Source organism: Amphiura filiformis, chromosome 3 (genome assembly GCF_039555335.1).
Source record: "Amphiura filiformis chromosome 3, Afil_fr2py, whole genome shotgun sequence".
NCBI lineage: Eukaryota > Metazoa > Echinodermata > Ophiuroidea > Amphilepidida > Amphiuridae > Amphiura > Amphiura filiformis.
In genome coordinates this window covers 47753229-47897407 of record NC_092630.1, presented here as the reverse complement: position 1 = coordinate 47897407, position 144179 = coordinate 47753229, and the positions used below count along the sequence as shown (strand labels likewise).

General features: G+C 35.8%; 4 protein-coding genes across 6 annotated transcripts; 2 read left to right on the top strand and 2 right to left on the bottom strand.

Annotated features, from left to right (window-relative positions):
• Positions 1–1951: 1951 nt before the first annotated feature.
• LOC140148639 (max dimerization protein 1-like) lies at positions 1952–34952 on the bottom strand. Its single transcript, XM_072170667.1, has 6 exons — positions 34758–34952; positions 34519–34600; positions 32414–32446; positions 11636–11750; positions 10772–10934; positions 1952–8574 (listed from the first exon to the last, which is right to left on the bottom strand). The coding sequence occupies exons 1-6, from the start codon at positions 34828–34830 to the stop codon at positions 8453–8455; spliced, it is 588 nt and encodes a 195-aa protein (XP_072026768.1). The 5' UTR covers positions 34831–34952; the 3' UTR covers positions 1952–8452.
• Positions 34953–48366: 13414 nt separating this feature from the next.
• On the top strand, positions 48367–80722 carry LOC140148638 (isocitrate dehydrogenase [NAD] subunit beta, mitochondrial-like). Of its 2 annotated transcripts, none has more exons than XM_072170666.1 (10): positions 48367–48505; positions 66193–66258; positions 67556–67692; positions 68499–68636; positions 69255–69387; positions 70037–70170; positions 70724–70973; positions 77158–77252; positions 77462–77522; positions 78469–80722. In XM_072170666.1, the coding sequence occupies exons 1-10, from the start codon at positions 48461–48463 to the stop codon at positions 78541–78543; spliced, it is 1134 nt and encodes a 377-aa protein (XP_072026767.1). In that variant the 5' UTR covers positions 48367–48460; the 3' UTR covers positions 78544–80722. The 2 variants fall into 2 exon arrangements, with proteins under 2 accessions (XP_072026767.1, XP_072026766.1); XM_072170665.1 differs by having other exon boundaries at positions 67553–67692.
• A 5496-nt stretch (positions 80723–86218) lies between these two features.
• On the bottom strand, positions 86219–92109 carry LOC140148637 (ADP-ribosylation factor-like protein 3). Its single transcript, XM_072170664.1, has 5 exons — positions 91455–92109; positions 90480–90687; positions 88996–89102; positions 87509–87694; positions 86219–86638 (listed from the first exon to the last, which is right to left on the bottom strand). The coding sequence occupies exons 1-5, from the start codon at positions 91467–91469 to the stop codon at positions 86597–86599; spliced, it is 558 nt and encodes a 185-aa protein (XP_072026765.1). The 5' UTR covers positions 91470–92109; the 3' UTR covers positions 86219–86596.
• A 5743-nt stretch (positions 92110–97852) lies between these two features.
• On the top strand, positions 97853–132131 carry LOC140148636 (metal transporter CNNM2-like). Of its 2 annotated transcripts, XM_072170661.1 has the most exons (6): positions 97853–99475; positions 100232–100375; positions 105081–105215; positions 107669–107929; positions 125092–125112; positions 127261–132131. In XM_072170661.1, exons 1-6 carry the CDS (start codon positions 98485–98487, stop codon positions 127632–127634), a joined length of 1926 nt encoding a protein of 641 aa, XP_072026762.1. In that variant the 5' UTR covers positions 97853–98484; the 3' UTR covers positions 127635–132131. The 2 variants fall into 2 exon arrangements, with proteins under 2 accessions (XP_072026762.1, XP_072026763.1); XM_072170662.1 differs by lacking the exon at positions 125092–125112.
• The last annotated feature ends 12048 nt before the right edge of the window (positions 132132–144179 follow it).

Genomic DNA, 144179 nt, shown 5'->3' with positions numbered 1-144179 from the left:
ATTTGATTCATTAAAAATGATAATAGAATAAAAAGAAAAAAAAAACCATATATTAATTATCCTCCCACCTGCATTTTATTGTTACCTTTCTAACAGACTTAATTAGAATCACACTTGAAGCAAACACTTAAAATGAAAACATCCCTGCCCTTTACCCTTTTAAATACGTGGCTAAAAATGTGACTGTAATTCAAAACAGATTCAATGTAGCATATTGTCATGTTGTTCAATCAAGAATCCTTTTAACTTTCAAAAGCAAACCCGCTGTTCATTTTTCTTTCCCAGATTGTAGGCCCCCTATAGAATTGTCGATAATTACAGAGGTTGGAATGAACTAGGGTTAAAATCAGCAGACCAAATCATGATTGATACGATTTCTTTTTTAGTTGTAGACTAGAAGGGATCGTTAATTTGATCAACACCTTTCGCTATTGAAAAAAAAACCACAATCTTCCAATTTGGTGAAAACGAAAAACAAATTACTAAACAGGAGATCAATTCAGAGCCTTTCCATTTAGTTTAAATTGCTCTGTATAAAATGCTTTGAATTTTCCTTTTTTCTTTTAATAATTGGTTGTTTACACATTAAACTAAAATGAAGCAAGCAACATAGTACCTGGCCCTGCATCCTAGTGCCGTAACCAGTACCCGCTGGAAGTAGTGCTCTGAAGTGGCAAATCGCTGCACGACCTCGTACTCGTAGTCAGAGGAACTGAGCCAGTTCTACTCAGTACCAAGCCTGGCACCTGTGAAATGTGTTGTAGATACTATACATGGTGCTCAGGTAGGGTAAAGGGGGTCTTAGTCAATTGTTTCTAGCTGGGTCTCCTTTTATAAGGGTTCAGGTAGTGCCTTTTCCAAAAACCAACACAGTATGTACCAGAAAATTTAAATTAAAGTATAGCCTCTTTGCAGATAGATTTAATTCTATTGAAGGTGTGAATGGAGGACAAGCAGTAAAAGAGGAAGGGGTTTCATTTTAATACAACTTCCCAAATATCATTACCCTGGGTCATTACCCCGGATAAAGGTTTTCATGAATTTTGTTTTGCCCCAATTAATAATCCCAATAAAAACCCTGCAAAGCATATTGAGGGGTTAGTGCATGAAGGCACTTTACCTCCAATAGCTGCCAGGTGTTATATTTTTAGATGTGTAAATATGGAATGGAAAAATTCCATATGAAAATGTCTAGAGGGCAGCCATTGTGGATTCTTGCTTTGCTAGCTCTAGAGTAAAGAGCCTCTGCACTATCCACAAGCAATCTGCGAACTGATTGCGCTTCGCGCTCATTATTCCGGCATCACAATCCGTGGGAACTGAGCAAGTTCTAGTGCTTTACAGGATTTTCATTGGGATTACTGGGGCAAAACAAAATTTATGACCTTTTGTTTTGCTCCATTTTTGGAGTATGCGCTTATAACTGCAACATATTTTAAGTTGTCTACTTCTATCTCAGCAGGCTTTCTTTATAAATTTTTGTTCCTGTATATATATTAATATTATATAATTTGTGTCATTTATTCAAAACACCAGTGTTACAAGCGTGAGAAAAAGTTGAAAGATTCCGAGCTATAGCTTAATGCTAAGGAGCTGTTGCATTAGTCAAATAATATGGGTCTAGTGTACTGAAAAAGTGTACCTGTCGTTTTTTGGCACCGAAATTAATCAATAATTGGTGTCTTCATGCAAGTGTTACAAAATGTTAAACATGTAGTGTAGCGCACTTACATGTATAGTACGCTATTGGCAAAATCACATTACACGCAGGATGCAAACAAGCATACACTACATGTACCTTCCATGGTGCATGAAAACAGCCAAGATTTGCCATTTTCCCCTGCTTCACGATCTTTGGTGGAATACAGCGTATCCAATATCCACTTATTTATTGGTAATCCTGTACACATAAATAGTAAACAATGCAATAATAACACCAACAAATCCAATATTATTTTGATTGTTCTTGAAATAGAACTTTTTATTTCTCTCTTTAGTACAAGAGGGAGTGAGTAATTCACTTCCCAATGTTGACCCAAAAATTTCAGACATACAGATTATAATAGAATATTTACACACTTTGAAGAAAAATTGGGTCATGATGGGTTTGAATCTTTTGTTTTTGTTGGGAAAATGGTCTATAATCTACAAAAACATTAAGACAAAAAACACAATGGACTTTTTGCTTAATAAGTTCCCCTGCACTCTGACAACTGCATGCAAACTGTTTTTTCAATACTTTTAAGACCCCTTCTTCTTTAAGCCACTTCACTTCCATTACATAAACACTTTATACTAAATATCTTTGAAACAGATCAATATAGAAACGTCTCTCTCTCTATGAAAAAAAAAATTAAAAACACACAACAACAGCAGAACTGTTCCGTGTAGATTAGTAGTAAATTTGATTAGAAAGCTACGAATTACTTTTGCATTGCAGAATAAGGTTAGTTAAAAATAGGCTGTCATTAAAGACCAGCATCGGATCTCTTCCAGACTTGCTTTTCATTTTTAAATAGATACAACACTCTTTAATACCTTCTGACAAGTACACTCAATACGCACAAGTCTATACGCTAAAAGATTAACATCTGTTCATATATTGCTAAAAAACATGTCGCAACCAAGAGCACAAAAAAAGTGATAAATAATAATAGATAGTTATTATAAACGCAGACCACAGTCTATGAAAAAATGTGTGTCTGGAAATATTTCTAAAACTATTACTTCCTTAAACTGGATAACCCTGAGCTTTCTTAACTGATGCAGTAAGAAAGATTGTGTGTAAGTTACACATCACCTTATTGCCATCATTACTTGCTATACAAGGTGCAGGGTTATCCATGTTAAGGAGGTATAACTTCTTGTAGAAAACTGTCGCCTATTTGACAGCGAAGCTACTTCATAAACATACCACATCTAGGCCACCATTTCAAAGCTTTATTGATCTTTTAAAAAGATACCAATTATATTAAATTTGTGTCATTTTTGAAAAAGATAATCATAAATATGCCAATAATTTTTTTTAAAATCTGTACAGTGTCCTTGCCTATGCTAAATATAATCTCTCTCTCTCTTTTAAAAACAAGCTTTTGTCTTCTTGACTTCTCCTCGTCGCTCAAAATTTACAATTTAAACCAAATTAGCCTTCCCGGTTTCCGATAGCACCAAAGGGGAAACACTTCACAATTACTGATCATGACAATCTCATACCCAGGGTGATGATGTCCCAAAAATAAGCAAGCGATTTACACTGACCATCAGGGATAAAGTCACTTGAGACCCAAAGGTTGTGCTTAGTTTCACTAAGATAAGCAATGAGCGATGATACATTACATGACAATAAGGTTTAAATTTAATTTCAAGTTTTAAAAACTTTTGTGACATTTTGAATTTTTTCCTTAAACACACAATAGATACTCACGTTAGATATTTTAAGCTGATAGGGGATTTCCCCCAAACATCATGCACATTAATGATTATTCTCTCTCAGGAATATAAGTTTCTAAACTACTATTTTTTAATGCCCATAATCCCTCTATGGAAAATGCCCGTGTTAAAAACAAAGCAGCGTCTCACTGCTATGTCTGGGTGTATTGCTACACTGTTGTAATCAGTACAACGTTAAAACATATCTAATCTAGATGTGGCAAATTTGGAACATATTTGACTTAAATTAAAAACCATAAAATGCAACCTACCATGCCAGTCTGTAGCCTTTTGGTTGTTGGTAGGCATGTTGCAAACAATGTATGTACTTAATTTGTGCTACATACCACTCAGAATTACCTGTATTTAAGGACTTCCAAAACCCTTATTTTGGAAAACTTTTGTTAGAACTTCCAATACTTTGTTCAAATGAATACTGAACTATACAAACAAAAAATAAGCAAAACTACCTATTATCAGCATATTTTATAACGAGCTGGTTATTGTAAGTATTTCTAATTTGTGCATTAGTTTTATCATTATTACATAACAATACCAATTTCTGCTGCTGAAAAAAAAAGAATACTTATCAAACGTAACATGATACACACAGTATAGTATCTTTTATATGCTAAGCCTTTCAAATGCAAATACTTTTTTTTGAAAATCCATCTATACAAAGAATTTTTACACACTTAAAACATCTTATCTTATTCAATAAAAATGTGCTGGGGAACGTCCATGTTTATAAGAAAAGTGTCACCACTGAGGAATGAGGTATGATCACGACCATGCATTTCTTTATCTACACGCAGCCCTGTATAGAATTTGAATAATACTGTGATCAAGGCCTGCCTGCATTTGATAAGAAAATACATGGTGGTTTTCATCATTTTGAATAAAACAGAAGCCAAGAGATTAAAAAAATAACAAACTCTGCAACCTATCATCGTCATATGTACGCTTTCATTCACTCTGCATGAAGATAAACGACTTACAAAAAAATTATTACATCTTTTTTGTGGTGAATCCAACAGATTCACATTTCAAAGTCCAATATCATGCATGATTATACAGAGAATGTCCTTTGCACTCTGGAGTTGAGGCTTGTAGCAAAGAAGAAAAAAAAAAGACGAGACCACATTTGGCAAAGGAACGGCACAAAATAAAATACAATGTAAATTACATGTATGTTACAAAAAAGACTATTCAGTCTTCATAGTTTTCTCTTTATAAATACATTACATGTAAATGCAGCATAATTTCAGTTGCTCATTCTCCACATTTTATGATTTTTGTTTGTAAATCATCCTCTTCCCAACTGAATATGTCCAGATTTTAGTCAAGCCTTGACCAGAGCAAGAAAATCATTCCATTCTTTATGCATGCATTCTATGAACTATAGTACCCTGAGAACAATTACTCTTTAATATTTTTTTCCTCTTTTTATAAAATATTCACAATTTTTCAAAAGCAATTTGTAGTAGCTAAATATACCTTTGAAGGACAGTTCACATGGGTATACTCTTGCACGGTGGCTTACAATTAAAATACACCGTGTTAAAGTATATCCATGAAAACAGTGTGATCACTCATTTCTAGCACCGACGGATATTGATCCAACTCGTTTCACTATTTCTCCCACTAGGCTCTTTCCACGTGGAATATTTTATGAATCATTTACGCCTTACTCTAGAAATGAGTGAGCCAGCTGCGAACTTTCAGATTAACCCGTTTTAGTTTAAAACATACTATAAACCAGATGAGAGTCCAGTTACGACTCGGCATAAGCAATTTGTAATCATTTGGTTATCATTCAGATCTATTCAATTGGAAGAAATCGTAAATTTCCAATTTAACAGAAAAATATAAATTCCCAACACACAATCCCGACACTTCTGTGTTAACTGCATGTTGCAAATTTTTCTGTTAAAATGGAAATGCTTTTCTAATTTCCTTTTTATTTACAAAGGGGGAAAATACTTCAAGCCATGAGTGCTCTACTATACAGAATCTCCTGTACTGTAAGTGACCCAGAAATTAACTGCTTAACCCAAAATTTGTAATTTCATTTCATTGACAAATATATTCCAACAAAGCTGAGAAAATTCATTTTCTATATTGTCTTCAGCTTTTTGGTCTCGATATTAGTATAAAAATAAATGTGTACGGAAATAAAATCCTTTGTCGCAATTTACATTTTGGTAACATTGTGGTTACAGGTGTTGACTGGGGTATAGGGGGCAGGTGTTGATTGTGAAACTCATTCTTTCTTCCGAATCTTCTCACAAAAAATTTCCCTGCCATAAAAGCTTGTGTAATGCAAATGAGCAATCCCCGTTTCCTCCTGCATGGACCACATTATGTTCTTTGTCGTCCTAGCAACAAACCCAAGGGTAGCAGTGGGTCATGTGAGCACTCCTGACAAAGGATCGTTATACCCCTCGTTGGCCTTGAGCCTTTTGACGTTGGTCTTTCCCAAGTAACTAATTCCCCCTGTAGCAATTTTTTAAATACAAACTTCCATAGCGTAAAACAATGAAGGTATTTCCCACTCTTAACACACACAAAAGCCCCGGAGGTTAAAACATACGATACGTGTGCCTATACAAAATGACCAGGCACGTGTTTAGAAGTCAGTCAAGCATTCTTTCTATGTGCTCATAGGAGGGGAAATAATCAAATGCAAGGACATTATTTTTTTTCCACGCTCTCTAACGCATTTCGCATGCACTCAAACGCAAATTGAATTTCAACCAAAACATGGAATGACTGCACAAGAGGTTAGTTATAGTTAGTCCATGCCTTGGAGATAAAAGCTCTAAAACGTAGCAGGCAAAGCAGCATTTTATTATCATCTATTCTCTACAGCAGTTGCATTATCCAGCAATCTTTTATGACAGCACTGCCTGCTGCACTTATCCTACCCTGCTTTCTCATTACAATCCATCTCAAGTGAAGATTTAATTTTTTCTGATTTTTTTACTCCATTTGGTGGATGTAATAGAAGGGTTCTATAAATAAAATCACAATAAATTTTGATCAATTCCCAATTCAGGTCAGGTTCAGAATGATTTTCTTTTTTTTATTGAAGTAATTATAACCTTGGCCTTGGACCACTTTTTTTTTTCCCATTGTTATTTACTTTGAATTGTCCTTAAAGATGAGATTAGTAAAACCTCATTCTTTCTGCTTGAATGCAGTAAGAACATCTTTGTTGTGAAGAAATTGACAATGTAAAATCATGCCAAGGCCTTTCTAGGAAACAAAGACACTTTTGTTATCAAAGCGCTCAATTTTTGTTAAATGTGCAGTGTTGAAAAAATGCTTGAATAATTTTGTCTCCATGCAAATATCCTTCTAATGAGGCTACCGTAAAGTAATTTGATTTCTCATGTTTTTATTAGAAGCAAAATGGTTTCAATTAAATTTTGTTACTATTAAAAGAAAAGGAAGGAAAATTAAGATTTTCATTTCAGATAATTATGCAGAAAGAAAGAAAATGGCTTTTAATATTGCCAGTCAATAATGATTGTGATAACAATCTGACTTGTACGATTATATAAAAAGGTCACTACCACCGCACGTTGTATGACTTAATGCTATGCATACTTCTTCAATGATAATCGCCTGCCGACCAACTACAGTTGTGCAAGTAAGCCCACTACTACTATAAAAACAAATAGAAGCGGCTCCTCATTGATAAATCTTGTACACTGACCTCTCCGTTAAAAAATTCAATTTATGTGGGTTATATGTAACATAGTCTTGTTCTGACTATACCTCATTATTTCAAGTTTCTAACGACAGCTTGAAGCAATGACTATTTATTGCATGCAATTGCAGTGGTCATTTCCTTGCATTTTTTCCAATTCAACTATAAATGGACTGCACATAATTAATTGCAATGCTGAGAGTGATGATAGCAAAAGAGAGCAGTTTATTGGCGTACTCATTTCAACTTGTAAAGCGCTGATACATCAAAGGAATGCTGGAGTAGACTCATCATATAGCACTTTCTCTGATACAGAGAAGTAAATAATATCTTGAAGGAATGGTGAAATGAACATATTTTTAAAAGGTCAATGGTTTTTAATGACCTCAGTTGTCAGATAATACCGATTCCCTGTGCACTGGTCAGTATTTTGATTGTGTGGATACTCACTGGCTACAATCCAGTATAGGTCAAGATCGTAATGAATTAACATATTGCATATAGTTGTTTAAAAATTCTACACCTGTGGATGAGTGAATAAAATGTGTGCTAATCATTCATATTGAATTTCTTTTATATTTTGTTTGACCTTGCCAAATACAATTTATAAATATGATTGATTTTGCATTTGCAAATACATTGTTGTATTTAAGCTCAGTAGAATTTGCTTCTGAAAATAAATAAATTATGCATGCTTATTCAAAGGTAATATTATGTCACATGTAGCAAAGTAAACTGTTTAGAACCTACCGGGCAGTGCTTTATAAAGTTTGGAAACTGGGTGTATTCATATCGGGGGGAAATACCTTCATTTTTACATCACTACTTCTTAGTTCTTACTTTTTTTAGTCTTCTCTATTCAACAGGCACTAAGTATAAAATTGGTCACAATTCGACATACCTTTTTTTTTCCATCCATTTGAGTTTTACAGGTAGTTGTGTTAATATAATATTAAGACAAATTTGCTACTCGGACTAGTAATAAGTCTAAATAGCAAAAACAATGGTTATTGTTAACCATGCCAAAATATTTACCTCCACTCTTTGTAACTGATTTTGTAACTTTATTATCCTTGTTACAAACTTCTTGTGGCACTTTTATCATGTGAATATATTCCTTCCAAATTGCAGATGTCAAGTCATGCCTCTCCTGCCTTTTTAATAATTATTATCATTATAATAATTTATTTTTTTGCTCCAGCAAGGCTTTCACTACAACACAAAGTTGCATTTTTCTTCGCTGGGACGGGGCCAGTGGAGTTTTTGTTTTTGGCTGCTTTTTTTAGTCTTGTCCAGCGGAGGGCATGATCAGAATTGCTGGATGATAATGTTCTTAGAACTAACTGCCAATCCACCATCGCTACCGTTATTAAGGTCTGAACTACTTCTGTCGCTGTCGCTATTATAACCTATTACATCAATCATATCATCTGTAGCAAAGAGAGAGAGAGAAAGAGAAAAATATGATAGTTTAATTTTAATCATCGATTGACAATATCTGATCAAATTTCACACTCACACATCCATCTCAAATATACATCACAATAATGCTGGACTAGGTGTGTAATAAAATCATAATATTACTATTTCCTTGAGACTCTTTCCATTGCTATTGAACTACAACTGTATACTATAGTGAAGCTCTTATTTCTGGGCCAAACCCAAGTCACAAATAATAGAACGCAATATTAAATTGTGCGCTAGCTACTAGGAGTTATTGGTAGCTCTCTGTCGATAGTGTCACAATGTTTTCAGGGCAATTATTGATCATCCATTAAAGGGAGCCTGAGTCACTGTGTTTGTACAATGTAAAGAGATCCCACATTTAGAAAGATCATAAAACTGTGACTAAAATAGATTCTTCTTTAACGATAACTTCCCTTCACGGACCTAATTGAATAAATTTGGTCATTTGAAGCTAAGTTCAAAATGATATTCCACGTCTGCTGTATGATCAATTAATTCACCCAAATCATTAACCATTTATCAAAACATCCAGTCATGAGCCATTAGCTGTAGCATATTAGTCAGGATCCATTTTCATTAAGGCTTCCTAACTACTTAACAAATGGTCAAAATTCAGTTTTCTTGTTTGATTAGACAGCCATTTAGGTTTAGTTGTTTGAGGACAGTGAAAGGGTGTTTGTTGGTAAATTACTGCGCCAAATATTGAAATGTCAAGGCTGTTGTTGAATGAATACAAATGATTGATATGGGGATTAAAATATTCTATGCCAAGTGAAGCAGGCATTTCTAGCAGCAGTCCTAAATTTTAAAGAATCAAAGTTAATTTGACTAAAAATCTTTTATTTACTGCTTTTTTACACATTTTAAGGCACATCCAAACACAACTCATATTTAGCAAAACAATGAATTACATAAGTAAAGAAGAAAAAACCCCACCCAAACGAAAACACCCAAAACACCATTTATTAATTTGAATAATTCAGTTTGCAACATATTCATATTGGACATATGATTCATGTACGATCAAAATTGAATTAACCTGTACAGTATCAAGTTATGTAACTTGATTTCAAGTGGTCACTGCAAGTAACATATGACTTTTCAATCATGAAGGTCACATCCAGGTAAAGGTGACTTGATGAAATAGCTTTTTCATGTTTATAAACTAGGTCAAAGAACTGACAACTCATGGTTAAGTGTACTCTGTCCTACTTTCCCTGAAGAGTAAAAGGAAATCAAAATTAAGCTGGCACAACCTTCTACCATAATTATTACTCTTCATTTAAAGAACCAGCTAGATGCTTGAGAGCTATATCGGTTTACAAGGAGTAATGGACACATGGATCAACACACATCATGACCTAAATTGAATATCTGGCAAAGTGTTGTTTTTGATCATATGATATGACAGCTTATTATCCTGCCAGAGATAGGGACCACATCCCTATCAATGCAACTGTTCTTTAGCCCTTGAATAAGTCTATGTATTTGCAATGGTTGCCTATTTCTATCTGTTTAAGTGCCAACAATTACTATCATCTTTGCTACTTTTTTAACCAATTTATCATTACTAAAGTATTGTGTTCAAAGTTTTCTGACACATTGCCAACTTTTCCTGGGGAGAAGATGACTAAGTAATGGCGAAACATGTGACACAAGTCAAATTAATACTTGGGACCAAGTGTTCATACACGTGTGCGTACACCTGCATGCACCTGCTATAGGCACAGCATATTTTCACTGTCACCTTCACTATTAATCCTAATCATTGAGATGATTTTAGAATTGACAAGAATAGACAACTACTTTTTACACTTGACCTTTTACTCTTCCTTCGGAAATGTCAAAATATACAGATCACAAATGACATTATTTGAGTTGTGGAAAACTTGTATGTGAAATGTAGATGTAACCTTATGTACAATTCCTGTTTCTTTTTATGCCAGACATGTTTGTTCCCATGTTCATTAACCTATGAATTGTCATGTGACGTTTGTTGTCCCAAGTATTAAGTTTACTTTGTGTCTGCGAAAATAATAAATTCCTGATAAAACTGCAATGCCAATTAGCAATTGAACATTCCATATCGCTTGACTTTGCTCCAATCACCTGTTGGCGATAATCCAACAGAAATCACCTCATTGAGCCAATATATCTCACCTTTTTCTGAATCGTCTGAGGCTAGTGAGCTACCAGTACTGTCTTGCCTTGGTTTCCTTCTGACTGTATGTGTTAGCTGTTCCAATCTTCTCCTAAGAAATCTCTGTTCCCTTGCTAACTGTTCTTTGGATGACTGAAATTTTTCTTCTTTTTCTTCAAGGCTCTGTGCATGAAAATAAAAACAAAGTTAGTCAGATGGACTTTTTTTATTTGATTTCTTTTCTCACTGCGGATAATGAGTAAGGGGGGGGCAGGGGTAGCTAGAACAAAGCGCTCCAGAGTCCACAGGGACCCTGAACTTGCAGAAAATCTGAAAGTAGGGGGTCCATAGTAGAATTTGCCGAGTCAGAGTTGCACAAATAGTATGTCTGCGGTAGCGCTACATGTAGATTAAAAAGCTGGGGGTCTACAAGAACCCCTGAACTTGCAGAATTTTTTTTTAAAGGGGTCCCAACTGTATTTTGGTGAGTCTGGGACCCCAAAATGCAGCCTGGTGCTATCCTAGAAGTATGGTCATGATTATATTTGAGTAAGACACTCTACAATGTTTGAATCAAACAAACCTTGCAGATGCACTATGTTTCACTTCAAATTCCAGTGTGAATTACACATGCTAACTAAAAACGTTATTTCCAAATGTTAATGTCAAAAAGTTCTCATCCTCAAGCCCTGGTGGAGAGAATATGTACCTTTAAAGTTATCAATTGATTCAAGACCCTCCCCATTCCATAGCATGATCACACTCCTACATTTTTATCTCACCTTTTCACATCTGCCCTGCCTAGGTAGAGTAGACTGGGGCTAATTCTTTTACATTATACCTGTAGCCTGTTGTTTTGATGTTGAAGTTGTTTAGGTGTTTACCTGAATGAATGCTTTGGCGGTTGTTAGCAGCCCCAGTGTAGTGTGGCGTGATGATTCTGTTTCCAGTGGCACCATTTCTTTAAGCTGCTCCAGGCAGTTTCTCAGGTGGGCACGCCTGTAGGAAAACAAAAAAAAGAAACCATCCAGAAATTGAATGAAAAAGATCTGATATATCAAGTTCTTATTTTATTTTTAGTAATTGGGCCAGTATTTTGTGATTGTCAGATTTGCCCTACTCTGCATCCATCAACACTGCCCATGTTTGTCATTTCCTCTTGTCCATTTTCTTTTGGGCCAATCTCATATGAAAACAAGTATTATACAAAGTTATAGGCTTATACACATAATCCACAAATGGACTACATAAATCACCATAGTATCACTGTATTATTAAGTGGAATGGGAAGAGGAAATCTAGTTGCTTTGCATTTAAACTCTCACATTCACATGATTGTAGGGCCCTATTTGAAGCATAGTAAAAATCTGACCTTTTGCATTTGGTCTGTTCAATGGTCAACATGGTCAATTAGGATTCTAACTTTGGACTGTTGGTCAATTTGGGAAACTAAATAGTAGTACAATGGGATTTGCTTTTTTAAAAGTCCACAATTCCAATGGAGGGACTACTAGCCAAGCCAGAAAGTTTTGTGTGTGCAGCAGCAGCAGGCTCGCCCAGGGCAGCAACAACTCACATGACCCAGTGAATGAAGGAGCCAGTCAGGGGCTCAGCTGAGATTTTGACTGTGTGCCACTCCCACTGACTTTCACATGTATTTGCACAAACAAGTTTCTCCATTCATCCATTGTGTTCATTGTGAATAGTTACTCATGCATTTTCTGTATTGTGCTATGGTGTCAATGAATAGTACACAAGAGCAACAATTGATCATTGCAAGGACTTTCTTGCAAGAGATGCATCCTGCTGTTGTCATGTCACGCAAAACCTTCAGTTATACATAATTTTGTACACTTCACTGTCTACTAAATTGTCTTCATTGTTCTCCATGCGTATGACCTTGAAATACATGTATGGTAAAACAAGAACGAACAATATCTCCCAATATTCTGTTTTCTGACATACAAGCCCAAATTTTCATGATAAAAATCTAAGTCAAACAAACCGATGAAGGTTGTAATGAAAATAGAAAGTAATGTAACGTTTCAGATAAAAGAATTTGATGCACATGGATTTCATTTCACATTATTAATATTACAAGCTCCCTTTTTGCTTTTATAAACAACACCAATATTTCACTTTTCCCACAAACTTTCCCACATGAGCTTACAACCCAAATGAGGCTTGCTCAAGGCTAGGCTCAATTTACTTTGTAAAGCTCGCTAATAAATACCTTTTCTGAACAAAACAAAAGCAGTATTCAACCATCAAACCATATCTCCCCTGTGCCTTCATTACCAACCATTCAATGTGCTTTGTTCTTTGCCTAAAATAGTTAGTTTTTCCTTGTAATCTTAATACTGAAGATCAATTTTTTCATTAAAGACAAACAACTGGTGGTCATACAGTGACACAATAGCTTGTTAATTCTCACTATTGTTGTTAATTCTCGTTATTATTTATGCCTGCTATTCCATGTAATATACATTTATTCCTAGTGTTTCAATAGTATGGTACACTATTCAGAGCTGGTCCATAGCCACGGTTGGTCTGTAGGCCTTGACCGGGCTTGTTACCAAAGTTTTGATGTGGCAAAACAACAAGAAGTGCAACCGATTACACTTTCATTGTTTCAAGTTTCCAAGAGGAAGTATGAGAACTCATGTGACCAAGGCTGCAATGCCATGATTATTTCACCTGAACTTGGAAGCCATTGTTGCTAGGGAGATTGTGTTACTGTTAGGGAGATGATGCATATGCAACGCACACGTGTGCATGGCTAGTACATGTGCATGACTGTGTTTGTTGCTATGGAAAACCAAAATTCAAGAATTTTACCAAGATTAATCTTATCTCATGATCATATTTAAAAAAAAAAAATAGGCCTTGTACTTTTGATGCAAACCCAATGAGAAATAACACAACAGTTGGCTTTAAATTATGCAATGCATTTGGATAATTTGCCCTCCTAACACAATTCTATTGATCACAATGCATCTGCCGCGCAAACCATATCAAATTTTAAATTACTAGTGCAATACATTTTATTCAAACCTGCTGTCATGGTTCCACAAGCTTGGATGAATTATTAGATCATCAAGGGAAAATATGAACTCAATTTTTTTAATCAATATTGTTGAAGGTATTGGATAAATTGCTATAATGACCTCCATACAATCAATGATAAAATATGCAAATATACCGGTATATAGTAGCATGCTGTCTCCCAATATAAATTGCAATATGAATAAGTGAAGGCAAATATTTTCTTTTCAGGCTGAATTTATTCTATTACTAAGCTAAATTCACCTGAAGCAAATTATGTCATCCATTGAAAATCGCTGATTTCAAGATTCCTATCTTTTTCATAGGCAGATGATATTTTCAAGGTTGTTTCAAAGCCATGCTGCAATCACATTCACCAATCCCTGCTGAACTAATTAATCCAATTAAAATTCAAATCAAAATCCATTTAAATGCAATACCTGCGCATAATTACCCTCGCAGATTTTGCATCATTCATAAAAACATGAAACAATTGGCACTTTGAAACAGATGCCACCTCATTACTGGGATTTAGGACAATCCGATTGTCATCTACGCGTATGTAATAAACTCATCCATTACATATGACAAGGATGATCTAGGCTTTTGGCTGTAGTGCTGATAAACAGTGTCAATCACCTCCGATGGGCCAATATTATTAATGAATGAAATGATTTTTTTTCTTTTTTGGTCCCCTGAGTGTTCACAATTTACCATTTACTAATCGAAAGAGATCACCTATGAGCACATTCATGATAGTGCTACTCATCCATAGTCATTCAATTCGTACTAAAGGCAAAACCAAAACCTGCTGCGTTTGGTTGATCATGCAATTTAACACCACACTGTAGCAACTTGGATTCAATTTTCTCTGTCCCTTGATCTCATCATCTGTTATTTCATCTTGGTTGCTTCCAACATTTGTGTAACCTTGTCAATGCATTAAGCATGTTAAGGGATCGGTGACAACTATGGTTAAAGGATGACATTTTCAAATAGTTTGATTTCATTTATGGCTGATTTGCTTTTACCTAAACAGATAATATTAGGTCTACTGGACATTACACAGAAAGCCAAACAACAGTGGGACCTTCACCTCGGAAATTTACCGGATTGATGCACATTCATGCATCAAAGTTTAAATTTTACAGGCTCCCAATTTTCAGGGAAAAATAAGATAATAGTTCTGTTTACACATAGTTCTACATCATAATTTATATGAGGAAATTTGCCCCAAACCAAAAATTTAGTATGCTAGCAGGCAGCCATTTAACTTTCAGCTAAAATGCTAAATGGTGCTCTGTCAAACACCATTACAGCCTGGGACCATCAGAGTCTCCTGTCAGCATGGCTGACATCATGCACCTTAGAGTGCAAGGAAACAAATAATACATCTGCTTATGGAGAGCACAGCAATCGCTGCTGATTTGAGGCCATCAAAGATTGCCTAGCTAGGCTATTGAACATTCTCATACTATGAGAATAAGGTCACAATATCCTGTGCCGATGTGAACTTTAATCTTAAAGCTGTGCTACAGATGCCCAATGAATTGGAAATAATAATAATCATTATAATTTAGAATAATTTTTATGTCAAAATTTCATTTTGCATGCCATGACGATCAAAATTGCTCAAGGGTGTTATTAAAAGAACTACCATACATCAATTTCTTTACATGTACCGTATGTGATGGAAATATTAAATGGGTAAATTTTTTATTCAGTGAGCACAAGTATTAAGCACTATTTGATTTTATTGCAAAAATTGCTAGCTTCGCCTTATACAAGCGTAACTTATTGCATCGCTGCAGTGCATGTCAAACATTAAGAGGACCAACAGATTACAGATGTGATGTAACAAAATCTGTGACAGTATTGAATAGCAGAGCATCACCTTGAACTATTAAATAGCAGACAATATAAGTATTCATGAAGGATAGAGGATGCCTCCACATAAGCATACTTGTGATCATAAAGCTTTGAAAATACGTCAAAATCTCACTGCCATGTTAAGCACGCGAGACATGTTGCACGCACACCCAAGTAGTACACAGAGGTACAGAGAGACAAAAATGCTACGTGCATAGTAATGATGCTATGTAAAGTGGGTGTACAGCAGAATGTCAGTGACCTCAGACTCCCAAATATAAACAGTGTTTGATTACAGTATGTGCTGGGAGTGTGTCAAGCACAGATGAATGTTTACAGGACAGAGTGATGCGCAAAGCAAAGCAAACTGGTTATATAAAGTGCTCAGTTTACATATATTCTGTGCTGTATAGACTTCCATGGGAACCGTTTTGATTTATTGCTGTTGCAAATTCTTATAATTGATTGAAAATTTTAATGAACCTTAATATAACTTCCGAATTATGCTGGTAGTGCTTGACCTCTTAATGGTGTGACCTTATTTCAGTTTCTATCTCAGATTATTAGTTTTAGCCCACTGGTTTTAATTACTCTAAACTCCTGGCCTGCAGGTACATTTTCAATGACCCAAGAAAGAGTGTCGTTTTTGGGGTCAGTTTGATTTAAAACAAGGTATTTTTGGTATAAACTTGTAACAATGAAGTCAAGTGCATAATTATGAAGATAATTGAAAATCTATTTACTCGGTGAAATTAAATACCTCTGATCCATTTTGGTGAATGAAATTGAATCAAAACACTCCACTTGAGACACATTTTTTGCAACTTTAATTACAGATACAGGCTTGTAACATTCTGATCCTCTTTTTATCGTCCGGATAAATAAATAAAATCTTTGCACAGCCTGGTGAAATGTTCACAATTACTGCTGGGCTGTGCTTGAAATGAGCACTGTCCATGCATTCACTTGCCAGGATTATTTGATGAAGCTGGTTCAGTTGCCTGCAGCTTATAAAAGATTACAACTGCACTGGTTGGCTATCTTAGGATGATCTGCATGCCCTCTGTGAGGCCAAAAATATAGTGATGTTCAGTGCTGGTTTTTGGTAATTCTGATTTAAAAGACAAACAAACTTACTCTTTATTTCATTATAAATAGGTGGAGGAGGAAAAGGAACACATGGAAATGAAAATTATTTGGTTTCATTCATGGAATTCAAACATGGAATAGTAAACCATTTGGACAATGGATACCAAAACCTCCTTGCATGGTATCTACATTAGCATGTAGGCCTACCATCCAATGCCAGTAGATTCATATTCTGATTTTACAAGTTAGTCACAATTGTCGCACGTTATCCAATTATACATCCTTCTAAGCGCCAAGATTAGATTTCTTCAGGGGCTATTCAATATGTTCACCGCCATTTTCTTCAATTTAAAATGCTATTGAATTAGGATTTCTTCTTCATCACCTTACTACACTTTCAAGTTTCAAAGGTTAGTCAAGTTAAAAGCAGGTCACATGTGTTGTTCCATAGTTGCTGTCTCAACATAATCCACATTCAGTCAACTTCCTTTTTCACTAAGCTGCTTCGGCAATCCACACTTTAATCATTCTTGACCATTAAGAGTAAGAATTAAGTTGTCTTGTCTCATTTATGAGGTAATTGTCACTTGAAATTTACTACATTTTCTATACTCCAAATGCCAGGTCATTTAACCCAGGCTTTTTTCCCATATATATTGAATTTTCAAGTTCCTACAATTGCCAATATTTTTGGTGGAATATGACTAAGACCTTGCCTAGGAGGGACATGATGAGTATTCATTTACATAACTTGAACCTGTGGACATAATATAGTAGGGTGTGTATTTTTACTGGATAATGAAACAATGCGTAGGAACTGTGCATGCCTCAAGCTCTTCCAGGTTCCGGGCCTTTAGAGAGATACTTGTGTTAATGTTTCAGCAGTTTAACAATGCTGATAGCACTTATGGGTGTAGTGTATCACCATTTTCTATTCGTAATTCATGATGCAGCTTTGCGATTCCACTATAAGTGCAGATCATTATCATATGATAGCAATAATCATCAACCAATGCACATCTAATTTGAAAATATCTTACCATTCAATTCAGCTCTGGATTAGAAGCTCAGATAGTGTGCATACTAAAATTGTCACCAGAAAGAGCACTCATCATGCTATTAAAAATATTTCAAGTTTATATAGTTCATAACTTAGTTGAATGTATTCATTTTAACATTGCGCTCACCATTTGAGGTTTACTTAGGCTGATGTACTTTTGAGCACTAAACAAGATTAATCATGTTAGCATGGGGGTTAACTTCCAGGGTTTTGTCAGTGTCACTCTCTCATCAGGATTTGCAGATCAAAGCTAGGGAAATAGGAGTCACCACTTTCCTGCAGTCTACTACTGCTCCATGCAAAGTTTTTTGTCTAAATAAATCAGGGCTCTACTTTGCCAGGATTATTATACAGCGGAACTTTTCCAAGTTATTTATAGCTGTATGTGAGAACAAGTGCCCCAGACAGACCTTTACATCATAAATCCTTACTAGGGTGTAGTAAAGCACGGGGTATAAAGCAGGCAGGATGAGTGTGCTAATGTTCAATTCATATTGTATTTCCTATGGAAGCTCACGTTGCATGGTAGAAGTTGGCTTATGAGGTACACAGAGTAATGATTCACATCATAAACACACTCAATTTCTTCCTTCCACATGAATATGAACTTTTAAATTTCATTACCTTGTATTGAGTTAGGTCAGATTATGTGCATATTATGTTGGCCTATATTAATATTGGAGGGGTTTATTTTTTGCAGACTAGGCACCTGTTGTTTGAAACAAATCCTGTTGCATGTCATAAGATATGGCACTCATTTTACACAATCTTCATACCCACAGACCCATCACAGCTATGCCACTAAGTTGTGTGCATTAGCCAACATTTTGTCAAATTGTCCCCAGGTCAATCCTGTATTCAGCAGCAACAAGTCCATTAACTTCTTCACCTGGTGGGTTAAAAACATCAAACTCACCCCCGGCAGGTGAGTGAGTCCAACCTGTTGCATTGTGTTCACAAATCCTGTAGGTCAGAGGTCACTAATGGGTTTTCTGAGGACACCCATTTCCCTGCTGATTCCCAACATCATTCAATACCAATTACCATTTTACACATAATCACTGGCCCAAATCAGGCCAGCAGCATAGCAGCAAGCAGTGCGTTTGTTATCACTCAGTATGACCTAGAAAAAATTGGATCAAATGCCCAGTGGTAGCCATGGTAATGGTCATCTGTTGGCCATGACAACAAGGATCCCAAAACAACCTGACTGATTGCCTAGCTGGGTTGGTTTCACACCTGTATTATGATTGGCCTCCTCATTTCAATTCATACCAGATGACATGATTGTAAATGGGTCTCACACATAGTAAGGTCTTGCCAAGTCACTCCCCTTTTTTAGCCCAAAGAAAACAAATTTAAAACCCACATAAACAGCACATTTTACCTGACCTCAATTGTTTTCAACAATGTGTAATCATATGTTTTGCTTGTTTATAATTATGCATATAAATTTTCATTTTTCTGCTGCACATTGGTTCAAAATTTCCAATATTATTATTTCCACACCATGAAATCGTTTCATCAATGACTGTTTACATGTACACCTCTTGTTTTTCTGCCTTTACACATTGGACCTTGTATCACCTTCACCTGAGATGACCCTCCCTTGAGCCCTCCTAGTGACAGGTATAGTACCAGGGAACCAACTGGTTGTATATAGTGGATCAGCTGGGTCAGACAGAAAACATCCCAATGACCTTGGCTAGTTGCCAGTATGTGTCACATTACCCATGTTGATGCAGTCATGTTGACCTGATATAAGGACACTAGGGAGCTCAACTGTTTACATGAGGTACAGCCTATGCCCTAGATGCAAAGCAAAATCACTTTAAATACCCCATACCCTGGTATTCAAATGAACTGGTTGGTTAGAAGACCTTTTCTCACTATTTCTAGGGTCTGTGATGAAAATTGAAATCCTCTCTCAAACTAAGGCTACCAAAACAGGCTTGGTATTCAATGTTACCACAATATAAAAGCCAGAATTATCCCTCTTTACTAGTAATACTATAGCCTAAAATAGGATAGGCCTACTAATACAGAGAGAACAATCAAACAATAACAATACACCAGTGTTTTTACAATTCACTCGTTTTGGTGATTTCTTACATGAAGGATTAACTGAACATCTTTGCCAAGAACTTAAGTCATACTATCTTACTCTTAGCAGAATACTTTACAAGTTCACATGACACTTTTTGATAAAACAATAGGGTTCAAACTTGAGGACACTGACAAGGCAGAAAGACAATGCAACATAGTTCAAAAGTTATCCTCAGATAAGAATAGGCTACATCAATAAAGTTGCTAATATTGTCGAAAAATGAAACAGACTTTACGTGCTTTTTCGTCCGTTATACTCATGCTCAATGCATTGTATAAACAGTATCTGTTTGCAGAAGCTTACTATTTTAATTTAACATGAACTTTGAAACTTCAATAAATTCAGTCATCAACAATCAAAAGCTACTCAACCAAAACAATGTAGAAGGGTAAATAAATCATTTATATGTAGCATGACCAATTTTGTAGTCAACAAATCAGCACTATTTGGATTTGATGGGTTCACTGGGCTAAGCCTGAACCATGGATGATGTGACAACAGGCATGTAGGCATACAAACCAACATCCTATTTATCCACGTGGATGTGGATGTGTGTGGGTGACCAGCCTCCACAGGAAATGTTCTCATCAGTGGTCAATGTGTTGAATGTGATTATTAGTTAGCTGGGATATCCTCCTAGAACACCAACTCCTTTGTAAAACCATATCCCAGAACACCAACTCCTTTGTAAAACCATATCCCAGAACACCAACTCCTTTGTAAAACCATATCCCAGAACACCAACTCCTTTGTAAAACCATCCTATTTATTTCCTTCAAATCTTAATTAGGCCTAAATCTAATCTAGCTTCAAGTTGATACTTTAAAATGGTTCATAATAGGTCGGGTGATTATGTTACAACATGCATGTGAAGCCAAGCAAGTTCATTTACCCATGGCAAGGTTGGCTAACTTGCCCTTGCATAAAATTAAATATGTTCATGCCTAGCTTTAGCCAGCCATGCATATGGTATGATGGAATGTTCTCTCTCCAACCTCCTAATGAACTCTTTGTCTTTTAATGTAGGCAAAATGCCAGCTATATTAATAACATTCCTAAACACATGTGAAATAATAACTGAATGCCATGTGAGTTGAACAGCGTATCACTATAAATGCACATCATCCAACTGCCCCTTCATTAATTCTAATTAATGCAGGTTCCTGCAAGCACAATTTATGAATATGCTTACACCTGACCACATGCACTTGAATGAGAATGACCACACATAATTAATATAAATGATAAATTAGTAGTATTTAGCCTGTAGTGAAAATGAAATAGGATACCTCAAGTATCCAGACACACTTTCTTGATGAAGTGTCTTCATTTAATAGACCAAAGTTTACCAAGCTGATTTTCGGGCATCAGTGTATGGTACCTTTTACAAGATTTGCTCATACAAGTAGGTCTACATGGTCCCATGTAAGTGCAATTTGTAAGTCTCTTGATCATTAGCTGCAATGCTGAAATTCTTAGTCGTGACTAAATTCAGAAATCACACTTTGCTGATTTGCTGGCAAGTACTTAATAACTATGACACGCCCATATTTCATTACAATTATCCGCCATTCTACCCAAAGGGTGAAATTTAATCTCAAAAAACTTTCAACTTCGCTATATGGGTATTTTATGCTGCAGGTAACTAGTGGTAACTCAACATTTTAACATTGCTGCATTTCACAGGGCATTTCAATGGTGAGATAAGAATGCAAAAATTTACCAGGCTGCAGAAATATTAAAATCAAATATGCAAATTGGTCTTCAGGGTTAAAACCACATGGGACTAAGAATCACAGCGCTCAGCTCGCAATCGCATGAATGATGCAATCATTTGCTTATGCTACCCATGGATGCATAATCCTTCCATATCATTATTTTCTTTATTATAACATGCTTTACAGCTATGATGCTATCACATGAAGCTGGCCTTACCCCACACACGTTCACCACATAGGTTTCAATTCATTCACACCGCTAGCAAGCTGTCATCTATCACATGAGATTCGAGCCACGCAAAACATTCAATCCATCTCGTATTGTGTACAAATACAGTACACTGATGCTAGGGCAGAGCTAGGTTTTCCCCAGTGTTTGGTTGTGGGGGGTATATTGCCAAAAGGGTATTTGCAAACAGAATGCAGCATACTTCACGTTCACGCTCACACTCCATTACTATCAATCAGAATCAAAGAATTATCATGTGCTGTATTACTCTGCATCAAAATATTCAAATGAATGCTAGAAAAGTTAGTAGAGTACATGGCAATGGGACCAAGATTTGAATATTGAGCTGAGCAGTAAGAATGAACATTTGCATTCCAATTACACTTGTTAGTATTGTAGCATTGAGGAAAAAAGGAAGATGACACCTCCAAAAAAGCAATAGTTTTTGCAGGGTCCTCAATGCAAACAAGTTCTGTGCTTGAAATCCGACCCCGAAATGTGTTGCCTACCATGAAAACCAAAACCGGCAATTCTGTACTGTATTCCTCTTTTAAGTATAATGAAGACAACAGAGCCTGAGAGGAGAGATCAGATGTAACAACAAAGCAGCAAGTGACCCGGTGTCATCTGTACCAGCTGAAAATTTGGAATGGCTCGCACACTTCCAAGATGCTGAGAAACGATGTTAATTTGGGGGCATATACTGCTTACTTACTGATCATCTCGGCATAAAAGCGTGACCAATGGTCAGCCTAGTAACATAGCTGACACACCCATGTGTCCATCACTACACAGCCCTGGGCATTATTGGTCTCCTAAGTGATTGGCTCAAGTTTAGAAATATAAATATCTTTAGAGTACTTTTCAGTGGAGTATGTTTCTAGGGAGAAATAATCACCATTTCACCACTTTGCCAGGTTTACAATACCTGCACAATTGACAAAACATATTATTAGATGATTTTTCAAAGCTGGGGCAACACCCTTTTGCAGGGACTCCGGTCCTAATAAAGCACTGTTTCCCACTGTGACCTCGAAGCTCTTCCTTATCAAGTGTATAATCAGATAAGATCCAGATTTCACCCATCTTTACTGTCCATCAATTCTTTATGCTTCATTGTATTGCCACAAAAGATGTCATGGAGAGTTCACCTTTTTTCAGCCCAAATAAAGAACTGCATGCATAATTTTTGCCTCTGATGTACATAGTAGTCAATTAGATTCTATATAGAAGATAGCATCTTTTTATATTAGTGCAATGGCAAGAAATAATATGCCCATAGTTATTTTCTTATCAATGCAATGCTTTCATTGGTGGGATCCAATGACAATTATAGCTGAATAGCAACCCTAATGGTATGCATATCTTGCACATCACATCAAGCAGTGTAAGGGTTTGCTGTTATTATCAAATGGAGAAACAAAATCTCATTTTTCTTTTACTCATTTGTGTATAAAATAGGAATATTCCATATCTCAGTAAATGAACTTTTATTTGTACCAATATACCTCACAATTTTGGTTTATTGTACGGCAGTTAATAATCTAATTACATTCAAAATCAAGAGTACAAGCCAAATCATGCAAATGGGAATGCACAACATGTCACGCTTAACAATATCATCAATTTTTTTTATCAATTTGTAAATACTGGCTGATCTAAAGTAGTTTGGCTGCTATGCACTACTGCTGATGAGGATGACACAAAGCTAAAAGGCCAGCCATATTGCAAGCAAATTGACATACCATCCATAAAGTGTAATTGGAAGAGGGCTTTAATCATAATAAATTGAGTGATATGTAAAAGCTGAGGCACTGGCTACCAAGCCAAAATGATACAATGTGGCCAATTTACTTTGGCTATTTTAAAATTGATATATAAACTAGCTATCAGCCAGTTCCCAACCAAGTAGTTGTACAGTTCAGTCAGTAGTCGTAATAAATGTAAGAAGTCAGGTATGGGTAGCAACTCATATTACGTGTTGACCATCGGTCAATTGCTTCATTTGCATGTAAGCTAGTGAGGAAAGTGTTAACGAGCCTGCTTGGACTTGCAAAATGCAAATGTTATTTGAATGAAGCAATCACTAACCAATACAAAGATATTCAAACCAGTGTAGAGCAGGGAAAATGAAATATCTACTCAATATCTGTGTATAATAATCTTAAAATTGCATTTCCTCTAGATATAATCCTAGCGGACTGAAGAATCTTCAAGTCGTACATACCAGGTTAATTGGCTTTGAAATGAGGGTATCGCACACGCTCACATGTGATGTTCAACTGGTAGATCAATACCAATCAATTGATTAAAAATGCCCGCGGCTGGTCACAAAGCCCGCGAACACGATCAGATGAAATGAATGCATGTTGAGACATGCTGGCCACATGCCATTGGCCAGCGTTGTGACAGCACTGGCTTTTACACTATCTGGTTCATGTAGTAGTGTCACTGGACTGCGAGGTAGATTCTGATTATTGGCCAGTACGGAGCTGTAAACATTTTGGTTAAATGCCATCAATTACGTTTGCGTCTTGGAATTTGCCATTTTGACAGGAAAAAAATCCTGCTTGATTCAATGTGAAAATGGGGTGGATGGAGGAAAAAATAGGGTCAACATCAATTGTGCCACATTAAGGTTCTTGGCCGATTAAATGCAATTTTTTAAAGCCCATGCAGTTGCCTTTTCTAAATATCACAGGATGCAACGAGCCATAGCAGTGATATAAATATTGTAAACTGAAACCATGGACTGCTCTTTTCAAGCTACGCCTGTTAAGGTGCATTGACACACAAAGTGTCAAAACAGACCTAATTGTTTGTTGGACTTCAAATGCACAAAGTACATAAGATTTTCTTTGCATAGTGCATTGACACCACATCAAAAACTTTCACTCTTAGCTAATAAATGCATTCATGATAAAACGTGAATTCTGTCAGCAGTTTGCCTAGTTCTTAGCTGAGTGATATAGCCACAAGGTCCTGCAAATACTACTTTTACTTCCAAATCGTTGCTTGAATCCGATTGTTATGGAGAAATTGGTAACAATATGCCGAGATCAGGTTGTTTTTCTTCTCATTTGCACATGTCTGCTAATTGCTATTTAAATTAAGTATGTTTGATGTTATACTGATGAATTCTAAAATGATCTTGGGGGATAAACCCTCACCTACAGTCCTTCAACTTGTACCAGGTAGTATCATTTTTGGAAAGCATGGAATATCTTTAAATTAATGTAACCAGTGCATGTTAATACATAAAAAAGAAGAAATTTGTACACCAAAATCAAGAACCACAACTTGGCATTTGAGGGAACCATTACTGTGACCCCTTTCCATGTTTCTTTGATGACATGAATATATCCTGACTGGATGACAGGAAGTATGTGAGTGCACTTCATTACTGATGCTACACTCCAGGGTGAGAGCTTATCCATTTAAGACCCAATGTCCAGGTATGCCTCCGCAATCAACCTCGTTGGGTTTAATTGGCTCGCGCTTAATGAGCCTCATGTCAACATCTTTATAGTCCAGCTGTCATCTGATGGCAGGAGAGAGCGCCATCGGTCATTTACGTACATGTTCTTGCTTGCACGCCAACTATTATTGGTATCAGTTTCATACTCCATGTGCGCAGAGTGGAGAGGTAATTATGAAAAGTTTGCAGAGAGTTGCAACGAAAAACCATATGCCGAAGATGATCAATTTTGACAGTGTTATTATTCACTGCCATTAGATGAACTGTCGGGGGTAGGGAGAGAAAAATTGACAATCGCAGGATATCTAAAGATAAATTAACACAAAATGGCTACAAAGTTGTTACAGCCACTTGATGTTCTAACATACAACCTTTCAATTTGCATTACACACGCACAATGAAGCACTCAAAACTGACATATGGAGGGGATCAATGAAACACAGTTTTTGCACAACATTGTCTTTTTTGTTTACACATCTGTGACTGTATTAGTGTCATTTAGAACACACAATAAAATGTGCAATGTGCTAACCTTTTGTTGTCCAAAACAGATTGTACTTAAAACAAATGTACAAAAAAGCAGGCGCATGTACATTTATAGACACAATTCATAGCATGTCAGTCAGTTTGTTTCCCCCCTCATTCAAGCCCCTTCCTGCCAAGCCAATTTAGTGTTTACAATTCATGCCTGCAGGCTCAACCATCATACACAGCAATGACATATCGCCAACAATATTACAAGTGCCAAATCAGAAATACAGTCCAGTAAAAACTGAAAGGCAGGCACTGGCAATGTGAACAATTCTTACTGACCCCTATTATGAGCTGTCTTGAATCTAATTCTGTCCCATTGCGGGTTGCACATATCAGGATATTACGAAGCGGAGTTTGTACGTATATAAACATCTACTTGGAAGAGCCAAGACAGACACAGAAACACACACTACATGAAGATGGGAAAATTGGTTGTCAGCATGATATTAATGGTTAACCTACATAAGCTTGTGATTTGTAATAGATCTCATCTCATCTGCTGATCTTTGATGGATTCAAGCACCACCAGTAATTGCTAACTTATCAAACCAAACTTGCCCTAGATATTAGCAGGTAGAAAAGGTTAGTATTTTGGTTTATCATCAACTTTGAACAATATATGCCTGCACCTGATCTGAAGTGGGAAGATCATCTTGAACTATCTGCAGGGTGTCGACTTAATCAAATTACAAACTATCTTCATGATCCTGTAACAGAGTCCCTTCTGAAGCCTTGTCCCACATTTTATACAACGTTTCATTTTACAATTACAGTAGGGTTGGCAACGTTGCCCAATTTTTCTCTTTTAACCATTCTAGTGGTAAAGCCACCAGGGGGAAATCTCCAAATCGCTCAATTGGAACAGGGTTGGCAACCGTCATGATCATGGTTCACAGCCACAGACAATGGCCTGTCTCTGGGCAGCTAACATCAAACAATCAATCCCCTCCTTTCTTTGGGTTCATTTGAATATGAATTGTTGACCTATCTATTGTTACCATCCATTTGGTTACATAATCACTTCCTCATTTTAATCACAAGCTAACATCACTAATAAATTCAACAGCATTTTCAATATCATTGTAGAATGTCATTGAATTATTAATCTTTATCCTCTGCTTTATTTTGCTTTACTGAAAATCACAAAGCATGACAACATTTCTGTAATAACAAATAAAACAGAATCATTTTGCTCATCAGCAATGAATCAACATTATACATGTTAATTTTAATGTGCCAAATCAATCATGATTTTGCATAATATTCCCCACATGTTGCATGATTTCATTATGAAATTTCCCATTTGATCAATTTCATTTCAAACTGAAACAAAAAATGCTTACGCGATGATAATCGTATTGTCTACGAGGGTGTGGTTTTGCATTAATTTTAATACTAACCATAAAAATGTAAATTCCAACATCGCCATCAATATTTAAACAAGTATATTGAGCAATACATGCAATGGAATTCCCCATGTTGTCTGTTCTATTAAACCAATTTTATGTATGCTGGGACTAGCCATCTAGCATGTGGGCTGATCAATGCACTATGAATTAACCTAGACATTGTACCCCAGACAAGAATCAGAAATCAGGTCTATTTATAACCATTAATATGACACAAATAATTGGTGGAGGGTAATTCCACCCATTATCATGAGATACAATAAGATTAATGTGTGTGACAACACAAACACTGTGTCTCATCAACAACCAATAATAAGGCAAGCCAGGTTTAAGTCATGGGACACCATGATGAAATCAAACCACTGGGGTCTGTGATCAAACCCATTGTAAAGCTCTCTGTGTTGATTAAACAGGGTCATTGAGGCTTCACTGAACCATAGAGCACCCCTGGATAGGCTGCTCAAAAAGTTGTAAACACTTTCCTTTTGGCAGGGCTACTTGGCAAATGCTGTCAGCTCAAATGCCACCAATAAATCCACAAGGGTCAGACAGATTCCTTGCAACCAATGGAAAAAGGTGTTACAAGTTCAACGTGATGGGTCAAAGGTTACATGTGATGTCAGAATATCAAACAACAACCTGTCAACGGAACAGACATGTGGTGTGTGCATGTGTGTTTGAGCACAGTACTACATGGGAAAGCAACCATTTGTTGGTCTGCAGGTCTGGGCTCCAATTTTAGATTTGTCAGATTTGGGTAAACAGAACCAGTCTCAATTGAGGCATTTCAAAGCCAGTATGGCTGCAATCTATGTACATGACTACATGTACAATGTTCAACAATTTTCTCCAAAATTAAACTCCCTTGAGCTGTTTTCTTGTGACCTCAAAAAGTCTTGACCTAAATTTGCTTGTTAATTCTTACATTGAAACAACTGGTTGATTGCCAGAACACTTGTTGCCCATGCCAATTGTACTAAGCTGTCATGCACTGAGCCAAATTTTTCAGCATGCCTAGATTTCCTGATTTTACCACATTCTCCTCAACTGGCATTTGCACACCAGGTCAACAGCCTTTTACTAGTCAAGATTTCAATTAGAAACTCCTTATTTAGCCATACCTCAAAACAAGCCTTGTGGCACATCTTGATTTCAACATTCATGTAAATGTGAAAGGGTCATATTCTTCATTTTCTGGTTTGTATTATTTGCTTTTTATATCAAGTTGTGGGGCAACTCATTTCTTTTTGAGGATGGCAAGTTTATGAATACTGTAATAGGCCCTAAATGTGACAAAAGTGTGTGGGTGGGGGACAAAAAAATCAAACTTGGGTATACCCAAACCATACACAGGTCATTTCACGCAGGGTACATGCTGCACATTAGCTCCCAAAACATATGATATGTATTACCATGGTATTACTTGAGATGTGCACACTATTTCACCATTTTGAGACGAGACATCTGGCATCCAGACCCAGTCAAGAAATCAAACAAGAAACCTGCAAGCTAGGCAGGTGTCAATGAAACAAAAACTTTAGATAAATACCATCAAAATGCTTTGTTGGAATGGGCATTGTTGTCAAGGATTGCTACTAAAGTCACAAGGCAAACTGCTTCTCTGTATAATGATGATGACCCAAGGCACTGATGAGCAATGCTTGCAGTCACCATTGACCATGATCACACTCCACACATGTCTGCCCTCAGTCACCACTCATGTACATTGTTTATGTGCTGTATGGTTAGCCACCCAGTCAGCACATGGGGATATCCTGTGGACGTCCTTGCACCCCCATTGTGATGACATTCCACAGCTAGCTCCACTATATAATGTACATGCCCTTGACCACGTTGACCTTAAAACCACAACATTAGGTGTATGCTGCATGTAGACATGCCCTTTTTATGAAATGATGAAATCATAGTAAAACTTTAAAACTCCATACATGTACAGTCTATATCTAGGCCTTAGGAGTGTTGATATATAAGAGGAATTTAGCTGCCCCAGCTTTACCTTGACCCAATAAAGTTATTAATAGCCCCAGTATCATCAAGTACAGGATATGATCATCATACAAACCCAGGCCTTGAGAATTGCCCTTTCCTATCCTTCCTGATGATAACCTGATTGCCAAGTACACAAACAATCCAAATTACTATGCAAGGTCAGAGAACAAGCTTTATCTATATCATCTTGAGGAATTGCAAATTAGCAACAAAGAAACACTCCAACAATAGAGTAATCAAAACTTGTTGCAAAAGTGAAACTTTTCTATTAAAAATACTTTCCACTAAATCCACTTGCACAGAAACACTTAATTCTGCTATATTGGTTCCTAAGCAGATTTGCATTGTCGGATTTATTTTGTTGGGCGAACACATAAAAACAAGCTCAATTTCACAAGAATGTCATATTTCACACGTAGCATTCATGTAATTCATGTTTAAGGGAACTTGCTAGTTCCAACCAATATTTCCATGTTCTTTCCCTTCATGCCGGCACTACCACGTGCATCATGCACGTGTATTGTTTGAATTTTTAAACAAACATTTAAAACAGCTGGTAGGGTGTTGTGCAATAGCAGCTGAAAATGGGGTGAAAACAGCTGATATTAAGTCTTCCTTTAACTAATAATATTTAGTTCAACTATTATGCCATTCTTTTGTAGGTCTCTGACCCCATATAGTGATAAACAATGATATTTTACACCAATTTACATGATCATTACAATTTAAAAGACTGCTACATTACTTCAACTTGAGCTAACCCAGATGTGGCTTTTATAGTAAGAACAATGTTTTATTCTTTGCTCTTGTTGTAATAGCATCACTCATTGACACAAAAGGTTTGGTGGTTAGGGAGCCCACGTGTCTAGAACAATCAAGACCCTCGCAATGAAATTTCAGCCCTAGTGCTTTTATAACAACCCTACACACAATGCCAGGTTCGGTTTCCGCAACATTTTCTGCTCGACTTGGTAAACTATCTAAAGGGGATTTTAATACAGCGGCTAGCAAACCACCACTTGCTGGCCGATTTGACTATTTACATGGTGTGCCCATTGAGAAATTGAAGTCAGGTGGAAGAGCTCCTGGGTGGAGATAATATTAAACATACATAGCGCATGCTTCATAAGCATAACATACAATTACGACCCGAAAACATGGAGTGCTATGTATCCTGCTAATTCCTGCATGATGTTGGTGTTCAGAAATGTGTCTGCATGGAACACTGCTAGCTTGCTTACATTAATGTAAATAAAAAGAATATTTAAAAAAGACAAAACAATAACATAATAATTTGACGTTGATGTACGGTATCTTAAATCTGATACTATGGGACTGTTAATTTTGGTATGACAATATATTTTATTTTTTATATTCTTTATCAAACATTACATGCAATAAAGAAATGTATGCAGGACTTGCAGGTGTGGGTTCAGCTTTAAATTACCGTAGTTGCACTGATATCACCTGAATACACAATACTGCTTGTAAATATGGGTAAATGCATGCATGGGAAAGATGCTGGTGTTGTTGTGCAGCAGCGCAGCGCAGCTCAATGGATACAGTGTTTAATCATAGCCAAAATGTTTCAGCATGTCAATTGTAAACAACAATGTTCCATCTTGCATTTTGCACTGTCTTTTCCACCAACGCTAAAGTATTTCACTGAAATATACTTCCAACGTTTCTAACCTCTTCATTCACAAGGTGTTAAAGCTCTTAGGATAGTTATCAAAAATTATATTTTCCTAATAGGTAAACTTTTTACTTTGTTATGATACTGCAATCTAGAAACACTGATCATGCTTGACTCACATAATTCATGAATGATTCTGCTCAGCTTGTGCTGTAAGTGGTTTTATAATACTTTTGGCAAATGCAGAATCCCTTTGTCAAACAGATTATACAACTCAATAGAGATGTGCATAAAACCTGGTACAGTTATACAAACACTTCACTCTTTGAATAGACCAAACCATAGAGACCAAACCCAATCCCATGCCCTGCATGTGGAAATTATTCTTCAAGAAATCTATATTCTGTCCAATTATTACTTTTCATACACACTTCAGGTGACCTGTTGTAATTTTAGTATTCTTGTATATTTCTACCCATAAAAATATTTGACTTTTGCACTTTCTTCTCATATTCTACCCATAAAAATATTTGACTTTTGCACTCTTCATGGCCTGTTCCTCTGGCCCTTTTTATTCTATTTATAGAGCGAGTCATGTGTGGACCTGTCATAGTAAAAAGACCAATACTGATTTGGCAGGGCGCCAAAACTCCGAGGTAAACAAATACAAATAAAGTTGAGAGATCATCAATAGGCCTTGCTTGACAGAATACAAGCCTTGAACAATGCCCTCATGGTTGGCAATTGATTTGCATAGAATAGTAAGAATATGGGGGTGGAAAAAAACAAGTTGTTACAGGCAGGGCTAATTTACTTGTTTAATTTTATTCGTGCTGATTTCTATGATCAAGGGCAATGGCATAATCATCTATAATCAGTTCATTTATTGATAATACACCTTTGTACACTACCAGTACCATGAAATGGTGTAATCAAGAGACAATGCAATGCATGCAGAGTTTTGAGGTGTAGTGAATTTATATCATACCAAAGTCAAATTTGGCCTGAAATTAATGGACTTCATGTCCCTTAAATTTTAAAAAATTAAGTGGCTTAAAATTAACAGGTAATAATTATTTGAATACAACTTCAGATGCCAAATTGCCAATGCAATGCAGCAACCATATTTTTATGAAATAGGACTATTTACTAGATGGGAAAAGCTTCTTAATTCTGCTGCTTATTCTTCAAGATCTCACAAATCAGATCAACATAATACTTCAATCAAGTGAAGTGTTCTAATCAGATCTGTCATTCAAGTGATGATCCAGGCTGATGATGTAATTGTTCCCCATCCTGTCCCTATCAAAGATCACACCCAACACAATGTTCAAACAATCAATACTATGGCATGAATAGGCAAAGACCACAGAATCAATAACACACACTTAACTGAATTTGGAGGGAACTTAACAACCAACTGTTCCCAACGTTCAGCTAGCTGCATGTACAAACTTTTAAAAAACCCAAAAACTTACCTATTCTTCTCAAGTTCGTTGTGTGTAGATCGACTGCAAGAAAATTTAAGAAAACTGAATCAACACCCATTTTTGAGTTGGGGAGAAAAAGGGAGTTTCGATTGAAAATCATTTGTTTGGTTTGGGCCTCTAGGCGGGCGCCCAGCTGATTGCCGGTCAGCTGTGTGTAAAAACTAGCCAGCCACGTTGCAATGCCGGTACCTCTATCAAGCATTGTGTACAAAAGACAAATGGTTTCTGCGCGCCCAATTCGTTTATTGTAAAAAGTTAAAATAATTAGAAATAATCATCCCTGATAAAACAAAAAACTTAACTTTCGCAAGATTTAAACAAGAGTGCAAAGAGCTCGAGAACGTCTTTTGATCGAGTTGTGCCTCAATGTTTTTGGATCTTGTCTTAAATGATACTGTACGCTGACCTGATTTTGTCAAGTGGTGTTTTTGGCAGGATAAGATACACGGTGCAGCAAGTAACATAAAAATTATAATATTGATGATTTAGGCGCACTTTTATGTTGTGAACAATTTAGGGACGCTTTCATTAGATACCAAGGGGGGGCTGGGTAGTTTTTGAAAAAAAAAATTTTGTCGCGCCATCTGAGCAAAAAAAAAAAATTTGCTCCACTTCAGACTAAAAAAAAAAAAATTTGATCCACCTCGGACCAGAAAAAAAAAGATTTGATGTCAAGGGTGAAAAAAATTTGTCACAGAATAGTGAAGAAAAATTAACCTCATAGCTTTTATATTGCCAATTTTTTTCCCGCTTCGCGCGAATTTGCCACTTTTTTCATCAAGAACATATTTTAGCTTCAAACTGGTACGTATTTTGTGCGCATTTGTTTATGAAAAGTTATTAAACCGGTTCTGTGAGTGAAAACACTTGATTCACTCTACTTCACAGTTTTCCCACCAAATTCCACCCCATTGTCATAGAAATCTGTGCCACATGACTGATTGAGAGCATAGGCGTAGATCTCAGGAGGATAAATCCCCAATATTTGCTGGGGGTGGTCCATCATACAATCATCCCCAAAGTTGACGCCTGTATGTGTGTTTCTGACAAAATTAACCTAAAACCACGAATTTTTGCGCGCTTCGCGCGCATTTATTCCATATTTCACCAGTTTGGCTTTTATTCCATATTTCACCAGTTTAGCTTTAATATGCCAAAATATTTCGCGCCAAAAGAGGTTCATTATACTTCAAGAAAATTTTACACATAAAAATAATGATTTTTTTTTGTGGCACTCGAAATTTAGTTGCTACAAAACGTAAAAATGATATGGACAAATTTTTACAACTCGACAAACAAATTGTTGAAAATTATAGGACTTAACGATTGCAAAAAAAAAAAATTTGCCTCTCCGAGGTGTTGAAAAAAAAAATTTTTGCTTCATCCAGGGGCTAAAAAAAAAAAATTTGCTTCACCGAGGTGCTAAAAAAAAAAAAATTGTCACGACCCCAACTACCCAGCCCCCCCCTTGATATCAAATGGTGCGTCCCTTATAATGTCATCAGAAATCGGAACGGAAAAGAGAACAGAAAATGGCCACTGACGTAAACAACACCATACCCGGATAATAACATGACGACAGTGAGTCATGAGCATGCGAAGACTTGCTGTGTTTTCAGGGTCAAATACAATCATAGAATTCCAACACAACAGAAGTTTTTACACACCATGCAATAAGAATTAACACAATTGTTCACATTTTATCAAAACACACAACTTACTATTTAAAATTCTAATATGATTATTAATACGAGGGTTATCGTACCACTTTTCGCTAACAAATTTAGTCACGAGTTCAATTTCATTTTGTTTACAACATTGTACATGTACATGGTTTGCGGCGGTGACGTTTCTCATGTTGGAAACCATACTTCCGATGCATTGGATGCATGATGATGAGTTTCTAAAGAACAAATTGCAAATCAACTAATATTCACCCATGAAACTAATATTCAAAAATACGATTAATTTTCGTCGTTGACCTCCAACTACGTGCCACAACCAGCCAAAGTTACAGGTTTCTTTTCCTTTTGATGTCGGTCAGCATGTCAGAGCTCGGAAATCCATGAATTATATCTTTTTACTAGCCTTACCTATTTGAATGAAGTCTCTTTACTTTTGTCTTCCTCTTCGATGAATCATGGTTATAGGGGAGGGTAGAAGCATATCCATGTTCTGCGCAAAAAATAAAAGTAAATTCCATATCGAGAAATCCATTTTTGCAATACACAATAATACACGTGACGGCAGCTGTCAAAATTGGGCATCGAACAAAATACACACGGTGTGTGAAATCACTTACTGCTTTAAATTCCTAAAATTTCACACTTACCACGCTCTCGTCTTTCCAAAAATTCTGCAGCTTGCAACAATTGAGTTATATTGAGCATAGACACGGCCGCCATGACGATCGGGTATACTTATTCCTAGATAAAAAGCTAGGAAGTGGAAGAAAATTCAGTTGATTCTGCTGTGGTTCGCTTTCCTTGCTCTGTTCGTTTGATCGTAATTCCAGTTTTGTTTTGGCTCTACGCGCAACGGCACGTTGACAGAGGTCAAAATGCAAACAAACCTGTCACGTGAATATAAGCCCTTCGTCGATTGGTTATCACTACCCAGGTTACGTGAGCTATTTTTAGCTAACCAATCAGAGGAGCCGTCTTATGAGGTTAATGTCCATATGTGACACACGTGGGTACAGGCACCACGCCCATACAATCCACGTTTTTCGCTGATCAAAACATCAACAAACCCATGCGTGCTTGCATTAGCATTTGCCACATGGTTTCTGAATACGAACCGTGGCTTTTGCACGCGATGTGTGAATTTACCTGAAAATAGTACTTGTTTAATTCGTAATATTAAATAGTGATTCCTTTTCATCAGATGCTGGTAAAAAAAATTGTAAGTGTATAATTGTTTAGATAAAATCCTGAATCGAATATTGGAAAGTTGCTCTGATCTGATTGAAATGAAAATTGATAGTAGTTTTCTGGGCAGTGTTAGAAATATCAGAGTCATGTTTACTTTTTTAATTTTGGCAAGAAAATTTATCAAGTTAATTTCTTTGAGACAGATTAAACGAAACGGATAGGGTGATATTATGATCCATTGCCACATGTAATTATTGTATTTAAATACTAGGTCAATATTTTGGTATCCGGTGCTTAAAAGAGTTGTGAAGCGCCTACAAAATATTCAATAAAATGACGACGCATTTCCGCTGCTTCATGGCGGTGGCGCAGTATGTTCAACTTCAACCTGTTCTGTGCTGTTGCTGTGAATTTTGTATCTCAATACACGTACACCACAATACGTTTGGTAAGGAAATCCAATAATTATGTGATGCATTTACATTTACATATAATAACATATTCGTTTGCGTATGAGGTTACCCAAATTCGAGTTGTGCAGGCCGTGTATTTATTTTTAAACCCTAAACTATAATATTATGTTTGCAGCGGCCCAATTTATGGCTGCAGAAATTTTGCAGGCTTAGGCCTACATAGCCTAAGTAGCTCCAAGTCCACCCACTAGCCCGTAGGCCTACGCACACTAAGCCTAGACAATCCAGGAGGGGGAGACTCGAATATGAAAGGGGTCATTCAGTGGCGGCTCCAAGAAAACGGGGGTCATTATTTGTGGAAACGCTATAAAATTAAGGGTAGGCTCCCTGTACCTAATTGCGAACATTTTCCATTTTAAAGCTAAAATTGCCACAAAAATGTAAAAATTGTTTATGCGCGCGAAGCGGGCAAACAATTATTTTGCAGATTTGGTGCAAATTTAAAAGGGGGTCATTGGTCGTAATTGCATTTCCTTACCAACGTATTGTTTGTTTGTTTAAACGGTCGCTCCGTGCGGAGACACGCTTGGGTCCTGATGGGACCAGGCTCAAACAAAATGCTCAAGCCAGGTTAAAAAGCTTGTATACGGTAAGCATGCTGGCCTGTATGAAAAGAGAAGTGAGAAAAAGAAGGCCACTCCCAACAATCAAGTTTAGTTAACAATTTCAGCCTTTGGGTCATATTTCATGACGTATTGATACTTCGAGAATATCATTTATAAACTGCAATGTCTAAAAACTGAGTTTGATGAGTTTCAAAGTGCTCCATTTCAGAAAAAAAAATAGTAAAAGTTCACCTTTTCCATCACAACCATGAAATTTGCAAGTGAACATGGTGAAGTTGATGACCAAAACTACCCCACCATTATAATTCATTCAACCACAATATAGTTGAGGGCCCTTGCCTTCGCATGATTCATAAAACTGAAGAAAGCTGTTGGAAGCGAAGTAAATAATAATAATAATAATAATGATAATAATAACACTAATAATAATAATAATAATAATAATAATAATAATAATAATAATAATAATAAACAACAAATAAATAAAATAAAGAAATACAAAAATTTAAAAAAGAAACAAATAAAATAAAAATGTATACTAACTGACTAATAAAAGTTTGACTTGCTGGAAGCCAATGTTTATATGCCTAAAATAATCACAGGCCTATTTACTCTCTAAATTGATTGAATCGATTGCGATGAGGGACAAATCCAAGTTTAGTTAAAATTCTTAATCTAATAGATTGAAATTGAACTAATCTAAATTACATACCATTTTTTAATGATAGATTACAATTAAAATCCATAAGATTGGCTTTTTGAATCTTAGCATGGATTAATCTGCGGATTGAAATAGACAATAATCCAAAACTAATCCAAATTAAGATTAAAATTTCAATCTATTCAGGTATTAGATTACAAAAATGGTAATTTAATTCAGATTAGCTCACTTTTAATTTATATAAGATTAAGAATTTGTCCCTTATCGCAATCGAGATTAACTCTTTAATCCTATAGCCTAAGGCCTAAAAAAAATTGTTTGATTGGCGTATAACCCGACCGACCCTAAAAATAGGCCCGACCCAAGACTTTTTTTTTCTTATTTTTTTGCAAAAAATGAACAAAAAAAATCAAAAAAAGATTTAAAAAAAATTTTCAGCTTAAAACGATTTTCAGCTTAAAATTTTTAGGCCTAATTAACACAAAACGTTTTTGACATCATTCGCAAATCGCAAAAGGTTAGAAAAGGTTGCCAGAAAACGTTTAAATGTCGGGTTATTAGGACAAAGTGTAAAAATGTTTTCATAACATTCAAAAACATTATTTTGTTGATAACCCACTGCAAATATTCTAACATAATGTTATTGAAGTGTTGACAAAATATTTGGCAAAAAGTGTTTGCAAAAAAATATTTTACAATAACATTTTAAAAACATTTTTTAAATATTGTTGTAGTGTGTTTCCATACAAAACGTTTCCATATAACCCGACATTTAGTGTTATTAAAACGTTTTTATCTAAACCAAAACCAAAAATATAACATGCATGTTTGAAACGTTTTAAAAACATTTTTGTATTTGCTGGGATCTCAGGAATTTAGAGAGTAGGGCCTACAATTGACGCATTTTTTATATTTTTTTATAGGCATTTGCCGCAGGGTGGATGCGTGGGTTTTCGGTTCGGCAAAGGTGTAATTATATAAAAGCTTCCAATTAGAGCAAATTAGGGTGCTTTTGGGTGTTTTTTGTGAAAAATTGGTATACTGATGAGTGGCAAAAACAAAAAGTAAGTACATAGAGAATGCAGACATTACAATACCATGAATACGGGATGCATCCTTCTAGTTCTTCCATATTGACCAGGGCCTGATATTAGCTGATATATTGACAGATCTGCATATTGATTTAGTATTGATGCAGCCCCCAAAACATACCACGATTCAAGGATTAGCAATTAAGAAAAATCAATTAACGTAAAATAAATGATAAGAAGCATCAAATTGTAGGTCTGACCTGTCTTGCAAATGAGAATCAGCTGACAGTATATATAGAGGCCATGCAGCCAAAAGTGCTCGGACAAACATGACAAATAGGCCTATATCATGTATTTGACGCATATGCTTCGTTACCGCAAAAATCCGACAATAAAGGTTATTCCATAGATGAGAACGATATATTCCTTATTTGACTTATTTGGGATCCATTTACGTCAAAATCGGAGCACTTTTAATTTTTTTACCTAGATATGTGACCAAAATACTGATCATCCCGATTAACTCAAAAACGGCATGTCACAGATAGGTCAAACTAGGCCTATCCTTTTTTGAGTCATTGACCTTTTTTCTTATAACTCAAGAACGGTATGTCGCAAATATGTCTAATTGTAAAAAAAACCAAATCTGCACACGTTTTCATACGACTGGTAATAGAAGTTGTTTGAAAAAAACTTGTTTGGAAGCGAAGTAAAACAACAACAAAATGTCTCAGGGAAAAAAGTTTGCTCCCTGTAGTTGCCTTATTTGAATTTTTAAACTTGATTGTATAGAGTCAGGATGTATGGTAATTACCTCAAATTTCTTAAATTTATTGTCAAATCAGCACATGACTGCACTGATATTTCACCCTTCCTTGGCTTTGGTCAACATGGCATGGTAGGCCAAACGTCACCGAGTTTGTTTTTTGTACGCATAGGCCTAATTTGATTACATTTGAAAACGCCACACTTAATTAAGGCTTAGGCCTACAATAGTATTCATATTGACCACGATATAAACCCATATAGGCCCTGCGTTATACTTGATGCGGCTAGACACATAGTCAAATAAATGATATTGATCAATCATATAATTTTCGGATTTATTATCTAGGTTAACAAGGACACAAACATTCATATCAAGTTATCCTTGAGAGAAAATACTCATCACGTTTGCGATGACCAGTGACCAGATCGACTAATGCATGCTATGTCCTGGGACACTCGTCCTGGGATGTGGATTTTCTTGGACGTGTGGATGGTAACAATAATGAGCATGCGCCGGGGGTTACACTCCCAATTTTATTCGGCTGCATTTTTTCATGGGAAAAAAGGACCCAGTGTGGGATACTTTCTTGGACGTGTGGATGGTAACAATATGAGCATGCGCCGGGGGTTACACTCCAGATTTTATTTGGCCACATTTTTTTCATGGGAAAAATTTCATGGGAAAAACACGTCCACATTAAAATGTGCTATATGCAGGCACAACGCCATGAACGCATATAAGGCGACGAAAAAAAAAAAAAGAAACCCTGTTCTACGGGCGGACGGACCCAAAAAAATCACCAAAATCTGTAAATATAAATGTGCAATTTGAGAAAAATACATTAAAAACATTTATTCTTGAAATTTCCGAAATTTGGGTCGGCATTCATTTGTACAGGGAATTTTTTTCCCAATTTGTTCAAAATCTGGGTCGGTCGGGCCTGTAGAACAGGATTTTCTTTTTTCCACAGTATCAGCACAATTTAACTGTTAAATGTTAAATATTAAACATTTTACTTCTATATTGATACCATGTTGAATCGTATAGGTATATCCTCATTCAGTATACATGGTATAAGAAAGAGAACCAGAAAACCTAAACAATCTTCCCCCATATGCATGACTCGCTCTGCTGATGAAGCGAAGGGTTGGGACGATTAAGGGTGAATCTATTATCGACTGATTAACTTTACATTAAAAAGTGCACTGAAAAGGGTGACAACCTTAATGAGGCCGTACGGTACGTAATTATACGGTATGCCCTACCAGTAGGCCTATACGTTTTACCAAATAAACCTTAAAACAATGATGCATATCGACATCCCCCTTAAAAGCCAAAAGCCGGTAGCCTACGCGGTGGAACGGTTTAATTTTGATGGAAATTGTTGTTTGTATGTCAATTCTGGCTGTTTAGCGTAAATTTTGGATTTATTTTGACTGAAAAAAAAACAACAATTTACTGAATTCCGGATCCTAGGACCGGATTTGGCCTATACTGTTATGTTCATCTTCATTGATCATGGGATTTATAAAAGAAACTATTATTGACAACTATTTTTTGAGAATAATGCAATATATACAATTCAATATTCAATTTATACATAACGCCAATCAATTTACTCATTCATAAAATGCCCCCTTATATTGGCGTTTTTTGACAGATAGTATTGGATTTTTGCACATGTATACATAATAAACACGTGGGGTAATGTCTTACAATCCCTAACTCCTACATATAGAATTTATCACGCGTGAAAATTGGTATACGTTTTAAAGGCATGAAAGTAGTATGTTTTCATATAAAAGCACATATAGCTTGAGTGCTGTCTACTGAAGATAGCAAATCACCTGTTGGCGATTGCGTGTACTGAAAATACGCGCTGTTTCGACATCCGGCACCGGCCGGAACGACGTATGCCCTAGTTGGGTTTATTTGGGTAATTGCCCCTTTCAATTAACATGAAATATGAACTTTTGAAAAAATTATGTTGCCCTCAGCTTAGCGACCGGTGCAAATTTTGAAAATTGACACAAAAAAAATGAATAGGCCTACAACCCTAATTTTAGAATTTCAGTATTTATTTTTCACTGACTTGTCATATACGTTTTAATAAATTAGATATAACTCAATCATGATGCATATTTCGGGAGGGGGTGGGTGAAACGTCCAAGTTGCCATTTTCTCATTTGGATGATGACCCTTGACTTCATGGACTTCAACGAGCTCGTGGACGGAGCTCTGTGATGAAGCAGATCGTACGTAGCCTATAGTATATAGAGTATAAGTTCTTTGGGTCCCAAGTATAGGGCTGTCATATTTTTTGGACCGAAGTTCTAAAATAGGGGGTCCTGATAACACAGTTTTGTGGGTCATGGAGCTTCAGTCAAAGTCATGACGTCTGAAGCATGCAATTAAGTATGGACTTTTATATACACAATTAGGCCTACATGTAGGCCTATAATACTAATATAGCATGTATATTAATAATAATAATACAATGTCTAAGCCAGGAGACTTGTTTTATTTTGCATGTCTTAACCACTGTTAACGATTATAAAACTTCTTTGATATATCAATATTCATTAGAACCTCATTGCACTTAGGGGCTGTGCAATTCGGGAGGATAAAATTCAGGGGGGACAAGACTATATTGGGCGAGCCGAAAAGGGGGGGGGGGGGCAATTTTTGGCAATTTCACCCCCGACTCATAATTTGTGCACATCCCCTTATCGTTATCATGCATTATCTTTATGAATGAAACCAAGGGAACCAATAATAGTTTTTAATACTGTAATTAATAATAATTCTATCGCCTGAAAATAAGGCTAATGAAAGTCGATTCCCAGTTTCCCGTTACCCTACTCCGCTCAAAACCAATTGCTGGCCAAATATTTCATTATTTAGAATAAAATGTTGATTTCTAACAAACTTTAACATACCAATAAATAATTGTGGTTTTAAATATATCATAAATCTCTTTCTGTTAATTTTCAGGGATTTTCTTTGCAGTAGGAGCATGGTATATGGTTAATAATGAATTAATAATGAATACCTGCTCACTTCTCTGTCCTGCACTTTTGATCTGCTCTGATCTCATCCCGTAAAAAACTTTTTTTTTTTTTTTTTTTTTTTTTTTTTTTTTTTTTACCTTTCAAGGATTCATCACCTTCATGTGGTTGTAAACTACAAACTGTGATTTATCACATGTATACATGGGTAGTTATTGGTTTACACCTATTACAGATGCAATAATGAAATGGTATGAAATAATGAAAAATGAAATGGTCACCTACATAGTCATGAAAAATTGTGTAAAAAGGAATTGACTTTCATTGGCCTAAAGTATTGGATCGTTTATGATGCATGAATGGCGACGAATGTAAAAAAAAGATCGTTTTCATGTCCTACATGTATATTATTTTGTGACGTCGAACGCGATCGACGTAACCGTGATAGGAAAATAATGCTTCCCACCGGCCAAATGATTTTCTTGGAAACGTTGGGCATCGGCCAACATTGGCACTCAAACCTATATCATCGTTTTCATTTTCTTTCAAAATAATTCATTGCGGGGGCGAGATGTTGGCAGCATCAATCAATAGACTTGGGCCCAGACTTCATGATCATGTGGCTCAATGCGAACATAACTATCCGGCTGTGAAAGAGACCCACTAATGTAGTCACGTGCCAATTTACAATTACGTCATCATTCAGACACAAAACGGATGATTATAAAGGTCAACTTTGTTTACATCGGAGAAAGTTCGTTGAACCACAACAAGTGCAAGGGGAAATGGGGCAATGAATTCAATTTTGTGCATGCACGGCTCATTTTCAGCCAAAATATTTTTATAAAGGAGTTGCTCTTTTTATATGAAAGAAAGGTTAATTATGAATATATTTTTCATCTGTTACATATAAATGGTGGCCAATTTATAAATACAGGGTGTCCCAGAATGATTTATACCGGAAAAGATGGAATTTTTTACGTATGAACGGCATTTCTATTGGCCATATTGTTTTGCATTTTAAGTTTGACATATATTTAGCTTTCTCAGATTTTTTAGATTTTAAAAATTGGACGTTTCTAGTAGAAGTTAGAGAGGATTGCGTAAAAATGGTGAATTCCAAGTTTTGACAAAGCAACCTATTTTGAAAATCTGTAAAATTACTAATCGTTCAGCACAAAGTTATTTGAAAAATGTTATGCAGTATATTTGTTGTGTCCTGTTCTTACTTGGTCGATATCTATCGTTTATTTATGATGTTACGAAGCAGTCCTTGTATGGGATAAAGGATTTGCTACGCTTGAGTGATCATAAAGTATTCTTTCTTTAGCGGCAGTTTTGAAGCCAATTATTGCGGTGTGTGAGTTTCATCATTACCGGCATACATGGATTTTTCATAAAAGTATAGAGAAGGTTCGTCCTTAGTGTCAAAGCATGCATTTATGTCCACAGTATATTGGCAAACCCACAGCTACGTGACGAAGAAGATTAAAATTTACTGCGGAGGATCTTTGAGGAAGTTATATCCTCTGTAATAATGACAGTTTTGGGTAAAAATTGGGGTAAAAATCACATAAAAAGTATGTTTTTCAACCTAAATATCTGATGTTATCATTGAAATGTTTCACTTAATCCCATATCAAGAATTGTTTAGCATTGTAAGCTCTACATCTGTGCCAAATTTGGTGTATGTAGGATTTCTCCAATATATTGCACAGTGCGGCCGGACGATGGTGATAAAGAATCCATGTGTTATGATGCCTTTGCACTGTAAATTACACACATGCAGTTTTCGGCCATTTTCAGTAATAGCAATGTCACGCGAAAACGAATCAAGCTATTTCCACGAAAGTCATAGAATAGGTAGGAGACATGTGTGTCATTGTATTGCACCTATTAAGATTAGATACACTATTGACTATATATTTTTGATATTTTGTTCAATCACGGTATAAATCATTCTGGGACACCTTGTACATGATGGTGCGTGCATGGTCAGACTCAAAACCCTTTTAACCGACATTTCATGTTTTAGAATACAAATTAAGATATTTCAGGTCTGAGGATGATCATCATTATCATGAAAACACTTTTACTTCCGATAAGGGACGCACCATTTATAGATAATGGGGGGTGGGGTGAAAAAAAACTTCGCCCAAAATAAATGAGATAATTTTTTTTGCCCACTACTTGCAATCAAAATGTTCGCACGCTGCCAACATTCGTTTTAATTTACTTATGTGCAATCAAAACGTGTTAACTCTCTTAAATGGAAAGATTGGGGTGAGGGAAAAGTCCAAATTAAGATTGAGAAATCAGTCTTAAAGATTGAAAATTCAAAATAAATTCCATTGCATTTTCAATCTAATTTTAGACTTTTCCCTCAACACAATCTTTAAGATTGATTTTTCAATCTTTGGTTTTAAGAGAGTAGTGCACTTTCTTTCTATCAGACCAAAGATACTCATCAGACACACAACCGCACACATTTCTTGACCTTTAAAAAAAAAATTTGTTTTGGGTAGGACCTATGTGTGCAGAAGGGGAGTGGGTTTTGACCCAAGTCTTATGAGGAGTATCACTCCCGGTGGGGAAATTATTTTTATTATAATTCTTTACTGTTTTCTCTTTCACTTTGAGGGCCTACCTTCTTGGGATTTCGAGATACGAAATAACCCAAAATAGGAATATTGACCATAGACTTGTGAGGAGGGTCACCCCGGTGTGGAAAATAATTTTAATATATTCTTTACTTCTTTATCTTTCATTTGAAATTGATTGACATGGGGGGGTAGACTTCTCCGAAGTCCACTTGCCCATTTTGCATACTCTGGCTATTACATAATAAGCATAAAACTCTGATTCGTATTAATTTGTGTGCAATTGATAGATTTTCACATCCCATCTTTTCAGTCACCGTACTCCCTCTGTTTGTTTTTACTCGGGCTTTCGCAAATGAACTGATAGATTCTAAAATCCGAATTTTCAGTATTAAAGTGAGCCCTTATGCAAGATATGTTGCATTCAATAACATAAGTATACTGTACTTTTACTATAAACTCTTTAAGAGTAAGACCATTACTATTATTATAATACACATCAGTATAATTTCGAGTTCCAACAGATGCGTTCATCATGATTAATAATAACATATTTTTATTTATCAAAATTCGACAATGGCATAGTCTAGGGGCGGGGGGTCATACCTTCTTGGCATTTCGAGATATGAAAAGAACCCAAAATATGATGACCCTGGTCTTTTTGAGACATGAAAAAATGACTACAATTATATTCTGATACCATTTCATGGTTCAGCAAAAACCACTTTGCGCATGCTTTGTACGCGTATTGATGTTCGAATGGAGAATTTCTTGATGGTGTGCGCCCTGAAACCCAAATAGTAGAGCAGCAATGAGCCGATTATGCACAATGTGCTAAAGTTAAAGTGGGTAAAGTAAGTTTGTGCAGAGATCAAAACAGAAAAGTACTTAAATTATGTAAAAAAAATATCCCAAGTTGTTCTTATGGTCATGATGATTAAACAAAGTAAACCTATAAATGCTCAATTAAATGCAAAATGTCTTTCAATTTTGGGATGTTGCCAATAAAATTAGCATTAAGGGATCCAAAATGAGCGTTTATTGCGTTTCGACAGTATTTTTTGTGGGACATGAGAGCACCTCAGACCTATCGAATTGCATTCTGAATACGAAGCATGTCTTTCTGATATCAATTTTCATTTTTTTAAATCACAATATAATACAAATTTTATGACAAATTATAAAAATTTGATATTTTTCAAATTTTTGATATAATTATAACAGTCCTCGAGTAAATTATATAAATCTAATGATATATTCTTAAAGTGTACGTAGCAGGGAGGAAAAGCCGACGGTCAATTGAAAATTTTGACCTTTAATATTGAAGATATGAAAAAAAAAAAAAAAAAGACCTAATTTTTTTTGGTGTTTTGGTGAAAAAATCCATATCTTCAATACGAAAGGTCAAAATTTTCAATTGATCGTCGGCTTTTCATCCCACCTACATACACTTTAAGTATAAATCATCAGATTTATAAAGTTTACTTCAAGTACTGTTAAATATCAATTTTAATGATTTGCCATAAAATGTGTATTAAATTGCGAATTTCAAAAATCAAAATTATTTGATATCAGAATGACATTCTTCATATTCAGAATGCAATTCGATATGTCTGATGTGCTCTAATGTCCCAAAATAAATACTGTCCAAACGTTCATACCCCAGCCCTTAAGCTGCAGCTCCACTATTATACAGTAGTACTGCCTGCATGGTACTCTCTACATTGCTAAGATTTAAAAAAAATATCTTTTCGATTGCGATCATGAGAGACCAATCCTAGCTTAGATTAAAAATAGATTTAATAACAAATGAGCTAATCTGAATTAGATTACAATTTTTATATCTAATAGATGGAAATCCATGAGATTTTAATCAAAAATTTAAAAATTTAAAAATTTAAAAATTAAAACTCAAATAAATTAGATTGAATTTAATCATAATTTGAGTTAGTCTTTTGATCTAAGATTTAAAAAATTTTGCGATGAGATGAGGGACTTATCCAACATTATTAAAAAATTCTTAATCTAATAGACTAAAAATTAGCTAATCCTGAATTACTTTACCATTTTTTTAATATAGATTAAAGGGCATTTCGTGATCCACAGCCTCATCCCCCACTTTTCTCAAAAAAAGTTGAGATTTTTATATCACTGGAAACCTCTGGCTACATAATGTTTATGTACAAAATATTTCTTGCAGATTAATTCGTTTAGCAAAGATACTCGTGAAATTTGAATTACGTTCTGGTGCACCAGAACGAAATTACAACGCATTGTCTATGGAGCAGCGTAATACACATAATCATGCATAACTCGCGAACGGAAAATCGGAATCAACTGAAATTTTGGGAATAGGTTTTTTCGTGGATATCTAATGAAAAATGACATAAATAGAGGATGCTAGGATCACGAAATACTCCTTTAAAACTCAAATAAATTAGATTGAATTTAATCATAATTTGAGTTAGTCTTTTGATCTAAGATTGATCCATGCTAAGATTAAAAAGTCAATCTTATGGTTTGAATTTTATAAGATTAAATAATGGTTATCTAGTTTAGATTAGTTCAATTTTAATCTATTATTAAGAATTTTTAATCTAAGCTTGGATTTGTCTGGCATTGCAATATGAATCGATCGATGGCATATACGCTGTCGCTGAGAGCCACTGGCTAATCAGGTGAACATGTTAGGCTATGTAATTTGCTTCAATCTGTTTCAATTTGCAACTTTTCAAATTGCACCAAACAAGTTTCTCGATCATTCTGATTTTTTTAAATACAAATTTGTTAAAATTCATTTCATGTTCATATCAGTTTTATAAATATTCTATTGCTTATATTAAAGTATGTTTAGAGTTAATATGATCACTTAAGGGAACTGGAATGAGCGTTTTGAGCGTTTCGACAGCATTTTTTGTGGGACATGAGAGCACATCAGACCTATCGAATTGCATTCTGAATACGAAGAATGTCTTTCTGATATCAAATAATAGTCATTTTATGAAATTCACGATATAATACAAATTTTATGACAAATTATTAAAATTTGACATTTTTCACATTTTGGAGATATAACAGTCCTCGAAGTAAATTTTATAAATTTAATGATATAGTCTTAGAGTGTATGTAACTCGGAGGAAAAGCCGACGATCAATTGAAAATTTTGACCTTTCATATTGAAGATATGGATTTTTCCCCAAAAAGACCTAATTTTTTTTGTGTTTTGGAAAAAAAATCCATATCTTCAATACGAAAGGTCAACATTTTCAATTGATCGTCGGCTTTTCATCCCACCTACATACACTTTAGGTAGAAATCATCAGATTTGTAAAGTTTACTTCGAGTACTGTTAAATATCAAAATATCAATTTTAATGATTTGCCATAAAATGTGTATTACATTGCGAATTTCAAAAATCAAAATTATTTGATATCAGAAGGCCATTCTTCGTATTCAGAATGCAATTCGATATGTCTGATGTGCTCTAATGTCCCACAATAAATACTGTCCAAACGTTCATACCCCTTCCCTTAATCAAGTAAGAAGTATTGTTTTTGGACATGTTTATGGTAAGAGGAACATTCACTTTAAGCAGTGGTTTGGCGTCATAGGGGCACGGGGGTGGGGCACGTGCCCGTATGATCTGAAATTTTTAAAAATCCCATAGGAAAATTGCCGAAAAACGGCTTGTGCCCCCCAATCAGACCCAGATCATGGTCAGTGTGATGACCCACGCTATGCCACTGCTTCAACTTCAAAGATTGTTTCTCAGCACCATGCTAATTTTTAAGATTTTAGCTAAATATGCACCATTCTGATAAAATGTTACCATTTCCTGCTCTACTATAACAGTGTTTTTAGCTGAAGTAATTATAAATGTGGCCAAACGTGTTTTTTTCCTTCACAAAGTTAATCAAAGTACATGTAATAGAGACAAATTGCGAAAACTGATGTGTTTTTACAAAAGATTCTATATGATAAATATACATTTATAGGAAGATAATTAAAGATCTGAGTTTAAGAATAGGAACTATTTTCTGGAAACGTTTTTAAAATGGCGACCTCCATAGTGGGAAGAATTTGTCGTTTGGCGTCAAAGGTAATGTTAAAACTCCGGATAAAACAGTGAAAAGAACGTGATATTGACATATTTTGTTCATGAAGTGATTTACTGTTTACTGAGTTTTAAAATTAAGTTGGTCATTAAGATTACATTGGGTTAAATAATGGTCGTTGATAGCCAATAAAAACTAAAAAAAGGTACAGTGCCGCCAGTGCCGTACTATTAGTATTACGCTGACTTTCGTATTCGGCGAAAGAGGACGATTTCGACCTCCTGGTTTGTTTACAAACAGAGAGGTAAACAAAAAACCGTTCCGCTTGTCCAAACACTCAAGTATCAGAAGGATGGTCCACAATAGCGTGATTCACGTAACCTGAATAGGGATTAAAAAGCTGTCACGTAGAACCATGCATGCATGTGCTTCTATTGTCCAATTTGCCGTCAAGATTTCATATGGAAACAGTTCAGACCCAGTACACGATCATGTCAGAAATTAATATTTTGTTCTGGGTCTGATTATTCGGACTACAGTGCCGCTAGCCCGAAACATCCATGCATCATGGCCCTGTTCCTTCAGGACAGTGGAAATTAGCCCTAGAACTCTGGCCATAGTTAGGTATGTTCATAAAATTTTGAAGTTCAATATTTTTAGCTGAAAGTTCTTTCATTTGAAAGAGAATCAAATTACCTAAACAATAAGGGGTCAATCATGTTTCTAGTGCATATACTTTTGAAGTTACAGAGAAAAATAGTGTCACCAAATTGTCCAAAATTTTGTGTGTGAAATTGTGACAGCAGGCACATGTACAATGTACACTACTGTATGTGACCCCAGATGACCTCCTATTCTTTACTGTAAGAAAGCTGTTTTGGATGGTCTTGATTTGCACACAAATTGCTTTTGCGCTTTAACGAGCGTCCACTTGGTGGAACATAGATTGCACTATGTGATAGCTTATGAATCCATTATTATGCCAGTACCAACATAAGTCAACATCACTTAGGTTTTGGTTTTCAAAATTAATTTTAGTAATTTTTTCCATTGAGCACCACAGTAAAGCCATTTTTGGACCGTACAGGCACATTCCACTTCCCTATGGACGAATAGCGCCACCTATAGTGTTTGATGTGAGCCTGGCTACCATAGTATCCGTTTTTACTTCTACTAGGGCCAGAGGCACTTACATTGAAAAATTTGTTGGAGATGCTTGAACGATCCAGTACAAAAAATGACAGCATTTCAATGCTTGATCAAGGTCACTAATTAACATGATAAAACCCACTTGAGAACACACAATCGCCGGTCATTTCTAAAGATGCATTTATACTCAATCGCCATGTATGTACGTCATCCACCAGTGGAGCTCCTGCGCCCCTCCGCAGAACTTCCGGTAGTGGATGTTCTGCGCTCGGGGGCGCAGAGAATCCACTGTCGGAGTTGCTGCGCTTCGAAGCAAAATAATAGATTTTCGTATTATAATAACGGTGGATCATTGCTGCGCTCGGCGCAGAACATCCACTGTCGGAGTTACTGCGCTCGGAAGTAAAATAATATATTTTCGTATTATAATAACGGTGGATCATCAGTCTGCGCTCGGGCGCAGAACATCCACTGTCGGAGTTCATGCGCCCGGGCGCAGTCCCTTATATGTAACGGTGGATCATTGTTGCGCTCGAGGCGCAGAACATCCACTGTCGGAGTTACTGCGCTTTCGGAAGTAAAATAATATATTTTCAGTATTATAATAACATGAATAACGGTGGATCATTGCTGCGCTCGGGCGCAGAACATCCACTGTCGGAGTTGATGCCCTCGGAAGCAAAATAATACATTTTCTTATTAGGCCTATACAATATGCATGCGTATAATAACTAATATTTTCTTTTTATATTAATAAAAAATAATATGCATGCGTATAATAACTAAACTCCGAGAAGTTTATTGCTATTAGTATAACCGAATTGACAGCAAATAATATATTTTCTTATTATAATAATGGTGGATCATTTCTGCGCTCGGCGCAGACGATCCACTATCGGGGTTGGTGCGCCCGGGCGCAGTCCCTTATATGTAACGGTGGATCATTTCTGCGCTCGGGGGGGCGCAGAACATCCACTGTCGGAGTAACTGCGCTCGGAAGTAAAATAATAGATTTTCTTATTAGGCCTATCTTACTATAAATAGGGGAATGTTGTGGGTTTGTGAACGGAAAAGCTCCGTCAGTTTGGATCCAAATGTCGCCAAATTCATACGGGAGATCAAGGTATATACGGGGACGTGTTTAGAATTTATTTGGTTGAAAACGGCCAAGAATTGGCCTCAAAATCAGTAAAAAAGTGAGTTTTTCGGGCAAATATATAGCAGTTTTTTACAGCCTATGCTATCCAACGCGTCCACATGTCTAGCATAAACCGCGCCGTCGAAGCGAGTCGGCGACACGCCACTTGACGCCAAGCACGCACGGTTTCGCATAATACGGGTTTATGGTTTATGGTACGGGATTAGGCATACGAAGACTATAAATATCGTAAGGGTACGGAGGAAGGAAGGAAGCAAAATAATGAAGGAAGAAAGAACAAAATAATGGGAATGGGGTTAAATAAATAATAACATGCATGAACATGATGAAAACGGAAAATCACAAGCTAAGCAGCAAATTAAAAAAATCTAATATAAGGGAAATGTAAGAAAGGGCAGATTAAAAAAAAAAATAGTGGGAACGGGGTTGAATAAATAAATAAATAAGATGGAAACGGAAAATTACAAGCTAAGCAGCAAATCTTTTTTTTTTTTAAAGTGAGTGGTGGACAAAATAGGCCCGTTTAGAAGAAACTGAAAAGAAAGAAAGAAGCTAAAAAGCAAATACAAGAAGGGACAGGTCTAGAAAAATAAAATTTACCTTTTCAATGAGTCAACCTGTTCAGTAATTCCTCCTGTTTGAGTGAACGCTCATATTTACTCATCTAGCGGGGACCCGCGCAAAGCGCGGGTGTCCCGCTAGTATTAATAAATATCCATGCGTATAATAACTAGTATTACCGGCCTATTATAATAACTATAACTCCAAATTGACAGCAAAATAATGCATTTTCTTATTGAAATTAAGGCGGATCATTGCTGCGCTCGGGCGCAGAAAATCCACTGTCGGAGCTTCTGCTGTCGGAAGTCAAATAAATTGTTTTCTTATTTTATTAATAAAATACAATATGCATGCGTATAATAACTAATATTTTCTTATTATATTAATAAAAAATAATCAAAATAATAGATTTTCTTATTATAATAACGGTGGATCATTGCTGCGCTCGGGCGCAGAACATCCACTGTCGGAGTTGATGCGCCCGGGCGCAGTCCCTTATATGTAACGGTGGATCATTGCTGCGCTCGAGGCGCAGAACATCCACTGTCGGAGTAATTGCGCTCGGAAGTAAAATAATAGATTTTCTTATTAGGCCTATATATTAATAAATATCCATGCGTATAATAACTAGTATTAGGCCTATTATAATAACTATAACTCCAAATTGACAGCAAAATAATGCATTTTCTTATTGAAATTACGGCGGAACATTGCTGCGCTCGGGCGCAGAAAATCCACTGTCGGAGCTTCTGCGCTCGGAAGTCAAATAAATTGTTTTCTTATTTTATTAATAAAATACAATATGCATGCGTATAATAACTAATATTTTCTTATTATATTAATCAAAAATAATCAAAATAATAGATTTTCTTATTATAATAACGGTGGATCATTGCTGCGCTCGGGCGCAGAACATCCACTGTCGGAGTTGATCGCCCGGGCGCAGTCCCTTATATGTAACGGTGGATCATTGCTGCGCTCGGGCGCAGAACATCCACTGTTGGAGTAACTGCTTTCGGAAGTAAAAAAAAAAAGAGTCTAGAGTCTAATATAATATAATATGTTTTTTAGTTTTGCTTTGGTTTTTTTTTTTCTCATTTTACATTTATTTTCTGTTTTCTTTCATCTATATACATTCTTTTCTTCTTTTGTCTTTTTTTTTTCTTTCCTTTTTTTGCCGTTCACGTTTCCTTGTCGGTACTTTTCATGTAACCGCAAATGCTATTTCAGATAATTCCTATTCAAATATAATTCTGATTGACACATGACCATTTGCAATTCGGCCTTTGTTAGTCAACAGATAAGTAGGTGTAATTAGCATAAGCGAAGATCAATGTCAATTTTAAATCCACGGCAGAGGATAATTATGCGCCGTCATTTTGTGGTTAGATATTAAAGGAACCGATAAGCGTGGTTTCATGTCGCCGCATCTAGGCTACACCAAGGCCTTATATATAGACGAATCAAGGAAATCACAAGCGCTATTTTCTTATTATGTTAATAAAATATAATATGCATGCGTATAATAACTTAACTCCGAGAAGTTTATTGCTATTAGTATATTTATTTTATTTATTCATTGGAACATACACTTTTGTACAGTGGCGTAACTTTGGGCCAGGGTGCCCGGGGCGAAAGTAGATTGGGTGCCCATGACCAAGGGTGTGCATAATCGTGTATATAGGACAGTGGCGTAGCTAGGGGTTGTGCCGCCCGTCCAGGGCTAAGGATACATAATGGCACCCTCCCAATCCTTGAAACAAGTCTTGGCTGGAGTGAAAATTTGCACAAATATGGCCAATCAAGCATTAATTTTGGTCATAATGAAGTTGAATATCGGTCTTAAATTGATCTTTCAAATGATTTTGTGCTGAAATGCTCGCAAGCGCTTTTAAAAATTTGACTTTCATCGCTGGAGGGGGCAGAATCGACACTGAATTGGTTATTTGGCGCCCCTAAAGGTGGCGCCCAGGCACGTTCCCCCTTCTGCCCCCTCCGGTCGCTACGCCACTGGTGTAGGACCTATTTTCTAATAGTTAATAATCTTTCTTGAGCTATCAGAGTCTTGAGTATATAGTTGCCAACTAAGAAAAAAACAGGTCGGGCCCTACTCGTTGGACTATGTGTGCATGATACAGAGCAGAGCTAATCAATTTTGGTATTGAAAGCCATTATAGACCTACTGTATAACTTACAAATAGTCTCTCAGATCAAATTTATTTCATGTTTCAATGAACTTCATGTTAATAAAAAAAAGTTTTCATCTTCTCCAATGTCTTTACTTTTGAGGATTCGTCACTAGCTGTAGTGACGTAGCTATGGGTTGTGGCGCCCAGAGGAAAGAATACACAATACCAAATGCATGGTGTGGGCGCGCAAAAATGTGCATACAAACTTGGTATAATCAAGTTGAGTTTTGGTCTTTCAAATCTGAATTTATATGCAATGCGCGCGAAGCGCGCGAAAATTTTGTGTTGAAGGGGGCACCCAAATAAAAAGTATAGGCCTAATTCTATGCATGGTGGGTTAAGGTTTCCAACAAAGTATTATCGTGTCGAAAGGGTATCCAGGTCTGATGGGTGCCCCCTTAGCCCGGGTGCCCGGGGGCGCGGCCCCCAGAGCCCATAGGAGTTACGCCACTGCTTTTGTATCAGTGGCACACGCCTAACCAGCGGTGCGTTCAAAAACAACAAATATACATTATATATAAACAAAATTATAACACAATTGAATATAGTCCTACATACAAAATTATGGCCTTAGTACAAAAATTAAGGGGTACTACACCCTCGATAAATTTGTGTCTATTTTTGCATTTTTTTTTAAAACTAATAACACACTGGTAACAAATTTAATGTATATTACAGGGGCAAGGAATCCAATTACTACACCCCTTGTCTTGAGTCATTGAAATTTCAGTGTAATAATTGGATTCCTTGCCCCAATAATATACATAACTTTTTTTTACCAGTGTGTTATTATTTTTTGAGAAAAATGCAAAAATAGTCAAAATTTACCACAGGGTGTAGTACCCCTTAAAGGAAAAAGAAATTGCCTGTCTGAACCCAAGTTGACTTGAAATGGGTCCTTAGCAGGAAGAAACTGGTGGATCATTTCATGTATGTAACATACCGTATTTCATGAGTTTACGCAGAAAAATGCGCATGCGGGAAATGGTGATATCATGAGTTTGCGCATCCCAAAGCTGCTCAAACCCAGCAATTCCTTGATATGCGCAGCTCTTAAAAGCTGCGTCCTTTTGGGATTTCCTGAGTTTGCCCATCATGCTCAAACTCGGGAAATCTATGTCTATGTTTTTATGCATCATGCTCAAACTCGGGAAATCTATGTTTTGAGCATCTGCGCATTCATGGAATTTCCTACTTTGCATCGACCTAGTCTCTTTTTGCAGTCGTTTTTATAAATAAATAAATTAGTATATTTTAATCATGTTGAAAGCTCTGATGACGTTCAAAGACTATACTGAATGGCAAATTGTTAAGAACAAATTTTTTAAAAAACAAAACAAGAAACAGTACCGTTTGCGTGCATCGATTCATTTTGATATATCATATAGGCCCTATCCCGGGACCAGTATATTGGGCCTACACACAAATATTCCCACTCCCTATATGCCTACATCTATAATGCATGCCGAGGTTTACAGGTTGATGGTGGAGTCTTTTGATGAAATAGCCGGTAGGCTTAAAATGTTGGATAGTGAAATATAGAGATAATGTCATATTCAGACTAAAATAGCCAGAAGGGTTATTTCACTTTAATACCTTGTCATGTAGGCTTTTAAGTTATTATCGATATCTGTATTACTAATATTATTTGAGCATTTCATTTCAAAATACTTAGTGGATTATCCGATTTGTGTATAGGCTAGTGTGATAGGATGCATCATTATAACCATATAATTTGGATCGTGCTTGTGTGAAAACGCACGTAGGGCCTACATGAAAGTCAAGTTTGCTTAGCTGAGTGTCATGTCATGATCACGAGTCTTATATACCGGTATATATATAGGGCCTACTTTTAGGCCCGATGCTACTTTGCCTTTTGAAAGATCAAGCACAATTATCAATAATATTATCATCATATCCTTTGTTTTCAAAAATGCTGATAATTTTTCATCTGATCTTTTTAATCTTTTGAGGAGTGTAGTATAGTATAGGGTCATTTGGTGAAAAGCTCAAATCCTCTGACTCTTTCATCAGCATGTTCAGAGGATTTGAGTCCTTCTTTTAAAGTTTTGAAATGCTAAAAGTCTATATTGTATATCCTTTCCTGTGAGTCCTTTCTTAAAGGAGCATACATATTGGAACAAAGTTGTGCATATTTAGACCATGGTCTAAAACATACTATTTTGGGGTTTTTCAGGACCATGACATAATTAAGATTGACAAGGTTACATCGGCGTTCTGGACCATCTCCTCATACTGTGATGAGTTCCCCGGTCATTGGTTACAGCTAGATATATTATTAGGCCTATATAGCCTAGTACATTACATGCAGGGTCATTTGGTGAAAAGCTCAAATTCTCCAATTCTTTCCTCGAGTGTCCTTCTTTCTTAAGTTTCTTTCCATATTAAGGTCTTCATTTCTTTCTTTTCTTTAATTTCTGTCTTTGATTATTTTTTAAATTTCTTTTCTTTCTTTCTTAAATTTCTGTTTTTCTTTCTTAAATTTCTTTTTCTTTTCTCTTTCTCTTTCTTTCAATCTTTCTTTTTCTCCTTAAATGTGATAATGGTGTGCAACTGTCATTAGCCCGGGGTCAAGAGATGAAGTCATATATAGGCCTACGATCGTTTTTCAACACTGCCTCATGCGGATTTTTGACATTATTTAATATCTAAACAATGTCAAAGCTTCAATTGGAATCGGCCAACTTAATGTTTGAAATCACCGGAATAGACAAGGAAATCTTTCTTGTTTAGCATTTAATTATGTTTACGAATTGATCGACAATAACGTGTTTAGTGATATAGGGCCGGTTTTGATTTTATTTTAAACTCCAAAATTCGTTATTTTTCCTGTTCACGCGCGCACATAATAGGTCTTCCCTATCTAGGTATATCAAACACTCAAGATTTGGAAGCCAGTGGTCCAGTTCATCGTTTGCACGATCAGGCTGGCATGATAGGGTCATTTGGTGAGAAGCTAAAAGCCTCTGATTCTTTCACCAAGTGAAGACCTGAGCGCAAGAAGACCGTAAGTCCACTTGGCCCCTCAACATGTATACAAAAAAGTTACGTATAGTTTCTTAGGGTTTTATCATGTTTAATACATGTTACAGGGTGAAAACATCATGAAAGGTTGTGAAAGATTTGTTTTGCACCCTGAACATGTATAAAACATTACCAAATCGAAACTATCTGAAACTTATAACTTACGTGATATAGGTGCTTTGATTTCTATTTCTGTATTTCAATCTTTTTCGTGCACATCATTTCCCTTTTAAACTATATCAGAAAAGGGTATTACAGCACAGCTAAAAGAGAATAGTGTGTGTTTTATGAGAAATTGCAAGAACCCCAAAATGGTTCTTTGGCCTTTGCAAAATCTTTTTCATGTCTATAAATGGTTCTTTCTAGCATTACATATATCCTACCACCAAATTCCAAGGCTTATCATATCAAAACTACAATACAAAATACACACCCATCCGCCTTACACAACCCCCACACACCCACCCAATCCTACAAACATACACGCGGTATTATAGATGTTGAGCGCAGAATGCGGAAAAATGCATTTTGAGCTCACCATATAAAGCATCACAAAAGCGTCTCATCACATAAACTAACCAGCACGCCCCTGTTGTACACTCACCCCACACCCGCCAAACAAATACTAAACACGCACATACATAATCTAGGCCACATCATTAATGGACTTTTAAGTATTTTTAAGCGCAGAATGTCGAAAATAAATTTGAGACTTTATAATAATGCTATATGATAACTACCGGTATTTAGAGCTCACTGTAAATGTCATATCACAAAACATGAACGTCTCACCAAAACAACTTATATACAACCCTTTTCTTCTTTCTTTTTCTTTCTGCGTTTCTATCGTCTTTGGTGCACTCTGTTTTTCCCTTTATCCCCAATATAATTATACTTGAAGTATTTCACACACCCAGATTTGGAAAATTTGTTTTCTTTTCTTTTTAAAATGCACATAATTATCATGATCATTTAGGCCTATATGGTCAAATCACAATTTTTAAAAGATTGTCAAGTTCAAAATAACATTTATAAATAATGTTCTTTCTTTATTTCTTTCATGAGGCCTATAAAAAAAAGTAAAACCCAAATCACGATAGGCCTATGCAAATGATTGACACATACGATTTATAATTATGCTGTATAATTAATATGTATCTCGTCTGTCAATCATTGTCAAATCAATGGCGATGTTGATTAAAGGGCCTATTAACATATTTCGTAAGTCATACAATTGTATAATACGCCGTGATTAGCCGCAAGTAAAAGCAGGAAGGTCAACTTGGCCATTAATGGTAAATTTTGCATAAATTAAAGGTCGCTAACCCCTGATTGTCGCTTTTTCTTTGCAAATTTTTAGCAAACACCACACCTATATTTATTATAATATTAATCACGTACTTATTTATGAAAAAGGGTACAATCTAACTATTCTGACAGTTATTTTGAATATATACCAATGGATAGGCCTATTCTACATACGGCATTGCGCGGTGCTCCATTATTAAAAGGGAAATCCCTGTTTGGACACGGTCAACATGGTAGAAGCGCTTATAAATCAGGCCTAATTCTTTGTTGAATAATAGTATTTTCACGTCACGAATGCAACATGGCATTCGCCTGTAGGCCTACATAATAACTTTAGAATGTAAATTTGATAATAACTAAATTGTCAGTTTCACCCGTATAGGCAGGGACAGATTTAGCGGCGGTCCGGTGGCCCTGCGCCAGTGGATTTTGCATGCGCGTATTTTGTGTGTGTGTGTGTGGGGGGGGGGGGCTTTTGGAGGTTATGAGTTATTGTATAATATTAAACAGTTTTGAACTGATTTTCTTTCTTTCATTTGTTTTTCTTCCTTTCTTTTCATCTAAAATCGGGATATCGGAAAGACTGAATGGACAGGAAACCCATCTTTTTTTTTTTTATTCCGCAAGTTTCTTTCTTCCTTCCTTCCTTTTTTTTCTTCTTAGTACTATAAGAACTATCCCTCAATATACTCAAACATGTTAAACATTCAAGTTTAGTGATATAGGGGCTTAGAAATGTGATTTCATTTTAAACTTTTTAAAAATCTTTCGACAGCCATGGTGTTACCGTGTTACTGTCTATGATTTATTAAACATTTTCATACAAAAGAAAGGTGGCTGATTTTAATTTTTTTTATCAATGATAAGAATCTGGTTAAATTATAGAATCCATTGATTTTATATATATTATACAGATTCCATTGATTAATAATAACACCCAGTCAATGATTAATACCAAAGAATTCAATATCCTAGCCATTCAGCTATTGTTCCTATTATATAACGTGACATTGCGCTAATCACCTTGTCAAGTGGACAATTGTTATGATATCCTTTCCTGTATTGTTTATCATTATTTTATTATTATAACCAATATAGTTCCCCAAAAAGGTACTTATTTTGTTAGATGAACAACTAAGTAAATAATAATAAATCAATAAATGATCAAATATGTTATGATAATAAATAAATAAACAGCCTATAAATAGATAAAAGATACATTATAAATACATAAGTAACAGAAGAAAGAGAATAATAATATAAACAAATTAAATTCTCCAATGTGACTTTTATTATAATACAAATAGTCCGGCTTATATCAATAATAAAACCACAGTATATTTATAATAATATTAATAACACTAATAATAATAATAATAATAATAATAATAATAATATAATAATAATAATAATAATAAGAAGAAGAAGAATAAAAATAATAACAACAACAATAATAATAATAATAATAATAATAATAACACTAATAATAATAATAATAATAATAATAATAATAATAATAATAAATAATAATAACACTAATAATAATAATAATAATAATAATAATATACAATTCTGATGATAGAAAGCAAAATTAAATCTTCAGAGCAATAATTTCCTCCGTTTTGACAGTTGTACCGTCCGTGATCATGATGCAAGTTAGCTTTACGTGTTGACTTCGTTCCACGGTTCCATACGTTCATGCTCATTTCAAGGAAATTCCTAGTTTGCGCAGGCTGCTCAAACTCGGAAATTGGCTGTTTGAGCATCGCGATATCAAAGAAATTCCCAGTTTGCGACGCTGCTCAAAATCGGAAATTCGGCTGCGCAAACTAGGGAATTCGTTCAAATTCGCATACACGCGCAAAGTCGAGATATCACTGAAATGAGCATGCTCAAAGGCGGAAATCACTACTATGCATGCGCAAAACAAAAGGCGTCCTTTCTTGATATCCGGGGTCTCACATAGCTCATCATTTCTGCGCTCGGGCGCAGAACATCCACTGTCGGAGTTGATGCGCCCGGGCGCAGTCCCTTATATGTAACGGTGGATCATTGCTGCGCTTCGGCGCAGAAAATCCACTGTCGGAGCTTCTGCGCCGGAAGTCAAATAAATTATTTTCTTATTTTATTAATAAAATATAATTATGCATGCGTATAATAACTGACAGCAAAATAATAGATTTTCTTATTATAATAACGGTGGATCATTGCTGCGCTCGGGCGCAGAACATCCACTGTTTTTTTTTGGAGTAACTGCGCTCAGAAAAAAAAAAAAAAAAGTCTAGAGTCTAATATAATATAATTAACCAAATAATTTGGTTGCCAGCTTTTACGTGAACTTGCCACTATATGCTTAAACAAGCACATAATATTTCCAAAATAGAATAAATGTATAGGCTAATATAGATACCGGCGACATGAAACCACGTTTAGGCTGACGAAAAAAGAAAACCCTGTTCTACGGGCCCGACCGACCCAGATTTTGAACAAATTGGGAAAAAATCTTTTTTTTTTTTGTATTTTCTCAAATTGCAAATTATTTACAGATTTTGTTGATATTTTTGGGTTATTTCCAAAAAAAAAAAAAATGGCCGACCGACCCTACTTGAAAGGTCCGTCCGCCCGTAGAACAGGGTTTCTTTTTTTCGTCGCGACCTTATCGGTTCCTTTTATCTATTAACCACAAAATAACGCCGCATAATTATCCCCATTGACATTGTTCTGAATGTTTTGTTTGCCGTGGATTAAAATTGACATTGATCTTCGGTTATGCTAATTTTTGGACCCCCTCCGCTTGTTTGGGAATCCGATGGATTTAATACACCTACTTAAAAAAGGCCGAATAGCAAGTGGTCATGTGTCAATCAGAATTATATTTGAATAGGAATTATCTGAGATAGCAATTGCGGTTACATGAAAAGTACCGACAAGGAAACGTGAACGGGAAAAAAAGATGAAGAAAAAGAATGAAGAAGAAAGAAAACAGTAAAGAAATTAAACTTGTAAAAAATTGCTTATATTCTTTGTAATTAATAATAAAATAAATTAATAAATAAATAGGAATTATCGGAGGCATTTGCGGTTACATGAAAAGTACCGACAAGGAAACGTGAACGGAAAAAAAGATGAAGAAAAAGAATGAAGAAGAAAGAAAACAGGAAAGAAATGAAACTTGTAAAAAATTGCTTATATTCTTTGTAATTATTATTATACTAATTATTATTTTGTGTCCGGGGCAGCTTGCACCCTGGCCCCCACTGGTTACGCCACTGCTCCTATTTAGACCCATTTATACAGACATTAAATCATGACAATAGTTAAATGGAGTTTACCTATTATGATTTTATTAACCGTTAAAGAAATTCTCTAAATTTTGCTTACCTTGGTCAACGGGCAATACTTGTTAACAGTCGGGCAACGCTGTGAATTGTAGAAATATATCTTTCTCCGGTTCATAGTTTTATATTGAAGCCGATATAGCCTATTTTGCGCTTAAAACGTATTCAAGCTTCCGGCGCAGTTACTCCAACAGTGGATGTTCTGCGCCTTGAAAGCGCAGCAATGATCCACCGTTATTATAATAAGAAAATCTATTATTTTGATTATTTTTATTAATATAATAAGAAAATATTAGTTATTGTACGCATGCATATTGTATTTTATTAATAAAATAAGAAAATAATTTATTTGACTTCGGCGCAGAAGCTCCGACAGTGGATTTTCATGCCAGCGCAGCAATGATCCGCCGTAATTTCAATAAGAAAATGCATTATTTTGCTGTCAATTTGAAGTTATAGTTATTATACACATGCCTATTATAAAAGGCCTAATACTAGTTATTATACGCATGCATATTTATTAATATAGGCCTGATAAGAAAATGTATTATTTTGCTTCCGAGCGCATCAACTCCGACAGTGGATTCTCTGCGCCCCGGGCGCAGCAATGATCCACCGTTATTATAATAAGAAAATCTATTATTTTGCTGTCAATTCGGTTATACTAATAGCAATAAACTTCTCGGAGTTTAGTTATTATACGCATGCATAATTATATTTTATTAATAAAATAAGAAAATAATTTATTTGACTTCCGAGCGCAGAAGCTCCGACAGTGGATTTTCTGCGCCCGAGCGCAGCAATGATCTGCCGTAATTTCAATAAGAAAATGTATTATTTTGCTTTCAATTTGGAGTTATAATAGGCCTAATACTAGTTATTATACGCATGTATATTTATTAATATAGGCCTAATAAGAAAATGTATTATTTTGCTTCCGAGCGCATCAACTCCGACATTGGATGTTCTGCGCCCCGAGCGCAGAAATGATCCACCGTTATCCCTAATACGAAAACGCTATGATATTCTCCACCCGGCGCAGTTACTCCAACAGTGGATGTTCTGCGCCCGAGCGCAGCAATGATCCACCGTTACATATAAGGGACTGCGCCCGGGCGCATGAACTCCGACAGTGGATGTTCTGCGCCCGAGCGCAGAAAATGATCCACCGTTACATATAGGGGACTGCGTCCGGGCGCAGCAACTCCGACAGTGGATGTTCTGGGCCCGAGCGCAGCAATGATCCACCGTTACATATAAGGGACTGCGCCCGGGCGCATGAACTCCGACAGTGGATGTTCTGCGCCCGAGCGCAGAAATGATCCACCGTTATTATAATACGAAAATCTATTATTTTACTTCCGAGCGCAGCAACTCCGACAGTGGATGTTCTGCGCCCGAGCGCAGCAACGATCCACCGTTACATATAAGGGACTGCGCCCGGGCGCATCAACTCCGATAGTGGATGTTCTGCGCCCCCGAGCGCAGAACACCCACTACCGGAAGTTCTGCGGAGGGGCGCAGGAGCTCCACTGGTGGATGACGTACATAACTCCAATCGCTTTTGGAGAAACCTGAATCGCACGCATGGTCAGTGTACTAAATCGCCGTCGTATTTGCCTGCTGAGCATGCGCATGATTCGCTGTTTTTCAAAAGCGACACGTAGGCCTATATTGACACCCTCTGTCGGTCAACGTTCTCTAAAATTGCACACATAACTTGTGTAGTTAGCGACAATGATTCAGTCTGGGTATAAACACAGCTTTACACAATGACTAATTTACATAGGCACAAAAGACCGTGTTCATGTACCGTTACTCAGCCAAACATGGCAGAGTAGGTCCCGGATCTTCTGTACATGTTCCTATCTCCTCAACGTTATACCTTTCCAACAAGGAAAGAGATACGAAAGGCGAACGTCTAGTGGAAATCGTAGTGACGGAGGTGTGAGTACCTCGGGCTACAGTGCCGCTAGTCCAATGAGTCCGAATAATCAGACCCAGAATAAAATATTAATTTCTGACATGATCGTGTCCCGGGATCGTGTTTTGGGTCTGAACTGTTTCCATTCGAAATGTTGATGCCAAAATTGGACCAAAAGTCAAAGACATGAAAGAAGCACATGGTCCTACTTCACAGTTTTTTATGTTGCGTGAATCACTCTATTGTGGACCTAGACCGAATAATCAGTCCCAGAACAAAATATTAATTTCTGACATGATCGTGTTCTGGGTCTGAACTGTTTCCATATGAAATCTTGATGGCAAATTGGACAAAAGAAGCACATGGTTCTACTTGACAGCTTTTTAATCCCTATTCATGTTACATGAATCATGCTATTGTGGACCATCCTTCTGATACTTGAGTGTTTGGTCAAGCAGAACGGTCTTTTGTCTACCTCTCTGTTTGTAAACAGATGAGGAGGTAAAAATTGTCATCCTCGCCGAATAGGAAAGACAGCGTAATAGTACGGCACTATTGTGGACCATCCTTTTGATACTTAACATGCTTAAGTAATTTGGACAAGCGGAACAGTTTTGACAGGCCCTTTGTCTACCTCTCTGTTTGTAAACAAACGAGGAGGTCGAAATTGTCCTCCATCCTTCCTTCCATATACGTGCTTACCTCAAATGGTTGAGTATCAACGCACAGGCTTTACGTGCACAGTTTATATGCACGATCCTGGAAGTTGGAACCTAGGATTGATTGCAGATATCAGAACCGGGGCATAGTACGGCACTATACAGTGCCCGACACTAGCTAAAATGATAGTTTCTCGATCATGAGAGTATGAATGTTATGCGTGGACTGCGTAATGTCGCAAGTTTAGTGGAATGACACGATAGCATGATCGATTGTACACGCACAGGAAATGCAGCGGTACCCAAAGCGTGTGTGATTGTCATTGCGTGCCAATTGAGCTCTCATGATTGAGATACTATTATTTTAGCTATACATAAAAGTACTCACATGCAGGGACCGTCTTTTGGAATTTGCAGGGAGCATTAAATAGCTCTTCTGGAGCCTTCAATACAGGCCTTCAAGGAGAGCTGTTTAGAGTATTTACAATAGAATGTAAAAGGAGAGCTAAAAATCACTCTCTTATATCAGATTCAAGGAGAGCAGTAAAAAGTGATTGCTCTGGCTCTCTTCAAAAGGCAGTCCCTGCACAATGTGCAGTGCACATGTTCAGTTTTGTGATATAATCCTTAAAAATAACACTATGAAGACTTCCTGCATCTCTTTTCTTCATTAAGTTAAGAACCAGAATCTGGTTGCAAAAGTCCACCACCTTTTTTGCACATAGTTTTCTCAGCAGTGGCGTAGCTGGGATTTTTTTTCCAGGGGGGCAAGCCTGTATGGGGCGGGGGCCCTGAAATCCACCAAACAAAAATGTTGCCGCCCCTTCCTCAACAGCCCGAAAAGGTTGACCCATTTTTTTCACGGTGGTTTGAAAAAGTGAAGAGCAAAAAAAAAAAAAAGGGATTATAGGCGCTAGCGCCCTAAAAGCAACACATTTTGATTTATATAGTACCATTTTTTCCCCTCCTCTCCCTTTTTCCTCTCTCTCTCCTTTTTCCTCTTGTTTCCTTGCACTAGGGGGAGGGGGCCCAAATAGCGCTAGGGGGCGGGGGCCCAAACAGGCAATTTTTGCTAGGGGCAATTGCCCCCCCCCCGCCCCGGCAGCTACGCCACTGTTTCTCAGTCGTCAATCCAGAAGGTTGGTGAATGAGGGCAGCAGTCTAAGTGCTTAACGATAGTTGTGCATTGCGTAATGTGTGACTGGCGCACGCGTATGTGAATTGACGTGAGCGTGAGTTGGGATTTTATTGACGCACATAGTAACAAAAGCCGAATAATTTTTGCCTTATAAGCCGAACAAACTTTAGGACATGTCTAAACCGTAGCAGTTCTAATAAATTGAAACTCCCGGCTGCGATCGGGAGTTCCAAGGAATGCTGTGTACATGTATGTGTCGCTGTGGTTTAGTGTGCATTCACATCTGTACTTAGCTGTTGGATTGAAGACATTTTTGCTCTTCAAATGATTACAAGTTACACATTTGTAATCATTTTCACCACATGATATGATATGAAAACAGGTTTAAGCAATGTAAGAATAATGGATAGGTCAAACAGGTTGTAAATTGTTATTATGTTGTTCCTTGATTGTACCCTCATGAACAATTTGACGGTAAATGACCCACCCATGATACACCTTTCGTGTGGGTCATATGGTGCATCATACAAGTGACAGGGGCATTATACAACCAAATTAAAATACCAATCAAAGATTTTCTGTATTACACACAAATAGCACAAGCCCATCTTGATCAGTTATTTTCATAATTACATGAGTGTGATATATGACCTATTCAGAAGATCTTTGACTGTCCATTTAGAGGGTCAGAATTTCGGCGAGAATCCGAGAATCGATTCTTGCAAAGATTCTCGTAAATAGATTTGCGTGAATCAAAGTTGATTCTCGCAAATTTATTCTGCAAGAATCAAGATTGATTCTCGTACTGTGAAACAAAATTCTGACCCTGAATTATTTTATTTTAAATCTAGCTTTTAATCAAGCTCAGTTAGAGAAAAAAAGATACGATTTTGTCTTTTGCCTAATATCGTGTCATAATGGCCAATATTTTGAGTAGTGAATACCGACGAAGTGTATTTTTTTAAGTAAAACTGGTTTTTTTCCCACAAAAATTGTTTTAAATGAACAAAACCGTCACAAACATCTAAGCCGCTGAACCGCATTATCGCACGATCATTGAGGATCAACAATCGTACCGCCATTGCGTTGTGGCACATGCATCTTATATCACCATCCACTATTGTGTGATATTATACGTACACCAAAAAACCATTCAAATTATGTGAATTCTTTACAAGACACACCCACTGAATAAGAATGTATTTTGCATTGATGAAGAAGTAACTTCAAGTAAGTCTTTGTTCTTTCTTGTTAAATCCAGGTACCAGTGAGACATCAGTATGTTAGGCATTTCTCAGCAACTACAGCTGCTGCACAGGCAATCATGGTGAGATTTTCTAGCAGACACTTTACATGTATAAAGATGAGCATGTCAAACCCTACCACAGTCAGACCATCCCAGTCAGCTATATAATATTCACTGAGATTACAAAGGAGTCAAGGACTTGAATAAAATATCTGACCCAAACCAACCATGTATAGTTTCCATTTTCACTCTAATTCCCAAATATTTCCAAGGTTGGATAAACAGTAAGATCAAAACATTCATTGATTCTGAGTAGGATCAAGATGTGATGTTATTTCATTTTCTATTTGACTCACAAATGCAGTCATTGCAGAGTGTAGAAGAGTTGCAGTGGAAGCATTGCTTTTAGACTACAAAAGTTTCTCTGGTTTAACCATTTTTATTGGTTGGTTTTGTTATAACCGAGCACTGAAAGGTATGCTCTGGACCTGGTCTGATTTTATTGAACAGGACTGCAAAATTAGTGTCCCTGACTGGAGCCTGTGGCTATGGGTTAGATAATCCAGTTCAGTCAGGTTCAGGGGAAAAGGTCCGGTCAGTGTGGGATGGTCACCCAATCCTAACCTAATACTAAATTTTTTGTGACAACAAAGAAAAATTTGTTTGGAAATGGCGTAGAATTTTTTTCAGTTAAAGGGGCATTTCGTGATCCACAGCCTCATCCCCCCACTTTTCTCAAAAAAAGTTGAGATTTTTACATCACTGGAAACCTCTGGCTACATAATGTTTATGTACAAAATATTTCTTGCAGATTAATTCGTTCAGCAAAGATATCGTGAAATTTGAATTTCGTTCTGGTGCATCAGAACGAAATTACAACGCATTGTCTATGGAGCAGTGTGATACACATAATCATGCATAACTCATGAACGCAAAATCGGAATCAACTGAAATTTTGGGAATAGGTTTTTTTAGTGGATATCTAATGAAAAATGACATAAATAGAGGATGCTAGGATCACGAAATACTCCTTTAAGAGACATAGAGTGAGGGAAATATCAAGACATTTTATTTTATCAATTTCAAGTGAAAGAATACATCTTAGTGTTTAAATACTGTTTATAAATATCAAAAATCTCATTGGGCTTAGGTGGAAATGTCTCCCCTAACTCCGCCCTTAAGTAAGAACTTGATCCAGAACTATTGGGGTTGCATCCCATATTCTATCAAAATTCTTCCCTGAATTGAAATATTCAAATTAGGGGCTTAGCAAATATGTGACTTTAGCCTTGCACATTAAATGTATACACATGTAGGAGAATTTTTCTTGTTTTCTTTTCTTAACCATGAGCTTTTTTTTGTATCTTTCTACCAGCAGCCATCTCCCAAAGCCGATGCTGTGAAGACAGTGACACTGATACCGGGTGATGGTGTAGGGCCAGAGCTGATGAATTCAGTTAAGGAAGTGTTCCGTAGTGCTGGAGTACCAGTTGAATTTGAAGAAATCTTCCTAAGGTAAGATTGCGGATCTATTATTGTATACTAGAGTAAGCGATCAATCACCAATTGTCAAATGTTTTAAAGATACTTACGAAGCTCTTTCTGGGTACATTCTTGTGGGATAATTTTTTTGTCACACAATTGGCAATGATGCAAATAATATGTTACAAAGAAAGGTACCTAACATCACAGAATTAGAAAAGGAGAACTGTGACTCCCTATAACGCCACATACAATCGCACCATCAGCTATGGGGAGAAACTGGGGGTATTCGGGTCCTTGCTGATGGTGCGCGGAGACGAACAAAAACAATTCTGCGTCTCATCATTATTGTCTTGGTATTGCGCGCAAGTCGCATATGTGCGTCTCTCAAATGCGCCCATCATCAATCTGAGGGAAACCGAATATCCCCAATTTTTTGCTCCATGCCTGTATATCTCTAATTCTGTGGTTAACATAAATTATTTTGTTATGATCATCATTCCATCACCTGCAACATAAAAAGGATAATTATCTTGGGCTTTATTCTTCAGAAATGTTGCCCATTCTTGATATACATCTGTTGGGAGGGGATTTGAAAAACATGTGTAGCAGGCTGTTGCTAGAACTAGCCCCGTTCTCAAACCATGACGCCTCTCGAACAGCGAGTGCAGCGAGCGACAGTTGGAAAATCTTTAGATCATCATACAGGTATCAGAGTACAGCACCAGGCTGTTGGAAATAACAATAACAACAGCAGCACCATGTGCAGGTAACCCTGGCTAAATGGGGTGAATAAATAAATGTGTAATCTTCATTCCATGTTTTTTGTTATGACACAGTGAAGTGCAAGTTGGGCAGAGTGCTACAATTGACGATGTGATTGACTCATTCAAGAGAAATCATGTTGCTCTTAAAGGCACCATACACACACCTACAGGGAGTGGTGGGGAACTCAAAACACTCAATATGAAGCTCAGGTGAGTAGTGGAGATGATGATTTAGAAGTAGGTACACACTGGGCCATTCTGATACATATTTTTGCTTCTAATAGGACTATTAGACAGCTAAATAGTTGTCATGTAAGCTCAGTTGGTAAGGCTCCTGAGCACTGGTGTGTTGCAGTGTGAGTTCGAGTCCCGGTACAGTCTCTGCATATTCCTGTGGAATAAATGAGCTAAATTGAAATTTCCTTTGGCAAGGAACTAACTTACCCATACAAGACCTCAAGAGGGCTGACCCTGGCTGCGATGGTTTATTTTGGTTTATATAGGGTGTGCGCTACTTAGCGGCAAGTCCCTGATTGTTGCTAAATGGTTTATATGGCGTGTCTTGGACCACAGTGGTCAGCAAATTCCTATAAAGTGTGCTTAGCTTATGCCTATGGCACTATATATGATTTTTTTTTAAATATCCAAACCACTGGAGCAATTTACTCGAACCTTGGAATCGGATTGTTTGGTGTTTGGCCTCCATATAAGGTAGAAATCATAACAGCCCATCCACCTTCAAATGAATCAGTGCAAATAATTACAAATCTTATCAAATTTACTTCCATTACAGCATTCTGTAACATCATTTGTAATGTTTTCATGCAGGAGAGAACTGGATGTGTTTGCCAATGTAGTAAGATGCAGAAGTATTGCAGGCATTGAGACTAGACACAGTAACTTGGACTTTGTTGTGATCAGAGAGCAAACTGAAGGCGAATATAGTGCATTAGAACATGAGGTAATTATAGTATTTTTACTTTTGGGCAAATTGGTAACGGGAACATGTGTAGGGAGCTGTCCCATGCACACATCCATGCGGCATCTTTATATGTGTGCTTGAATATGCCAGCGCTTTAAGTGAATACTCATGATTGTGTGAGCAAAAAAAAGACTGTTTAATGCAAAGCAGTGTAAAGAAGTGTTAGATTGCCAAGTGGTCTAAGGCGCTGCACTATCACTTGATTCAAGCCTTGGGCTTTCCTTAGGTGAGAATTCTCTTCCCTCTCTCGAAATATTCTTGCAAGGTCGTGAATCCTGCAATTATGTTCAGTTACTGAATATAGGCCTAATTGTAGAATTTCTTCTCACCCCCTATACATTGCTTAGCACATGCAGGTTTAGGTAGTGTATGTGCGACATGTGGTGGTTTGGAAGCTGTTGGTCAAGTGTATTGAAGAGTCTTCCCTGTGCACGTTAAAGTAACCGAGATGTTCACAAAGAGAAGGGACCATCCCTGGTTCTGGTTGCGGTAATGGACCCCAATAGAAATGAGCTTCGCAAGAGGTTTTCTTGGGTTATCCAGGACAGTCGACTCAAACAGAGTAAAAATGAAGCATTTTAAGGTTACATTGTATTTGATATGTCAAGTTTCATCTTTCATATTACAGAGTGTACCTGGGGTAGTTGAATGTCTGAAAATCATCACCAGAGTCAAATCGGAACGCATTGCTAAGTTTGCGTTTGACTATGCTACAAAACATGGAAGGAAACGTGTCACAGCTGTTCATAAAGCAAATATCATGTGAGTTTTTGATTTCATTTAATAAAAAGGTATAGCCAATAACTAAAAAAATGATGATGCTTTGCCTTTGAAAACTAAATTGATCTTCCCAATGGTACTTGGTAGGTGGTAAAGTAATTGCAACATCTTATAAGAAACCTGTTCATTCTTAAAATCTTATTTTCTTCAACTTTGGACCTACTACAAAAAAAAAGGTGCTTTCTTGGGGACTAAGCCTAAAGCGATTCCTTCCTTGTCATCACCAATCAATGTTAGGTATTACTAAGGGACTGGTTTCAAAGATGAATAGGGGAATGGGGATTAACTCCGTTTATTCAATATGTTACATCACTTTCTTCTACTCTTGTAAATTTAGTACAAAATGTTATGACCAAAGTATGATATCAGTATGAGTAGAACAATGCATGTCACATTCTTTCCTATGGCTGTTCTGCATTAAAATTAACATAATTCAAGTCATTGTTGTATTTTCAAGGTGCATTTCATTTAAGACTACCAAGATTTATGAGCCAGTCACTAGATGAACTTTGCTGTTTTTTATTCTCTCACTCAGGAAACTTGGAGATGGTCTATTTCTTGAGAGCTGTCAGCAGGTGTCCCAACTATATCCTAAAATCCAGTTTGATGCAATCATCGTAGACAACTGTTGTATGCAACTGGCTTCTAATCCTTACCAGTTTGATGTGCTAGTAACACCCAATCTCTATGGTAGCATTGTGGACAACTTAGCAGCTGGACTTGTTGGAGGAGCTGGGGTGGTGCCAGGAGAGAGCTTCTCACAAGATTATGCCATTTTTGAACCGGTAAGAGTTTAGATAGTAGATCTATATAGTAGTCACTGTCATTTTTAGCACACCAAAGATGCCAGAGCGCCACAGCATAGGCTCATGTATTTCACAAGTGCAAGTGTAGATAAGTGACTTTACAACTGTGCATCATCAGTACTTTTACAACTTATTCCAATGCTGTAATCCACTGTTATTAACTTTTAGGAATCTTCCATAGTTGGTGTATTGATTCAAAGTGTGTGGGTTGTGCCAAAAAATATGTGCCAAGTGCTGCATGCACAAATCTTTGCAATGCTTAAGAGGCATTATCTGTTATTTTGGAGAATTTTTATAAAATGTTTGCCACGGTCAAAAAATGGATTTCCTTTAAACTTTGATATTTGATGGACCTTGACCTGAAACAAACACACATGAAATAAATTTGGGAAAAATATCCCCGTTGCCATGGTAACAGCCAAATTTCCATTTTAGGCCTATTTTCACAATTTTTGCATTTTTCAGCAGTCAAATTGTCAAGTTTTGAAGCCAGTCTTACTAATATACACAATATATATATACTGTTTTCTTTATAAGGTATGAATAGGTCAAACCTTAGATGCCGCATTGAAAGTATAAAAATAATCACCAGATGTCAGGGTGGGTTATACCATTTATTTGAAATAGGGGTGTTTTTCAATTTTTTCAAAGTATGAAAATATACCAACTTTATATAGCTCATAAACCATATGGTAGTGTTCTGATTTCAACATCGACCACAGCATGTTGAGATGATACATTGGTCTTATGAAAAATTTACATTTGAGCTTGGGGAAAAAATATCTGTTTATACAGTGTTGCCAGACATTTTCCTATTTTTTCGAAATTCAGCACAAGTCTCACCTTAAGTTAAATGATGTGAAAATGAAACTTCACCCTTTCAAGGAACATTTTTTAGAAAGAAAGTTAATTTCATATCAAATTTGATCAGTTATTATGTCAGTGTTGTTCCAAACCACATGGGTGTTGCCAAAATCGGGGTTTAATTGTAAGATGTGAATATTTTTCAGCTTTTTCAGCTATTTTTCAGTCTTAAAAATACCAAAATACAATGGCATGCATTCCTAAAATAAAGATGTGAAAATGAAACATCAACCTCATCATGTTGAGATGATACATTGGTCTTATGAAAAATTTACATTTGAGCTTGGGGGAAAACATCTGTTTATACAGTGTTGCCAGATATTTAACTATTTTTTCAAAATTCAGCACTATAGTCTCACCTTAAGTTGAAAATTAAAGTTTATTAGAAAGAAATTTACTTTCATATTAAATTTGATCAGTTGTATAAATGGTCAGTGTTGCTTCAAACCACATGGGTGTTGCCATAATTAGGGTTAAATAGCGAGATGTGGATATTTTCAACTTTTTACAAGTTTTAAAAATACCAAAATACCATGGCATGCATTCCTTAAAAAATATGTGAAGAGAGAAACATCAACTTCACCATGTTGAAATGATACATATTTGGTCTTATGAAAAATTTACACTTATGCTTGGGGAAATGTTTATACAGTGTTGCCAGTTATTTTCCTATTTTTTCGAAATATAATACAAGTCTCACCTTATGTTAAATGACGCAAAAATGAAACTTCACCTTCACGAAGAAAGTTCATTAGAATGAAATTTACTTTCAAATTTGATCAGTTGTATAAATGGTCAGTGTTGTTCCAAACCACATGGGTGTTACCATAGTTGGGGTTTAATAGTGAGATGTGGATATTTTCAAATTTTTTGTAAGTCTTAAGGGCTCAAATACCGACGTTTTCACATATTTTTTGTGGACCTGAGAGCACATTAGACATATATTGAAATTTGCGATATAATACCAATTTTATTGATATTTTTGAAATTTAACAGATCTCAAAAGTAAATTGTATAAATCTAGTGATATGTACACTCTAATGACAGCCTATTCATTTTTTTGAATAGAAAGTCTATTCATTTTTTTAAAATAGAAACTCATCAATTTGAATAGATCCTTATCATTTTTAAATCGAATCATATCGTTTGATGCGATTTAGTATCAACATCGCAGAAAACTTTGAATCGACACACTCATCAAAATGACGTCAACGATAATGAGGGATTTCATTGGTCAAAAATACGCATACGCTGCTGTATCCGGGGTCTTGGTGGCCGCCATTACACATTTGTACAGTACGGTGGGGACATAGGCACTAGTAAGAATCCACTTTTATTGATATATTAATCTAGCATCTGTATTTTTGTGTTCATTATGTTTTAAAAGTACGTTAGAATCTCAGTTGAAATAATAGGAAACAAAACCACGGGTGAAGAACACAGGGCAAACGCATAATTTAACACCATAGATTTTATATTTTCAAGCAAATACATTATAATTTTCTGCCATCCTCTTTTAAGACCGTAATTTTATAGATAATTTCTGTAATACGTGTCACCATGCTATCAAATACACTCGATGGCTATTTAACACCACAGTGTTGAGTCGTATAGTGTTCCCACTCTTAGCGTGAAGCGGACAAGAGATGACGCATTTCCCCAAATTAACATGACTAGAATTTTAACCAGATTCTAGTCAAATAGATTCAAATAAATTGAATGGATTCTAATCAACTGCAACTAGTAAACTATTCATTTTTTGATATATTACGTATTATTTTGATAAGGATCAAATCAAATTTGAATAGTTATCTAATCATTTTGATTAGATAACTTGTAAAAAATGATTAGTTCCCTCATCAAATATTTGATTAGACTCTCCGTATCATTTTGATTAGATTCTAGTAAGTCACCTATCGATACGGCAGTCTAATCAAATTTGATTAGTTTCTAATCATTTTTGATTAGTTTGTTTTAAGAGTGTACTTAAAGTGTATGTAGCTGGAATGAAAAGCCATCCATCATATGAAAATTTGACCTTTTCAGTATTGAAGATATAGATTTTTCACCAAAACACCTAAAAATGTGGGTCTTTTGGGAAAAAATCTATATCTTCACTATGAAAGGTCAAATTTTTCAATAAACAATAATTAATTGATTAGTGGTCGGCTTTTCATCCCAGCTACATACACTTTAAGTACACATCATTAGATTTATTAAGTTAACTTTGAGGACAGTAATATGTCAAAAAATAAAAAATAAATTCAATATATATAATTTACCCTAAAATTTTTATTGTATCGCGAAAAATCAAAATTATTTTATATCAGAAGGACATTCCTCGTATTCAAATGCAATTTGGTATATCTGATGTGCTCTCAGGTCTGACAAAAATACTGTGCAAAGGTGGGTGACCAACCCCTTAAAATGTAACACAGAAAACAACAAACATGTATACTTTAAAATATACATAAAAGCCATAATTTTTTTACCAATATACACACACTAGCTAGGCTAAAATAAATTAAAATAACATAAGATTGTTACATTACAAAAAGATGCATATAAGAGTAAGATAATGTTTAAATTACGCCTACCCCATATTATTAAAGCACACAAACCAACTATAAAAATATGGGAAGAAATGGGCAACAAACTAGATCCAGCAAATGTCTCGAAAGATATGAGAATGTACAAAGACAATAATGCACAGAACCTTTTCACAGCCAGACAAATTAATGTCCAGTTACTTTTCCCGAGAGGAGCTCGCGAGGAGAATAGAAAGTATGACATTTAATGTCATGCTGAAGAAGAAATGACCATTGAAATGTTGCATGTTGCATGATATTGTTGCTAATTCTCTGTCATTCAAGCATCCCCTGCTCATTGATGACATGAATTTGTGTGAGCTTGTGAAAAGGAAGCAGCTAACTAAAATTAAGCTTTCAAGACTGAAGGAGATTTATATGAACACTTTTGCAGATACTTGCAGGGTTAAAACAAAATAAAAAATCACCTAATGTTGATAAAAGTTGTCTGAGGAAATATCCGTTTCAAGTAGAAAAAGAGGACTACTGGGCACAGTATACCTCTGACATGACCCCGGAGGGGGTTCTCCCTAGTTATAGGTATACGGGGATGTGCCACGGTTTTGGGGGTACCTTAACAATTTTGGTATATCGATTGGTGGGTTTTCAGTGCAGACAATACGCCAAATTGGGCGCATTTGGGCAAAAGTACCCATAAAAGCGCCCAATTAGGACAAATTTGGGTGCTTTTTGGGTGTTTTTTGTGAAAAATTGGAATACTATAGCTATAACTTTAATAAGGTGTCATTTTAAAATTGAAAATGTATCTACATTTCACTATTAACTCCATTCATAGTGGCATCATCAATGTGGTTTATTCATGGCAGCGATTTAAACAATATAAATCCTAAAGTGAGACATACGTTGAATTTTGAATATTATGTGATAATATCTGGCATAGACTGGCAATAATGTATAGAAGGAAATATTTTCCGAACTCAAATTTAATATTTAAATTCACACACTAAGTGTTCTTAGGTTAATTTTTAACCTTAATATTGCGTTCATTCCACAACAATTTTAAGGATGTGTACTATTTTTAAGACTTGTAAAAAGCTGGAAATATCTAAATTGTCATATTAAACGCCAGCTATGGCAATACCCATATGGCTTAGAATAACACTGGCCATCCCAGATGATCAAATTGAATATGAAATTAACTTTCTTTCTAAAAGATATGTTTCAGTATTGAGGTGAAGTTTCATTTTCATATCTTTTAACTTAGGGTGAGACTTGTGTTGAACTTTAAAAAAATAGGAAAATATCTGGCAACACTGTATAAACTGATGTTTTACCCCCCCCCCCCCAAATCAAAATAACTTTTTAATAAGGCCAATGTATCATCTCAACATGACGAGGTTGATGTTTCTTTCTTTATTATAGAAATGCATTTTGGTATTTTTATGACTTGTAAAAAGTTGAAAATATCCACACCTCACAATTAAACACCAATTGTGGCAACACCCATGTGGTTTAGAACAACACTGACCATTATAACTGATCAAATTTGATATGAATAAAAACTCTCTTTCTAATAAATGTTCCTTGAAAGGGTGAAGTTTCATTTTCACATCATTTAACTTAAGGTGAGATTTGTGTTGAATTTCGAAAAATAGGAAAATGTCTGGCAACACTGTATATACAGATGTGTTTTCCCCAAGCTCAACTGTAACTTTTTCATAAGACCAATGTATCATCTCAACATGCTGTGGTCGATGTTAAAATCAGAACACTACCATATGGTTTATGAGCTATACGAAGTTGGTATATTTTCATACTTTGAAAAAATTGATAAACACCCCTATTTCAAATAAATGGTATAACCCACCCTGACATCTGGTGATTATTTTTATACTTTAGTGCGGCATCTAAGGTTTGACCTATTCATATCATATAAAGAAAAAAATATATATATATTGTGTATATTAGTAACACTGGCTTCAAAACTTGACAATTTGACTGCTGAAAAATGCAAAAATTGTGAAAATAGGCCTAAAATTGAAATTTGCCTGTTACCATGGCAACGGTGATATTTTTTTCGAATTTATCCCATGTGTGTTAGTTTGAGGTCAAGGTCCATCAAATATGAAAGTATAAAGAAAATCCATTTTTGACCGTGGCAAAACTATTCTAAAAAATAACAGATAGTTCCTCTTAAATTTCAAGGTGCAAATTTTCTTTATATTTCGGTCTTTTAGCCAGTAAATGTAGCCTGAGGAACACTCTTTGCTTTCCATGAGCGACAATTTTGAGTCAGTGCTCTTTAGGTCTAATCTCTTTGTGTGAAAGGCATGCTAGAGTGAGCCAAAAATAGTTCACTTTTCATTTAATGTATATTACCTTTTGCTTAAAAAGTCACATTTTTAAGAGTCTTGGTGTTGCAGCGACACAACTTGCGACACCGTCACAGCATTTTCATTCAGTGTAATCTTTACAATCCTCCGGTTATATGATCGGTCAAGTGTCAGCAGATCATCGTAGATACCAAGAAGATTCAGTAGGTTTATGTGTCTTGATCTCTATGGCTTCCCTATGCGGAGGATTGGAAACACTACACTACACTAAATGAAGATGCCATGATGGTGTCACAAGCTATGTCATAGCTAAACTTGCTAATACTCTGAATAAAGGTTAACTTTTTCAGTAAATGTCAAAAATAACAGAATTCAATATCAGTTTACAAGCTGCTATATCACCTTTTTTCTGTGTAGGGTGCAAGACACACGTTTGGTCAAGCTGTGGGAAGAAACATCGCTAACCCAACTGCTATGCTGCTTTGTGCTACCAACATGTTACAACATTTACAGTAAGTTATCTTGGTGGAGGGTTGACTTGCCAGCTTTATGATCATACAATTGAATGATTTGATAAAGAAAAGTAGTGAATTTAAATCATCAGTCAATTGCCAATGATGAAAACCACAGAAAACTTCCCAACTCGCACCATATGGAAAATATTATTCCTGGTTTGTTTTTTAATTTTTCAACTGATTTAATTCTTTATTATTTTGTACAGCTTGGGACAGCATGCCAGACTAATCAACAACTCATTGGAGAAAGTTATTAAAACAGGAAAGGTAAGATTTGATTTGATGGGCATTATGGTAAGCAGTATAAGGTAGAATGTAATTATGTATATATAGGAATTAAAACAAAATTAACCTGATCTTGTTTCACAAGCAAAGATCATCAGTAAGTGTGTAATACCAACCATTTGCTGCAGATGGACTTAGGCAAAAAAAAAAAAAGGTTTGTTTCAAAGCTTACGCGCTCGCATTTGTAAATTCGTGAGATTTGGAAAAAAAGAAATGCAGAATTTTTTTTTATTTCAAATTTTTTTTTTAGTTTTTCCGAAAATTTTTTTTTCTCCAAATACCCTGAAAAAGTCGGGAATAAAAAAAAAAATTATAAAAAAAAAAATCGCATTTCGCATTCGTGAGCTTTGAGACAAACCATTATTTTTTTTGGCCTTATAAGGCTAAAAAGAAAGTTGCTGTGTGCGCTTGTTTTGTTGTGCACACATTTATCTCTGAGAAATTTGCTAATTAAAGGAAAATTTTACCCATTATTTTTTTACAAAACTATTGGTAAAAATATGTTAATTAGCATTTTGTTGGAAGAATTAACACATTAGATAAGTGAAAATATTTCATTATATGTATAATATCTCAAACTTATTTTGACTGAGTTTGAGTCAAACAAAAAAAAAATCAGGGGGATCACATTTTGCATTAGATTTCAAAATCTTTGCAAGCTTTGAAACATACTCTTTTTGTGGCCTTATTCAAGGGGTTTATCTCTAAATTTTCGATTGTGAACAAAGTCTGTCAGCTGTGGAAACTTGACTTGCTGTGTACTGAAATGTCAGCCGACATACATTTTAATGCTTCAAACTGTTTGTATTAGGAAGAAAACCCAGCCCTGGGTGCCTGTGTAAAATATCAGTTATATCAACATATAGCCCACTTGTTTACACTTGTTTACACTTATTTATGTCTTTGTTGTGTGTTTATCATTACCCAGGTACGAACACAAGATATGGGAGGTTATTCTACAACTACTGACTTCACCAATGCCATTGTAAACAACCTGAGGTAAATCCATATCCAGCATTCAACACTACCAAAGGGTCAGTCATGGACAGTACAGATGTTATTTCCTTCATCCATTTTACATAGTTGTGATATGTTATTCCTGCAGTTTTGAGTAACTGTGTTGATTCAAGCCACAAATATAACATTTCATACATTCACTGTTCAGATTTTTTTTCCACTCGGGGAAAAATACCAAAGATGTTTATGTGTTGTACTATTGCTATTATGTACTTGGAAAATATGCTAAACCTGGGCAAACTTGGAATGGGTGTTAAACCTATATATTTAAGATACAATGTGGCCTAATGCAAGATGAACAGTTTATAGTGCTATATGCTCAACATCAGCAACTCCAGAAGGAAAAGATTCACAGAATGTCAGGGCTTTTAATTAACACACAACTCTGTAATGATATTTATATTTTACATCAGATTTTGAAATCTATAAAAGTGAAAATAGGCTCAGGAAATGTGTAGTACTTATGTTGCAGAAAGGAGATATGTTATGTGTGTGATGCATGCGTTGGAAGATATTTAGAAGGATCATTAATGTTCTTATTTTGTTGAAAGAACTTGTATATACCATATACAGATATTTTATTCAAAAGCATGTAGAAGAATATATGTGACACGGTCTGGTCCATGGGGGCCAAAGGCGGCAAATTTGAAACTGAGATAAAGGTAAAAATATGGAGTTAAAAACAATAAAATACATAAGAAAATATACATAAAAAAACTTCTTAAGTTTAGAACCAAGTATGCTAGACCTTTGGTGTGTTCAGTAAATGATAGCCTATTGTATGTATAATGTAATAACCTGAGACGAATATCAAAAATGCCTCCTTTGGCCCCCATGACCCATATTGTGTCACATATAATCTGTAGACATACAGCAGGTTAGAATTTCTTTTGAACAAAAAGTAGCTCAAATTGTATCGGTTGAATTGTGTCAATACAAGATCTTGATACTGAATTTGACTTGTATTATGAGGATTGGACAATGTGGTGAAGAAAGCATATCGCATGAATACTAGTTTTATTATACTGTATATCAAATGTAATTGAATTAATGATGAATTCAAATGTACAGGTGCATCTCATGATGTATGTATCTTGAAATCCCAGTAATTTTCTCAGATCCATTGGAAATGCTTTATGGTTTGGTCAGTTTCTGTTCCTTAGAAAACTAAAGAAAAAGTTCCTTTTTACAAGAATACAATATATATATATGTACAAGTCTTGCCTAAGGAAATTGTATGTTGCATTATTTTCATTTGATGTGTATTTTATTCAAATTTCGAAGTCTAGTGAACAATGTATGGAATATGGAATATCCCAGCAAACACAAAATGTTTTTAAAACATTGCAAACATATCATATTTTGGGTTTTGGTTTTATCGTTTTAATAACATTAAATGTCAGGTTATATAAAGGTCACAAAAACATTTAAAAATGTTTCTTTTTATTTTTGTCAACACTTAAATAACATTATGTTAGAATATTTTGCAGTAAGATTTCAAAAAATGTTTTTGAATGTTATGGCAATATTTTACACCCTTTACATACCCTTTATATAACTCAACATTTAAGCGTTTTCTGGCAACCTTTTCTAACCTGTTGCGAATAATGGTGAAATTGTGTTGTTTGCTGGGATGTCAATTAGATGCTATATAACATTGAACAAAGCAATGATATTGCTATTGTTTGCATAAAATGTAGTTATTTAACCCATTAAAATGGCTGAAATTACTACATTTCCATTTGAATCTATCCAACATTGTTAATAGGGGTAACACAATAACTTAATTTTATACTTAATTACATAAAGAATGACCCCAATTGGGGTAGTCCAGTTGAAATCCAATCCATACACCCAGTATGGAAGGCGTATCCAACACAGGGAGTGTGAATTTCAAATGGTGTTACCTGAATGAGTGACTTTATTTGAAATTCACACTCCCTGTGTAGAAGATTAAGGTCATGTCTTCCATAGGCGGTGTATGGATTTCAACTGGAATACCTTATTTTGTTTATCCTTGTTGAACATAAATTAAGTCTTGTCAATTCTAAATACATTGTGACACAAGCTTTGTTTTGTGCAATATAAGCAGGAATAACCCATGTCAATGTTATCAGCAACTGTGAAGATGTAATACAGTATTTATTAAAAGATTTTAACCTATACTGCTGTCTGCAAATTGTTTTGTCTTGTTTGTTTTCTTATGCCTGGAAAATGGATCTTTTTAAGGTATCTTCGAGTATAAATTGCCTCAAAGTGCCTCTGGCAGTCAACATTTGCAAGGCGACATTATTTGTAAGTTGCTCTGCTTTGTCTGCTTTGCAACCAGTGGCATAGCACAAATCATCCTGGGGAACTCCCTCAGATTTTTAGGTCGGATTTTTTTCAGTTGGATGAAGACCGACTAGTTCATGAGCTGGGGATGAAGTGTGCCTAGTGAGCAATTTGCTCAAACACTAGACTACCCCTGCATATAATTATGTAGTGCACAGTATGCCTTGGGGTACAAAGTATGTTAAGGGGCACATCTGGCCTAGCAAGTTATGGTGATAAATAATTATTTTGAAAGAATAACTTCAAATTTTGGAAACAGGAATTTTTGGAAGATTTGGCAAAGAGCTGCACAGCTTCCCATGTAGTTTTCATTCACTAAGGATGCCCAAGGACGTGTTGGGTAGGGGCACAAGCTGTTTTTTGGCAATTTTCCTATGGTATTTTCTAAATTTTCACTATACCACTGTTTGCAACACACGGTGAAGTAGTGTAAAGAAAGCCAGAAAAGCAAGAAATCCTCCCTTCTCTGCACATGCACAACTGATATACTAAGCCACAAAGGGTAGCGTAAGCTTCATTGGGATGGTAAATTCTATTAAAGACTAGGGTTGATTAAGACTTTGGTGTTTTCAAGTGATTGATAGTACCGGTACGATAATGGCAATTAACCAATTCAAAATTTGTGCAAGTGATATAAATGAAATTTCGCTAATATTCTTGTATTAAAGGCAAGTATGCAACAGTGCCCTTTTTGTTGTCTGAGTGAAACTGATCATTAAACATTAAAAACATGCCCTTAAATTAATTGTACATTAAGAACCACAACACATAAAGCAAGACAACATGACTCATAGAACTTGACATGTTTTGGAACATTTATTTAACAACTTAAGGGAACTGGAATGAGCATTTTGACAGCATTTTTGTGGGACATGAGAGCACATCAGACCTATCAATTACATTCTGAATATTTATGAAATTCACGAGTCATCTGAGGTCACCCAGTGGTCATCTGAGTTCAAATTTGTCCTAAATTGATTAATGTATGCTCTGCAAATGAGATAGCTACATGTACCAACCAACATGTGACCTGTCACATAATCAAATGATGTCACCTGTTGCGCATTTGACTCCCAAGAAAAATCACTTTCACTGTCCCCAAAAGCAAAGAGCCACAGCGCCATTGGTGCTCTTGTTTTTTTTTGTGTTTTGGGCAAAAAATCCATATCTTCAATACGAAAGGTCAAAATTTTCAATTGATCGTCGGCTTTTCATCCCACCCACATACACTTTAGGTAGAAATCATCAGATTTATAAAGTTTACTTTGAGGACTGTTAAATATCAAAAATATCAATTTTTAATGATTTGCCATAAAATGTGTATTACATTGCAATTTCAAAAATCAAAATTATTTGATATCATCAGGACATTCTTAGTATTCAGAATGCAATTCGATATGTCTGATGTGCTCTAATGTCCCACAATAAATACTGTCCAAACGTTCATACCCCACCCCTTAAGGTAATATTGCTCTTATTTACAACCCACATCTTCATATAAGCAAACAAAGAAATAATTAAAATGTGTTCAAAGAGTAATTAATTAAATGACAAACCAAAACAACAGTAGCAACCTGAATTCATTCAATTCTTTACCCAGAATTTAATTCATTGATACAGTCCAACCTCTTTTATCCAGCCATGATGGGCCCAAGTATTGGCCGGATAAGTGAAAAATAAGTGAATTATGTTTAATTCTGTATTGAATGTCCAAAGTGATCAAATTGGGACAGCACACAATTACGCAGTATGTGGTAATAACACGGAGAGATGGATTCGAGTACTGTATGCAACATAGATATTTCCTTCTGAATGCTTCAGAGCATGAAAATTTTTTATGATGTCAGAGTATAAAAAAAAACATGTTTTCCTTAGATGACCACACAGCCAGATAATAGAGAGATCCTGATAAGATGTCTGGATAAGCAAGGTTGGACTGTATGCACAATTGTGCACCCTTATGTCAATGACTGGGGTACATGCAGGCAAGATATTTTTAATATGAAATTCTACTTAAAGGAGTATTTCGTGATCCTAGCATCCTCTATTTATGTCATTTTTCATTAGATATCCACGAAAAAACCTATTCCCAAAATTTCAGTTGATTCCGATTTTTGCGTTCATGAAGTTATGCATGATTATGTGTATTACACGGCTCCATAGACAATGCGTTGTAATTTCGTTCTGGTGCACCAGAACGAAATTCAAATTTCACGATATCTTTGCTAAATGAATTAATCTGCAAGAAATATTTTGTACATTAACATTATGTAGCCAGAGGTTTCCAGTGATATGAAAATCTCAACTTTTTTTCAGAAAAGTGGCGGGATGAGGCTGTGGATCACGAAATGCCCTTTTAAATGTTTTTATAGTGTGACAAATGTGGAAAAACAAAAATGTTATAAAGAGTGATTGGTTACTTCCAATTGCAATCATTATTATGTTTCAAACTTGATTTGCAGATGCAATATTTCTATCTTCTTAAGATGGGGGTGGTGGTGTGAAAGGTCACCACATTAGCTCCCCATGATGAGCTCAAAGATCATATAAGACCCATTCAGTGATCCCAGCGCAAGTGTAAAAATAAATTGTTCATAAATTGCTTAATGAAGGATAAATCATTCAAATTGTCATTTGATATTTTTTTTTTGAAAAATTTGGCAAAAAACAACAGTATTGATGAAGTTGAAGCCCCATTCATATACATGTAGCTAATTTAGATACTGTCAGTATCTAAATTACAGATCCATATAAATTCCTTATTTTTGTCTTAAATACACAGCTTTCGACTGAACCACTAATAGGCTATGTTAACACATTTATGACAATGACAAAAGTACCAAAATCTGAATTTTGATGATTTTTACGATCGTCCAGATCAGCAAATCACTGAATGGGCCTTTAATTTGTGATGAACTTGAAATTGGCTTAGAATGTTCAGGTGATCCCAAAAGCAGGCAAGTTTTGGATTGTTTAATGATACTTTCAAATACTTTGCCTTTGATAAAGACAATTTTTCAAATACTTGGAACTGATTTTAAATAAAAATATTGTAAATAAATAAACATAAATTGTAAACCTCAAACAGAAAATATAAATATAAAATAGTGTTTTTCCAATATAGTATGACCAAGTAATGTGGATACAATACATTGTGATTTAGCTAGATATGGGAATTATGGGTAGTGTTGGAATTAAGCATTTTTTTATGCATAGCAAAATTTGCTTTCATTACTTTTCTCTTGGTACATTCACATCCTTCAGTGTGTGAGCAAAGTATTGGTGTGAGTCTATGGCATAAAAATACTACTCAACTCCAAAATTGTGTAGCAAATTGATAAAACTGTGTAGCATTTAGCTACATGATACCAGCTATTTCCAACACCAATTTATGGGAGTTATGTTGATGTCTACAGTGCACAAGTTGGGACAACAAAATACCAGAAAGGAAAATTACAAACAACATTGAAATAGTCTTCAATTGTAGGACAGTTCAAATGGTTAAAGTTTTAAAACTTGAATATTGATTGAATAAAAATAAATAAATAAATAAATGTAGATATTTATATAGCGCTTTATGCCGTAAACAGCCTCAAAGCGCTTTACATTTATTCCGCCGTCATTAGAATAATCGGAACCACGTTTGCAGCCTACAAATGGCGCAGGGTTCATCAGTACAACGACTGTGACTACCCCTAACAGCTTCCCATTGCACCTGGGTGGGGTGATTGGCTCTATATACAGCTGATTGGCTCTGTATTATGATGGTTGGGCAAGAACATGATGATAATATGTACTGAAATAAAATACAGGCACGTCTGATGGCGGTAAACAGGGTAACACTAAAATATAACTTTCATTCTCTATAATAAACAATCTCGGAGTGATTACCGAATAGGGTGCAACTCTACTAGTCTTTTTACAAAACTGACCTACCCCAACCCCTAACCCTAAGCTCCATAAACGAGGACTCAAGTCTAGCAAGTTGCACCCTATTTGGTAATTGTACCAGAATCTCCTTTAATAATATAATGTGTGACCCACAGAGTGACCCCTGTCAATAAAATAATAAAAATTATATCCATAATATGTAAATACAATACAATACATCTTAGAAAATTATGTGTGTGACACACTTTCCTTTGAAACAGAAAGCAGGTATGTTTGATCAGGAAAACAATAAGAGTCTACAAAACTCAGCAAAATAATCAGTATAACAGTAAAAACAAACAAACAAGCAGGAAATAAATAAACACAGAATCACACACAATTTGAAAGTTACAGCCTCTCTATTTGACACCAAAGGTCAGTGCACAAAATAGGCCAATAGTCAATGCAAATTACTGCCGGCACGCTGATGCACTACTCCATGGGCCCGTGAAATTTCATCACTCAATGCTGACTTCAAATGTCTAACATTAACATATTACAATAATTGTAATGGGCCCTCATTAATTTTCATGGGCCTAAACTCAAATTATTTGAGTTTAGGCCCTTGAAAATTAATGAGGGCCCATAGATTTCAAACCCAAGGGCCCAGCCCCACAACATTTTAGCTTATTTTTTGCACTGCCAAAGGTCGAGTCTTAAGGTACTTAAATTAAAAGGCATTAAGGACATCACAGTCCTTACTGATTATATACATCATATTATATCCATGAAGACAAAAATAGTTAATGTTCAATCACTGTTTTGAGCAGCATGAATTAGTATAATTTGTTACTCAGTCAGGTAGAAATTGTTTTTGTTTCTTTTTGGCAGTCTGAATTGTTAAATTGTAGAATTTACACAAATGGAAATGCACACTGAACATTGATAACATTTTTCAAAACTTAAATTAGAATATTTATGATGCACACATTGTCACAGTGCACAAACTTGTTCAGTAATAGCCACTTGAGGGATAACTTCTTTTTCCCATTTCTACCAATGGGAATAAGAAAATGCTTTCTGAAACTCAGTTTGACATATTTTAAAAAAAATTTCTAATTACTAACAAAGAGTTAAAGGAAATTTCCATCAACTGTTCAATAAGGTTTGATTTCAAAGCAAGGTTAGAATTTTGTTTTAAATCCATGAATTAAACTTGATTCTTGTCAGCTTTCATCGTCTACACGACAGAATGAAATTGCCACAAAATTCCTTTACAAGAATCAATACACTATGCAACAGAATTCTAATCCTGCAAAGAAACAAATCCCCAGTGGCAGTGCCAGGGGATGGTGGTGGTGGGGGGGGTGGTCCTCAAGTTCCCTAGTAAAACCCAAAATTACTGAAAATTCTCACTTTGCAGCAATTTTGAGCAAAAATTTTTGATTCCCTCCCTGAAATTCACTTTGCCCCCCCCCCCAATAAAAAATTCTGCCACCACCACTGCAAATCCCAGAACAGAACTGACTTTAGCATGAAAGTTCATCTGTAATGGTTATCCATATAGACAAATTGAACTCTTGATCTCAATACAAAAATATTTAAATCACTAATTTTCACCCGAGCTGTAGTAGCAACAGCTGATAATATAGCGGTATATTTGTATTGTGATCAAGAGTTCACTTTTTTTAGAACTGCACTTACTTATTACATATTTTCTTATATAGTTCAATACAGTACTAAACAAAAATATGAGTATTTCAGATATAAATCACTGTAGTATCAATCAAGGTATTGCTTGCATTGCTTTATAGTTCTATAGAGTAAGGCAAGTGTCATTTCTTCCTAACATTCTTCACAATCCATTGCATGCCATCCTGTAAAAAGAACAAATAAGCAGTGGATGTTAAAATGGTATGGTAAATATACAAATATAAATTTCAATAAGCTATTAAAGGCCCATTCAGTGATCCCAACGAAAATTTTTAGTGTGTAAAAAAATAAAAATTCTGTATAAATTGCCCAAAAAGTGAAGGATATTAAAGTCATTAATATTGTCATGAGGTATTTTTTAAATGAAAAATTTGGCAAAATGCAAAGAAAACAGCAATATAGAGTAGACAAAGTTGAAGCCCAATTTAAATACATGTAGCTAATTACAGATTCGTGAATTCACATAGTCTTATTTTGTCTTTAATACGTGGCTTTCACTAGCAGGCTATGTTAGCACATCTTCATTGTGTAATACAACAAAGGTTCCAAAATCTGAATTTTGATGATTTTTACAATCCTCTGGATGAGCAAATCACTGAATAGGTCTTTAACTTAATAGCCATCAATTGTGAAGTGCGGAGGCTTTCTTAGTTTGGCATTATTCACCATCTTTATCACAAACTGATACATACATGTAATCTGAATATAATGATACATTTCTCTACATTCAGAAACTTAAAGGACCAAGTTAGATGATATACATGATAAAAGGTAAGGTATGCACCAGCAGCACCTGTACACCATCTCAATAAAAAAAGTCCTTTAAAAAGGAACAGGCGGAGATGTGCAAGAGGCATGTATGACTAGAAATTTGCCTCTACTTGAGAATTTTGATACTGGGCCTGCAGGAGTCAAAAACTGAAAAGTGCATTGATTTTGACAGAACTGGTTCCAAATTGTTCACCATGCAACATATTGCTCACAACTTTTTGTGATCAGAATGAGCCCAATTCAAGTTATACCAGTCTGCTTACCTCTATTCCTTCATTTGTGAGAGCAGAGCATGCTTGTATTTGCCATATCCTATCTCTTATTGTGTGTAGATTTAAACCTTCAGCAATCTCACTTGCTGAAGCAGCATTTATTAAGTCTTGTTTGTTGGCAAATACTAGTAAAGGCACACCTGATAATTTCTCCTCACCAAGAAGTTGTCCTAGCTCCTGAAATGCAAGAAAATAAAACTATATACAGTTCCCAATTACAGATAAGTATGCATTTAGAGTCAAGCGGTTTATCTATCAGTGGTACTAGGTGTGACCAGAGGACAGGGGTGTAACTGTAAGACTGCACTCTTGGCAAAATATCTTTGAGTGAAACCAGGACAGAAAGAATTAAATTTAATGTTAAATTACCCCATTTGGATCATGTCAATACAATACCCTCAATCTTGATCTAGTCCCTAGAAATTTGCGCTTTATTGCGTATTCATCACATGATAAAGATTTAGGGGAGCAGATCAGGATTCAGGTTGCTGCCATGTTTCTCCTCCCACTGGGACAAATCTCACAATATCCAGGCATTTGCCCCAAGGTTCCACATGACCAAGCTGTACATGCTCATGCTATCCATCCGAGGAAGCACCCATCCTGAATGCCTGAATGTTGCCAGTGTATGGACAAGTTGTGCTTCTAGGCATGTTTATATGAATTGTGATTAGATTAACGCATGCAAATTCGGATCCAATCTGCCACCATGAAATCCAAGATGATGTAACTTTCAACTTAAGATGAGACAGACTAGGGTGGTCAGGTGTATAAACCCGGGTCCTGGGGTACATTTTGCTACTGAACATTTACGATGCATCATAAATTCTCCTTTCACCATTTATATAAGTCCAAACACACTGAAACTCGTATCTCTCATGTACATCATATGCCGGGATCATATGGAAAACTTATAATAGGTGTTAAGCCTGTTATCGATACAGTTTTTTGAGGTCGATATATCGGAACTTCGGAAGCAAATTATGCGACATATCGATACAGTATCGATATATTGACCCATTTTCAAGATGCATTTTACGTTTCTTCCAATGTTTATTATACAACAGAATAGGCCCCCTACTGTACAAAATGACTGGGCAAAGTCTTTTTTGGGATCTTCTGGAGGGGTTTGAGACAACATGATGGCTCAGCTTGGAATTGAGAGATGGTAATTTGGGATAATCTAAGCATGTGTGCCATATCTTTTGTGTATCAATACTACCATTGAGTGTACCAACATGTCGGAAGTCTATGAATTCTCTGACTATCAATATTTTCGACAATCGATAACAGGCCTAATAGGTGTGACACTAACGATGTGTTTACATGTAGGACTTGCATAGCAAGTATTGGACTGAAATACACAATGATCTGATCTATCCATTTCACAGCCACAAGCTTACAGAATGGGACTCAACTTCATTGGGTCTTTTTATTTCATTTATATTGAATTCTACCAACATGCTTTTGTACCATACCTCTCCTGTTTCTTCAAATCTTGCTCTGTCACTGCTATCTATCACATAGATTAATACGTCAGAGTTTTCAAAATAATTCCTCCAATATGGCCGTATTTTCTGTTGACCTGTTAAAAAAAAAACATTGCACATTATTATCAATATTATCAAAATATCATAAACAAGTTGTGCAAAAATAGTAGATACATACACAACTGTAATTCAAGGTAATAGTTTCTACTTTGTTGCTTATAAGAGTCAACGGTCTATTAATAGGCACCACATCCAATTCATTAATTCAAATAACATTTGTGTGTGTTGTGTAGTAAATAAACAAAGCAAAAATAAAAAGCCTCCACTAGTTCCATCCCCATTTAATCAGAGTCTGATAAGTGTATGGCAAAATAATTGATTATACACTTTCCTTCAAAGGTTGATTCCAAATTTGATCATCGTGAGCAGAGGAGCCGTTGTTTGGAAATTCGTGCAATTTCAAAAATGACAAATTACGAATTGACCACGCAAAATCCAATGCATGGTATTAGCTTATTATGTGGACTGAAGCAACCCGTACAGGAATCGTTGTACACTTGCCTGCGCACAATTAAAAGAGCGGGGTATTTGATTTGCATTTTGACATGCATGGGTAAACCTTTAACCTGCCGGCATATTCAGGTGACATAATTCTTGGCACTCACGCTAGCTCTGCTACATGATACAATTCCCTATGTCATTTTTAAAATTGCACAAATTTCCAAACAACGGTTCCTGCGCTCACGATGATTAAACTTTTGATATCAAATTTGGTATCAACCTGCGAGGAAAAAAAAAAAAAAAATTATTATATGAATTATTTTGCCATAAACTCATCAGGCTCTGATTAAATGGGGATGGAACTGGTGGAGACTTTTTATTTTGGCTGTGTTTACTAAAAAAGTGACAAAAATATGGGAATAGCTGATATCGCATTAATTGCAAAATGCTCCACATTATAGCAGAGTGCTATACAATTTTATGGCATTTTGTATCTAAAATGACACAATTGCTGTACAAATTCTGAAATGTGTTTATTAACTTGCTACACTAAATTGCTACACGAAATTGTGTTCTGCAGTTCAGCAATGACTGAAACAGCCAGAGTGTGACACTCTATGGACTATTATTCTATCAGTATCAAACATTATTTTAGATTATTTCAAATTGCTTCATTTCAAAAAAGGGCTGATGATGCACTTTCTATAAGGTATATTGCAAATCAGCAAATGTCAACTGGCACTAAAGCATACAAAAGGGAGCTGTTTCATTTCAAAGAACAGGCTGATGACGCACTTCTATAAGGTATATTGTTAATCGGCAAGTCAACTGGTACAAGGGAGCAAGCATTGACTAATAATAACTCCCTTTTGTATCCCAACATACTTTTAGCACCAGTTGACATAATTTGCCAATTAGCAATACCTTATAACTTTTTATTATTTTATGTGTCCAAATTATGTTATTCTTACCTCCAATGTCCCACACATTCAGATTATATCCATCAGTCTTGACACTTTTAATATTGAAACCCAGTGTAGTTGAGACGTGGCTAATATCTTCTTGTGCGACACTTCTTATTAGAGTTGTTTTGCCAGCATTGTCTAATCCAAGCAGTAATATACGTAGTTCATTATTTGTTGGATCTCCAGTTAATTTCTTTAGGATAGATAGTAAGCCCTGCAGTTGGGGAGAAACAAAAAGACAGAGATAGTTTTAAAAAATTGATGCATAATTTTTATGGGAATGTTACTAACAGAAATTGTTTTAAGGGCACGTACTTCAACCTCTCTGGTATTATAAAATATGTCAAACTGCTGCCACTGAACACACCCTAGGGCAGGGCAGTTGAAAAATGTAGGCTGGCCATCACAGATGTGGGGTGGCCAAAACAACAATTGAAATAAAGATATAAATAAGAAAATGGTCTCAAAAAGTGGGATTGCCACGTGAAAAGAGGAGTGAAGTGCCGAAGGTGTGAAGTGACTCGCGCATCACTCATATCCCTGCAATAGAGGATAGAGAAGAGTGGCTTGAACCTACTACATGTATAGGCGATAGGCCTATAGTTTGATCAGCTTGTAATCAGCAGGCCCTATAACATTGTGGATTAATATCAATATATTTTATTCCGAGAATTGTCTTGTGATATCTCGCCAGAAGTATCACAAATTATTAATTCAAGTCCTATAAGCCTCCTTTATTTAACATGCACAATATAGACCAGACAGGTCAATTATATCACTCTTAACGTGGGTCTACTTTTCGGCGTAGTGGTTAAAGGCCTAACAATTCCTGCCGATTAAGAGCTGATCAAACTATACATACACATTATATATAATATAGCTAGAGAAATACTAGGTATTATCTTTCAAACTACGGCAAAGGGTATACAATCATATGAGGAAGATAATCAAAATCAAATAATTTAAAAATATTATACCCACCAATGCAGTAAACATGATGACATTGCATGAAGCTCTTAAAATCAATCTGTTGGGTGGTCACGGTAAAGGTTTAAACAATAAACGCTCTCAAATAATTAAACATCAATCAGATCATGTTCACACAATCACAGGTTTGATACCAGTATATTAAAATCGTCAACAATTAAGATCATTCATCTCCAGACAGCCAGGTTTCAGTTGTATCAGTTAATTTGCAATAGGCCTGTGTTTAGCTTGTGTACAAGGCTATAATTCTTAGATCGTATTTTTTGAGCAATTATGTCTATATCTAAAGTAAAGGTATGGTAATACAGTACAAAAACATCAAAACAAGTGCAGGGTTGTAATTGTAACAACATCAATACATTATTGCTCAAGTTGGAAACTGTATTCTCTCGGTCGGGGCCACGTCACATCCATTCATGCATTGGAGTGAAAACAACTTATCGCATATTTTTATTTGCAGAGTCTAGAGAGTCAAACCTGGCACAATAGTGTGATAGCTTGTGATACACTCCAGAGTTAAGTGAATGCAAATGTTGTTTTCACTCCAGTGCTATTGTCAGCCGGTTCATGCCCGGATGTCCGACCGACAGAATACGAGTCGCTGAAGTTCCTTGGCACCCTACATCCAGACTTATGCCGGACCTTGTGGACCCAATAAAGTATTTACGTAGAGGCCGAGGTCTGCATGGGGTACTACATAAGTACCGGTAGTAGCATAATATTAATACTTTTTATATGCACATAAACAACTTCCAATTCATCATGATTTGCTCTCTTGTTAATTTGCAAAGTTGGCAAGTAAAACTGTACAACTACAAGCAAGCTGGATGAAATGAATCACTGCACTGGCTAGGGCTAGGCTGTGCAGTGTGTGAGTGTGAGCATTTGACAGTGCAGTGCAAACACTCGTCATACAGGAAACTCAACTCTGAACTTTGGCCCAACTTACTGTACAATTATACACGACAGCAGCTAGCTGCAGACAGTGCTGACAGCTGGCCTGGCCTATTTCATCACCGATGTCATCCAAACCAAGCGTGATGTATTCATGCGATATGAAAAATGAAACTACTGCAGCATACATGTTAGTCCTGCCAGCAAGACTTCAGTCTTTATCATAAACATAATGACATCAACGGACCTGAAGTCTTGCAGCGGTACATAGGGATGCACTGTACGTTTAAGAAATCCAAACTTCAAGCATCAAGAAATATACCTTGTATTTGTCAGTTTTACCTCAGAGATGCTGTAGACCCTCTCTACACAGTGTAGAAACATCACAAGTAGAATGCTGCTCAATATGATAAATCCAAATCATGAAAATCAAGACATTTTTCAGAGCAATATTTTGACCACTTTTGCACTAAGTAAATTACTCCCATGAAGATTGCAGGTTTTGCCAACTCAGGAAATTTTGAATTCACCCAAAAGATGAGATCAATGTAGATCAATCACCTCAACTTTGTGAGTATAGACTAGTACAGTTGGATTAAAATCATTCAGGCACGCCCAAACCCTGGTACAATGGGATTAAAATCATCAGTGCATGCCCAAACTGTCCTTGAGAGAGTTCCTCAGCTACATCCTTAGAGCCCAAAAGGAGCCCACATATTGTGATGTTTCTTATTTGTGCAATAGATAGCAGTAGAGTGAACTGTAACTCTAGGTACGACGAGTTACAGTTACTGGAACTAGCATACATGTACGATGTAGCTGGCGTCCCTGACAACACAGGCAAATGAGCCACAATAATGTACAAAACAGATCATACCAAACGTTCATATTAAAATTGTATGTACAACTGACCTTTAGTAAGGTATAAGTCAGTGAAAATTAAAAATCTATAACACTGTTTTGACAGAAAACACTATTTTCTATTTCTACTTACCATAATTTCGATTTCTGGACTTCTCAGCACAAGTGTTGTTCTAGATATTTTTTGACAAAATATAATTTGAAAGCATCATTTATTTGGTTTCAACCTTTGAAATTTCTCATCAAATGCATGTTTTTATTGCTATAAATGTCAATGATATACATTTGTTAAAGTTTAGAAAAAATGAGTGATTTATACCGAAATGTTTTAAATAAAATATTTTCCTCAAATTTTAACACAAGCAAAACAGCGCCCTCTATACGTTGGTGATTGATTGATTGATTGATTGATCCTGAAGGCCTTTGGTTGATGAGCCATGAGCCATAAGGGAGTGTTCATAAATACTTTGGTGGGGGAGGGGGAGGTGGAAAAGTTGGAACCTCGGACGTCAACATTTTTTGATCCCCCTAAAAAGGGTGGATTTTTGGACCCCCCCCTTTTATCGTCTAAAATTTTTTGACACCCCCCTTCATGTCCTAAAAAAGAAACCAAAAATATATCATTTAGTGTGGCATAGATTTCTTTTTGACATTGGGGTTGGAGATAATTTCTTGAAGTCCAGTGAATCCAGCACCTTTTGCCGACAAAATAAGTTAATATGGTACAAAAAAAGTTGCCATATTGAAGCTAAAATGGTGAGTACGAAGTCCAGTGAATCCAGCACCTTTTGCCGACAAAATAAGTTTATGGTACAAAAAAAGTTGCCACATTGAAGCTAAAATGGTGAGTACGAAGTCCAGTGAATCCAGCACCTTTTGCCGACAAAATAAGTTTATGGTACAAAAAAAGTTGCCATATTGAAGCTAAAATGGTGAATTATAGTATGAAATGGAATTAATTTGCGCGAAGCCCAAAAAAATTTGGCACTTTTTATTTTAAAATGACCAAATATGGGGTTAATTATGGTTAGAAACCCATATACAGGCGTCAACATTGGGGGGATGATTGTATGCATGCACCATCCCCTATCAAAATATTGGGGGGATGTACCCCCATCCCCCCAGGATCTACCTCTATGGTCATTAACTCATTAGCTAAAAATTACCGTTTGGAGTTATTACTCATTGGAGTCATAGTGTTACACCCAAATTGTAAAGTGGGCACATTTTGTTGATTTGTATAGCTTGAGATTACAAAATCGAATACCTATAACATTCATGCATGCAGAGTGCGCAAAAATGTTGGAATGTAGGCCTACATGCCTTCTCGTATTTTTACCCGCGGAATTTTACCCTCAAATATTTTTGATCCCCCTATTAAGGACTGAATTTTTTTTTATTCCCCTTTTTAGGACCCAAAATTTTTTTGATCCCACCAACATATTCCAACCCACCACCAAAGTATTTATGAACACTCCCTAAATGATAAATGTACGGAGGGATTCCCGGTTTTATTTTTAAAAAGTAAGTACATTTTTGGTTATACAGGGGTGAAAATTTCGAATGTCTAACTTGCTCCGATTTTGCCAGAATTGGTGGCAAATTGTTTGGCTTGACATAAGGGGGATATCATTTTCTTCGGGGGGGGCAAAAGTCAGCGTCAAAAAATTGCGACCCTCACCTATTTCAGTTAGTTCGGCAACAAATATTTTATGACCCCCACCACCGGTACATCTTCAGGCTAAAATTGAGCCTAAAAACTGTTTGACTTAAAGGGGCATTTCGTGATCCAAAGCCTCATCCCCCTCTTTTCTCAAAAAAAGTTGAGATTTTTATATCACTGGAAACCTCTGGCTACATAATGTTTATGTACAAAATATTTCTTGCAGATTAATTCGTTTTGCAAAGATATCGTGAAATTTGAATGTCATAAAAAGAGTATGCTAGGATCACGAAACACTCCTTTAACCCGACCGACCCAAACAATAGGCCCGACGTGACCGACCCTATAGACTTTTTTCTTATTTTTTTACAAAAAAAAAAAAAAAAAAATTAGGCCCGACGTGACCGACCCTATAGACTTTTTTTTCTTATTTTTTTACAAAAAAAAATAAAATAAAATAAAATAAAATAAAATAAAATAAAAAAATAAAATAAAATAAAATAAAATAAAATAAAATAAAATAAAATAAAATAAAATGAAAATTATTATTAAAAAAAAAAAAAGAAAGAAAGAAAAAAGTTCCAAGGCCTTTATCATACGCAATTTACCGCTTAAAATGTGTGTAAAAATGTTGACCGACCTAGTCCTATTTTTTTATGTTACGCTATAAATCAAACAATTTTAGGCCCTATATTGAAATCAGTCTTTTAAATAAAATAAACACACTGTCTGTGGTCATCTTGTGACTCCCTACATTTTGGTCAGCAAAAATTTTATGACCCCAGTAGGCCTATTTGGGACATTATTAACAATATTTAAAACGGGCGCAAATCCTCTGATTTTGGAGTTTTTGCGCCCGCCACAAAACCTCCGATTTTGGAGTTTTTGCGTAGATCCGCAAAAACTCTGAAATTGGAGGTTTTCCGGCGGGCGCAGAACCTCCGAAATCGAGGCCTAAGAATTCGAAGTAGGCCTATCTTCGTACATGCATGGAAAAAAATCTTATCTACTAGGCCTATTTCCATGGTACATGTAGCTGCAGGACCTTATGCGTGGCCAGCCAATGGTAATTGACATTTTTTTTGAAATCCTTGTGATTTAACGAAATCTGAAATGGCATCACATCTTAGGGGTTACCGATATTCTTGGGAAAGGGGTCCCATATAAGCTCCCATAATCTTTTGGAACGAAACTTTAGGTGGGGGGGTCATACAATTTAAGATGACCAAATTGTATTAAAGGAGTCACAAGATGACCACTATAGTGTCAGGGATGCAAATTGTGCGGGAGCGGGGAGCACCGCTCATAGGAAATGAGTGTCAAAATTGAGGAAATAATGCCATGGAAAGGAAACAGAAAGAGAGGAAAAAGGAGGGACAGAGAAGAAAATAAAAGGGTCGAGGAAAGGGGAAAGAGGAAAGAAAAAGAAGAGGAGTCAGGTACAAGATAATAGGGGAGGCTGTGAGGTAGTGAAGCTACTGAATGGAAGAGAGGACATCTTTAAAGACACTGGTTGTGCAACATTTGGAGGAACTCACATTATTGATCAAGAAATAAGAGCAAAAAAGAGAAAGGTGTTGGTGTTAGAATATGGAAATGGGGAAATTTACCATTCATCACCATATAGGGTATGCAATGGAATTTAACAGGAAATAAAGAAGTTGGATGAAGGCAGGTGTAAACAGGGCACTTATCTGAGGAAATTTACAGAGAGGCGGCAATCATATCCGAGGAAATTTACAGAGAGGCAGCAATGAGGATTTTATGGGAACAAAAGTCATGAAGGAATTCCAGTGTATCAATACTACTGTAATGCCGCTGAGATTAACAAGAGGACAAACCGGAAAATATTGAGGAAATAAAAAAAAAACCCATAAAGCACTGAACAGGTTGTGCTCCCTCTGACAAAAATGAAAGAGGAAATGGGGGTAAAGGAATATAAAAGGGGGAAAGGAGCCTCTGTTCCACCAAAATTGACCCAAACTAGTGTAAAATACCAAATTTTTGCGCGCTGCTCGCGCACATTGTCCTTTTTTGGAAACTCTAAAAATACATGCTAATGTTAACATTTTCAATTTTTGAAGTGCAGAATAAAGCTATTTTATGCATGATTGAGGAAAACTTGAGCCTATATAAAAACCTTGCTCCTGAGGAAAAAAAATCACAATTTGCACCCCTGATAGTGTGTTTATTGTCAATACAATAGCCTGTTTATGGGTCATAATCGGTGGTGGTGGTGGTCAGGTGGTGGCCCGGATCGGTGTGGATGGGGGTCATAAAATTTTTGTTGCCGCCAAATTTGATTGACGCCGACTTTTCTTAAATTTGGGACCCTCTCCTTCCGAAAAAAAAAAGATAACCCCCTTAAAATAAACTTTGGGCCATGTTCTTCAGCATTCTCGTGCTCATCACAAAAACCACAATGATTCAGCTTTGCAGCTGTTCTAAAATGAAATAAAAGGCTGACAGTAAACGTGTGCCTGATGACTTGTAGCAATGTTTGGATGGTCATGCTCTTCTGTTTTTATCGTAGAAATGGGAAGAATTATTTTCTCACATTCTAAGGGACCGTTCACAAACACTTGTAAGGGGGGCCTGATGCAAAACTTTTTTATCGTGACAATTTTTCAGGCCCCCCCCTTTACAGACCTCGAAAATTTCAGGCCCCCCCTTTTTGACATGAACTTGAATTATGGGTCAACCCCAAACATGCCAAAGCATATCATGACTCAATTCTTCCAGGAAAATGTGTGGTCATTTTTTCAGCCCCCCCTTAGGAGGGTCAAACTTTTCAGGGGCCCCTTTTGCATCAGGCCCCCTAACAAGTGTTTGTGAACGGTCCCTAAAATAAAATTCAACTTTTGATCTGAAAAGGCCGGATCTTCTGACAAGCCCTGTCTGATGACGCAATCGATGACACACCGCCCTCGCTCAATTTCGTCACGTGTCAAAGGTTATTTAATGGAAAAACAACACTGCAGCAGGGGAAGTGTGAATCGGACAGTACTTGTCTTCCGTGAAAATAATATTTTGATCGCTTTATAACTTACAGAAATTGTCCTATTTGGAAAGGAGGATAGCAGGGAACCTAAAGATAGTATCCAATGAGTACTTAGGGCAAGATGTGGCCCAAAATGGATGCACAAAACAGTTTAAGGTGACGGCACGTCTACCAAGCTTCATCAGCAGCAACGTACCACCACCAGTTGTAGTCACTTTCAGCTTTATCTTCCTGTGTTGGTCCGCCCCTTGAAAGAAAACTTTTTTAAAGACTTCAAAAATGGCATTTTGCTTTAGAACTAGACCGTTCAATTATCATGTGATTGTGTTGTTTTTTGTATGTTATTTTGTGGATAATTGTACATGCGCAAACGATTCTTTGCCAAGTGTGTGGAGTTTGATACCTGCCAACGCCAACTGTGATGTGACCAGCAAGGGAACCATCAGAATCAAGAAAGTTATACTGGAAAGATACATTTGGTTGGTCAATTTAAACCAAATGAACAAGTAAAAGTTGTGTTTACCAAGTCGCCAGGTTCAAGGGGAGATGTTTGTGGGTCAGGCATCACAAATGAACGTGAAACCAGTTCGTCAGATAGGAATGAAATGAGAACGTTAGAAATAAGCAAATTGGGTCTTGGAAAGTATTATATGTGTGTAATGAAGGAAGATGAAAATGCGTACATTCATCAAGGAATTGATTATTGGCTACAGGTTGAAATATACCCACCTTTGCTACCACTTTGGTTGCAAATCATTTTGATCGTCATCCTTTTATCTCTTTCTGGGCTCTTTAGTGGTTTAAACTTGGGGCTGATGGCTCTCGATCCAACAGAATTGAAAATTCTACAGAACGTTGGTAATCCAAAGGAGAAACAACATGCAAAGAAAATAAGCCCAGTCCGTAAATATGGCAACTACTTGCTGTGTTCACTCCTTCTTGGTAATGTTCTTGTCAACACAACGTTGACAGTTTTGCTAGATGATTTATCATCTGGGCTGTGGGCTGTACTCGGAGCAACTGCTGGTATTGTGATCTTTGGAGAGATAGTTCCTCAAGCCATCTGTTCTCGCCATGGTCTTGCAGTTGGAGCTAGGACAGTTTATCTCACCAAGTTCTTCATGTTCCTAACATTTCCAATCTCGTTCCCAGTCAGCAAAATTCTTGATTTCATTTTAGGCAAAGAAATCGGTAGTGTTGTTACCAGAGAACGATTGATAGAGTTGATTCGCGTCACAGAAGAATACAATGATCTTCAGAAAGAAGAAATGGACATCATTTCTGGTGCCCTTGAATTGCAGAAAACAACTGTGAAATCTGTAATGACACCACTTAGCGATTGCTACATGCTCGATGAGGATGCAATTCTTGACTTTAAAACAGTCACCGAAATCATGAATAAAGGATTTACTCGAATCCCAGTGTTCTCTCAGAATAGAGATAATATAGTGGCTTTGCTGTTTGTCAAAGATTTAGCATTTGTAGACCCAGATGATTGTACACCTCTGAAGACGGTCATTAAGTTCTATCAGCATCCTATCAATTTTGTCTTTGAGGATACTACACTGGATGTCATACTATCAGAATTTAAGAAAGGTGATTATTTTAAATGTGCATGTAATGTGGATTTAGGGAGAGGGTGGGTTTTAGACAATTTTCTCATGATACAATCAATCTTGAGAAACAAATTTTTTGTCGCTCAAATATAGGATGTTGAATGATACGCTATTATCGGTGATTTGCACCCAATAATTTCTAGCGATGTTTTTTATTTTTTAATGATAATTATCATCAAAAGAGACCTCTAATTAACATCTTCTCTTTTGGAAAATGCAACATCCTGGTGTCCGAAATAAGGAAAATATAGAGGTTGTCCCGAGGATATAACTAAAGCTTAAATTCTGCTTGTCCTCAAAACATTTTGGTTATCCCCATAATGTGTCATATTTTAGAGGTAAAATATAGTGGTTGTCCAGGGGGTACATAGCTCAATATGGTTGTCCCCAGTGATTTTTGGACAAGATGACAAGAGGATAAGTGCTTATTTCGAACACTGCCTGGAGGTGTTAATCACGAAAGAATATGGCAGGCTATTAAGGAAAGTTGCTGTTTGAGGATTTTTTTTTGTATTTTTAAATTAAAAATTACAATTAAAAATGTTACAAACAATCAGGATGATCCCAACATCTGGGCCTTGGCCCCCTCCCCATCTTAATTTAATTGATTTGTTCCTGTTACTCTTGACTTTTGTTTCGGGGAATGCTGATACCAGGATACTGACCAGTGACTTTGCCCTGGTAATTCAAGTATGGATTGACATTATGGGATTCTTTTCCATTAATATTAATACAGGACAATCTCACATGGCTATAGTGAATCGAGTCAACAGCGATGGATTAGGGGACCCATTCTATGAAGTCATGGGTTTAGTGACTTTGGAAGATGTCATTGAAGAGATTATTCAAGCTGAGATCGTAGATGAGACTGATATCTACAGTAAGTTGTAACAAATGCCTATTGTACTTGGTCATTCTATGAAGTTGAGAGAAGTATATACATTTTTTATTGTGTCATAAAATTGTGTTTTTTTTTATTAGACCTACTTTGAAAAAATGAATTTTACTGAAGGTATATTTTCTTGTACAGTGTTGAATGTTTTGTATGTATTGGTATTTATGCACCTGCGGAGATATGGGGATAGCATTTTGTCTTCTCCATTCTCTAGTCTGGTTTATGTGTTTTCTTTTCAATCATTGTGCTTAAAGTTTGTATGTTTTTTTTAATGATTGCAATAAAGATTGAAATGATCAAATAAAATATAATTATTAGTTTAATTTACATGTACCACACAGACTAAACTAAGAATAGGAGGAAAACGCTACTTTGGAATCCAAAAAAATTGCACAAGCAAGCTACCACAGCATGTATAATGTTACAGAGCTTGTTCGGAGTAAATAATGCAAATTTAATGCTCAATTCAGACGAGGCTATAGCACCATAATTGCTCCTGTTTTATACTGTTGAATAAAACTATTTGTTGTCCAAAGCGGCAGGTGTAAAAGACAGAATGCAGAATTGACAGAAACAACAGAAATGAGAAAAGACAGAATTTGCAAAAAGTTGAGGAATTTAAGTGCGAGTTCATTAAACCAAGGAGTTTCGTACATAACATGTATTGTTTAACGAAATCTTAAGTGATATACTAGTATACATTGAGGTAATATAATCTGGATATTTGTCATTTGTATTTTTTTGCGGTACCGGTAATTTAATTTTATGGTTGTCAAAACTTTCTTCTTTGAATGCTGTAATAAATAATAAATTACTAATTTGTGACCCCTCTAGAGTTATTAATGATCAAATTGCCTGTGGCCTAAACATAGTTTTAACATTAGCCATTAGTCAGGGAGATGATGAAACCTTGACTCTCCACCACCAGGGTACTTCCTGTAACTTATGTAATGCAGATAATATGTAAAATCGAATCCCAGAATGCATTGCCTATTTTAACTTGGTGTAAAAATATGTTATATGAAATAAATATAATAATTCTTTTTTCTGATTCCCTCATCAATAAAATACCAAACAATAAACAACAAGAATACAAAACATACACCTTTGACATGTTTGAGCATTATAATTATATTACTATTTATATTTGTCCCTATTATTATTTTGTAATCATCGTGCTTGATCATTTCCAGTGGACTGTGGAGGTAGGCCTAATGGGATATCTTGGCCCTTTCTTTTCACACTCACAGTCATGGCATGCAGATGACCCCATAACAAGTTAAACTTTCATCATTGAGGTAGCACATGTACGAGTGTTTACCATGATAAACATAACATAATGCAAAATGAAAACATGACATGTTAATCTCATCTGGGATTCTGAGATTGTGGGCCTACAACTACACTGTTTATGGCCACTTGGGCGTGGCGCACCCTCACTCTATGGGGCAGCACACAACACATATTGCGTCCAAACTCACAAACAAACATCTATTTAAAACTTTTGTACAACATGACCACAAAAATTTTAGAACTCCTGAAATCAAAACTCAGTAACTTCCTTTCTGCATTTCCTGGAATTTCTGTTGTTTCTGTTGTTTCTGTCATTTCTGCTTTCTGTCTTTTACACCTGCCGTTGTCCAAAGGATATTGTGAAACAGGAACCAGAATTGTGGATCAAGGATTTTAAGAACCACATTGTTCATTGAACAGCTTTAAAATCTGGATGATCAATTTGTATTAGGCAAAAAAAAAGATTGTTTGCTTGTCCTCCAGCGACCGACCCTAATCTAAATCTGGAAAAAAGTTTTTGTTTGACTGTACAAATTTGTGACATCCTGAAAAGTGTTTTTGGGCAATTCCACGGTAACTCGTGCTACACTTTATGGCGTCCTTTTACATACTTTGTGCTCCAGCTTTTTAAAATCATTTGATTGGAATCTGTATTTTTTGTATTTTAATACCCAACATTCAAGACTAGATCCTCATAGTATTGCTAAATGAATATATCAACTTTTGTATGTATGGGACAGCTGCGAAAAGCGGTAACTCGTCTACGAGCAGAGGACATGCTAAAAAATCACTCATTTTTATTTTGATCGTGTCCTAAAACAAAAAACATTAAAGCCTAATTGATCATAGGATAAGTAACTGCTATGCTAAGGTTTATCCTGGTATAACTTAAAAAGTTTTGTCCCTCATAGTTTTACATTGACTGGCAAAAACATGGTAACTTCGTGCTACGCTAACTCGTGCTACAGTTTGTCCGGCCATATACAAAATGGTTAATGTTCTTTTAAATGTCAAAGTTTCTTGATACAAATTCCTCAATGACTGGTATATGATCAAATAACCCAATCTATGTACATATAACCAAAGTATACTTTGATATAACCATGATAACCCCCAAAATAACCCAATTTATGTACAAATAACACCAATACAGTGCATGTATCAGAATGCAATGTACCACACACATTACATCCCAGCATTACATATGTATGTACTTAATTCCTTGCTCCATCCTGTTTGGATATTTCATACATTGTAGGGCTTAAATTTCAACAGTTAAATTGAACAGTCATCAATTGATAAGATTGATAGGTTATTTCACCCTAAATTAGTTCACAAAACTTTTAATGTTTGTGGTTCTTTACAATGATCGGCTCTGTAAGTTTCTTTAAATTTAAAAATTGCTTTCTGAGGTACCGGTATAGTATGTTTGGTCATCTTTTGGTTGATCATTTCCTGTGATTTCCTGCTTGGTGCATTACTGAATACAGTTTGCACGATTTCAATCACTTCACCTGGAAAATGAGACCCATCATACTCAACAACATGAACAAATTTTGTATCAATCATACAAATCTCAGTATCAACTTGAAATGTGGCTGTGGATTTCCAGTATCTATATTTCTTGGGCTAGATTGGGGGGGGGGGGAACTAAAAATTTGGTTGCATCATTTTGACCAGGTATTAGTAATGGGATATACTAGAGCATTTTTTTAAGAGAGACTGTACAAATTTAAGTCTTCGAGCTTCAAAAAAGGGACTTTATTTTGGTAAAAATTTGGTATATTTACACTATTTTGGCGCATGATCAGGGTGGAACTGGCTCCTTGAACCTTTTCTCTATCTTTGCCTTCCATATTTTTACTTTTATTTTTCTGTCAGAAGGGCACTTTTATCTTTAATTTTGGGCCCCCACACATGGGTGTTTGCCTGGTTGTTTCTTTGTTTGTTTCTTTGTTCGGCTGCTCGGGCGGAAGCAAATTGATTAATCCACTGTGCAGCTTCAACACAATAATCGATCAACTACATACTTGGTATACTATGCCAGATAGATAGATAGGTATGGTGATAGGATATGGTGGTTTGATGTGCTGTATAGTTTTGTGTTATGTTATTTGCATATTTATGAATATTAATGAGCTTATTTGCATATTTTGCCTACATTTTCATTAATCCACTCTGCAGCTTAAATGCATTAATAACCAATCAACTTCAAACTTGGTTTGGTGATTGGATATTGTGACCTGATGTTTGTCATGTTATTTGCATATTTATGAATATCAATGAGCTTATTTGCATATTGCATATCATTTGTATTTACAAAACATTGTTATTTACACACTTTTGAGTGAATGCCACCTTAATTACGAACCACTTAATTCTAGTTTGCCAGGGGGAAGTCTGCCCCACCTGCCCCCCCCCCCCCACTGGCTACACTACTACTAGAAAGTTGTTACCATGGTTACATAAATGCATATTCATGCAGTTGGGAGATACCTCTATTGCTGCCAAGTGGTATTTTGCATTACCTTTGCTGGTACAGGGGGAAGTGGGCTATGGTACGCGTGCTACATCGGTAACTCGTGCTACTGGTAACTCGTGCTACAGTTTTTAAGGGGTCATTATTATGTGGTGGATAGTGTTTTGCATTTCAATTTCTTATTTTTATTCAAGGTACTACTAGTAGAAGGAAAATAATAAGTGGCATCAATTAAATTGCCAACATTTTGTAAATATATTAAAAAATGCATCTCTCGGTAACTCGTGCTACATGTACACCATATTTAGTGTTATGAAAACACTATGAAAGGAAAAAATTAGCGGGGGGTTATTTAAAATGTGATGGATATTTCTTGACCATATTTCATAGATATAAAATGTATCAAATTCAAAAGAAAAGTGCCCCTGTTTAATAAAATAGGCCCACTTAGAAAATATCAAAGTTGAACAGGATTTTTCCACTAAAAATACACTCTCCGAAGAAATTATTTTTTTTAAACAAAATGTTAGAAAAATGCAGAAAAAAGTTTAGAACTTGAACATTACATCTGTTTGGAATAATATGAAAGTTACAAGAAATACATAGAGGCAATTTTATTTTTTGAGTCATGTCCACTTTTGCTTGGAATTGCCCTTTTACAGTTTCTACACACTTCTAAACTGTTTTAAAAACATGAATGAAGTGGGATACAGTAGAGAAATATCCCAATTTACAAGTATTTGAGCTATTCAAAGCTAATTAAGGGCATGCCATACGGTCATGTTTTGGCTATGACCTTTAAAAAAACAAAACAAAAACGACCGACCCAATTAATAATATGGATACAGTGCAATGCAAGTCAATATTGGAATAATCTTGATTCTTTACATAAAAGTATTTGATCACCCTATGTTTCAGGGGACAACCGCAGTAAGGCTCCAATTGGTATGCGTATGCGTCGTGACTTCTCACGGTTTGCTCATCAAGAAGAAGGTACTCACATCAAGATATCGCCACAGCTAGCTCTGGCCACATTCCAGTTCCTCTCTACAGGTAATGGACATAATGTAATGTAATGTTTCTTGTTATATAATGTGTACATGTATATACATGTATGTACGTACATTCATATCAAAAACGATGCACTTGTCAGCTACTACATGTGTCGCATTTCACATAATAGATAGGAATACAAACCAAGTCACATGGTTAAAGAATGTTCTCTGTATTCCGAAACCATGTGACTTGGGGATGATTTGAAGTGACCTCCACTTGAGATGAGTCTGGTATTTATTCCTACATGTAGCTATTATGTAAAATGAGATACATGAAGCAGCCGACAAGTGCATCGTTTTGATATGGATGTTCACATGCAAGTACGGTCTGACAGTAATGCTTATTGAAATATGGATCTTGTTTTTCAGTCACACTGTGTACATCTTTTAAAGAAATGCTCAACTAATCTAAACTAGAGCGATAACCGCACCATAGCTGAACCATGTGGCTTCGGCAGTATATTGTGGTAGGCCTATATACCACTGTCATCATTGCATTTAAATTTCAGCTCAATTGAAGCATTTTGAAAACTTGACATTTGACCCCTTTATTGCCCCTTAATGACCTTAAATGAATTTCAAAATATTTTAAACATGTTTAGAATGTCATAAGGATCATTGCGTTTAAATTTCAGCTCAATCGGAGCATTTTGGAAAACTTGACCTTTGACCCCTTTATGGCCCCTTTATGACCTTAAATGAATCTTAAAATGTTTTTAAAATGTTTAGAATGTCATAAGGATCATTGCATATAAATTTCAGCTCAATTGGAGCATTTTGAAAAACTTGACCTTTGACCCCTTTATGACCCCTTAATGACCTTAAATGAATTTTAAAATATTTTTTAATGTTTACAATGTCATAAGGATCATTGCATTTAAATTTGAGCTCAATCGAGCATTTTCGGTTAAAATGACCTTTTTGACCCCCTGTGACCCCAGGATGACCTCTGACGTTTGGAAATATTTTTATTATATTCTTTATGTTTTCCTCTTTCATATGACACCACTCATGGGGTCATACCTTCGTGGCATTTAGAGATATGTCCATTTAAGACCAAATGGTTAGTCAGTAAGCTAGTAAGTAAGCTAGTAAGTAAGCTAGTAACATACACTCATATAGGCTGATACCATTTCATGGTTCAGCAAAAATGTCACAATGTTTCAAATGTAGACTGTAGAAAGTTTGAGATAAATGTGCAACCAAGTAGAAAATTAAACCACTCGTGTTGCTTTGGAGCAGTGGTAGAATTTCCCACACTGGCCTGGGTGAAACAAATTGTACAAAAACTTGCACGTAAGTTTGATTTTCTTACGTCAGAATCGGAGAGGCTTCCCAGCATAGGCCTGGATGGTGTGCAATGCCAATTTTGGTGTAATTTGAAATTTGGTACCAAGATGCAATGTAATGGTTATCCCTGGTGCCGGCACTCTGTGTATGCGCAGGTACATGTACTGGTGCAAACATTTCACAAAATTGTCTGATTTTTCAGTATTTTTAGATGGAGGAACTCAATTCGCAAAACATAAAAAAGGGATTTTTTTTCATACCAATTGTTCGCAAAATTGAAAAAAGGGTGCTCTTCATTTACGAATCACATAAATCATTGTAGTTTCAGTTTTCTTCATTTACAAAATACATGCACAAATCATCAAAGTAAATTCCATTCAGAATACATCAATTATACAATGCATCCAACCATAGGTGATCGACTGATCGTGCATTCCTACATGTTTATATCAGAAAGAAATATATTGGAAATATCGCCAGCATTTTAAGGGAAAAAAGGACTTCGTTGCCCCGGGGCCACTCACATAAATGGTCTGTGTACGCATGCGTGACCAAAAAACAAGTAAAAAGGGTGTTTTTTAACTCAAGGCAAGTTACGTGTGTGACGCATTTAGGGTCTAAAAACACTGATTTTCAAGAATAAGGGTAGTTTTCTGAAACTGCACAACTTGTTCATGGTACCTTTTTAAATTTTTGGCAAATTATGACTCCAAAAATTGTACATTTGTTGCATTTTTACTAGCCAAAAACACATTAGGGTGTAAATTGTATATTAAATTACTTTATTAAGGGGCTAATTTGCTGGTAGGGTAAACTTGTTACTTTAAGGGGCATTTCAAAAATATGCAAATATGGTCATGCATGTGTACACTATCATACTTGAGTGGCCCCCTGGGCTTTGTTGAAAGGAGAAAAATCACTAAAAATAGGGGTGTTTTTATCCTGAAAAGGTGGTGTTTTCAAAGTTCGCCGATGAGCATGAGTACCCGCGGATGCCTTGACTGGGTGGTGGTCCAAGTCACAATATGATTCCAAAAGGTTTAATGCAAACAATGTATGACATGACAGTTTTAAAAGGAAGAAAACTATTACATGTAATTAGGAGATGATGTACATGTATCCTGTATGAACTAACAAAATCATTGGATCTTGTCTCACAAGGTGTGGAAGCTTTCAAGACGGAATTCATCTCGGAAAATATCTTGCATCGTCTCCTGGAGCAGGACATCATCATAGATGTCCGACTTGAGGACAAAAACAAACCTGTCTACATATTCCAGCGAGGTCATCCAGCTGACTATTTTGTTCTCATCCTGCAAGGTCGCGTTGAGGTTGCCATCGGCAATGAGAATCTTATCTTTGAGCAAGGACCGTTTGGATTCTTTGGACAGAATGCCATCTTACCACCTGGTGTGAAGGATCGTAAGTATCTAGAATTACAAAAAAGAATCAACCAATGCCGTTTGATAATTTTTACCATCTTAATGATGCTAGTGATTAGTTGAGATCACATCTTTTTGCATTTTCTTTTGTCCAAACCAGTTCTGACCAATATCAATGCATCAGAAGAGATCGGAAATTACCGGTTATGAAATCAATGAAAATGTACATTATGTTGTGACCAAGAATTTCCTGAAAAGGGCCTTGTCCCAATCAACATTCTGTACTGTTACATGCTAGACTTAAATACGTTTTGACCCTTCGTGCCTTAAACAGATGTAGTTTGAGTGTCGTGCATGTGCAGGGAAGAGACTGCTTCCTAATACGACTTTTGCATAATGCTGGAATTGCCAATTTAGTTGTGGGTGAATCATTGGAAATGGGAATTATGTAACATCAAAACTTGGCATTATTGACAAATGAGTGTAAAATATTCTTGAAAAGTTTTGTATGAATGAGGTAAAACATTTTAATGTTTAAAAATGTCTTAAATCTGACCAGCTTGTGAAATAGAATTAGTCCATCATGATTGTATTTCAAAAAGTCATAGACTAGTAATACTTGTATCAGACATAAGAATTTTCCTTTTTAAAAGGAATTCCTTTTTTGTTGCCCAAATTTCCGATTTTTATTTCTTTTCGCCTGCTTTGAGCATTTTTGCCATGAATTTACGCACTTTTTCCTTTTTTTCAGAATTTTCCTTTTTCTTTCATGGAAATGTACTCTCATGCCTGTTGTATACTGTTGAATTCTCTTGTCACTGAACATTCTGTATCAATTCGTAGATACCTTATAGATAGAACCTGTCTCTTTTATTGTTGCTATGATGGTACACATTTCTATTGTTCACCACTTCGTACCCTTAGTTCACGTTTCTATTATTAACCACTTCTTACCCTTAGTTTAGCTCCAATAGTGTTTCTCCTCACATGCTCACAATAAATAGGGCTGCTACAAATACGCAATTGTGTTCATTGCGGCACAAATCACATAAATTCTGGATTTTTGGCTCCAAATGTTTGTTTTTTTGACATAATTTGGGGAAATCTAAAAAAATGAAATACATTTTTGTTGCAATTTTATTTTTTTGCAGATTTAGGGAGTCCCTTGACCTACATTTGTAGAGCCAATTGATGGGTTGATTAAAAAAAAAATTGAAAAAAAATCACCAAAAAATTACATTGTGGTTAGAGGTTCCCCTCCCAAATTAAATTCCTCATGCCCACATGGGTTTCGAGATGAAATCATAGATTTTAGTCCTAGTTTTTAGTTGTAAAGCATGTAATTAAAAAAACCCAACTCTATCGCATTAAAACAATTCGTCACAGAAACAAGTTTATATCTTCCTCATGAGGGATTATACAATGTACATGATCTAAAGTCTGCACAAAAAGTAACTCGGCTGTTATAAATACGCCTATAGATTCAGAACTAATAATTGTTTTCACAATATTTCAACATAGAGAGAAGGATGATTTATTTAACACGCATTTTGATACCCCATTCGTCAAATGTTGTTCAATATTAACAACACAGTATAGCTTCTACAGAAAAATACCCGAATTTAAAAGTTGCAGTTTACAGCGATCAATGGTTATAATGCCAGCACTGCAAACACGTAATCCATACAATACAAAAAATCAATAAATAACTGCAACTTCTAAATTGGTGTATTTTTCTTTCAAAACACTGCTGTATTGTCAATATTGAACAAAATTGGACAAATGGGGTATCAAAATGCGTGAAAATAAATCATCCTTCTTTTTATGTTAAAATATTGTGAAAACAATTATTAGTTCTGAATCTATAGGCGTATTTATAACAGCTGAGTTACTTTTTGTGCAGACTTTATGTACTACTTATTCATTGTAAAAATGTATATGGTCGAATCCAACGAAAAGTGTACACGGCATGTTCAGGGCCATAACTTAAAAGTATTAATCAATTGGCATTTGTATTGTGTTTATTCGCCTTGATCATACGCTTCGCGCCATATATAATAAGACCCCCTTCTGTGAAAAACTTAGACACAGAGACCCCAAAACATGCTATTTTTACCCATTTTTTCAAAATATTTCTTAAAGTATTTTTAAAAACATCTAAATCAGTTATGAAAAGAAGTCATTGGATTGAATCTAAATTGATTTTCTGAAAGGTGTGTATTCAAAGATTGCCTGTTCAATTTTTCACATATTTGTACATAATTATGAATTTTTTGTGATAATTTTTTGAGTGGTATTTTTTTTTACATTACCTACGAATACAATTTTTCATAGCACTAGATAAAAAAAAAAAAAATGGAAATCACTAATAAATTCGTAATTGATACAAGCTTTGATATGTCCAATACTGAAATGCATTGCATTCGGACATCTTTATTATTGTGTTTAGCTGCCAGAAATTCTAAATGGCACAAAGGTAGGTTTGGTAAAAATATGCATTACCTCCGAATACATGTTAAAAGCTGTGTCATTTCCACAAAGTGAGAGAATAGTAAACAATAGTTAAGCAATAGGTGCAGGGTAATACACTCTTTATTTCTACCAAGTTTCAATAGCCTGCGTTTAAATATTTCTGAGATGTCAACAATAAAAGCAAGTATTAAGTAGTAGGCCTGGCATTTTCGGGTAATTTTGTACCCGGGTACCGCCGCAATTTTCAGGCGGGTAACCGGCACCAAATTGCAAAAAAAAAAAAAAAAAAAAAAAAAAAAAATAATTAAATCGAAAAATGTAAATAACCTAGAAACTAAAAAAAATAAATTTGGAATAATTTTTAAAAAAAAAAAAAAAAAAAAAAAAAATCAAGATATTTTGTTATTTTTTATATGAAAATTGATAATTTGTATTCATGTCATAGTCTATTAATGATTTCAAAATGTATTGAATTTGAATGCATTTTGAAATCATTAATAGACTATGACATGAATACAAATTATCAATTTTCATATAAAAAATAACAAAATATCTTGAAATTTTTTTTACAATCTAAATTTCTAATTTGCGAGTGTTCTGTTTTTGGTCAGTTCTTCTTTCTTTCTTTCTTTCTTTCTTTCTTTCTTCTGTCAAACTTTTAACGAGCCATTGTAGCCATATGCTTTAGGCCAATGTAACCATATTTGGTCACAAGGACCATTGGGTAGGGGCACAAATGTTACATGACCAACTCGAGGTCAAAGGTCATCCAAAGGTCATTATGGCCAAAATGTGATTTTCACTAAAAATGCTTCTTCTTCCACAAATTACATAATACAATGACGTCACTTGCATACCTGCATCGCCTTTAGCCAGTGTCTAAAAGTTGTACAAAGAATTGGGGTCAAAGGTCATTAAGGGGGTAAAATCTTACAATTGCATTATCTCGACATCCATAAGGGATATGGGGCTCAAACTCGTTAACAACAAATATCATGACCAGGGGAACATTTTACAGGGGTCAGGTCAAAGGTCAGCAGAGGTCATATTTTAGAAATGCATTTTCTGTACATCTGTAAGGAGTGCAGGACTCACACTCTGTGACAACAAACTTGATGACCAGGGAATATATTGGAACACTTTGCAGGGGTCAGGTTAAAGGTTATCTGGGGTCAAATCTTATAATTTCTTTTTTCTGGACATCTGTAAGGGGTATGGGGCTCAAACTCAGTGATAACAGATCTCATGACCAGGGGAACATTTTGCAGGGGTCAGGTCAAAGGTCATGCAGAGGTCAAATTTTAGAAATGCATTTTTGGACATCTGCAATGGGTACGAGGCTCAATTTTGATGACAACAAACCTCGTGACCTGTTAAACATTAAGGTTAAAGGTCAGATCAAAAGGTCATTAAAGGGTTACATGCCTGGCGATTGTCTGCGCTCTGTGAGCGCAAATTATCTCTAGTTTTTTTTTTTTTTTTAGGTCAACCATGAATGATCCTAGCATTTAGGTCTAGGTCCAGGGACACTACAAAACCGAAAAAATAAAAACTTAAAAAAATGTAATCTCGGGCGGTACCCGTTTACCCGACCGAAAATGCCAGCCTTAATTCGTAGGTAAATTTCGGTAACCGAATGTTACCTACGAATACAATTGACATCATGACAATATTGTGAAACACCGCCATTCATGCCAATGCCCATATTGGTACATAACGAAGGCCTGTGTGTTTGCTATCAAATCATATGTCAATGAAAGTTGCGAATTCACATACATGCCCACCATGCAAAAGTGAATACGGCTTAATTGTTGAAAATATGTACTGAAATAGACGACGGTCTGCTCATTTGAAAGAAAAATCAGATTCAAAGAAGATTAGAAGGGATAAATACTTGGATTTGTCAACTGTCCAAATTGATTTATTCGAAGGTTTTTTTTGATGTTTTTGCTGATTTTAACTTTGAAATACCATGGAAAAAACGACTGTTCTCATTGTTTCATGATCTAGACATCACAGTGATGGACCCTGGTATAAAGCTAATTGTAGTTGCCCTCAAACGAAAGGCCACAAGACGTAACTGACTCCAAGATGGACTTCACAAGTCTGCAATAACGGTTTTAAGCGATTTGTGTGCAATTAACAAATTAAAGTCACTTTAGTGCCTTTGTTTCTTACATCAATCCTCTTTCAACCGCTGTGAACCGACATTATTAATACATGATAGGGTCTAAAGTATCAATAAGCGTACATAAAGAAAATAATGCATTCAAAGTGCTTTATAAAATGAAGTTTTGATTGCGATATCCAGCAAAAGTCTAATTCTTACCTACAAATACTGAAATGTTACTTACGAATACAGCATAATACATGACATGTGTAATGAAGTGTCACTACCAATGGAAATTAATTGTCAAAAACTTTAAGCGGTTCCCCAGGACACTATTATTACCCATATACGGATTCATTCAACAATTATTTATTATGTAAAATTGCTGATTAACTACTTGTATATCAAAATGAAGTGGTCAAAATCTTGCTAAAAGCATCAAAAATTTTTTGATCTAAGGTAATAGCATTTATTCATTTGGACGTACCATCTGAAAGAGATCTAAAAACTACCATTTTATTAATTCATTACCATAATAGCAAAATTTAAACCTCTAAACTCAATATAGATATTGTTAAATCGCTCATGTTACCTACGAATACCGGGTTTCTTCACCTTTTCATTGTATAAAGCGTTAGGTGTATGCGTATAATTCCTAATATTCTTGAAAGCATATATCCTACTCGTTCTTATACAATGTGTAAATTGATTCATACTCATTTGATAAATAAAATACAGAAACTGACCTAAACTTCATTTTCAAAAATAAACTAGCATAAATTGACTAAGATCATATTGATCGCATTATAAAAAATAAAACAAATATTTTCTGGCTGAGCTAGCATTTTCCTGACACCCTGTGGTCTACATTACACGAAAAAAAGCGTTAATGGGAATATTCCATTTGTTTTAGGTTGATTAGTATTGCGATAGTGAAAGCATCCTAGTGGTATTCGTAGGTAACATTGGGTTTTGATATCACATTTACTATCACACGTCCTGGATTTATTTTTCAAGATTAGTAATGGCACTTTTGGTTCCTACATGTATAAGGCCAATATGTCATCAATCAATGGGCAAAAGGAAAAAATTGTGGAGACATTTTTATTTCGGACTTTTATTTTTGGCCCGTGGACACTTTTGGTTGGATTCGACCATATATGTATACATGTACATGTCCATTGACTAGATATGGTTATCTTGAATTGGAGACAGACCCTTACATTTGTAGTAAGAATGACATCATTCATAGAAGCAGGCTATAAAAATGATCATAATATAATGGTATTTATTAGGCCAAGTAAAATAAATAACATGTAGGGCCTATATCGTACCTGTCCTCACCAATTTTTATTTTTTTTATTTACTCCCTTAACTTTGTTTATAAAATTGTTGTAATGAGAAGACATGTCATGACGTCCTTTTTATCATTTAATTTAAAAGACTTTTTTCAAGCTAGGGTAGGGCTTTGGGTAAATAACAAAAATATTAGAGGCCTCCCTGTTTTCATAATGTGTTGACAAAGCCTTTGTAATTGCAATTTTACACAGAAATGAATAGTAAATTTATAACAAATAATAAGGGCATCCCTCACCAAATTTTGAGAAAGTCCGGATGATATACATGTCATTTATTTTACTTGGCTTTGTAGTGGAGTCATATTGTTACAGTGGAGTGGAGGCATGTAGTAGTTTTACTTCAACAGTTATAACAAGGTTTACTAACACAATTGCAACATTGTTGTTTAAATTGATATCTTGTCAAGAACTTCAGGTCAAGTCTTTCACTCTGCAGTTTTAATTCTCAGCCTAGCGGAAAGTACAGCTTAGTGATGTCACTTGTCATCTACATGTAGCTGAATTAATATCACAGTGCTTGTGACTTGTGTAAATGAAATTAAAAAATCAAACAAACAATAGTCTTTAAAAGAAGAAGATGCTATGTCACCTTACAGCTCAAGGCTCAGTTAATCACCATTTACAAAATGTATTCTAATTTCTGTGAGTATTTTACTCTCTAAAGTCCTTTACTACCCTTAACTTGGTACATGGCATTGGAAATTGGGAACTGCCGTATGGTGCCTCTAGACCTTATATAATTTAAGTAATTAAATCATTTGCATTTGAATGTAGCAAATGTAATAAATTAATTTAATTACTGTACGTGATATTGGTTTCTTTACCATCAAATTAATCAATGAAATATGAAATTAGCTCCAGGTAAAAATTGACAGCTAAAAGCTGAATTATAAATGCTTTAAAATTTAGTTGAGCACTGTACATAGATAGTGAAGGTCTGTGTTGAGTAATGAGTAATATATCATTTCTTGTCAATAAAGATAGTGAAGCTCCTTCGCTATTTAAGATATGTGTAAATTCCAAACAAAAGTACATGTAGGCACAGGTTGCAAAACACCTGCACAAGTCATCAATCTGTTCCAGGGTATGGTTTTTGTTGACATACATACATCATTGCACTAGTCAGAGATGATTCTGTTTACAATTATATAATCTAATATTACCACAGACATCATTCTAAACGATGGGCACCTCTTGGCTGGCCAAGCAAGCTGTAGGAATGGCGGCTATATGCAAATTGTGAAATTGATGTTTACATCCACGACATCATTTTTTTGTGAAAATTATTTGTTCTGAAAATGATGAACATTTGCACTTTTCCTCCCATTACTGTTATATTGTTTGTTTGTTTAAACGGTCGCTCCGTGTGGAGACACGCTTGGGTCCTGATGGGACCAGGCTCAAACAAAATGCTCAAGCCAGGCTAAAAAGCCTATAAGCATGCTGGCCTGTATGGAAAGAGAAGTGAGAAACAGACTTGAAGACAAAGAACAAGGAAAAGAAGGCCACTCCCAACAATCAAGTTAACAATTTTAATGTCAGCCTTTGGGTCAAGAGAAAGGAAGTGCTTAATCCAATCTCAACTGCCACTGACATATAGCTGTACTATGTAGTGTTAGTCCAATATGTTTAGGAAAATGTTTTACCTTTAAGGACCCCATGTTGATATTCGCTAAATAGGCTGTTCGCTAATAGAGTGACAATTCTTATCGCCATTTCACCATTCTTATTTTCACAGATGACCTGACCTTTTAAGGTCATCTAGTAGACTTTCTTACCAGTTAATAATAATAATAATATTTATTTCAATTGCCATAAATTACAAACATGAAAAAACATTAAAAGCAATTTAAATGACAATCCAGGAAAGAAGAAATAGACTAAACAGTTGTTTATAAATTCTTGCCACAAGTCGCGATAATTTTGTTGTTGGTGAGGTTTTTGATTTTATTTGATCCTGTGGTTTAGCGGTGTATGTAGGCCTATGTAAATAAGCTCAAAATCACAAAACAACAAAAAAACAGGTGAAAATCGCAACAACAAAAAAACAGGTGAAAGAGCTGAAATTTTGCAAAACGCAAACATTTACACACACCGAAATTTCCATGTTTACAATAGTCCACATCATCATGCTCCCTGAGTTAACTCTCATAATTGTACATTTTTTGTAACTCTTCGCTCAAATTTTGAACAAAATTCTTATGTTGAAATTTTAGATCAGAAACCTCTATTTTGCCTAAAAATCAAGTGCCCCCAAATCATACTATATAAGGATGCTAAAATCATGCAATGCCACTTGAATTGTGTAGTGATTTTTTTAAAGAAATAGGAATGGGAGAGCAAATGACTATGAAAGTGAAATTTAAATTATGTGAAGAAATAAGGAAATAAATAAGCAAAGGAAATGATAAATGGATAAATATAGTGAATAATGATAATAAAATGAAGCAAATAAATAAAATTAAAATCAGATTTTATAATATTACATATTTGTTGTATAACATGTACAAAATATATAAACAAAATAATTGTATACAAGAGATATACAATATGTTTACTTAGCAAACTTCTGGATTTACTGAGCTACACAGAGAGCAGCAGAATTCATGTACAGTAGGATAAATCAATATACATGTACATTCTTATCATCCCAATTATCAATTTCTGATTACTAGGAATAATTATTTCAACCATTAATATAGCTAACATATGTTAGATACCATGTAGCTCTGTCATACCCTGGAGTATTAAAATGAAGTGCCTCATACTCATAGTTATGATTATTATCTTGGAAATTGGAATATGTGTAGTAGTAAGTTTCACATCATTGAATGTTGTGGGATGTTTCAAGCCTGTTGGAGCATTTGAAGCAACGCTCTACGTACCAGCCTGATATTATTAGTCAATTTACATGAAGATGATGCAGTCCCGGGATGCAGCGGTACTCTGATACAGTTGTATTTATATAACTATCCAAGGATGCATCTTGACATTTATTGTGAAGAATGCAGCAAGTGTGTTTGTACTAAAATTACCCATAAGATTAGCCGTGTTCAGACGGGCTTAGAGTTAAGTTTGTGTCAGGCTAACACTAAGCTACCTCAGAGGTAGCTTAGTGTTTGCACCCTTCTGAACAAGTATCATGTTAACTAATACGAAGCTTAACAAAAAAAATTACCACCGAAAAATCTTTATGGTAGAACACTAACACGAAGCAATCCATGCAGCTAATATAGAGTGCTTAAAGAGTTAACAGCTCTGAGGAGGGGTCGTGTGGACAAGTATTAGTGTTAAATGATGACCTCACACTATCTCTGTGTGTAAATAACACAGAGGTAAGCTCTCGTCTGAACAGGCCTATAAACAAAGGTGATGTGCTATAGGAATGTAACATTTATACAGTTGCTTTATTAGAAGGTAGACATTGATTTTTTTTTATAGACAACATATAATGAAGTAACACACAATGGTGACAAAGTATAAGGCCCCAGCATGAATTCATGTGCAATTGATTTCGCAGTTGCTTGCCAGTAGTATACAATTATAATTAAGAGGCCTCCAATTAAAAAATAAGTACAATTACATTTTCTAGCATTAATTGGTATCAATTACCATCAGTGACTGCATGACAATTTTCTTGATGTCTGATGATTAAATCATGATTGTATGATGACTTGACTAAATTTTGCAAAGTAAAGTTTACAGAGATTTATTTATTGTGCTGTTCTGCTACACTGGCCTTACTAGTAGAGGGCCTTTTGACTTTCGGGTGGAGCGGTTAGTGGTTTACACGGTTCTAGGATCATGACGGATATAGTGTGTTTAAAAGGCATGACATGACATGACATAACTTAGCATAACATAACATAACACATAACATAACATAACATAACATAACATAACATAACATAACATAACATGAATGGTAATCTTCTTATAACTCTAAAACAACTGAGCTTAGGCCATATCAAACATTTGTGCTCGATAAATTCATTAAATGAGTACTCGCGACTTTAGCTTTTGCCATCAGGGCCGATGGCTTGATCACAAGTGACTTGGTCCACTGCTGCGAAATGGTTTGTTGATATTTCCCATAAGTGATAATGTCTTTGTTTTGAGCAGTGGATCGAGAGAAACTATACCTTTATCACGGTTGATTGCTTTGGTCCCCTTTTTACAAATGTAGATTGCTTCCCTGATTGTCCTGCTGAATGCATTTGAGTCCATATCGAGGATTTTTGCCCCTTCCCATTCTATGGTGTGATTTTCTTGAGCTAGATTTTGAGCTACTGCTGAAAACAAAAATATCACTTCCGGGAAATATCAACAAGCCTTTTGGCGGAAAAAGCAGTGGACCAAGTCACTTGTGATCAAGTCATCAGCCCCGATGGCGAAAACTAAAGTCGGGAGTATTCATTTTTATTGTCAAGCAAAAATGTTTGAATTATAAAACTATGCATCATGATGGGAACCAAGGGAGAACAGTGCCAGTGCATTGATTGGTCACCCCAGGTTAAATAAGAAATAAATAAATAAATAAATAAATAAATGATGTATTATTGTTAAAGAATGAATGCCTTTCAAGCAAGTTTCATGTAAGGTTGTCTTCATATTTCGCTACTTTCAACTGTTGTTTAGCATTGAAGAATAGAAAATTGAAGGTTGAAAATGACTTGTGTGTATACTGTACACTTCTACCACAGTTGCAAAGCGTTAAACAGTACATGCGTTTAATGTTCCCATCCCTGCTTACGATCAATCTTACGATTTGATTTTCCACACATAAACCTTTAATCAAGCAAAAGATTGATCACAAGTTCTTTGTGAACCAGTCCCCAGGTGGATCCCCAGGTCACATTTCCTTCCTTTTCTGGAAAGGGCTACCTATTTATATGTATAAGATAGTACATTACTGCATTAAAATGCTCATCATACATGTACAGATGAATACATGCACTCTAAATGACCAGTGCAAAATATGTGGTATTTCACGTGGACAAGAGTTTTGATTACATTCATAATTATTTGGGGAAACTTTGCTGCAGGATGAGGATATATATGCAAAAGGAACAGGATTTCCTCTGTTTCTTCCTCATGCAAATCAAATTAAACACTGGTATACAAAGTAGGTATCCTTTCATTGTTAGAGACTTTCATGATACTCAAGTGATTACCAAAAATAAATCAAACAAACAAACAAACTAAAAGAACCACCCAACAATAAAAAACAAAACATAATATTTTGAAACTTTTTTTCTCTCATGATTTTTAATCTAGGGTAGTTTGAATTTATTTCGGTGAATAAATAGAGACTTTGTATCGTGCCCTGAAACTATTAGAATTTAGAAACACTAACAATGAAAAGTGTAGATGTTAATCAGGGTTTTACAGGGTTCCATAAAACATAAACAACTTCCCACAGTGCATTTCTTCAATTTCAATAATCTGCACTGATCTGCTACCCAGTGTAACATGGGTCGATAGTGACAAAAAGTACCAACAGAGCACATCCAGAGCTTACAAATTATGTTTATTTCATGACTATCAACGGTAATTGACCCATGTTCAGGGACAGGCGATTTGCACGGAACTTTCTTTCCGCGCAATTCCGCGCAATTTAGGGATACATGATTTGTACTAAAAAAAAGTTCTGCGCAATTCCCCGCAATTTGCTATTTTTTTCCGCGCAAATCGCCTGTCCCTGCCCATGTTTAACCAGTCTATTCTCAACATGAACACATGTACAAAGAAATATGAGTATCATATGATGTATCATGTTGCAAAAGATTCTGGGAAGGGTAAGATATTTTCTTTGAAACAACTCAAAACAAAATACACTAAAGGGCTCTCTTGCTTATGCTCTATTACATGTACATGTACTACTGATTCTTTAGTTCAGAGACTCACAAATTAATGGTGCATGATGGATCTTGAAGTAGCACATGACCTGTGTAAAATCCCCAGAGTCAGTGCCCCCCCCATGCTCCAGGCCTTTGCCCCCTTATAGCAGGCTGGACCTCAAAATCATATGATCATTGCTGTTTATGGATAGTGGCGCATCAGTTTCACATTTTTGTTATGTGTGTTCACAAAATGAAATTGAGAATGCTTGCTTTAACTGTTAAAAATAACTAGCACAATGAAATGCAAATAACAACATGATTATGCGCCCGAGGTAATACACCAGGCCAATAAATTGAATTGTAAGGTGTGTGAGCGGCATTGGACTCTCAATTACTTGAGCTTCTTTGATAACCTAATCCAGCGGCAGGCAAGTCGCACTTTTCATCAAAAGTTTCCCTGCTGCTTACTTGACAGAACGGTGGAGAAGTGGGAAGAAAGAGGGTTCACTCCAACCAACACACACACCCTACATGTTTTCACCGACAACTGTGGACCCGTATTGTGTGTGTGGTTGTTAACAGTGAAACCGTGGACCCACACACACAGACATATCATTAAATCCAAACATGGACTTCTGTGATATTTCACCGCTAACCATGGACCTGGTATTACACCTGCGATAGAGGACCCTACCCCATATGCAAAGTTATGCTGTCTTACAACCATGGAGTTGTCTTACAACCGTGGACGTCCACATTTCGCAGTGTGTGGTTTTCACTACATAAGTGTGGACTCAAAAGTCTGTGTTTGTAGGTCAAACAAATGCACCCCTACACACATGTCCTGCCACCCCCTGTAAGCACTGTGTGTCAACTGGGGACAATTATTGGCCAAAAAACATGCAGTTAAGGTTTTTTGCTTAATCTGCAGCAGATTTTTTTCACACAATTCCAAGTTTTATCGTCTAATCGGGAACTTCTACATACCATACCCTAAAAGGTCCTTGGTTGTATAAATTCCCCTAATGGCATATTTTAAAATTGGTGGGAAGTGGGTTACGCTTTGAAAGATTGACAACTGGGGATGACCTGGTTGTCTTGAAGTCCCCATTTAATACAATAATGCAAACAAGTTGTTTTGTTGAAATGTTTGGTAAGCTGAGAAGTTGTAAAAAGATGTGATGGGAAATATATTTCTAGTTGTCGCTTTATGAAGCAGGGAAAAATCATTAAACTCGATCGCCATTGAACACACTTTCTTCCTTAATGGCAGTTCACCTGCAAAAATTATACTGTATCAATTTTTGTGTGTATATTACCTGGGAATTCTCACTTTTCTTTTCATTATTCTTAATAATTGATGATGACAATTCAGGTGTTTTTATCTCTTTCCTCCCTGTTGAAAAGACACAATATAGATGAATAAGATGATGATGATCGATGCACTACCTTGAATTGAAAATGACAGGTCACATGGTTCAGAATTTTTTATTACTTGCATTATGAGCAATGGTTAATTAAAAAGAAACTATCAACTATTGATTAAATTAAAGAAAAAAGCGTTTTGTGAAGTTGCCATGGTTTCTGCTATCAGAATGATAAAAGAAGGGACATAAGGTGAAGGCTATTGGGAACAGTTGATGCGGTATATGCTCACTGGCAAAACTAACACATGTTGAGAACAGTTTAGTATAAATAAAATGCATGTTATTGCACAGAATATTATAGTAAATTACACAAATTTAAATCTAATTGTAACAAGTACGTAGAAGTAATTAATTGTACAGGTGAGTCATGAGTGATGTTTAGTTTTTAATAAGCTAAAAGTGAGTGTTTCTGTCAGTTAATAATCCAGATTTAATAATTACAAATTCTATCTGTGGAAAGCAAAGTTTGTGTGGAACACATTTCAATTATATGACCATTTTCACATCAAAGATGGGTCAGCTGAAAAGGTTTTGGTACAAAGTCATTCCAGATTTAGCTTTTTATTTGCCCTTTCATTTGAAGAAGAAAAACCAGCATGTGTGAACCATTTATGCAACTCTAGAATTGTATTTCTTCAGAAGTGATCACAGCTGGCACATTTGAAATATACATACATGTAATGTTTCTTAACTGCGGTTTATATGTGTAAGTCTTCTCACCAAGCTTTTAATATGTTTATACTTGTGGGAAATACAAATATACTGTATATGCGAAAAATGGTGTTATCGTCAAGACTTAAAGAGGAAACCCGCCAGAGTTGTTCTTCTGGGGTGAACCAAACCTGCATGGTTATCAAATTAGTGACAAGGTAATCTCTGAATTTGACAGGTGCTAATTGATGTTTTAATGTTATTGCATCAATTACCACCTGTCAAATCCAGAGATATTCTTTTCACTGATTAATTTGATAACCAGGCAGGTTTGGTTCACCCCAGAAGAACTCCTCTTTTAAAAATAAAATACCTAAACTGCTGTTGGACATACATGTATTCACATTGATCTGTACCTTTGTGCCTTTGATACCAAGAAAAAAGGGTAAACAAAATCAAAACAAACAAACAAACAATCAATTCCTAAAGCATTTCCCATTTGATATCAGATGTCATATTTCATAAGTGATAGGCTACTGATAGCATTGTCAAGATTTAAGGCACAACATATACATACATGTACAATGTATATCTACACTGCTGTATGACATATTCTTGTTTCTGTGACTTTTTGGTATAAATTTACCTCAAACAGCAAAAAACACCATGCAAAATAAACAAAAGAAAAATTAGCATTTCAGAGGAGTTTTCCATCTATTTTTATACTGTGCAGCAACATAGTGCAATTTCTAAGGCCCGCTTGAATTGTGTATACTGCAAATACGAAGGTATGGTACCTCTTTAAGGGAAGACTATTTAAGTGGTAGTTGGAGGAGCCCAGGGTTTATCTGATTGATTTGGCGGAACTATTTGTACTACAGAGCAGTAGTATGCAGGAAATTCAGTGACTGTATGCATGGAAGTGTCATTCCTTGATTTCGGCGAGTGCCCAGGGGGTGCTCACCTATGAAAGCACAGCACTATCTTTGTATTTGCCAAATGGCTGGGATGATAGGGGTTTGTGTATAATTTGTACTAAGGGAACAATCCAAAAGATCAATGATGGTCTATATAAATGAAATTAGTTTCATCACAGATGGGGAGGGATATAGTCAGCTATAAAATGAAACAAGTTACGTTTATAAAATGTCATCAATCTTTGAGGTTGTTCCTTATTAGAATAGGAAGCATATTTGACTAAAGGCAGCACATAGAAGATTGACAGAATTAATAATCTGTGTACATATTGTGTAGTATCATTCAAGTTGTGGATCAATTTCTGGACAGATCACGCTAGTTAGACATTAATATGTGACTTTCAATGTGAAGCCAATGCAATCAACAAATGTATAAGTGGTTATTTCCGCGTATGTGCAGATATTTTCGCAATTTTCAACACAAAAGACTTCTGTGCATGTTGATATTTTCACGAAATTTGTGCCTTAACCAATGTTATTATATGGCCAGTGGCGTAGCTGCAGGGGGGGGGCAATTGCCTATTTGGGCCCCGCCTCCTAGTGCAAGGAAAAAAGAGGAAAAAGGAGGGAGAGAGAGGAAAAAAGAGAGGGGAGAGAGGGAGAGGAGGGGAAAAAGAGATGGGGAATCCATACAATATGCAATACCATACGATTATTATCAATAAGCCTGGCAAAAATTGTCTATTTGGGCCCCTGCCCCCCCCCCCCCCAAGTGCAGGGAAAATTGGTAGATTTGGCCCCCCCATACAGGCTTGCCCCGGAAAAAATCCCAGCTACGCCACTGCATATGGCGGATAATATGCTTAAATAAAGCCGTCGTGAAAATTACAGAAGTAAATATACAGTCATTAGTGTAGTAGAGGCACCAAGTTGATAATTGATAGGAAGTGGTTATGTATGATTATATGGTAGGCTAGCATCAAGAAGTAAGTATCACTCAGGAAAACCTTGGAAAGGCAAAACTATAGCTTTATTAAATAAAGATTGAATAGATATAAGGACTGAATCAATGTACTTATATTACCAGTATTTAATTTTAATCAATTTTTGGAGTAGTTTCAGTTGAGACTATATACCTGAATCCAAGGTTGGAGGTATTCAAGTTTGGTTTGGGTAGGGGTGTGCTGCTGAGGAAGAGGACCCATCCATATATGAAGAGCTTTTTTTGCAAAACCCCTTACATCCACTTGCCCGATTTTGAGAACACATCAAAAAATCATTAAAAAAAATCACTGAAATATAGGGCTTTTCAACAAAAGCAGTTTTTGGCGGGATGCTTGGGTACAGGGTTCGATTTAGAAAATAAAATTTACATGCACAACTCTGGTTTTTTCCTCAAAATGGGCTGAATAACACAAAATTTTGCATGCACAGGCAAAATTCTACATGCACAGAGCCAAAGTTACATGCATTTGTGCATGTAAAACCCCTCTAAATCGAACCCTGCTTGGGTAGGATGAGCATCCCGCCCAAAACTGCTTTTGTTGAAAACCCCCTTATATCAGTGATTCTTTTGACGATTTTTGATGTGTTCTCAAAATTGGGCAAGTGGATAGGGTTTTGCAACAAAGCCCTTCATATACCAAAATTGGCCTACATGTAGAAAATGGGGTTGTTGATATACCAAAAGGCAGACAATGCTACATGTACCTATGTTTGTGGCACGTCCCTGTATGGTCATTTGTACTGAACCCCCAGAATTAGTTCCATGTTTCAGTTTGCAAAATAATATTACTGCAGCTTTTGATATATATACCGGTATATGTATTGTATTGGTTTCTGAAGTGTTTACCTTTCTCTCAGAATTTTTACTTTGGTTTAAAATAAAATTATATGAAGAAGGATTATACATAGGGAATTATCAGAGCTACATTCCTTTACCTTAGTTTATGGGATATTCTAACTATATCGCATTTTATTGGTAATTTTATGTATAAGTATATGTCCTTTTGAAAGAGACATGAAAAGGGGTACACCCCGTCAGTCCGAAACCCCGCCAGTCTGAATCACCGCTAGTCTGAATTTTAAGCTTACCTAACGCTAACCCTAACCCTAAACCTAACCCTAAACCTATCCCTATCCCGAACCCTAAACCTAACCCTAACAATACACTAAAAATTCGGACTAGCTGTGGTTCGGACTGAAGGTGTTTCGGACTGACGGGGAGACCCCATGAAAAGTACTGTTAGCTAATTCATGTTCCTATTGTCTACTGGTGAATATCAATATTAATTATCCAGATAGATTTCTTCTATTGCCACTATTAATAATCGTATTATCTAAAATTGAATAGATATCTGTGAACATGACTTTGATTCTGTCAATATTTTTGTTGTGTTCTTTCTTCTCTTTTATACTTTTTAGCCACAGCTGGGGATGTTGGAGGTATAGCAAAAAATATGTTTAAAAAACATTTAACTGTCAGTAAATCATATGAATGTTAAAAAACCATTTAAACCATTTTAATTGGACATTTAAACCATTTAAATGTCTAAAACGACAACCATTTAAAAATGGTTGTGGTTTTGTGTAATTTCATTAATTCAGTCAAGACACTATGGGCCAGTTTCTCGAAGCATGGCTAGTGATCAGGCTTTCTAAGCCTTGTTAGTCCTATATACCAGTGCTTACAATTTCACATTGCATATCACCTAGAAAGATAAATCAATAAACTGGATCATATTGGTAGGGCTAGCCTGCTGGCTTAGGAAGCCTAACCACCAGCCAAGCTTCGAGAAATCGGACATATGTGTTCCCCGGATATGTTCATCCATTCATGACCCATATATCCATCTGTACATGTACTTAACCAAACCGGGGGTATGTTTCACTAAACCTGTTATAACTTATAATGTAAGTCTCAAAATCCATGATAAGTTCGATGTATCATAACATTTATTTCACTATAAGGTGATTATGATCAGTACACATCGTAAGTAATAGGGATTTATTATGGAATACATTGTTATGTTATGATGAGTAATGAGGAATCAATAAATTCGTAACTTACAGCAATAATGTGTGATTTGCATAAAGAGTAGATTCCTATTTAAATGCTAGTTTTCACTGATCACATTATCACCTTTTAATTTTGAGCCAAACAAATGAGGTAAAACGAAGAAAATTGTGATTTCATTCCAGCGCCTACAATGCATCTATTAGCTCGTCAATCGTATTACATGTAATACTGCACGGAGCATCACGCTCGACGTGTGTACACATAAGCTGACATCCACGGTACATGTTAGCAACATGTTGATTGGTGAACCCTGAATAAAACTGGGAATACCCAGTTTTATTCAGGGTTCACCGATAGAATGCGATCAAAAACGTAAATTTTACTGTTATTAAAGCACTTCAGGCTTAGTCTTTTACGAGGTATTTTAGTACACCACTGGGCATTATGATTATGCAAAAAGTAGAAATCCGAGTAAAATTGAGGGCGTCGCTGTGAAGCAAATCACGCATTATGGCTTTAACTTTAGGATGGGTTAAAAGTTTAGTGAAATGCACCCCTGAACCTGTTCACCCATTCTCACTACTACTCACTCTGACATCTAATCGCTTGATTCATCAATCACCCCCTCACTCAGTCACTCATTGTCTAATGCATTTTACAGCAACCCTTTGTTTTCCCCCATTTCTTCACTTCTACCTCAATCATGCTGTAAAATGCTTGCTTTGTATGAATATAATTGTGGGACAAATTCTCGTAACAATATCCTAATAAGTTACTGTATATCTTAGAAGGCCTGTATCAACCTCATTGTACTGTGTGGCTGATTTTCCATTAACCATAAGGCTGTGATCATGTCTACCTAGAGATGCGGTTAGACTGACCATGGAGGTAGGTCAATTCCAGGTGGTACAGGACACTCATTAGTCATTACATGGAGTACGAGGTTGGCCAAAGTACAGGCTGAAAGCCCATTCAAAATAGACTCTTATCCGTAGAGGCCGTCAGCGTGACGTCATATGCCGCCATCTTGTGGGTACACGCTGCGATGGTCATTCGATCTGCATGCGTGAACAACAAAATCGCCGCATCAACGCGTGATAACAGCTGCGTGGCAAGCTGCGCCCTGCGCGTAGCGTCCAATGCATGAACACGCAGATCATTTGTACCCACAAGATGGCGAAAGGCTGACAGCCTCTATTACAAATTAAAAACAACATATTTAGGTTCATTGTCAAACTCCCAACAGTTTTAGAAGAACATAATTTAATTTAGACAAGACCCAACACATTTGGAATTGTTTTGAAGATTTCATGATTCGTGTTAATCCGTTGGCGACATCAAACATGCGATATTGCATCTGTCCCCGTGGTAAGTCCATGTAAAGATATACATTATAGTTCCACAAAAAAGCAACACAGTACGGAGGGGGGCGGGTGGATACACACTGCACAGTAAGCCTGCCCTCAAAGATATATAATCTTCGGACATTGTTACGAGAATTTTGTCCCAGGTTTTCAACATTGGGATTGCCTTTGAATGTCTAATCGTATTGTTCTTTGTATCTCATTCTATAGGATCAAACTCTACTGCAAATTCTGAGAGTAAAGCTAGTCTACAGAGCATCGGAAGCTTCAGCAGCGGTCACGGTCCGCATCCTCAATTCATTCCTGACTTCACCGTACGCATCCTGACCGATGTGCAGTACATGCGAGTGTCACGGTTCCAGTACAAGGCAGCCCGGACAGCCACGTTGGTGGATAGTGAGAACAAAGCCAACAGTCCGTCACAGACAAAGGACGTGTTCAGCATGGAATGGAAGAAAGCTACCAATACAGAAGCTAACGCCAAAGGAAGTATACTAGGTATAGACAAAGATGAGTCCGGTAGTATAGCGGATATCATGCAGGTACAAGTTGGTAATGAGACTGTACCGGAGACCACTTGCTGACAGAAGGTACAATAGTCAAGGGCACAGTTCACAGATATACATGTGTGAATCATTTGAATGGTGGTGGTGGGGGGGGGGGGGAGTATTAGAAAAATGTGTTCCCAGGATGTGCAGTGAGTAATAATGAGGCATGTAAGTGAATGAACTATGTCTTGAAGTATGAAATAGAAGCAGCTGTATGAATGTACTTTGTGAAATATGTAAGGTTATCTCTGGCAAAAATGCGGCTCAGGAATATTGGAATAGTCTAATGTGAGAAAGCAGAAACACAAAATGTGTATGAAAAAGGGTTCCGAATCTGAAATGAAATTCAATAATCACAGCTTCCATTAGCTGCTGAAATAGTAACATTTTGTTTGTGATGAAACATCTGGTATTGTAAGAAATTATTGATCTATTTTTGCATCACTTCTTCATATAAATTAGTTTTGAAAAGTTGTAATCATCTAACGTGAGTGGATCATCACTTTTAATTTAGGCTGAACAGTTTAAAGAGGAAGCCCAGCCGTAGCAGTTCTTTTGGGGTGAACCAAACCTGCCTGGTTATCAAATTAATCAGTGACAAGGTTATCTCTGAATAATTTGACAGGTAGTAATTGATGCAATAACATTAAACATCAATTAGCACCTGTCATATTCAGAGATAACCTTGTCACTGATTAATTTGATAACCAGGCAGGTTTGGATTACCCCGGAAGAACTGCTCTGGCGGGGTTCCCTCTTTAACAGTGTAAACACCTTTGAGGCCACACTAAGCAAGGAAAGTAACATCACATTTATGTGCACATTTAATTCACAATGATGCAGAAATAATCTAAAATTTGTACCAGTAAAAATTGGGCACCAAAGTGAAAAAAGAGTGTGTCCTTGGTGTAAGATATCCATGAGTTGGACTAGTGTACAGACTTCATTGAGGAATGAAGCGACTTATGGAATAAAAGTCTACAGTTTTACACAAAGGATAAATGGTACCCAAACTTCTGGTCTAAAAGTCTCAAAGAACCAGAGAATATGTAGTAGTGTTTGAAGTTATCAAATTGGGTGTTTTGACATGAAAAGACGGGTTGCTGAGTGGATGCATTCCATACTATACACAGTAATGTACACATTCTATGGAAGTGGGAATTTCATAAATTAATGCTGAGAAAAAAAGATGTACACATTTATCATCATGGTATAACATGAATTACATCACATTGTAACTTGTCTAGTTTATAATGTTCATTATGATAAGTCATAACACATTACTTGTATCATAACAATATATTAATTAGTAAATGTCAGATGGGTATAATATGCAAATATCTCTTTGGTTTTTGCAACATGTATGTGACATGATCGCATCTAGTTGTACTATTGAGTTATAATATAATGTAAAGTAACTTCCACAACTAATGTCTCCAGGAAGAACATATTTGACAACTTATATCTGATTTCAATTTTGGGGTGACACTTGGATCAAATTAAAGGTTGGTCTAAATTGGCCAAAAAGAGCAATATGCTATGTCATAGCAGTGGTTTATTATAAATTGGTACAGATAGTCATTGATAAGTCCTTATTCCCCGTATTCAACACACTGAAATACATGTAATGTACATGTAGCCTGTCAAACAGGGGCACAGTTCACTGGTGGATGTACACTATGTAATACCGTACAACTTTTGATGGTTACCTGTAAACTTTGTTTCAAATCTGAAATCTATTGCTAAAGGAGCAAGAGCCTACTGAGAATAGCACAGTAAAATACCATCAGTTTGCTTGAATGTGAGCTGTACCCTCTGATATAGGCCTAGTCATTATGACTCATAAGCTCTATAAAAGTTTGTATTGGTGAATTTTGTGTCTTTGGGTTGTATATTTAACTTTATAATACATACAAGTCATGTGATATGCTGATAATGCAAGGGTTCTCAACATTATTTGTTCAAGGGCCACAAAGGGGCCAAATAAATTTCAAAAGTACATGCCAGAGGGCCAAATACACCATAATTTCTTATGGTTTTCTTTATATTTCCGAGTTGATCAAGGGCCAAATATGTTTAGCCCATGTGCCACCTGTTGAGAACCCCTGTTATAATGCATAATGTGAAGACATTTGTAATCTTACAGTTCCATAAGTATACATGATTCGTGTACAGCGACTAACATCATCATATTAAGATACTTGTAGTTAACTATTACATAACCGATGTTGTGACTAGTGATCCATGTGGTAACCTACTCCACAACACAACTCTATCATCCCTTAAGGGTCAGGGACTTGCTGTATTATATCTTAAGGACCAGTGACCCTTCCTCTATCATCCCTGAAGGACCAGTCACTCTTCCCCTATCACCCCTTAAGGGTTAGAGACCCTTGCTCTATTACTCCGTAATGGCTAGGGACCATTGTTCCATCACCCCGTAAGGGTAAGTGCTATATCACCCTTTAAGGGGCAGTGTATAGTTGGATGTTTTGTAAGCAGTGATATAGCTGCATCATTTTTTCTGACAATATCTCAAAGAACAAACCTGAACAAATCATTTGAATGGAATTGGCAATGGAGACTGGAAAATGCTTTAATTTGTTGAGGTGCGAAAATGCATGCAAAAAGGTCAGAACTGTTTAATGACACTTAAACAAGCAACCAAGGTGGTAGTCAATGCAGTTATTGGTAGTAGTCAATACATAATGACTACTCAGTTGATGGTGAGAGAATTATTTACACCACTGCAGGATTTACATGTATCATGTTTCTTCAATATGGGTATCTAAATTTCATCAGGGATGTAAACTCCAGATATCTGATAACAAAACGATCACATCTATCAGAATTTATATCTAATTTCAAATTTCAGTAAGTTTTGATTTTGGTACAAAACATGCATTCTCTCTTAGAAGTTGTGATTCATTGTTTTCTTAAGTTATAGCCAACTAGGTTTGCTATGTTGATAATGAGGCTCACTATGTAGAATCTGAAATAAGGTTTGCTATGTGGCATCTAACCCTAATCTACATCCTTACCCTTGCCCTAGCCCTAACCATAGCCCTGACACTAAACATAGCCCTAACCCTAAACCTAGCCCTTATCCTAACCCTAACCCTAAACCTAGCCCTAACCATAGCTACCTTTATATCACATTCGACATACCTATTTTATTTTCGACATAGTGAGCTGTATTTTAGACATAGCGAACCTTCGACATGGCAAACTTTAAACATTATAGGCGGACACCATTTTCAGAAACACTAGTAAAATAATTTATCCTTTGAGCTGATGTAAACTTAGTACAGGTAAATGCTTGTTATAAATATCAGAGGTTGAATGATGTGATGACTTAAATCTAAATGATATTGTACATACGGTTTTGATGCACAGTTTTGTATACAAATTGTAACAGGCAACTGAGATGAATCCTTGATCGCATGAATTATCAAAGTTTTTTGCAAAGCTTTTGATTTAAGTAACTGTATTTAAGTAAAAAGGAAAGAATGGTGTAGAATTGTAATCAAATTTATTTTGCTCCAACTTGCAGTGGGAAAAACAAAGTTAGATGTTAATTCAATATAAACCAGATCTACCGTATTTGTTCCAATAAGCGCCCATATAATACCCCAATAAGCGCCCACCCAGGGTATTTTCAATTTGCTAAAGGGTACCAGCTAAAGGGTACCCTTTACTGATAGATGTTGATACAGTTAAATAACTTGAGTAATGAGTATTTGAAGTCCTGTGTAAACTTGCAATACATTTACTGCATCAGAAAAGCTACTACGCCTCGGGACCCTATTGTAACATAGGTAAATTTATCTCTAATAAACGGCCCTGGCGAAAAAATTAGGTATACCAGGTAAAAAATAAGCGCCCACCCAAAATGACTTTGTAAAGCGCCCTGGGCGCTTATCAGGGTGCTTAATGGAATGAATACGGTACTTGAATTTCATTCTGCAGAGTTGGGCAAAATACAGTTTGAAGTGTGAAAAAGGTATTTTTTTGTCTTGAAATAAAATTTATTAACAATTTTGAAGCTTGAAATGTGGCCTTGTATAATGATGTGGATTGCATGAGATATAATAGATTAACAACCCATTTTGTCAATCATTAATGGGGGAAAAGGAAAAAAAACAAAGATCAAAACTATTTTGTACTAACTTGGTAAGGCTGTCCGGGAAGGCAGTACATAAAGTTGAATGTATGTGTATGTTATTGAATGCGGTTGTTTGATATGAAACCGAATTTGTGACATTTCTACCAAAGATTAGCAATAAATCCTGTGAATTACATTAACATAATTTTATATCAGTGTACTTTATTATAATCTTAAAACGTAAATTATACAAATTCTTAATCTCGCTCTCTCATAATTTGTACATATGGCAATGAAAAAACTTAATCTGTTTTTCAGGTGGACCAACCTTTCAAGTAGGGTCGGTTGGTCAGGCGTTTTTTTTCCTTATGCTTTTTTGCAAATGACCATAAAATTCATGGGAATCTACCAAATTTGCAAATTAAAAATCTTTAAAAAAACCCAAAAAAACCCAACAACCCAAAAGCTAGATCGGTTAAGCATTTAGAAACATGGTTGGGGTTTTTCATTGCCGAAGGATGACTTGTGGGTTTTGTGTTCATAAACAATTTTCAGTCTTTAGTATAGTAGTTAATTAGTGTTAATGAATCACTCTTGCTGCAAATAGAACGATCATAATCTGGATTTGATGTACCCTAATTGATTTTTTTTCAATCATAAGTATGTAAACATGCTCATTTGAAGGAACAAAGTCCAAATAGCTGTGTACAATACATTGATATAATTATATTCATGTTATTGTATTGAATGTATGTGTGTACGACAAGCAGTCATAATAATATTTACAAATGGAAAGGAAAATAAATGAATTTGAAAACTAATGTTTGTAATTTGCAGGTGGAATTCAAAATAAACAAATAGTATCACTCCATAACTACTGTAACATTGGAAATTTTTGCGCTACATCATTTATTTTCGCACTTTTTGCATTCCAAGGAGTAACTGCAAAAATAACAATGCACAAATATATTCCTTTGTGCTTAGGTCAATTTGAAAACGAGTGAAACATTTCACATTTAGCCAAGTGTGAAATATTTCTTGCGCAAAATTGCCACTTTTACGGTATATTGAGAATTTTGATGCATGATTTTAATAAGTCATTATTACTTAACAAATCATCGCATTTTCCAAAGATGTCAGAGTATAATTATTGTGACAAATACATTGTAGCTTTTGTATCTTGAAGATCAAGGGAGCTCAAACATGACATAGCAGTACACTAGTTGCACAGTGCAGCTCTTTTATCAGGTAAAAATATATCGGCTTGGAAGTTTACTGAAAAGTTCAGATTTCTACAATCAACTTTGTACATTCAAAACGTGCTAATCAGATCTTGGAAAAATATTTTGTATGTTCTTGCCCTACTAGAATGTGGAATTGGTTGTGCACCATCTACTGTTCAGATCAAATGTGCTAATGTGGGTCTATAAAATTGCTTGGTTTCTTGAAAGGTGTAGTTGGAACTTCTCGACTCTTTCTTGGATGTGGGATGTTATTTGCCCATTGCACGGTTTCACCTTATGCAAGGAGAGCCTTTAACTATTTAACTAACAAAAGGCATGAAAGGAAGAAATAAGTAACTTTACACAATCAGGGTTCACAGTTTATCGCGTTTTCGCGTCCAGGACGCTTTTTTAACTCACTGGACCCGGGAAAAGTAAGATTATGTAACCTGAATGGGTCCAGCAGGCTGTGCTTGGACCCGGAAAAAATCCCATCCAAGAAATAGAAAATATCATCATAGATCGTCTTTGTGCGATAACCCAGCTGAATCGGCTCACTTTTCATTCATAAATTACATACCGTACAATTACAAAAATCGCTGCAACATGATACACACCTCATCGCTATTTCATGCACAGATATTTGATCAGCGATACGAGGGGAACTGTGGAAGAGGTTGACTTGCGATTTTTTTTCGGATCGTGCGAATATTATGGACAATAAAAATGTCAACAAAACAGGGTAAATTCCTGGTGACATCGCGAAAACACGTTTTTGCGGTAGTTGTATATTTCAACCGAGCAAATATAACAAAATAACCAAATAATTAGATGATTAAAGTAGTGCATGTTATTAGGTAGTAATTGTAGTTCTTTATGAGAAAGTCGGCCGATCGCGGCAAGTCGTCTTTTACCCAGTAATTTGACTCGACTTTGGTAAATTTTGGGTGCCGAATTCAGCATACTTTAATATTTATCGTTTGCGCCTGTACTGAAAATACATTTCGGGTGTTTCTGAAGTTTCAGTACATACAATTTGGACCCACAAAAATCAATTTGGTACCCGCAAATTTCAACTAAATGGGATCTGAATGGGTCCAGCATAAAAAAGTGGACCCGGTTATTTGAGAGCAAACTGTGAACCCTGTACACAATATGATGACTTTTTCAGCTCCCATTTGTGTATGCTGCAAGATCGAGGTTCTCCTACATATGGCGGAACCCTGCAATGGGCGAATGATTCAGGTGAAAAAAGCTAGTTGTCAGAAAAACCTGTACATGTATGTAATTTTATGGAAGCCAGAAACTTTTATTTATTTTCATAGAACAAATTCTGTTTTTTGTTTTTGTCACATGGAATGTATACACATATTTATTTGTTTGTTATGTTCCAATTGTCTATTTTTAACCTGTTGTCTCTGTAATTCTGTGTAGTATAACCCATTCAATAGATGCATATGAAGACAAACATAATCATCTTAAGACTATATTGCATTTGTAGAAGCTAGTTCTTTTAGAAACTCATGTGGAATACATCTTAATCTTACGCATAGAAACAAAATACTTTTGTAAATGTAACATAAATAATGAACATACAGGCTATAGAAACTGCCAATGTAGAGACCACTCTGCCAAAACACTATTTCCATATAAACCTTGTAATGTGTCTTATAATGTTGAAATCACACACCCCATTTATGCGCAACCTATTTCTTTTGAAAACGTGTCTACTAAGGAATTTGTCCGTCAACATTAAGATGCTAATGAAGGTCAGGAAAGATGCGTTGCCATCCATTGAAATGGATACCAATGTTGGGCTAGTGGGTGACTTCATTTTATATTTTGCATGTGTCAACTGAAAAAGTACCCAGCAGATCTTAACGTGGCAAAGTTGATTTGAAAATGTAGGGCAAATTAACCATGCACATGCTATATCATATTATTATATTATAATTCAAACAATGAGCAACTTATTTTAATAAATGTTTATTATTTCAAAGCATTTGTTTAATTTATGTTATTTTTGTCAAAAGGGACCAAGATGAACCTTTTAACATTTCACAAATCAGCTATTCAACAGTATTTCTGATACTGAAATAATGTACCCTAGAGTGTAGCTCATGCAGTGGCGGCGCCTGGAATTTTTTTTCGGGGGCAAGAGTTCTGACTGGGGGCATTTTCCCCTCATGCCCCCCCCATGGTGCCGCCACTGAGCTCATGATACTAATAATAGTAATGTATGAGACTATGAGTAATTGAAATGATTATAAACAACGCATTAACTAAGTTTCCTGTACTATAAAATAATATCAGATATAAAACTAGATGAAACAATTTACCAAATTATTGTAATTTAGTTGCATATGAGTCTTCTTGGTAAATTTCATAATTGGGACTTGATCTCTTTCATGACCTTAATCTATAATATTATATATATTTTATTATACCAAGTGGACATTTGGTGAAGTATCAGAAACCAAAAAATGTTAATTTAAGTTTGCTGTAATTATCTGTTGAGTTCTTGATTTGCTTTGTGATCATGTTGTATTATAATAAATGTTGTAAATAGAGGAAATATTATAAATAAATGGCTATAATAATGAATACTATTAAGTGTTGTCATTTTTACTGTTGTTGTATATGTCAGTGATGAGCTGCTGTTCATTACACTACATCATAAGATGCCAAAGCATTTTCCACCCTGATGTGGCAGTGATGTCAAAGTGTTGAGGCAGCTGTTCCACTCGTGCATTGATGTCACTGCCACATCAGGGTGGAACTGGAAAATGCTTTAGGCATTGATTTCTAAACTGCGTTTCCCCTCAAGTTTGGATGTGATGTCAGTACTTTCACGCGGGTGTGGTGTAAGCCACACGATTAGAGATGTGACACGTGCACTAATATGCACTTTCATACCTGCCAACCTTTGAAACCCATAGGACTACCTAAAGTCAGTGTCCCATTAGAGCGAAGGGAATGGAGCATGAAGCAGCCAGGGGGCTGGTGGGGGTCGGATATATAAAATCTAGACTCTAAAATTCCCTCTTACAAAGAGAATGAGGAGCTAGGTTGCAAACTTTCGTGCACATTGTGTTTTCGCAGTTTTCTACTGTAATGAAAGAAATAGATAATTACACACCATTTTGTTTCCATTATTTTAATACAAAATTTGCAGTGAGTCAATGAGATTGATATGCTGGCTATATATGCTACCTACATGTACAAGCTACACTTATTAAATGGTAGCCAGAAAGAACAACAGGCAGGAGTACAGAAATTATAACTTAATAGTACCATTTCACCAATAAAACAAGCAAGAGACCTTATCAACCCCCGTTAGTCGACTTTGAACTCGACTTCATTTGTGTGTAATCAGGTTCCCCGCTTTGTACTCGACTTCACAAGTCAACTTCAAATGATGACCCGGAGCAACATTTGTTGAATTCAAGTCGACTTCAATCGCGACTTGAATTGACTTTATAATGATAATTTGAAGCATGAGCAAATGATGGCATAAAAGTCGAATTCACAATTTGTTTTGAAATCGATTACCGTGTAAACAAGAAATAATATATGCTAATCCTTAGTTACAATCTGAATTTGATGTCGCAATTGAAGTTGACTTCTCTCTGTGTAAACGGGGTCAAAGTTTTCCTAAGACAGCTGCTGTTTGTTTTTGGATGACCCAGTTTACAATTCGCCAGCGAAGTGTTATGTGTAATCCGATTATCACTATGGCAACTGGATCACGCTTTTGAGTTCCGCATCATGATCGAAATGATCGCAACACAAAGTCTATGGCATGTACTATCAATTTCAAAAGGTGCGTGATCCAGTTACCACTGAGATATGTAACCACTTCACTGGCGAATTCTGTGTCATTAACACTAACATAAACACAACTATTTAGCCTGAACACAAATCTGCATGAAATACACAATCAAGCGTGGGGTATGTCTTGTGTAAGACATTGATGTTTATGTTGATTTGTCCAAATCTAAAGTGCCGAAAAATTACAAACAATTGCACTTTTCTGTTCATTACACTCATATTGTGAAATGCCAAATATAGCGGAGGTGGTAATTCAATATGTTAGCAAAATATTTCACCTGATGATCTCATGTTGACATTTGCTAAATATGCTAGTATAATTTTTCGCTCAAAAGGGTACTTTGATTCATGAAATCTCTTGTCTACCATTTTGACCCCTTTGCTTACTGACTAAATATGGCTCAATGCACCAGGTTTTTTCGAACTTGTCCCATCTAGATTTGAAATGGTTTATTTCCCTGAATTTAAATAGTAGGGAGACTTGATACCGTTCCATGTGCAAGGGCTAGTTTTTGTGGGTCTTTTTCCATTAGGACAAATTGACTGCTCAGTGCCAGGAGTGGGTAAGTGCAATAGCTGCCCTGTGAACATTTGGTAATTTACACACAGTATATTGTACTCATCTACACATGGCAGCTATTGCACTTACCCACTTCTGGCACAGAGTAGTCAAAATGTTCTCTGCAGCAAAGTTTGGTTCTTTACCAGCATTTTCCGTTCAAACAGTTACATGAAATTATTCTTCTTGCGTTCAGCAGCAGCTTCAAAATTACCTTTTTCACAACCGTAAAATGCAAGCAAAATTGAGCAACTTACTGGCCCTAAATAAAGCTATGGGTTAAATGATGAAAAAAAACCCTGTTCTACGGGTGGACGGATGGAAGGTTGATTGGCCGAAACTTTATTATGACCCTAAAAAATCAGGATCAAAATTACACCAATTTTTGGAAATTTTCCCAAATTTTACTGAAAAACAATAAAAAAATGGCACTTATAAAACAGTTTTGAAAAACACCCTTCATTAAACCAAATTTTCATGAAATTGAGGGCCATCAATAAACCAAATTGGCTGAAAATGTACCCAGAGTACAAACTAAACGGCTGTAAATGCACCCCAAATCTGCTGCACAAGTGCGCATCCCTGTACCTTCATATCCATTAAGAACCCCCCCTCCCATGGGTGTCAATACTTCATTGAGGAATTGGAATTATGTATAGTCCCTGTCTTGATACTAGTTTAAAGCCTTAATGTACAATTTCCGTCAAATTTTAATTTTGTTATTCTTTATTCAAAATGTTGAAACAATATTAGTAATAACTGCCGGGAAGGGTTACTGTCCATTTTAAGTTGAAATAACAAGGTAAGGTGAAATAAATCCCACTGGTTATTTTGGCCATTTTTAAACATGCAGTTCTATGGGAGGACATATTATCATAATTTTTTAAATTATGATAATATGTCGAACTTTGCTCTGTTGACCTACAAAGACAACACATTTGGCTGATTCCATTTAGGTGCAAGTTGGGACATGTGTAAACATTACAAATATGCAAAAAAATCAGGTTTGAAATAAATTAACCAATTTCATATTATAAGATCGTACATTAAGGCTTTAACTCGTGAGTATGCTTGTACACCATTTTCCCTTCCATGAGCAACATACAAACATGATAAGAATCCATCTTGAATTTTCATCTTCCCTGGTCTCATTAATTGGTTTCCTGATATCCAATCAATGAATATGGGGGTAAGGAACCATTCAAAAACACTAGTAACATGAGTGGGATGGGGGGGGGGGGGGTGATGCAAAAAGGCGGGTCCTGACAATTTTTCCCTCTGAAAGGGGGCCTTTAAAAAAATCACCTTAATTTTTCTTGTAAAACAGTTAACAATAATTTCTATGGGGTTGACATACATTTTTCATGGCCAAAGGGGGGCGGGAGCTGAAAATAATTTGAGGTCTGAAAGGGGCCCTGAAAAAAAATGTGAATTTTTCATTAATATCAGGCCCCTTAAGTGTTTGTGAACGGTCCCTAAATTACAATCAGAGAATATAAGAAATCTGGATTTAGATTACACAAAATATCCCAACATAGTGACATACTGAATTAAAAGATTGCAATAAAATCTGGGAATAATAAAACAAGTGTGCCAATATTTTGATCTGAAGAAATCCTGAAAAAGCGTGTGAATTTGGGCTAAAAGCCCAAAATGGGCTGAAAATAAATAAAACTTTGGAAATTTGGATTTAAAAAACTTGGGAATTTCTGATTAATCCTGAAAACTTGCATTCCTGTGTCTTCAGAATTGCATTTAAAGAATAATAACTGATGACTGACAAGAACCATGGCAAAAATACATAAAATGATGTGAGTAAGGAGGCCAATATATTCCAGAATGTTTTAGGACCTGGATTCCTGTATGAATCATTGACTTCTTAAGCAGTATTCAGACTTTTTATTATGCGTACAATATTGTATGCAACATATCTACGTTATTTAATCTATTGCCATTCTATTTCCAGTAATGTTTAAGTTCTGACGAATGTTTGATGACGTAAAATCGATAATATATTTCTACTAGATATTACATGTAACATATTATCGATTTTTCGTCATCAAACATTCGTTAGAACTTAAACATTACTGGAAATAGAATGGCAATAGATTAAATAACGAGATATGTTGCATACAATATTGTAATGCGATAATACTGGAGTCTGTGGAGCGCTTTAGTATTGATACATAATGAGCAGTGTAAGCACTACTTTTAAAAAAATCAATAATCAATAATTATTTATTGATCAATAAACAACCCCTGCAAGTCTTTATTGGAATATTAAAGGAGTCTACCATGTGATTTAAATTTCACACTTTTTGTAAAACTCTAAATACCAAATGCAGAAAAATAAAAGCTACCTTCATACATAACTGTTTAACATTATTTTATCCATAAACCCCGAACATTGAGGGCGTAGAACCAGAATTGGCTATGGACTTTTAGAGATCCATCAAGGACCAACAAAATCTGTCAAATTTTCACAAGTCCCTTAATGGTTGATAAAAATCGACATACTGGTAGTTGGTTCTGGTTCAAAACCCTTACATAATTAGTTTATGACATGATCACACACTGTATAACATGAATCATTCTGCCTTATTTTGATTTAAGATACAAGTACAACCTGTTAAGTTATAGCAACATGAAAGTTACATTGTAAGAACCACAACTTGAATTGACTTTATAATGATAATTTGAAGCATGAGCAAATGATGGCATAAAAGTCGAATTCACAATTTGTTTTGAAATCGATTACCGTGTAAACAAGAAATAATATATGCTAATCCTTAGTTACAATCTGAATTTGATGTCGCAATTGAAGTTGACTTCTCTCTGTGTAAACGGGGTCAAAGTTTTCCTAAGACAGCTGCTGTTTGTTTTTGGATGACCCAGTTTACAATTCGCCAGCGAAGTGTTATGTGTAATCCGATTATCACTATGGCAACTGGATCACGCTTTTGAGTTCCGCATCATGATCGAAATGATCGCAACACAAAGTCTATGGCATGTACTATCAATTTCAAAAGGTGCGTGATCCAGTTACCACTGAGATATGTAACCACTTCACTGGCGAATTCTGTGTCATTAACACTAACATAAACACAACTATTTAGCCTGAACACAAATCTGCATGAAATACACAATCAAGCGTGGGGTATGTCTTGTGTAAGACATTGATGTTTATGTTGATTTGTCCAAATCTAAAGTGCCGAAAAATTACAAACAATTGCACTTTTCTGTTCATTACACTCATATTGTGAAATGCCAAATAGCGGAGGTGGTAATTCAATATGTTAGCAAAATATTTCACCTGATGATCTCATGTTGACATTTGCTAAATATGCTAGTATAATTTTTCGCTCAAAAGGGTACTTTGATTCATGAAATCTCTTGTCTACCATTTTGACCCCTTTGCTTACTGACTAAATATGGCTCAATGCACCAGGTTTTTGAACTTGTCCCATCTAGATTTGAAATGGTTTATTTCCCTGAATTTAAATAGTAGGGAGACTTGATACCGTTCCATGTGCAAGGGCTAGTTTTTGTGGGTCTTTTTCCATTAGGACAAATTGACTGCTCAGTGCCAGGAGTGGGTAAGTGCAATAGCTGCCCTGTGAACATTTGGTAATTTACACACAGTATATTGTACTCATCTACACATGGCAGCTATTGCACTTACCCACTTCTGGCACAGAGTAGTCAAAATGTTCTCTGCAGCAAAGTTTGGTTCTTTACCAGCATTTTCCGTTCAAACAGTTACATGAAATTATTCTTCTTGCCGTTCAGCAGCAGCTTCAAAATTACCTTTTTCACAACCGTAAAATGCAAGCAAAATTGAGCAACTTACTGGCCCTAAATAAAGCTATGGGTTAAATGATGAAAAAAAAACCCTGTTCTACGGGTGGACGGATGGAAGGTTGATTGGCCGAAACTTTATTATGACCCTAAAAAATCAGGATCAAAATTACACCAATTTTTGGAAAATTTCCCAAATTTTACTGAAAAACAATAAAAAAATGGCACTTATAAAACAGTTTTGAAAAACACCCTTCATTAAACCAAATTTTCATGAAATTGAGGGCCATCAATAAACCAAATTGGCTGAAAATGTACCCAGAGTACAAACTAAACGGCTGTAAATGCACCCCAAATCTGCTGCACAAGTGCGCATCCCTGTACCTTCATATCCATTAAGAACCCTCCCATGGGTGTCAATACTTCATTGAGGAATTGGAATTATGTATAGTCCCTGTCTTGATACTAGTTTAAAGCCTTAATGTACGATTTCCGTCAAATTTTAATTTTGTTATTCTTTATTCAAAATGTTGAAACAATATTAGTAATAACTGCCGGGAAGGGTTACTGTCCATTTTAAGTTGAAATAACAAGGTAAGGTGAAATAAATCCCACTGGTTATTTTGGCCATTTTTAAACATGCAGTTCTATGGGAGGACATATTATCATAATTTTTAAATTATGATAATACGTCGAACTTTGCTCTGTTGACCTACAAAGACAACACATTTGGCTGATTCCATTTAGGTGCAAGTTGGGACATGTGTAAACATTACAAATATGCAAAAAAATCAGGTTTGAAATAAATTAACCAATTTCATATTATAAGATAGTACATTAAGGTTTAACTCGTGAGTATGCTTGTACACCATTTTCCCTTCCATGAGCAACATACAAACATGATAAGAATCCATCTTGAATTTTCATCTTCCCTGGTCTCATTAATTGGTTTCCTGATATCCAATCAATGAATATGGGGGTAAGGAACCATTCAAAAACACTAGTAACATGAGTGGGATGGGGGGGGGTGATGCAAAAAGGCGGGTCCTGACAATTTTTCCCTCTGAAAGGGAGCCTTAAAAAAATCACCTTAATTTTTCTTGTAAAACAGTTAACACTAATTTCTATGGACTGCATTTTTCATGGCCAAAGGGGGGGGGGAGCTGAAAATAATTTGAGGTCTGAAAGGGGCCCTGAAAAAAATGTGAATTTTTCATTAATATCAGGCCCTTAAGTGTTTGTGAACGGTCCCTAAATTACAATCAGAGAATATAAGAAATCTGGATTTAGATTACACAAAATATCCCAACATAGTGACATACTGAATTAAAAGATTGCAATAAAATCTGGGAATAATAAAACAAGTGTGCCAATATTTTGATCTGAAGAAATCCTGAAAAAGCGTGTGAATTTGGGCTAAAAGCCCAAAATGGGCTGAAAATAAATAAAACTTTGGAAATTTGGAAAAAAAAAAAAAACTTGGGAATTTCTGATTAATCCTGAAAACTTGCATTCCTGTGTCTTCAGAATTGCATTTAAAGAATAATAACTGATGACTGACAAGAACCATGGCAAAAATACATAAAATGATGTGAGTAAGGAGGCCAATATATTCCAGAATGTTTTAGGACCTGGATTCCTGTATGAATCATTGACTTCTTAAGCAGTATTCAGACTTTTTATTGTACGTACAATATTGTATGCAACATATCTACGTTATTTAATCTATTGCCATTATATTTCCAGTAATGTTTAAGTTCTGACGAATGTTTGATGACGTAAAATCGATAATATATTTCTACTAGATATTACATGTAACATATTATCGATTTTTCGTCATCAAACATTCGTTAGAACTTAAACATTACTGGAAATAGAATGGCAATAGATTAAATAACGTAGATATGTTGCATACAATATTGTACGTACAATACTCGGAGTCTGTGGAGCGCTTTAGTATTGATACATAATGAGCAGTGAGCACTACTTTTAAAAAAAAATCAATAATCAATAATTATTTATTGATCAATAAACAACCCCTGCAAGTCTTTATTGGAATATTAAAGGAGTCTACCATGTGATTTAAATTTCACACTTTTTGTAAAACTCTAAATACCAAATGCAGAAAAATAAAAGCTACCTTCATACATAACTGTTTAACATTATTTTATCCATAAACCCCGAACATTGAGGGCGAGAACCAGAATTGGCTATGGACTTTTAGAGATCCATCAAGGACCAACAAAATCTGTCAAATTTTCACAAGTCCCTTAATGGTTGATAAAAATCGACATACTGGTAGTTGGTTCTGGTTCAAAACCCTTACATAATTAGTTTATGACATGATCACACACTGTATAACATGAATCATTCTGCCTTATTTTGATTTAAGATACAAGTACAACCTGTTAAGTTATAGCAACATGAAAGTTACATTGTAAGAACCACAACTTGAATTGACTTTATAATGATAATTTGAAGCATGAGCAAATGATGGCATAAAAGTCAATTCACAATTTGTTTTGAAATCGATTACCGTGTAAACAAGAAATAATATATGCTAATCCTTAGTTACAATCTGAATTTGATGTCGCAATTGAAGTTGACTTCTCTCTGTGTAAACGGGGTCAAAGTTTTCCTAAGACAGCTGCTGTTTGTTTTTGGATGACCCAGTTTACAATTCGCCAGCGAAGTGTTATGTGTAATCCGATTATCACTATGGCAACTGGATCACGCTTTTGAGTTCCGCATCATGATCGAAATGATCGCAACACAAAGTCTATGGCATGTACTATCAATTTCAAAAGGTGCGTGATCCAGTTACCACTGAGATATGTAACCACTTCACTGGCGAATTCTGTGTCATTAACACTAACATAAACACAACTATTTAGCCTGAACACAAATCTGCATGAAATACACAATCAAGCGTGGGGTATGTCTTGTGTAAGACATTGATGTTTATGTTGATTTGTCCAAATCTAAAGTGCCGAAAAATTACAAACAATTGCACTTTTCTGTTCATTACACTCATATTGTGAAATGCCAAATAGCGGAGGTGGTAA

Excerpts from the sequence above, each read along its gene's own strand:
- LOC140148639 (XM_072170667.1), bottom strand. The coding sequence starts at position 34,830 with ATGGCGGCCGTGTCTATGCTCAATATAACTCAATTGTTGCAAGCTGCA. Across the intron at positions 34,601-34,757 it reads TTTGGAAAGACGAGAGCGTG|AACATGGATATGCTTCTACC; the intron begins GTAAGTGTGAAA and ends TTTTTTGCGCAG. Across the intron at positions 11,751-32,413 it reads AACGAACTTGAGAAGAATAG|GCGTGCCCACCTGAGAAACT; the intron begins GTAAGTTTTTGG and ends GTTTTCCTACAG.
- LOC140148638 (XM_072170665.1), top strand. The coding sequence starts at position 48,461 with ATGGCGACCTCCATAGTGGGAAGAATTTGTCGTTTGGCGTCAAAG. Across the intron at positions 67,693-68,498 it reads TTTGAAGAAATCTTCCTAAG|TGAAGTGCAAGTTGGGCAGA; the intron begins GTAAGATTGCGG and ends GTTATGACACAG. Across the intron at positions 70,171-70,723 it reads GTTCATAAAGCAAATATCAT|GAAACTTGGAGATGGTCTAT; the intron begins GTGAGTTTTTGA and ends TCTCTCACTCAG.
- LOC140148637 (XM_072170664.1), bottom strand. Across the intron at positions 87,695-88,995 it reads GATTTGAAGAAACAGGAGAG|GAGCTAGGACAACTTCTTGG; the intron begins GTATGGTACAAA and ends CTTGCATTTCAG. Across the intron at positions 86,639-87,508 it reads TCACAAATGAAGGAATAGAG|GATGGCATGCAATGGATTGT; the intron begins GTAAGCAGACTG and ends TTCTTTTTACAG.
- LOC140148636 (XM_072170661.1), top strand. The coding sequence starts at position 98,485 with ATGAGAACGTTAGAAATAAGCAAATTGGGTCTTGGAAAGTATTATATG. Across the intron at positions 107,930-125,091 it reads ACCACCTGGTGTGAAGGATC|CCACAGCTGGGGATGTTGGA; the intron begins GTAAGTATCTAG and ends TATACTTTTTAG. Across the intron at positions 125,113-127,260 it reads CACAGCTGGGGATGTTGGAG|GATCAAACTCTACTGCAAAT; the intron begins GTATAGCAAAAA and ends CTCATTCTATAG.